Below are 144,179 nucleotides of genomic sequence, written 5' to 3' on the forward strand. Positions count from 1 at the left end.
GCTGTGTCCTACGCTTTCCTGTAGTTCCAGCCCTCCTTGGCATCCACAGTAGCGACACCGCACACACGGTAGGTCTAGACGGACGCAGCTCCTCTGCCTTGGGTCCTGCTCCTGTGATCAGATGCCGTGTGTGCATTTACCTGAGGCCTGTGACACTAACAGGCTCAGCGTTTTTGTATGTTTATGTTGCGGCGCCTCTGTGTGCGCATTATACCGCCATATTGATTGTCTGTCATTATCTAGCAGCGGTGTAACACCTACTGCACGGTGGACCCCGAGCGGCGAACGCACTTTATTATTTATCTCTATTTAGTGCGTTTCGCCGTGCCTAACACTGTAAGCCAGACATATGAAGAATATGGCAAATTTTTGTCACATACAGTACCCAACTGATACTTGACAGAAATTCCTGCATTTATTTAATATTATTGTAAGCTTTTTTGCAGCCCCCCCAGAAAAATTTTCTTCTTGTCTTTTCATCAATTTTTTGAGGGTTATCCAGTCCTAGTAAAGTCATTGTTTAAGCCACTTCTTCTAGCATTTTTGTAGGGGTGTTTAGACATTTAATATCTACTGTAAACTCAATTAGATTATTTATAAGAATTAGATACTCATAATTCATAAAAACGCATAAGAACTAAAAATGTTAAAAATAACTGATGGGTACCAAAGTCAGCTCCAACTGGAGTGGATTTCTGTGAAATTTGTTGTACATTATTATCATAGAGCCTGGGCCAAATGGAGGACTGTTTGGTGCAGCAGTAGTCCAGTATAACCATGCCTAATTATCTAATTTTTCTTCTCATATATTATAGGATATCACAGCTATGTTGAAGCAGCTAAGGATTCTTACCATTTTTCTTTTTAAAGCATTTTTAAGCTTCTTCAACATAAGCATCAAAGAAAAAGGGATGTACATCCAAGACTTCCTAATTCATAATTCTCTTGTGTCTCATTTCTCAAGATCAGAGAATGTTATTAACTACAATATTAACCAGGCAAGGGATGTTCTTCAGCAAGGAAATAGTATCTTATTTGTAGAAACCACAGACAGAATGGATGAGCCATCCTAGGTTTTATGCTCAATTGAATCAGCAGCTTGAGTTTATCCAGACAGACCAGTGATCTTCTTCATGAAAGGACTAGATGACATAATTGAAGATGATGTGATGAAAATCCAGCAACACTACCCAACCCTTTCATCCTATAAGAATATCTATTTTTTACCTCTGAGATTGGAGAAATTATTTGCTGAGACACCATTTCTGGCTTGGTATAAGAGGGTAAGCCACGTTGTATGGAAATAAAATGTTAAGAAAAAGTATTCACACCAGTGAAGCTGCAGTTAGCCAGCCATATTCTTGGAAAGACTACAAATGAGACGGAGAACTATACCAAAGCTTTGGCCCCTTCAATGTTAGGATTAGTTGAGCTCGCTCCATACACATTTGCCAGCTTTATAGCAGCCAGGTATGGTCACAGCTATTTGATCACTTAAATGCTGCTGTCACTCTCAGTCAATGGCATTTAATTATGGCTATTATGTCATATGACCATTCCAGCCCTTATTATTTTTTACTAAAGCAAGGCTCTAGTGGATTAAGGGGAAACCCAAAAATGTTTTGGAGTGACCTATTCAAAAAGCCCTGACCTTAATCCAATTGATAATCTGTGGTCATACTTGAAGATTGCTGTTCACCAGAGGAAACCATCTAACATGGAGAAGCTGGAGCAGTTTTGCTATTTAGGGATAAGATCAGGGCAAGTGAGGGATTAGGTATCCTGCTCGGTGATGGGGTGAAAGATCTCATATAGGGGCGATGGGGAGATCAGGGCACATCCTCAGGTGAGTGCAAGAGGTGTCCATTCCCCCATTCTCTATCGATATGGCCCACCATTGTTAGAGTTGCCCTGGTGTTCCCTGGTGCGTTGTGCTGTTTGGCAACCAACCAATCATTGGGTCTTGTCACACTGGTCAGTCTCTCCGAGACACATGTGATTACCCTGGAAAGGATGTTCCTTAACAGATTTCCAAGGAAAATCCATTTTGGTTTTATTTTTGTATGTTTTATTGTGAGTCTGTAAAAGCGGCGTAAGACTGTGCCAACATTGTTCACAGCAGTGACCTGGGAGTCAGAAATGCTTCCAGGGGTCTTCCCCATGCTGTTTCCATGTCATTTGAGCACTTTACCCATCTATTTCCACAATTTCTAGTCCCTCTAAAGACTGCCTGAGGGGCCGCTGGAAAAGTGTTCGAGTTTCCCCTAGACTTATATTGGGCTCGTTTCTCAGGTCGAGCACCCAAGCATTCCAATTTGCTCGACCCGAGCTATGAGCACCTTAGCATTTTATTGCTCACCCATCACTGATATACAGCTCTGGCAAAAAATAAGAGACCACTTTCAAATGTTCAGTTTGTCTGATTTTTCTCTTAATAGGTATATTTTTGAGTAAAATGTAAATTGCTCTTTTAGTCTATAAACTCAAGTTCATAATCATTTAGAAATAACAATACTAATGTTTTAACTCAGGAAGAATTCTGCAATCAATATTTTGTGGAATAACCAGGATTTTTAAAAACCACTTTCATGTGTCTTGGCATGCTTGCCACCAGTCTTTCACACTGCTTATGCACAAAAATGTAATCAGTTCTTCTTTGTTTGATGGCTTATGACTATCCATCATCCTCTTGATTACATTCCAGAGGATTTCAGTGGGGCTCAGGTCTGGAGAATGGGCTGCACATAACTGGGATTTGATGTGGCGGTCTCTTACTTTTTGCCAGAGCTGTATATCCAATAAGTTACAGGAGAAGAGTGTGTAGGGCTATATATCAATTAGTGAATACGGCAAGCAGTGTAAATAGCGAAAAGAGGTAGGCATAGGTGGAGTCACCGTGAGTAGTTGTCCTTTAGTAGATCAGCTGCTCATACTCAGAGATTAGTATTTGAGGAAGACCGAGCATTTACTAGTAGGAACAAGATCTAAAAGGAAATTACTTGCTGTTATCCATCATACACCGGGCATTGAAAGCATCTTGTAAGCTGTAACAGGTAAAACAAGTTTTTTTAATTTCTAACTTTAAATTTTAGCCGATTTTATAATCCTTATTTGGTCTATGAAATTAGATTTATTGATAAATTCAAATACATAATTTACAACATTTATTACAATCATTAAAGGGTTATTCCTATCACAAACACAGGTTTGTCTGCTTTCATAACTGCCATAAACGAAAATTCATAGAGTCACGCACTTGTGCATCCACTTATTCATTTCATCAAATTTTATTGTCACATTTCAAGAGTCCTAACTTTTTATTTTTAGTCAAAGTAGTCATGTGAGTCATTTTTTATTGGGATGATATGTATTTGTCAGTGTTATATGTTTTTGAGGTATATGTACAGTTGCTTAAAAATGTATTCATACCCTTTGAACCTTTCAGGTTACACCCACAAACTTTTTATTTACTATTTATTTACTTTCTATTTGATTTGTATGTTATATGATATACCAACACCAAGCACTGCAAAGTATAAAGGAAATGATACATGGTATCCTAAATTTGTTAAAAATATAAATCTGAAAACTGTGATGTGCATTTGTATTCAGCCCCCCTAAGTTAATATTTTATAGGAATCCCTTTTACTGCAGTTACTGGTGCATCTCTTTTACGGTAAGTCTCTACCAGCTTTGCACATCTAGGGGATGGAATGTTTGCCAATTCTTCTTTGCAAACTAGCTCAGTGAGACTGAGTGGAGAACCCCGGTAGCTGGGACCATGGAGATTTTCTGATGCTGGGGGATGCTACACATTTGTTTCTCAGCTCCATTATAAAGCAGAGTTGAGAAATAAGTCGCCGTTAAAAGGCGTATTGGCAGTGGTTAAGAGTTTAAATAACTCTGCTGCAGTGTGTGATCTGATTCCTAGACTAATTAGTTTCAGCAGAGCCTGTTGCACTTCACAGAGGCAGTGCTGCAGAGCTTCATAGATGGAGAATGAGAAGGAGAGGCTGCAGGAACTGGTGTAGGAGGTGGAGGAAACACTGATAGAAGTAGGGCCAGCAAACCTCCGAGTCCATAGCACATGTGTGGGGAGGGGGACTCCCAGACAGTGAATGGGCAGGTACCCAGGGGACCGCCATCTGGGTTCCTGAGGGAGCGATACTGGGAGGACAGTAAAGGGAAAGACTTGACGGAACTTGTCAGGGAAACAGGGGGCGAGACCAGCTTAAAAGGAGCAGGGGGCGTGCTGAAGTGGCAGTTGACGGAGAGCTGGACAAAAGACAGGAAGCCGTGTGAGACAGAGAGGATCGAGGGAGCGGACGGTGTGTTGTGGAGAGACCGACAGGGCCCTGTGAAAGGAAAGCTGTGGACTTGCCGACTAGTGACACGTGAGAGCCTTGCAGCGGCTGCCGCTCCCCTCATACGACGCATACAGCCGTCCCAGCTGTTTCCCTCCCTGCCGTGACAAGTCCACGACCTCCAATGACCGCTGCGACTAGAGACCATTCCTTTACAGCGTTCAGGACACTGCCTCCCTGCCTCCTCCCACAGCTGCGGCCCTGTCATCACCGGCCCCAGGGAGCACCACCTCGCTACTGGCGGCAGCAGGGTCCCCCGTCCGGTTTGCTAAGGGACCCTGAGCAGAGGTTGGTGAACGGTTATATTTAGAGACTGCTTCATAAGTCCGCGGTGAGATGAGAGCTGCAAGGAGATGTCTGTTGTCGTTTCTTCAGGGCCGGTTGCACCCCACCGGCATCGTTTCTTCAGATCCTGTGGCGCCCCACCGGCATCGTTTCTTCAGGGCCTGTGGCGCCCCACCGGCATCGTTTCTTCGGGGCCTGTGGCGCCCCACCGGCATCGTTTCTTCGGGGCCTGTGGCGCCCCACCGGCATCGTTTCTTCGGGGCCTGTGGCGCCCCACCGGCATCGTTTCTTCGGGGCCTGTGGCGCCCCACCGGCATCGTTTCTTCGGGGCCTGTGGCGCCCCACCGGCATCGTTTCTTCGGGGCCTGTGGCGCCCCACCGGCATCGTTTCTTCGGGGCCTGTGGCGCCCCACCGGCATCGTTTCTTCGGGGCCTGTGGCGCCCCACCGGCATCGTTTCTTCGGGGCCTGTGGCGCCCCACCGGCATCGTTTCTTAGGGGCCTGTGGCGCCCCACCGGCATCGTTTCTTCGGGGCCTGTGGCGCCCCACCGGCATCGTTTCTTCGGGGCCTGTGGCGCCCCACCGGCATCGTTTCTTCGGGGCCTGTGGCGCCCCACCGGCATCGTTTCTTCGGGGCCTGTGGCGCCCCACCGGCATCGTTTCTTCGGGGCCTGTGGCGCCCCACCGGCATCGTTTCTTCGGGGCCTGTGGCGCCCCACCGGCATCGTTTCTTCGGGGCCTGTGGCGCCCCACCGGCATCGTTTCTTCGGGGCCTGTGGCGCCCCACCGGCATCGTTTCTTCGGGGCCTGTGGCGCCCCACCGGCATCGTTTCTTCGGGGCCTGTGGCGCCCCACCGGCATCGTTTCTTCGGGGCCTGTGGCGCCCCACCGGCATCGTTTCTTCGGGGCCTGTGGCGCCCCACCGGCATCGTTTCTTCGGGGCCTGTGGCGCCCCACCGGCATCGTTTCTTCGGGGCCTGTGGCGCCCCACCGGCATCGTTTCTTCGGGGCCTGTGGCGCCCCACCGGCATCGTTTCTTCGGGGCCTGTGGCGCCCCACCGGCATAGTCTCTTCAGGGCCTGTCGAGCCCAGTTCCTTCCCGGAATATCGAGGCGTCAAGGCAGCCACATCAGCGACCTCTACGCGGCCACGCTTGTGATCCTAACAGACCCCTGGAAGGATAAGTTTAATATAGGAGATAAGGACCCGTAGTTTGATCATACGTGGCCTACAACACCCGGACTAGCCGGATTAGTCACATTTAGGATAAGAAAAGTGTTGTAAATGATATTGAGTCCCTGCGAGGACAATTTGTTGTTGCCTATTTGGTTTGTTCAGCAAAGCCCCAGCGGCACCAATTTATAAATGTTTATTTTACAAATCACACTCAGTCTCGTGTCTCATCACTGCATCCTGAGAACCTGTCTGAACCCTACACTTGGCGTAGTCGGCAGGATGCAGTCTCCGAGCACAGACAGTGTTGCCCCAGATCAGGGTAGAGATGTAAACTCTACAAATGAGGTGGGTCCCTGTGCCAGCATATCATTGGGGGCCATGCTGAACAACCTGCCTAGATTTTCCGGCTCCAATACTGTTATGGAGCTGGACAGAGCGGATGCGTGGGCTCTTCCGGATGCACCCAATGACCCCTGATCTGGAGGCCGAGGTGGCACTCATGGCACTGGATGGGGAGGCACGGAGGTCAGTGATGTTGAAACCTCCAGGGGAACCCCAACACTTTTGAAAAAGTTTTACAGATAGTAGAACAGACCTATGGGGACCCTACTGATGTGGGAGAGTTAAGAACCCATTTGTTTATTCGGATGCAAGTAGAGGGGGAGATGATCACAGAGTATATGAATGTCCTCCAAGAATTGCATACGGCTATAGAAAGAAAGGACGGGGTAGGACCTGTTGACATTACCCTTCGTGACTGGTTTGCAAGATCCATTAGTCAAACAGGCACTGCAGGAACAGATCAGAATGAATCCCCGAATAGATTTTTCAGAGGTGGGGAGTCAGGCACGTGCTCGAGAGCAGGAGCAGGAGATGGCGGCCCCCATGGGGAAAGTCCGAGGTGTGGAGGCCTCCGCGAATGTAGTCAAGGAACCTCAGTGGGTGGAAGAGATGAAGCAAGAGCTGAAAAGTATTAAGGCCGAATTGGCCGAAGTAAAGAGAAGAACCGAGACCAGGACTGGACGACCTAGCTTTAACCCCGGCTCCTGGGGATCACACCCCCCATGGGGTGGTCAACCTACACAGGCCTGGTTTGAGTATGGAGAACCAGGCCACTTTGCCCGAGAGTGTCCGCGGCGTGGGAGATACCCACCCCGGCGTCAATTAAACTAAAGGGCTCCGGGCTGGGGGGACGCCGCTCAGAGCCGAAAACCACAACTAGGGGTGGTGGAAGTCCCAAAAATTTGGTAGCAAAATGTCCTGTGGTGTGGGCAGAAGTGGTGGGCCGGGCCGTCCGGTGCATGGTGGACACGGGGTGACAAGTAACCACTATGCCCGCAACGTACTTTCAACAGAACTTCCCGGAAGCAGCAAGGCCTCAGTGGGGGCCCGTGATCAGACTAGTAGCTGCCAACCAACTACCGGTCCCAGTTGCCGGGGTGGTGTGGGTGCAATTGACACTGTGCGGTAAATCCCTTGGTCACAGAGGGGTGGTACTGACTCAAGGAGAAGCTGATAAGCAACACCCCGTCACCCTAGGCATGAATGTTCTACGAGAGTTCGGCAACCTACTGCTCAATGACCCTACACAGAGAATTCTGAAGCAGTGAGGTTCTCGCACAGCCCAGGGACAGGTATTCCAGCAGCTGATGTGGGGAGCACGGGTACATCAGGACCGCCAGGAAGGCGAGGCTCTGGGTAATGTCATCACGCCAGCGACTCCCCTGCTTGTGTTACCTCCTGGACAGACTGTGGTGGCCCTGCCCATTCGAGCCCCGATACCCGTGGAGGTGCAGGTGGAGCCGTGTCACTTGGAGCGCTTACCTCCTGGCATACTGGTGGCCCGTTCCCTGGCTACTGTGCAAAAAGGAGCTGTCCTGGTGCGCTGCTTTAACATTGAAGACAGAGACACCGTTCTGAAAGCATGGACTGTACTGGCCAAACTACTAAGGCCTTTAGAAGAAGTGCTGCCAGCTCCTGCAGTTCAATTACATGTACATCCCGAGGATCCTTGGGAAGTAACAATACGAACCTTACAGGCTCACGAAGTCTCGGCACAAGAGAAGGGCCGAAATATTTTGGAGCAGATGTGGGCCGAGCTTTCTGGATTAACTGCAGCCCAGCTCTCACAGATAACAACATTGCTGGGACAGTACCATGAAGTATTTGCTAGTCATGAGGACGATTTTGGGTGTACCACCGCCATCACTCATGAAATCCCCACAGCAGGAGCGGCCCCTATCCGGGAACGATATCGACAGATTCCGCCACAACTCTATCAAGAGGTGAAAACTTTGCTGGCCCAAATGCTGCGAAAAGGGGTGATACGGGAAAGTCAAAGCCCCCGGGCGGCCCCAATCGTGTTGGTCCGGAAGAAAGATGGTATACTACGATTCTGTGTGGATTATCGTAAACTGAATGCTTGCACTATTAAAGACTCATACCCACTGCCCCGCATGGAAGAATTAGAAGAATCCCTGTCCGCCTTGGGGAAGGCAACATATTTTTCGATCCGGGACTTGCCCAGTGGGTACTGGCAGGTGCCCATGTCAGAAGGAGATAGGGCCAAAACGGCGTTAATATTGCCCATGGGACTGTTTGAGTTTAATCGGATGCCGTTTGGGCTGGCCAACGCCCCCGGGACCTTTCAGTGATTGATGGAGCAATGTCTGGGAGATCTCAATTTTGAGGCCACGTTGATCTACCTGGACGACATCATTGTCTATGCCGCCACCTTCGAGGACCACCTGAAGCGGTTGGGACAGGTACTCAGCCGGTTGCAAAAGTACGGGTTGAAGGTGAAGCCTCAGAAATGCCACCTATTTCGCTCTCAGATTGAGTATCTGGGTCATGTCATTTCGGCAGAGGGTGTGAGGCCATCCCGGGAGAAGGTTGCTGCTATCCAGGAATGGCCTACCCCCGAGACGGTGAAAGATGTGCGGGCTTTTCTGGGGTTAGCCGGATATTACCGTCGCTTCGTAAAGAATTTTGCATGTCGAGCTCGAGCCCTGCATGACCAACTGAAGGGGACTCCCGCTGGGGCCAATGGGCGAAAAATCCAGTGGCAACACCATCATCAGGAAGAGGCCTTCCGAGACCTCAAGGCTGCGCTCTCGGATGCCCCAGTGTTGGCTTATGTGGATTTCTCCCAACCGTTCATCCTGCACACTGACGGGAGTCTTCACGGGCTGGGGGCTGTGTTGTCACAGGTTCAGGATTGCCGGGAGAGAGTGATCGCATATGGAAGTCGTTCACTCCATGACTCCGAGCGTAACACTGACAATTACAGCTCTTTTAGGCTCGAGCTCCTCGCAGTGGTGTGGGCTATGACGGAGAGGTTTGCAGAGTACCTAGCGGGCTCCGAGGTGGTAGTGCGAACTGACAACCCGCTGGCTCATTTGGAAAACGCCAAATTGGGGGCTCTGGAACAATGATGGGTGGCCCGGATGGCGAAGTACAATTATAAAATTATCTACAAGAGAGGGGCCGACAATGTCCATGCAAACGCCCCCTCCAGGATTCGACCTACAACTCCAGGGCAGAATTGAGACGAAGAATTGGAAGGAGAGGAAATACCGTTCGCTCTCCCTGCTACCGTGCTCACAACCGACAATAAAAAGATATCATCCTCTGAGACCCCAAGGGGCATACTGGAACAATCCCAGGATAAATGGATACAACAGCAAAAAGAAGACAAAGGTTGGCCTTCTCAGGACATGGGTCGCCGCTGGGCAATTACCCACTGACTCTCAACAGAAAAATTTGACTCAAGACCTGTTGCTTATGCTGCGACAATGGGAGAGGTTGGTTATCCGAAAGGGATCATTGTATCGTAAAATAACATCACAAACAACCTCAATGACGGTTTGGCAGGTGGTTACGACAGGAGCCCAACTTCATGTACTGGCTCGGGAGGTTCACGAAAAAGGGGCCCATTTCAGAACAAAAAAAACTTTGCAATGGCTGCAACAGAAAGCTTACCACCCGCGCTTGCCGGCTGTTGTGGACGAAATTTGCCGGATCTGCCGCTTGTGTGAATTAGCCAAACCACCTACTCAGCGAGCCACAACACAGACTATTGTAACCTCAGCGCCCCTTGAGCTCCTGACGGTGGATTATCTGACCAATGGGCCCGCATTTCAGGGATATGAACACTGTCTCGTTATGGTAGATCATTTCACCAAATTCGCTGTGGTCACCCCCACTCGGGATCAGACCGCAGAGTCAGCTGCCTCCGCAATTTGTAGAAACTTTATACAAGTATACGGCTGTCCTCAACGAATACTTTCTGATTAGGGAGCATGTTTTTTGGGAAAAGTCATGGAAGAACTACATCACCTCTATGGAATTGACAAATCCCGGACCACACCGTTTCACCCGCAAGGGAATGGGGCTTGTGAACGATTTAATAGGACATTGATTCAGATGTTGCGCACTCTGGAGAGTGACAAGAAGGCCCGTTGGCCCGAATATGTTTACGAATTAGTTTGGGTCTATAACAATAGGGTACATTGAGTGACTGGCTATACCCCCTATTCCCTGTTGTTTGGGCGAGAAGGTAAAGGGATCACGGAGGTGGAGCTAGACCCCGAAGAGCCTCAGCCCTGGACTGGAGTGTCGTCTTGGGTCCGACATCAACGACATCGGCTGCAAACTGTTCACCGAATTGTACACACCAAGCTCTGAGACTGGGAGCACCCAGGGAAGAATGCAACCCCACCTTGTCACCTCCAAAGTGGGGACCGGGTGCTTGTAATATATTAACGCCCCCAGAACAAACTAGAGCCGCGTTGGGAAGAAAGTCCTTATCGGGTCTTGCGCCGTATCCATCCGGACGGATCGGTGTACGAAATACGATCTGAGGACGATGAAACACTGCCCACTCGTGTTGTGCATCGTAATATGTTACGCCCATGTACTTCCTCCGACTTGAAGCAACCGGAGCCTATCCCGTCAACATCTGAACCGTCTTCCATATGTTGGGACCCGGACGACGACGAAAATTGTCTCCCAGGACCCGGGGGCCCTCCACTCAGTAATGAATCATCTGACACAATTATCCCGCCCGCACCAACCAGCCCACCGATGTCCACCACCCCAGACGACTCTACCCCAGTTGAACTTAGACGCTCCGAGCGGTCAACAGCCGGCAAACCCCCTGAACGATATGAGCAAGATCAATTCATATGGCAATGAACATTGAAACCCCTACAGAACGATCTCAATAGACTAAGGCCCTCGCCCGAGGACTGGCGAGCTTACAGGGTGGGGGAGTGTGGGGATGGGGACTCCCAGACAGTGAATGGGCAGGTACCCCGGGGACCGCCATCAGGGTTCCTGAGGGAACGATACTGGGAGGACAGTAAAGGGAAAGACTTGACGGAACTTGTCAGGGAAACAAGGGGCGAGACCAGCTTAAAAGGAGCAGGGGGTGCGCTGAAGTGGCATTTGACAGAGAGCAGGACAACAGACAGGAAGCCGTGTGAGACAGAGGACCGAGGGAGCGGACGGTGTGTTGTGGAGAGACCGACAGGGCACTGTGAAGGGAAAGCTGTGGACTTGCCGACTAGTGTCACGTGAGAGCCTTGCACCAGTGGCCGCTCCCCTCATACGGACGCATACAGCCACCCCAGCTGTTTCCCTCCCTGCTGTGACAAGTCCACAACCTCCACTGACCTCTGCGACTAGAGACCATTCCTTTACAGCGGTCAGGACACTGCCCCCCTGCCTTCTCCCACAACTGCGGCCCTGTCATCACCGGCCCCAGGGAGCACCACTTCGCTACAGGTGGCAGCAGGGGCCCCCGTCCAGTTTGCTAAGGGACCCTGAGCAGAGGCTGGTGAGCGGTTATATTTAGAGACTGCGTCATAACTCTGCGGTGAGACGAGAGCCGCAAGGAGACGTCTGTTGCGCCCCATCTGCACCGTTTCTTCAGAGCCTGTTGCACCCCACCAGCATCTTTCCTTTGGGGCCTGTTGCACCCCACCGGCATCTTTCCTTCGGGGCCTGTTGCGCCCCACCGGCATTGTTCCTTCGGGGCCTGTTGCGCCCCACCGGCATTGTTCCTTCAGGGCCTGTTGCGCCCCACCGGCATTGTTCCTTCAGGGCCTGTAGCGCCCCACCGGCATTGTTCCTTCAGGGCCTGTAGCGCCCCACCGGCATTGTTCCTTCAGGGCCTGTAGCGCCCCACCGGCATTGTTCCTTCAGGGCCTGTAGCGCCCCACCGGCATTGTTCCTTCAGGGCCTGTAGCGCCCCACCGGCATTGTTCCTTCAGGGCCTGTAGCGCCCCACCGGCATTGTTCCTTCAGGGCCTGTAGCGCCCCACCGGCATTGTTCCTTCAGGGCCTGTAGCGCCCCACCGGCATTGTTCCTTCAGGGCCTGTTGCGCCCCACCGGTATCGTTTCGTCAGGGCCCGTTGCATCCCACCAGCATCGTCTCTTCAGTGCCTGTTGAGCCCAGTTCCTTCCCAAGATATCGAGGCGTCAAGGCAGCTGCATCAGCAACCTCTACGCGGCCACACTTGTGATCCTAACAGACCCCTGGAAGGATAAGTTTAATATAGGAGATAAGGACCCGTAGTTTGGTCATACGTGGCCTACAACACCCAGACTAGCCGGATTAGTCACATTTAGCATAAGAAAAGTGTTGTACATGTTATTGAGTCCCTGCGAGGACAGTTTGTTGTTGCCTATTTGGTTTGTTCAGCAAAGCCCCAGCGGCACCAAGTTATAAACGTTTATTTTACAAATCACACTCAGTCTCGTGTCTCGTCACTGAGAACCTTTCTGAACCCTACACATGTGCCATGCCAGGGTGGGACTCGGCCTCAGCTTCCACAATGTTCACACAGTGTGCCATCAGGCAAATGTAGCGTCCCTGGCCACAAACACTTGTACATGTGAAGGTCGCTAAGTGGACAATCCCAGTAATCATGTGGGTATGGACAAGTTGTAAAAGAAAAATAAGGAACTAAAATAAAGCTGTTGCATAAATTTAGCCACCCTTCATCTAATCCTTTGAATTAATGACATTCAGTTTGTTCTTTTTTAACCCCTTTCTGCCATCTGACGCACTATCCCATCCATGGGACCCGGGCCCCTATGCCCATGGACGGGATAGTACGTCATAGCGATCAGCGGCGCTCACGGCGTAAGCACTGCTAATCGTGGCCGTGTGTCAGCTGATTATCACAGCTGACACCCAGCACTATGTATCAGGGGCGGTCACGGACCGCTCCCGACATGTTAACCCCTGGCACACGATCTCAAACACCAAACACGATCGCAATGTACTGGGGGTTTAGGGAAGCATTGGCAGGGAGGGGGCCCCCTCTGTGCTTCCCTGAGACCCCCAGCGCAGCGCGATGTGCTGCGATGCTCTGGGGGCCTCCTTCCCTGCAGGACCCGGATCCAATATGGCGGCGGGGTCCTTCGGGGGCCTGCAGGGAGTCGGCTTCCTCACTGCCTGCAGAGCGCAAGCTGGAGAAAGCCTTCTGCAGTGCCTGTGTGAGATCACTGACCTGTTACAGCAATCTGTGATGTGTCAGATCGCCGATCTTACACATGACAGTGATGTCCCCCCTGGGGCAGTATAATAAAGTAAAAAAAAAAAAAATGAAAGTGTAAAAATAATTTATAAAAATATCGCTAAATAAATTAAAAAAAAATATTCCCTAATAAATTCATTTTTTGGAAATAAAAAAAAAAAAGTACACATTTACTATCGCCGCGTCCATAACGACACGACCTATAAAACTCTCCCATTAATTAAACCCTTTAGTGAACGCCTTAAAAAATAAAAATAAAAAACAAAGCAAAAAATAATGCTTTATTAATAGTGTTGAGCGATACCAGCCGATACTGAAAAATATCGTATGGGAATGGATCGGCCGATCGGAAGTCCCATTAAAGTCAATGGGACAGAAATATCGGAATTGAAAAAAACCCTCTCTTGCCTTGTACAGCCTGTTCGGGAGGGGGGAGGAATGTGGGCAGTGCGTGGGTGGACACTGTGTGGGCGAGGTCTGTATGGGCCTCTCGGTGGTCTGTACTGGCCTCTCGGGGGGCCTGTGCGGCTGTCAGTGGTCTGTATAGGCCTCTCGGGGGACTGTGCCGGCCTGCCGGGGGCCTGTGCCGGCTGCCGGTGGTCTGTATGGACCTCACAGGGGGCCTGTGCCGGCCTGCCGGGGGCCTGTGCCTGCTGTCGGTTGTCTGTTTGGTCCTCTCGGGGTCTTGGGCCGGCTGTAGGTGGTCTGTATGGGCCTCTCGGGGGGGCCTGTGCCGGCTGTTGGTGGTCTGTACGGGCCTGCCGGGGATCTTGTGTGTGTGTGTGTGTGTGTGTGTGTGTGTGTGTGTGCAGGCATCGTCCGATGGGACTACAAGTCCCATCAGGCGATGCCTGCTACACTGACAGTGATTGACACATTAGCCAATGATGGGACAGTAGTAGTCCGATCATCCGGCTAATGTGTTGAATGTAAAAAAAAAAACATGCTACATATATACATACTACATATATACAACATTCATACAACATAAATACATACAACATACATATATACTACATACATGCTACATATATACTACATTCATACAACATACATACATACTACATACATGCTTCATATATACTACGTTCATACAACATATATACTACATACATACATATAAACTACATTTATACAACATACATATATACTACATACATACAACATACATACTGCACACAATACATTCATACAATACATACGTAGACATACAGTACATATAACACAGAGTACATAGTCATCATTACTTGTCACTTTGATCCCCGAAGCCAGTGTCATCTAAGGAAAAATATGAAAATAACAAACCACCAAATACTCCCTGAACCGCAGAAATCCACGAGTGAGTGTCCCATGCCGATCTTCCGTGGAGAGCAGCAGCATCAGCTGATGCGACCGCTCTCTACGGGGCTCAGGAATCCAGTGTCTGGAGGTAGGTATCCTTCCGCACTGTATTCTTCCGCCAGTGTAAAAAAAATAGTCCCTGGTCTCACTTTATGGCAAATGCTGCATGGGAACTTTTTCACACAGCAATGCCAAAAGTGAGACTAGGGACTATTTTTTTTTACAGTGGCGGAGGAATACAGTGCGGAAGGGTACCTACCTCCCGACACTGGATTCCTTGAGCCCCTAGAGAGCGGGTCGCATCAGCTGATGCTGCTGCTCTCCACGGGAGATCAGCGTGGGACACGCGTGGATTTCTGCGGATCAGGGAGTATATGGCTTGTTTGTTGTTTTCATATTTTTCCTTAGATGACACTGGCTTCGGGGAACAATGTGACAAGTATTGGTGAGTATGTACTCTGTGCTATAAGTACTGTATGTCTATATGTATTGTATGAATGTATTGTATGTAGTATGTAGTATGTATGTATTGTATGAATGTATGTAGTATGCATGTATGTTGCATGAATGTAGTATATATGTAGCATGTTTGTAGTATGTATGTTGCATGAAAGTAGTATGTATGTTGCATGAAAGTAGTATATATGAAGCGTGTATGTAGTATATATGTATGTTGTGTATATATGTAGTATGTATTATGTATGTAGTTTTTTTTTTTTTTTTTACATTCAACACATTAGCCGGATGATGGGACTACTACTGTCCCATCATTGGCTAATGTGTCAATCACTGTCATTGTAGCAGGCATCGCCCGATGGGACTTGTAGTCCCATCGGACGATGCCTGCACACACATAAGACCCCCGGCAGGCCCGCACAGACCACCGGCAGCCGGCACAAGCCCCCAGGCAGTCCCGCACAGACCCCCGGCAGTCGGCACAGACCCCCCCCCGCAGTCGGCACAGACTGCGCTTCATGATGCGCACAGACCGAGCATCAAGATGGCGTCATTTTAGCAGCCAATCACAGCCATGCCAATAGTTAACATGCCTAACAGGATGTGCCCACACTTCTGAGTATTCCCATTGGCTGAATCAAATCGAGCAGGCTGATAGCTTTATGGGAACTTCCGATTCCAGTATCCGATACGAAAAAAGTATCAGAAGTCAATATCGGAATTCCGATACAGCTAATATCGGCCGATACCCGACACTTGCGGTATCGGAAAGCTCAACACTATTTATTATCATACTGCCGAACAAAAAGTGCAATAACGCGAGATCAAAAAGACGGATATAAATAGCCATGGTACTGCTGAAAACGACATCTTATCCAGCAAAAAACAAGCCTCTACACAGCATTAAAAGTTATAGTTCGCAGAATAATTATTTTTACATCGCTTTATTCTGCGAACTATAACTTTTAATGCTGTGTAGAGGTGCGTGACTCTATGAATTTTCGTCTATGGTAGAGATGAGCGACTTTTCCTTTTTTCGGGTCGCGTCGGGTTTCATGAAACCCGACTTTCTCAAAAGTCGGGTCGAACGAAATCGGCCAATTATAGTGAAAAGTCGAAGGCCGACTGAAACAGGAAACCCAATGCAAGTCAATGGGGACGAATAGTTGGCAGTGAGTGGAGGACAGGAATCACACCTACAGTGCCCATTTTAATGCCAAAAACATCAACTCTTCTTACTTAAGCTTGTCAACCTTAATTTACTTTATAATAGTTAGGCACTGAAAACTGGGGGTTATTTGGCTAAAGTTGTGGGGGGGGGGTAGTGCTGGCTCCAGATTTTCGTGGGCCCTGGGCCAAAGAGTGTCACTGGGCTCCTTTACCGCTATTTCTCTGCCGTATCAGAGCATCATGAATTGTGGCATGTGTTATAGTACAATGAAAAATACTTCTCTTCTTACATCTCATGACTGATATCCATTTTAAATTTTCCAATAGCTCCAAAAACGTTGTTGTTTTTTCCTCTTCCACTGCTCTGTGCATGTGTTCCCTTTGTAAAAGTAGTCTGAGAACATTATTTGAATTTTGGTATATTGAGAACACCATTTTTGTAGACAGTCAAATAGATAACCAAATGGTTAATTATTGGAATATAATAAATGAGGATTATAGCATAACAATAGCCTGGAATATTTAAGGTATGATGCATTTATGCTTGCCTGTGCATATTGGGTTGATACCCAGTATGGATACAGGTTATATATACAATCTATAATTAAAGCATCATTACGATATTAATGCTTAGGTGTACATACCAAAATAGAGGCAGCAGGTAATCTTTAAGTAAAATTATTTGGTTTCAGGAGTATGATGGATGTTTGTTGGATATGCTATTTTGATTATACACTGAGTCTTAGATATATACTTTGGGACTCAGTGGGTGATTGTGTCAACGTACTTGGTTTAACCAATTATTATAATGGGTGTTATATTTATGTTGTACCACGAACAAAAATGGTGTCTTAAGAGCTTTAGCACTTATATGTGAATGGAGTCTAACCGACTACTATAATGGGTTTTATATCTATGTTACATCATAAACAAAAATGGTGTATTAAGTGCTTCATCGTTTGTATGTGAATGGAGTCTAACTGACTACTATAATGGGTTTTACATCTATGCTGCACCTCAAACAAACAAATATGGTGTCTTAAGTGCTTTAGCGCTTATATGTGAATGGAGTTTAACCAATTACTATAATGGGTCTTATATCTATGTTGCACCAGAAACAAAAATGGTGTTTTAAGCGCTTTAGAGGGTATATGTGAATGGAGTCTAACCGAGTACTATAATAGGTCTTATTTCTATGTTTCACCATAAATAAATAAAAATGGTGTCTTAAGTGCTTCAGCGCTCATATGTGAATGGAGTCTAACCGACTACTATAATAGGTCTTATATCTATGTTGTACCATAAATAAAAATGGGATTTTAGGTGCTTTAGCGCTTATATGTGAATGGAGTTTAATAAACTACTAAAATGGGTTTTATATCTAAGTTGTACCATAAATATAAATAGTGTTTTAAGAACTTCAGCACTTATGTGTGCATAGAGTATTTATTAATTAGACCATGTGATCTGTGTTCTGCCGCAGGCTGGGTTCGTTAAATCTTGATCTGATACTATTAGGCAATGATTACCTTGTGTATGCACTATAAGCTCTTAAACTTTGACTTTCATAACTTTATTGTTGTGTTTAACCATCATTTTATTAGACCATTCACTTCCGGGTTGTATACGCCGGCATCTGCGCTCTGGGCAGAATTCAGCCCGGGTGGCAAGGTCGCCAGGTTTGAGAAGGGACGGGTAGGAGACAACGGGGGCCGCAAAATCGCCAGGAGCAGAAGCTAAAGTGGAACGCCGCAGTGTGTCGGCTGGTGTCGCCACTCTCTGTTTAAGGAAGCTATTCCAAGCACAAAAGGCACAGGCCCGAATATACTTTTTAACGTCCCGAGCCCTGTGCGGCCACCAATACGACCCCGCCCTGAGTTTTGTGGTCTGCATGTAGCCACAGTCACCACCCCTCCTGGAGGCATGTGCCCACGCGAGAACCCTCGGCTGAAGGCGGGGAGGGACAATGGTCTTGCCGAGCGGCACAGAGTTTGGCCATTGAGGGCACTGTTGTCCTGAGAAACAGCGTGTTGACAATGGTAACCGCAAATGGAGTTTTCATAGAATCGTAGAGTTGGAAGGGACCTCCTGGGCCATCTGGTCCAACCCCCTGCTCAAAGCAGGATTCGCTAAATCATCCCAGTCAGATGTCTGTCCAGCCTCTGTTTGAAGACTTCCATTGAAGGAGAACTCACCACTTCTCGTGGCAGCCTGTTCCACTCATTGATAACTCTAACTGTCAAAAAGTTTTTTCTAATATCTAATCTGTGTCTCCTCCCATTCAGTTTCATCCCATTGCTTCTAGTCTTTCCTTGTGCAAATGAGAATAAAGTTGATCCTTCTACAATGTGACAGCCCTTTAGATATTTGTAGACAGCTATTAAGTCTCCTCTCGGTCTTCTCTTTTGCAAGCTAAACATTCCCAAATCCTGCAACCTTTCCTCATAAGACAGGGTTTGCAGACCGGTCACCATTCTGGTCGCTCTTTTCTGAACTTGCTCCAGTTTGTTGATGTCTTTTTTAAAATGTGGTTCCCAAAACTGGACACAATATTCCAGATGAGGTCTGACCAAAGAGGAGTAGAGGGAAATAATGACTTCACGTGATCTAGACTGTATGCTTCTGTTAATACATCCTAGAATTGCATTTGACTTTTTTGCTGCTGCATCACACTGTTGACTCATATTCAGTCTGTGATCTATTAGTATACGCAAGTCTTTTTCACATGTGCTGTCACTTAGCCCTATTCCTCCCATTCTGTATATGCTTTTTTCATTTTTATTGCCCAGATGTACTACTTTGCATTTCTCCCTGTTAAAAACCATTCTGTTCGTTGCTGCCCACTTCTCCAGTTTATTTAAATCTTTTTGAATCCTCTCTCTCTCTTCTCTAGTATTAACTATCCCTCCTAGCTTTGTGTCATCAGCAAATTTAATCAGTTTACCCTCAATTCCTTCATCTAAATCATTGATAAAGATGTTGAACAATACAGAGCCCTGTGGTACCCCACTTGAGACATTCTTCCAACTGAATGTGCAGCCATTTACGACGACTCTTTGGGTCTGATCACTAAGCCAGTTATGAATCCACCAAACAGTTGCCTTGTCCATTCCATACTTAGCCATTTTTTCAATAAGGATTGTATGAGAGACTTTGTCAAATGCTTTGCTGAAGTCAAGATATACTAAATCTACAGCATTTCCTTGATCCACCCAATCAGTGATACCGTCATAGAAGGAAATTAAGTTAGTCTGACATGACTTATTGGTTACAAACCCATGCTGACTCTGTTTAATCACTTCACTCTTATCCAGGTATTGACATACATGTTGTTTAATTATTTGTTCAAAGATCTTTCCTGGTATAGAAGTCAGACTCACCGGCCTATAGTTGCCTGGGTCCACCTTTCTCCCCTTTTTGAAGATAGGAACAACATTTGCTCTTCTCCAGTCTTCTGGCACTTCTCCTGTTCTCCAAGATTTTTCAAAGATTATGGAGAGGGGTTCAAAAATTTCTTCTGCCATCTCCTTCAGTACTCTGGGGTGTAATTCATCTGGACCTGGAGACTTGAATTCATTTAGGTTAGCTAAGTGTTTCCTCACTATCTTTCTGTTTATAGATATCCTGGATTCTTCTATTCCCTTAATAGGACAGTGAATAACAGTTGATGTTACATTTCCTTTCTGAGAGAAAACAGATGCAAAATAGGAATTTAAAAGTTCAGCCTTTTCAACATCCTGTCTTACCATTTCATCATTTTCATCCTGTAAAAATCCTATAGCATCTTTGACTTTTCTTTTACTTTTGACATATCCCCAAAATCCTTTATTATTGCTTTTGACATCTCTTGCAAGCCTCAATTCATTTTCAGCTTTAGCTAATCTGATTTGTGCCCTGCAGGTTCTGCAGACAGGATTATTTTCTTCTTTAGATATGCCTCCCTCTTTCCATTTTATAAACATTTTTTTCTTCCTTTTTAGCATGTGCTTAAGTTCTGTGTTCATCCATCCTGGTTTCCTTAAATTCTTCCTATTCTTCCCACTTTTCGTAATTGTTAACAACTGTGCTTTGAGAATTTCATTTTTCAAGATTTCCCATCCTTCCTGGACATTTTTGTCTTTAAGGATATCCAGCCATTGGATCCCTCCAATTCTCTTCCTGAATCCCTTAAAATCTGCCTTTCTGAAATCTAACCTTGACGTCTGAGTCTTCACAGTTCTTCCGCCTCTAGTTATCAAAAGTTTTGTGCCAGACACGCCTCGAGAACGGCGCGAGACACCTCCATGGGCTCTAGGAGTGGAGTCTCTGGCTCGGATGGTTCCAGAGGCTCAAAAAAGTTGGGAGCCGAGGTAACCTTCCGTTTGGATTGAGCACGCTCCAGGTCGCGCTCTGAAAAACGGAGATCAATGCGGGTGGAAATGGCAATCAGCTCTTCCAAACTTGCAGGAACCTCTCTCGTAGAGAGAGCATCCTTAACATGCTCCGCCAAACCTCTCAAAAACACAGGGATGAGGGCTTTGTCAGACCACTCCAGCTCGGAAGCCAGTGTCTGAAAACGAACGGCATACTGACTAACCGAGAGGGATCCCTGAGTCAAAGCAAGTAGCTGAAGAGAGGAGTCGTGCATGACCCATGGTCCCAGGAAGACCTGCTTAATAGCTGTTAAAAACTGAGCAGCGGTCCGAACCTCTGGGTCACCACGCTCTCATAGTGGCATAGCCTACTCCAACGCCTTGCCCACTCCAACGCCTTGCCCGACAGAAGGGAAACAATAAACCCCACCTTGGCCCGTTCCATAGGGAATCGCACAGCCAGTAACTCCAGCTGGATAGAGCACTGGCTGACGAAACCCCTACAGGAGGCGCCATCGCCAAAAAATTTATCGGGCAACGGGAGGCGGGTAACTGTCGGCGCGTGGGAGGATGTGGACATACGTGAAACCGGGTCTGCGATTGCCTGTACAGCAGCTTCAGTGGATTTTGCAGCTGAGATAGCACTCTCAAGAGTAGCCAACCGGCCCTCCAGCTGCCGAATATACTGTAAGAGTTGCTGCTGTTCTGCCATCACTAGCCAGACCCTGGCTCTAGTATAATGTTAGGAACGGCGGAACGCACTAAATAAAAATAATAATAAAGTGCATTCACCGCTTGGGGTCCACCGTGCAGTAGATGATATGACTGCTGCTAAGTGGTGGCAGGCAAGCAATATGGCGGAAATGTGCACCTGGGTTAAACGTCACCCAGGTGCGCAGAGCAATCTGTTAAGTCACAGAGGTGCCAACAAAGACAAATACAATAAAGCTGAGCCTGTTGGAGTCACAGTACTCAGAGTAAATGCACACACAGTATCTGGTCACAGGAGCAGAGCCAAAGACAGCGGAACTGCATCCGTCTAGATGACGTCACAACTGCGGATGCCAAGGAGGGCTGCAACTGCAGCGCGGCGTAGGACAGCGCTGCTAGACGACAAAGCTAGTAGGCAAGCGCAATGTCGGATGCTAGTAACTGTGGATGATGTAGTAGTGGCGTGCTGGTGCTGACTCTAAGCTTAGTCCCTGTCCACATACGTAATATCAGAGGGAAGAAGTTTAAAATGAGTCAGTCACCAGAATCATACATCCATCATCATTCACACAGTAGCAACTAGAGACTATACTAGGGCATGGCGGAATGGCCATGCGCGCTTTTTATAGCAGCCGGGACCTTCCGGAAGCTTCCAGACCTCCGAGATGGACCAATGAGATCTGGAGCACATGACTCCTGATCTCCAATGGGAAATCGTCTCCTGAGCATGCTCAGTAGGAGGACAGAGGGACTTAGCCCCTGGAGAGATTTGCTGCAAGGCAATCTCCTCTGCGGTAGATAAACAGCAAGAGACAGCAGAATGTAAGGGTCTGGATTCCTGCAGAGCAGACGCAGAAACCTGACACCTAACATGGAGAATGAGAAGGAAAGGCTGCAGGAACTGGTGAAGGAGGTGGAGGAAACCCTGATAGAAGAGTGTCGGCAAACCTCAGTGTCCGTAGCACATGGCCCATGTCAGGGTGGGACTCGGCCTCGGCTTCCACAATGTTCACTCAGTGTGCTATCAGACAAATGTGAAGTGTCCCTGGCCACAAACACTTGTACATGTGTCGGTCGCTAAGTGGACAATCCCAGTAATCATGTGGGTAAGGACAAGTTGTAAAGTTGTAAAAGAAAAATAAGGAACTAAAATAAATCTGTTGCATAAATTTAGCGACCCTTCATCTAATCCTTTGTAACAGTACCCTTTGAGCTAATGACATTCAGTTTGTTCTTCTTTAAGTAGGAGTCTATCAGAATGGCATATCTAGAATTGTCAATCTTTGCCCACTCTTCTTTGCAGTACCACTCCAAATCTGTGAGATTGTAAGGGCATATCCTGTATACGGTGCCCTCATATGATCAATCAACAGATTTTCAAATGGATTCAGGTTTGTGCTCCAGCTGGTCCATTTGATCTTCTTCTGGTGCAGCCATTTTTTTGTTGATTTGGAGACATTCTTCACATTGTTGTCATGTTGAAAAAAGTTAACTTTATCTTCAGCTTTTGAGCAGAGGCCTGAAGGTTTTGTTACAAAATTGACTGATATCGGAAACTCTTCATACTGTAATTCCCTCCAACTTGACTAAAGTTCCAGCTACCGAATAACATTCCCAAAGCACAGTACTGCCTCCAGCATGCTATAATGCGAGTATGGTTTTCTTTTGGTGATGCACAGTGAGGACTTTGAACTAAACATACACTTAGGAATTTTGACTGCTTGTAGGTTTTAGAGAAACATAGTCGGGCTTGGATGTTTTTCTTTAGAAAAAAAGTCTTTCTTCTTGCAACTGTATACTATAAGCCAGACATATGAAAAATATGGCAAATTTTTGTCACATGCAGTACCCAACTGACACTTGACAGAATTTCCTGCAGGTATTTAATATTGCTGTAGGCTTTTTGGCAGCCTACCAGAAAAATTTTAATCTTGTCTTTTCATCAATTTTTTGAGGGGTATCCAATTCTAGTAATGTCATTGTTTAAGCCACTTCTAGCATTTTTGCAGGGGTGTTTAGACATTTAATATCTACTGTACACTCAATTAGATTTATAAGAATTAGATACTCGTATTTCATGAAAACGCATATGAACTATAAATGCTAAAAACAACTGATGGGCACCAAAGTCAACTCAAACTGGAGTGGATTTCTGTTAAATTGATAGTACATTATTATCATAGAGCCTGGGCCAAATGAAGGACTGTTTGGTACAGCAGTAGTCCAGTATAACCATGCCTAATTAGCAGCTAAACATTCTTACTATTTTGCTTTTTATAGCATTTTTAAGCTTCTTCACTAGGGATGAGCTTTCCGATATTGAAATATCGGAAATCGGCCCGATATTTGCGATATCTGAATTCCGATTTCCGATTCCGATATTGTTTTCACATCGGAAATTGGAAATCCCATAATCCTTCAGCCTCTGAGCGCTCCGTGGAGCTGACAACATTGTGTAACTCCCCTAAGCTTGGTAGGAGGCGTCCAAACTTGCTAGCTAGGGGCTGCGCTGCGATTGGCTGGCTGGATGGTGTGATCAGGCAGTATAAAAGGCTGCGCCTGCCATTTTAGCCTCACTCTACTGTGAAAGCAGATAGGGATAGGTTGCTGTTGGAGATAGGGAGAGATCTCTGATCTAATAGCGATAGAAATTGTTTTTCAGCGACTGTAGCAGCCCCTGTGTGTTACAGAAGCAGTCTTTTTCCTCACTGACCCCGCTCAGTTTCATTTTTTTGTGCTGTGCAGGCTCTCAGTGAGGTGCTTAGTGAGACAGTGCAGAGCACATTCACTGCAGCTGCTGCAGCTCCTCTTGCTGCAGCACTGTGTGGTGTGTGTCTCATTGCCTTTTCTTTTCATCCCTTAAATCCCCTTCCCCTATTTTTTCCTAAAAGTTAAACACTATATAGGGATTTTGCTGTGAGGGACCCAAACAACCTCTGTGGCTGGTGCCACACAGCACCTGGCCCAGTCCCGGGGAATCCTTTTTTTTGGTATCACAGCAGTGTCATTTACTGCGCTGTGACATCCGACCGTAACGTGTACACCAATACCACAAACACACGTTACTCTTTGTGTAGGCCACACTAGATTCAAATAAAGTGTAGCAGACACACCATCATCATACAGTGCCATTAGTGTTTCTTATACATGTGTGTAGTCCTACAGGAATAAGCACACAAATTCCTAATAATTACTTTCTTGCTGTTCTGAATCCATCAATAGAGATGAAGAAGGCAGGGAGTAAGGGACGTCCCTGTTGCGGCCACGGAAGAGGTGCATCAGCAGCTAGACATGGTGCACATCCAGAGCAAGCAGCAGGCCCACGTCACTCAGCACCTGCTTTCACCCGGCAGCAGTCATTTATGCGCAGCTTGTTAGGAGCGCAGGGCCATAGGCTGATAAGAGAGGATCAAGTAGAAACCGTTGTTGGTTGGATGGCAGCTGAGGAATCCACCTCAATGAGCGCAGCACCCTCCCAGGACCTCTCCACCACATCGGGTCAGGCCTCTGAAGAGCAGCACCCATCTGCTTCTTCACCGCCCACTAAATTGCCCAGACATTCAGAGGGCCAGGAACCAACTTTAATCCTCTTCTCGGAATCTGTTGGCTTGGAATCTGTGTGCCAGCCATACAGCATTCCTGCAGCTGAAGAAAAGGTAGTGTGCACAGATGCGCAACCACTGTGTCCCTCTGAGGAAGAAGTGGAGAGTGGGCCAGTGCCCACAGTGACCAGACCCCAGTCAGCAGATGATGATGAAACTCAGCTGTCAGTTTCTGCTGACGAAAGTGTATTGGATGATGAGGTCCTTGACCCATCATTGCATGCTGAGGGGCAGCAAGCAAATGGATAGCTCAGAGGAAGAGCTTGCAGGTGTGGTGCAGCGTGGCCGTCCACGTGGGAGAGGAAGAGGGAAAAATTGGTTGTCGGCTCCCTGAACTTCAGCACCCGTTAGGAGCAGGGCTCTTTTAAAGAACACAAGGGGTGCGCCCAAGAGTTGTGGTGCATGGTCCTTTTTCGACCAAGTTGCAGATGACGTTACAGTAGTCAGATGTAAGCTTTGTCGACAAACTGTGCGGAGAGGGAAGAATGTCAGCAACCTTAATACCACCAATATGTTGACGCATGTCAGGAAGAGGCACCCTGTGGAGTGGCAGCATCAGACCCAGGATGATTCGCCACCTGCAGCTGGTTCCCCACCTTCCACCTCTTCAGCCACAGCGGCCACCTCTTACTCCAGTTCGCAAACAGCTGCTCCTGCTTCCTCGCCAGAATGCCAGGGTGCATCTGCAGGCAATGTTGTACGGCGGCACACTGTCTGTACTTCGTCAGCATCAGCATCCCAATCGCTGGCATCCTCACACTCCCAATCCAGTGTGCAGCCATCTGTCACACAGGTGTGGGAGAAAAGGCGCCCGTACTCGGCAAACCACCCACGAGCACAGGGCATGAATTCTCGCATTGCCATTCTGGCTGGTGAGCAAGCCAGCCTTTATCGATATGTTGGGGTTTGCAATCCCACAATACAGCGTTCCCAGATGCTTCTACTTCAGCAGGCAAGCCGTCCCCACCCTGCAACAGCATGCGGAGCGTAAAATTAAGCATGCGCTACAAAATGCAGTTAGTAGCAAGGTCCACCTGACCACCGACGCGTGGACCAGTCAGCATGGCTAGGGATGCTACATTTCCATCACCACCCATTGGGTAAATGTATTTGAGCCTGGAACTGAAGTAGACAGTGCAAGTGCGCGAGTCCTGCCAACTCCACGGTTTGCAGGCCTCTCCTCCGTACAAATTGACTCCTCCTCATACTCCTCGTCAGACTCGCCTGCACCCAGACGTACCACAACAACCGATTTCAGCACTGCATCGGCCAAACATCAACAGTTCGTGTTGAAATTGGTTTATCTGGGTGATGTTAGCCACACCGCAAACGAGCTGTGGAACACGCTCAAGGAGCAGTGCGACATGTGGCTTGCGCCGCTCAACCTCCAGCCAGGTGTGGTATGTGACAACGGCCGAAACCTGGTCGCGGCTCTGGGCCTAGGTGGTCTGACTCACATTCCATGCCTTGTCCATGTCCTAAACTTGGTGGTGCAGAGTTTCCTTAGGAACTATCCTGACCTTGAGGAGCTGCTGCACAAAGTCAGATACGAATGCTCTCATTTGCAGTGTTCAAGCATGGCTGCATCGCACCTTTCAGCCATGCAGCGCAGATTGGGCCTGCCCGAGCACCGCATGATTGTTGACCTCCCCACCAGGTGGAATTCGACTTCACATATGCTGCGTAGGTTGTGTGAGCAGCAACCTGCAATTATGGAGTTGCAGCTGCAGCAGGCACAAAGTAGGCGACACACATCTCAGCCCTCCAACTTTACAACCACAGAGTGGGCATCCATGAAGGACATATGCACCGTTTTGAAGTGCTTTGAGGACTCCACTCTGATGGTGAGCACGGATGCTGCCCTACTCAGCCTGACTATTCCCCTTATATGCCTTATAGAATCATCACTTAAAGGACTAAGGGATAAGGTTTCTCTGGAGGAGGAGGAGTATGATGATACACTTGCAGCAACCAGGCAATCTTCGTCGGCCAGGTTGGTACAAAGCTCTGTGGGTGCCTCACAAAGGTCCAGGCAGGACACAGCAAGCAAGGAGGATGAGGAGGATTATGAGGATGAGCCAGAGGAGGAAAGTACACAGCGCTCTACTAGTAGTCACCAGATAGAGCGTGGATGGGGTGATGCAGAGCAGCCAGAGCACATTCCTCCAGCTGGTGACAGCGATGCATGGCCAGTTGGCAGCCTTCAGCACATGAGTGACTTCATGCTGCAGTGTCTGAGAAACAACCCATGCGTGGCTCGTATTCTCCACACAAATGACTACTGGGTGGCCATCCTCTTAGATCCACGTTACCGGGACAGCCTTCAAAGCCTAATTACACCGTTGAACAAGGCGCGTATGTGACAAACGTCAGCTTACACTGAGGCGTTTTCCTTTTTAGAGTGGCACCCACCCACCTAGGGCGAGCTGACCTAGTGATAACTCACCCCCTGTACAGGGAGTGTCAGGGGCAAGACCAAGGGGGTGAGCCACCACAGCAGCTGGACCAGGCGGCCGGCTCAAGGAGACACTATTGAGTGTCTGACAACAGGATGGACAGGATACCAAATATAAAGCGAAGTCACAGTTTCTTCCTCAAACGTGGATTCACACTTTATTCAAGTGCAAGGCATAACAGGGAATCAGGTGCAGGGCACAAACAGTGAAACACGGCAGGATGCGTGCAAGGGCACGCCAAATGTTCCAGGCATAACACGTGCAAGAAAACATACCAGGGTCCAGGACAGGATACGTGATAGAGATCACACAAGAGTTCCTAGAAGGGATGCATGCTAGGACACGCCAGGATCGAAGACGGGGTGCAATGGCATCGGACTCTGGACTATTGGCAACGACCGACAGGGTCCAGGCATCAGGCTGCGGACATCAGCTCCGGACATCAGGCCACAGTCATCTGGTTCCGGGCCTCTTGCAACGGTCGGCAGGTTTCGGAAATCCGGCAGGCAAGCCAAGGTTCAAGGCAGGGTGCGTGCTTGGAGCCACGCCAGGGTTCAAGGCAGGGTGCGTGCTTGGAGCCACGCCAGGGTTCAAGGCCGGGTGCGTGCTTGGAGCTACGCCAGGGTTCAAGGCCGGGTGCGTGCTTGGAGCCACGCCAGGATCAGGTTCCCAGGAAGGAGGCCTGCGCATGCCAAGGGGCATGCCAGGGTTCAAGGAAGGGTGCGTGCTTGGAGCCACGCCAGGGTTCAAGGCAGGGTGCGTGCTTGGAGACAAAGCACAAGGTAAGCCAGAGTGCGTATGTAGAGTCACGCCAGGGCACAAGATACTAGACAGAGTCCTGCGCGTGCAAAGGGGCATGTTAGGCGAGGCAGAGTCCTGCGCGTGCAGAGAGGCACGTCAGGGTCAGGGTTCCAGGACAGGGTTAGGGCCTGTGCGTGCAAGAGGGCATGACAGGGGACATGGCAAAGCCTGCACGTACTTTTACAGAAGCACGGGGAGGTATGCCATGGGCAAGCGAGGGCCTGCGCGTGCTTTAGAGTGCACGCAGAGCACAGTGCGGAAACAGCGTGAAGTGCAAGGGAGCACAGAGGGCACGGCTGGGGCACTGGCTAGCTGATCGGGCTGCGGCACTGACAGACGGGCAAGACTCCAGCGAACCTAGCTGACGCATGGCAGGCGACACAGCTGTCACTGAACGACGAGCATGGCTGAGGCACAAGCGGGCAGGCACGGCTAGGGCGGGCACGGCTGAGGCACAAACAGGAGGCTAGGAAGGCCAGGCGCATGCAAAGGGCACACGAAGAAACAGAGCAAGGGAAGACAAGATGAGAAACAAGACAAAGCTTAGGCAGTGTACGGAACCAGGGACGGAAGCATAGGCAGAAACACGGAATCAGGTCAGAGCAAGAACAGAGCTAGCAGCGGAGCGTAGGCCGAAGCCCAGAGCCGGGCCAAGGAAGAACCTTGGGACTAGCCTAGAAACGTGCAAGAGAGCATAATAGGAAAGAGTCTAGCAGCGGAGCGTAGGCCGAAGCCCAGAGCCGGGCCAAGGCAGAGCCTTGGGACTAGACATGGAAAAAAGCACAAAAGGAAAGAAAGGAGGGATGGTGCGTGTGCCAGGGAGCACTACAGAGCACCATAGGAGAGAGCAAGGCAGAGCAAGCAAAGACTGAGACCATAGGGAGGAACACGGCATAGGTACGAAACAAGGCATAGCGAAAGGACGAACATGGCACAACGGACAAAAATAAGACAAGGCACGGGACAAGAGACGGAGTACGAGCACGGAGCGTGTGCAGAGACGCACGACAGAGCTAGGTGCACGGGCACAGAATAGAGGGAGCGCCCCACAGACCAAGCAGCCATGCAGGGACACGACACAATATTCAGGCCCTGAGCATAGGAAGGGGCGGTCTAATATAGGGCATAACACCTCCTCATCCGGGTCAGGACCAGGGGAGAACTTCCTAGTTCAGATGCTCCAGGATCTCAGAGCGCAGTCACATGATCAGGGTTTCAGACATGACGAGATGATCACAGTACCAGACAGTGCAGGATCTTAGGAAACGTCACATGATCAAGGTTTCAGACATGACGAGATGATTGCAGAACCAGTCAGTGCAGGATCTTAGGAAACGTCACATGATTAAGGTTTCAGACATGACGAGATGATCACAGAAGGCAAAGCAGAAACGCAGGCATCTTGCAGCTCAGCAGACATGAGGTGAGTGTGCACACTGCTCTAGGGAACAAGCAGGATAGCAGACATGAGATGCGCGTGCACACCGCTCCAGGGTCATGAGGCAAAACAGACATGGCGGACATAACAGACATGGCGAGCATGACAGCGTAAAATGCTGGAGTACCAAGATGCACTGGTTAATTCATTCATGTACTTTTTTCCACCGCATAGCAGTGATGCGCGTGCACTAGCAGGCACCTCAGTGCGTCCTGGGCCCAGCGGAATCCGTTCCGAAGCCGGTAGCTGAAGCAGTACATCTGCTACTACAGGTTCAGTATACCCAACCTGTTCCAATGGTTTCTGAACCCGTAAACAGTTCGGGCACCATCAGCACAGACAGTGCAACGCACTAGGAGGCAACGTTACCATGACATGGTGGCACAATACCTCTCCACCCCTGTCAGTGTGCTTCAGGATGGATATGCCCCCTTCAAGTTTTGGGTCTCCAAGTTGGATACATGGCCCGAGCTTAGCCAGTATGCCTTGGAGGTCCTGGCTTGTCCTGGTGCCAGTGTGATTTCTGAACGTGTCTTTAGTGCAGCTGGCAATGTACTAACAGACCAACGTACCAGACTATCCGCTGCAAATGTGGACCGGCTTACATTCCTAAAAATGAACCAGGCCTGGATTTCTGTTGACTTTTGCTGCCCTCGGCCAGAGTAGACAGGTTACATGCATGGTTTGTAGCAGTATGCATGCTCTGTCATGTGCCTATGTTGCACACAGCGTCATCTGTTATGCCAGTGCTCTGGCCTCTACTACCAACATCTAGCTCCTGGTTCTGTGACTGACTCTTTCACCTCATACTGTTTTCCATGGGCTCTAGTACCGCCAGCTAGTGCTCATTTCCGTGACTGCTGATTGCACAGCATGCCATGTTTCTGGGCTCTAGTACCGCCAGCTAGTGCCCATTTCTGTGACTGCCACTTTCACAGCATGCCATGTTTCTGGGCTCTAGTCCCGCCAGCAAGTGCCATTTCCGTGACTGCTGATTTCACAGCATGCTGTGTTTCTGGGCTCTAGTACCACCAGTTAGTGCCCATTTCCGTGACTGCCACTTTCACAGCATGCTGTGTTTCTGGGCAACAGTAACGCCAGCTGTACCTCGTTAGACCAAAGAGGAAAAAAAGGACGACAGTTGCCAAACGCCTATAGGCAAAAGCACAAGAGGCGGGATCCAGCCAAACCGGCTGTTTTCTGGCAGTGAAGTGTGGACTCAGGTGCCTCCCCCAAGGGCTAAACCGAGTTCAAGCATCGCCAGCTGGTTCTCGGGAGTGCCAAAGGGCACGGGTACCTCCTGCTCCAAACCGTGTTTCGACAACGCTCGCCGTTACACGGTTGTGTCCGCCGCACTGTTCCACGCCCCCGCCGTATATCATTCTGGCTCAGTTTGCTGTTATCCGTGGTGTCGGCAGTGTAGGAGCCCCCTACGTGGACTCCGAGACCTGGCACTCAAGGCTGGTCTCGACAGTGCCAGTATGCCCTCCTCCTCCCCTGCTGCGACTGCGGAGTAAAGAAGACTGTGTCCGGGTTGCGGGGGCAAATGTGGCTCTTGCACCTTCTGCCGAGAAGACATTACTCTGGTAGAAGACCCAAAACAGGAAGACAGATGCAGAAGACCCAAGACAGGAAGACAGATGCAGAAGACCCAAGACAGGAAGACAGATGCAGAAGACCCAAGACAGGAAGACAGATGCAGAAGACCCAAGACAGGAAGACAGATGCAGATGTTCCCGGACTCCTATCTTTTTGCTCTTGAACTTGCGTCTTTGTGGGGGTTTTTTGGGCTTCTCGGCAGTGCTTTTGGCTTATCTCACTACTACATTGTGGTATCCGGGCTACAGTAGTGTCCGCTGTTGCCCAGTACAGCCACTGGCACTTTTTACCTTCTGCTGCTTATCTGGGTTCCAGTAGAGTCAATGGCTTAGGTCCCTCCTTTGTGGTATCCGAGTTCCAGTAACATCTGCTGGTCCTTGGTAGTGCATTCTGGCACAGGTTACCTCCTGCTTAGTTATTGGCCTCCGGTAACGTCAGCTGGTGCCTGTTAGTTCCATTGGCTCTTATGCTGATTTCTGCTGCCTATACGGGTTCCAGACTCACCAGCTAATTCTCTCAAGTTCCTGTGCCTACTGTTGCTTCTGCGTATTTCCTCTGGGTTTGGGACATTCTGCGACCAGCCAATAGCAGGATAACCATAGACAGAGGTTTAGGAAGCAGTAGGAGCAGATGTACATGAACCAAAAGCAGAATATCAATATGCAGAATTACTGAATAACAGTAATATAATCAGCAGAAGAAGACTAAGCATGGTTTAAAGGGAGTGTATCCGTTTCTCCACGTGGTGCTCCTGGAAACTCCCTGCAAAGCAAGGTGAGCTGAACGCAGACACGTCAGTCAAAGGGCATATTGACACCACCACCGGCAGTTTTAATTTAATAATCTAAAATCACTAACCCTAACCATAGCTATTCCTAACCCCTAACCCTTACCCTACTAACCATAAACCCTAACCCTACCCCAACTAATCCTAACCCAAAGAAAAAACACCGCTGTTAAGAAGATGATGTTTTCCTGCTACAGCTTTCGCTCTGTGCATTTTTCTAGCAATTTTTTGCTCCTCTGCAAACTCCTTTCCCATTATCCTGAGGTGTTTCCCCTCCATTTTATCCATGATATAGCACTGTAGTGGGCATTTTGTAATTCCGATTTTTTTTTTTTTTTCTCCCATTGACTTGCATTGATATCGGAAATCGAAAATTCCGATAGCCAATATTTTTTCAATATCGGAAATCGGAATTCCGATACGATATCGGGCAATATCGCTCATCCCTATTCTTCACCATAAGCATCATCAAACAAAAAGGCATGTAGAACCAAGACTTCCTAATTCATAATTTTCTTGTATCTCATTTCTCAAGATCAGATAATGTTATTAACTACAATATTAACAAGGCAAGGGATGTTCTTCAGCAAGGAAATAGTATCTTATTTGTAGAAACCACAGACAATGGATCTGCCATCCTTGGTTTTATGCTCAATTGAATCAGCAGCTCGAGTTTATCCAGACAGACCAGTGGACCCAAAGCAAAAGACGGAGCTGGGGCAAGAGTTTGGACTCATGGACCCCACAAATAAGAACAGGAGTGCCAAAGAGTTTTGATGAAGGGTTTTTTTTGTGTGGGAAAGGGCCATAAACTTTCATGGACCTGGGTGTCTTTTGAGAGAGGCTACGAACTTGTGGACCTGTGGTGTGGGTGGAGGGTAAGGGAAAAAAAAATAATAATGTGTGTTATAGGTAGAATTTTTGCCAGATCGGCGGAAGGGTTTTGGTTAAGGCAGAGGGCCAGTTTTGTGTTTCTTCTTTTTTTTTATAAACAGGTGTGAATGGGAGCATGAGTGGAGGTACAAATGGGGCTGAATGTGAATGAATGGGAAAAATTGTTTTTTTTTGTGTGTTTTCTGTTTTTTTTTTATATAGTAGGTTTCCTGCTGGGGGTCCTTCAAGCTGCAAAGCTTGGAGGCGGAAAAAGTTGTAGGATTCTGGACTTTTGGACTTTCCAGTATCGGATTACTAAGCATGAGGTTGCACAAGTTTTTGTATGTCTGTGTAATATATTTTGTTTATGTATGTCTATATTATTTCTGGAATGTTTTTTTGATATGTTTAAAAAAAATAAAATAGAGTTCCAGACAGACCAGTGATCTTCTTCATGAAAGGACTAGATGACATAATTGAAGATGATGTGATGAAAATCCGGCAACACTACCCAACCCTTTCATCCTATAAGAATATCTATCTATTTTTTTACCTCTGAGATTGGAGAAATTATTTGCTGAGTCACCATTTCTAGCTTGGCATAAGAAGGTAAGCCACGCTGTATGGAAATAAAATGTTAATAAAAAGAATTCATACCAGTGAAGCTGCAGTTAGCCAGCCATATTCTTGGAAAATTAACACACTATAGTGTCCTCAACACTGCTATAATGGCACTTCTATAACTATGAACACATCCACAGGGAAATAAGATGTAACTAATATCCCAGAAAAATGAAGCAAACCAATAAATATTCTGTGATAAAATCACAATATTTTTATTTCATGAAAAAAGAATTAAAAAAGACAACATGTCATTTTAAACATAATATACCCCTAGGGGAAAATTACACAGCCCAAAATTTCATAATCCAATTAATCAATATATTAAATATATCATAATTTAAATGTCACAGGAGGTATAATCAAAAAAACCGCTTCCTAATGTTAATTTCAAATATCATTATATAAAGTTAACAATTAAAATAATTAACTCCATGATACACATCAATAAGGTCTATAATATAGTCTCCATATATGCAATAATTTTATCCACAAGATATTATATAATAATCCAAGCAGGAGACACCGAAAAAATATATATAAGATAGAAGCAGTTGTTACACAGTATGGAATATAAGTATAAAACTTAATTACCTTCTCTGCAATATGACCATAAATAGGAGCCGTGCAAGAGAACCCCGCGCCCCGACGCGCGTTTCGCCTTCTTGCTTCTTGACGCCCCCTTGTCTCCTGCTTGGATTATTATATAATATCTTGTGGATAAAATTATTGCATATATGGAGACTATAGACCTTATTGATGTGTATCATGGAGTTATTTTAATTGTTAACTTTATATAATGATATTTGAAATTAACATTAGGAAGCGGTTTTTTTGATTATACCTCCTGTGACATTTAAATTGTGATATATTTAATATATTGATTAATTGGATTATGAAATTTTGGGCTGTGTAATTTTCCCCTAGGGGTATATTATGTTTAAAATGACATGTAGTCTTTTTTTAATTCTTTTTTCATGAAATAAAAATATTGTGATTTTATCACAGAATATTTATTGGTTCGCTTCATTTTTCTGGGATATTAGTTACATCTTATTTCCCTGTGGATGTGTTCATATTCTTGGAAAAACTACAAACGAGACACACAGCTATACCAAAGCTTTGGCCCCTTGAATGTTAGGATTAGTTGAGCTCGCTCCATACACATTTGCCAGCTTTATAGCAGCCAATTATTGTCACAGCTATTTGATCACTTCAATGCTGCTGTCACTCTCTGTCAATGGCATTTAATTATGGCTATTACGTCATATGACCATTCCGGCTCTTATTATATTTTACTAAAGCAACACCCTAGTGGTTTAAGGAGAAACCCAAAACTGTTTTGGAGTGACCTAGTCAAAAAGCCCTCACATTAATCCAATTGATAATCTGTGGTCAGACTTGAAGATTGCTGTTCACCACTGGAAACCATCTAACATGAAGAAGCAGGAGTAGTTTTGCTATTTAGGGATAAGATCAGGGCAAGTGAGGGATTAGGTATCCTGCTCGGTGACGGGTTGAAAGAACCCGTATCGGGGTGATAGTGAGATCAGGGCACATCCTCAGGTGAGTGCAAGAGGTGTCCATTCCCCCATTCCCTATTGACAGGGCCCACCATTGTTATAGTTTCCCTAGTGTTCCCTGGTGTGTTGCGCTGTTTGGCAACCAAGCAACTGTTGGGTCTTGTCACACTGGTCAGTCACTCCGTGACACAAGTGATCACCCTGGAAAGTATGTTCCTTAACATATTTCCAAGGAAAATCCATTTTGGTTTCATTTTTGAATGTTGTATTGTGAGTCAGTAAAAGTGGCGTAAGACTGTGCCAACATTGTTCAGAGCAGTGACCTGGGAGTTAGAAATTCTTCCAGGGGTCTTCCCCATGCTGTTCCCATGTCATTTAAGCACTGTACCCATCTATTTCCACAATTTCTAGTCCCTCTGCAGACCGCCAGAGAGGCCGCCGGAAAAATGTTCGTGTTTCCCCTAGACTTACATTGGGCTCATTGCTCAGGTCGAGCACCCGAGCATTCTAGTTTGCTCGACCCGAGCAATGAACACCTTAGTATTTTAGTGCTCGCCAGAGGCGTAGCTTGCGTTTTGGTTCGGGGGGCGAAACTTCTGAGTGGACCCTAACTAGGTAACTTTGATTACAACTCGGTGACGCACCCTAATAGTGGAGGAGAACCTGAGCAGATGACCGTGCTGCTACTGAAAATAATCTCTATATAAAGACCAATATTGATATTACCGCCATATGGTCAGTGGTAAATACCAGTCCTACAAAACATATGTGATTACTGCACAGTTATAGTTGCTGTCTTACCGCTGACGTTCTTTCTGATGGAATCGTTCACTTTTCACATCTTTTCCATCTGGCCCAGACCGACATGACAACTCCTCCAGCCACGACTCTGCTACAGAAAATACAACAATGACATTCGTCACTTTTCATATTCCAGCCCCATCACCATCTATCCCCAACCTGCAAAAACCCCTCATCCTGCTGATACCCCAATGCTGAGCCGCTGCTGCAGTATGCGTTCCTATTACTGCACCTGATATCCCAATAATGAGCCGCTGCTACCGTATGTATCCCTATTACTGCACTTGATACCCCAATACTGAGCCACTGTTGCCGTATGTGCCCCTATTACTGCACCTGATACCCCAATCCTGAGCCACTACTGCCGTATGTCCCTATTACTACACCTGATACCTCAATACTGAGCAGCTGCTGCTGCTGCTGTATGTGCCCCTATTACTGCACCTGATACCCCAATGCTGAGCCACTACTGCCGTATGTGTCCCTATTACTACACCTGATACCTCCATACTGAGCTGCTGCTGCCATATGTATCCCTATTATTACACCTGATACCCCAATACTGAGCCGCTGCTGCCATATGTGCCCCTATTACAGCACCTGATACCCCAATGCTGAGCCACTGCTGCCGTACGTGTCCCTATTACTGCACCTGATACCCCAATGCTGAGCCACTACTGCCGTACGTGTCCTTATTACTGCACCTGAGGCCACAATATTGAGCCGCTGCTGCCATATGTGTCCCTATTACTGCACCTGATACCCCAATGCTGAGCCGCTGCTGCTGTATGTCCCTATTACTGCACCCGATACCCCAATGCTGAGCTGCTGCTGCTGTAGGTGTCCCTATTACTGCACCTGATACCCCAATGCTGAGCCGCTGCTGCTGTAGGTGTCCTTATTACTGAACCTAATACCCCAATGCTGAGCCGCTGCTGCCACATGTGTCCCTGTTACTGGACCTGATTCCCCCTTTACACACACGGCTCCACTCCACACCCCCTATACACACACGGCTCCACTCCACACCCCCTTTACACACACGGCTCCACTCCACACCCCCTATACACACACGGCTCCGCTCCGTACACCTCATACACACGCGGCTCCACTCTGTACACCTCGTACACACATGGCTCCGCTCCGTACACCTTGTACACAAGCAGCTCCGCTCCGTACACCTCGTACACACGCAGCTCCACTCCATATAATTCGTTCACATATGGCTCCACTCCGTACACCCCGTACACCCCATACACTCACGGTTCCGCTCCGTACACCCCATATACATACGGCTACGCTCACCCCATATACACGCGGCTCCGCTCCTCCGTACACCTCATACATGCATATCTCTGCTTCGTACACCTTCTACACACACAGCTCTGTAACATCCACCCTGTAAACCCCTCCTGACCCCACACATAAACTTCACCTCATCCAGCACCATGACAACCAGCACAGCAGAGTCCTTCAGCCACTGAAGCCCCTGATCATGTGACCCCTGACTCCGCCCCTCCTGTGACCTCATCACAGGTCCTGTGCGCACAGAATAGCCCAGGATGACATTGCTGGCTGTGAGGTGGGGGGCCTACTGCTGGCACCAGGGCCCCCCACCGCCTTCTCAGGGGCCCATAGCGGCCGGGCGGCAGAGTAGGGAGATCGATTCTCCCTGCTCTGCTGCAGACTCTAACTGTAAGGGCGCGCTGTGCACGCCAAAACAGTAACAGTAGTGTAGCTCCGGTGGGCTCCCTCAGAGCGCGGGGGTAGCATCGCCACTGGTGCTCGCCAATCACTGATATACAGCTCTGGCAAAAAATAAGAGACCACTTTCAAATGTTCAGTTTGTCTGATTTTTCTATTAATAGGAATATTTTTTATTAAAATGTAAATTGTTCTTTTAGTCTATAAACTTCTGACAAGTCTCCGAATTTCCAAGCAATAAATTTTGTATTTTTTTACTGACAGAGAAAAATGGTCAAAATAAAAAAAAACAGTGCTTTCAGACCTCAAATAATGCAAAGAAAACGAGATCATAATCATTTAGAAACAACAATACTAATGTTTTAACTCAGGAAGAGTTCAGAAATCAATATTGTACTGAATAACCATGATTGTTAATCACAGCTTTCATGCGTCTTGGCATTCTTTCCAACAGTCTCTCACACTGCTTCTGGCACAAAAATGTAAGCAGTTCTTTGTTTGATGGCTTATGGCTATCCATCATCCTCTTGATTACATTCCAGAGGTTTTCAATGGGGCTCAGGTCTGGAGAATGGGCTGCCCATGACAGGGATTTGATGTGGTGGTCTCTTACTTTTTGCCAGAGCTGTTTATCCAATAAGTTACAGGAGAAGAGTGTGTCGGGCTATATATCAATTAGTGAATACGGCAATCAGTGAAAATAGCGAACAGAGGTAGGCATAGGTGGAGTCACCGTGAGTAGCTGTCCTGTAGTAGATCAGCTGCTCATACTCAGAGATTAGTATTTGAGGAAGACCGAGCACTTACTAGTAGGAACAAGATCTAAAAGCAAATTGCTTGCTGTTATCCATCATACACCGGGCATTGAAAGCACCTTGTAACCTGTAACAGGTAAAACAAGTTTTTTTTAATTCCTTTAACAAACTTTAAGTTTTAGCCGATTTATAATCCATATTTGGTCTATGAAATTAGATTTGCTATATTTATTGATAAATCCAAATACATAATTTACAACATTTACTACAATCATTAAAGAGTTATTCCTATCACAAACAAAGGTTTGTCTGTTTTCATAACTGCCATAGACGAAGGAACTGAATGGGAGGAGACACAGATTAGATATTAGAAAAAACTTTTTGACAGTTAGAGTGATCAATGAGTGGAACAGGCTGCCACGAGAAGTGGTGAGTTCTCCTTCAATGGAAGTCTTCAAACAGAGTCTGGACAGACATCTGACTGGGATGATTTAGCGAATCCTGCTTTGAGCAGGGGGGTGGACCAGATGGCCCAGGAGGTCCCTTCCAACTCTACGATTCTATGATTCTAAAATTCATAGAGTCACGCACTTATTCATTTCATCAAATTTTTATTGTCATATTTCAAGAGTCCTAACTTTTTATTTTTAGTCAAAGTAGTCATGTGAGTCATTTTTTATTGGGATGATATGTATTTGTCAGTGTTATATGTTTTGAGGTGTATGTACAGTTGCTTAAAAATGTATTCCTACCCTTTGAACCGTTCCACATTTTTTCAGGTTACACCCACAAACTTTTTATTTACTATTTATTTACTTTCTATTTGATTTGTATGTTATGTGATATACCAACACCAAGCACTGCAAAGTATAAAGGAAATGATACATGGTATTCTAAATTCGTTAAAAATATAAATCTGAAAATTGTGATGTGCATTTGTATTCAGCCCCCCTAAGTTAATATTTTATAGGAATCCCTTTTACTGCAGTTACTGATGCAAGTCTTTTAGGGTATGTCTCTACCAGCTTTGCACATCTAGGGGATGGAGTGTTTGCCGATTCTTCTTTGCAAACTAGCTCAGTGAGACTGAGTGGAGAACCCGGTAGCTGAGACCACGGAGATTTTCTGACGCTGGGGGATGCTATACATCTATTTCTCAGCACCGTTATAAAGCATTGTTGAGAAACAAGTAGCCATTAAAAAGCGCACCAGCAGTGGTTAAGGGGTTAAACAACTCTGCCGCAGTGTGTGATTTGTTTCCTAGACAAATTAGCTTCAGCAGAGCCTGTTGTGCTTCACAGAGGCAGTGCTGCAGAGCTTCCGGCTGATGTGGAGGATGTGCTCTGAGATAGCACTTCATAGATGGAGAATGAGAAGGAGAGGCTGCAGGAACTCGTGTAGGAGGTGGAGGAAACCCTGATAGAAGTTGTGCCAGCAAACCTCAGTGTCCGTAGCACATGTGCCATGTCAGGGTGGGACTCGGCCTCGGCTTCCACAATGTTCACTCAGTGTGCCATCAGGCAAATGTAGTGTCCCTGGCCACAAACACTTGAACATGTGTCGGTCGCTAAGTGGACTATCCCAGTAGTCATGTGGGTAAGGACAAGTTGTAAAGTTGTAAAAGAAAAATAAGGAACTAAAATAAAGCTGTTGCATAAATTTAGCCACCCTTCAACTAATCCTTTGTAACAGTACCCTTTGAATTAATGACATTCAGTTTGTTCTTCTTTAAGTAGGAGTCTATCAGAATGGCATATCTAGAATTGTCAATCTTTGCCCACTCTTTTTTTTGCAGTACCACTCCAAATCTGTCAGATTGTAAGTGCATATCCTGATAATCTTAATAACGACACATTATTACTTAAAAATCCCTCAATGTTGAGTTGGGAGAAGGATCTCAACTCTTCATTCTCTGCTGAATGTTGGGAGGACGCTCTTTCTTCAGCTTACTAATCTGTAATGTCCATCCCACTACAGGAGACCCACTATAAAACTATCTCCAGATGGTATTACACTCCCAACAGACTGGCTCACATAGGTTCCTCAAACTCCCCACTTTGTTGGAGAGGATGCGGCCAAAAAGGGGATATTCTGCATGTTTTTTGGGGATGCCCAATGACTAAATTGTTATGGTCTCAAATCTCTTCATCTATAATCAGCAAAATAATTGGAAAGCCTTTCAACCTTACTCCCTGCATTGCCCTGCTTTCATTAAATTTGGATGAAAGAGATCATTCACTGAGACCTATTTTCAATCATATATGTCTCGTCACGAAGAACACCATAGCATACCATTGGAAATCCAATTTTTTACCTAGTTCTAATGACATAATTAAACTGATCAATAAACATAGATCACATGAGCTACAATTCGCTCTTCATAATGATGACTTCAACAAATTCTTCAAGAAATGGTCTGTATGGGACCATGTCTTCCCTCCCCAGTTAGTATGAGTTTGGTAGGATTTTTATTTAACAAAGTGGTCCCTCAACTTGATTTGTGACATACCGTTTATTGTACTTTATCCATTACTTCGATCGCTATGTTTGCGCTTGCACTTGATTTTGTATGATCTAACGTCTGTTGCGTCAACTCGATGATATTGACTTGTTTTGTTTTGAAAAAAAGAATAAAACTTTGAAAAAGTAAGTGCATATCCTGTATACGGTGCCCTCATATGATCAATCAACAGATTTTCAAATGGATTCAGATCTGTGCTCCAGCTGGTCCATTTGATCTTCTTTTGGTGCAGCCATTTTTTTTTGTTGATTTGGAGATATTCTTCACGTTGTTGTCATGTTGAAAAAAGTTAACTTTATCTTCAGCTTTTGAGCAGAGGCCTGAAGGTTTTGTTACAAAATTGACTGATATTGGAAATGGAAACTGTTCATAATTTCCTCCACCTTGACTAAAGTTCCAGTTCCAGCTACCGAATAACATTCCCAAAGCACAGTACTGCCTCCACCATGCTATAATGCGGGTATGGTTATTTTTTGGTGATGCACAGTGAGGGCTTTGAACCAAACATATATTTAGGATTTTTGGACAAATAAACGTGTCTCTTCTAACCACAAATTTTTTTTTTTTCATATGAATTTTGTCAGACATCTTGTAGGTTTTAGAGAAACATAGTCGGGCTTGGATGTTTTTCTTTTGAAGAAAAGTCTTTCTTCTTGCAACTGTATACTATAAGCCAGACATATGAAGGATATGGCAAATCTTTGTCGCATGCAGTACCCAACTGAGACAAAAATTCCTGCAGGTATTTAATATTGCTGTATGCTTTTTGACAGCCTCCCAGAAAACTTTTCTTCTTATCTTTTCATCAATTTTTTGAGGGATATTCAGTCCTAGTAATGTCATTGTTTAAGCCACTTCTTCTAGCATTTTTGCAGGGGTGTTTAGACATTTAATATCTACTGTACACTCAATTAGATTATTTATAAGAATTAGATACTCGTATTTCATGAAAACGCATAAGAACTATAAATGCTAAAAACAACTGATGAGCACGAAAGTCACCTCCAACTGGAGTGGATTTCTGTGAAATTTGTAGTACATTATTATCATAGAGCCTGGGCCAAATGGAGGATTGTTTGGTGCAGCAGTAGTCCAGTGTAACCATGCCTAATTATCTATTTTTTCTTCTCATATATTATAGGATATCACAGCTATGTTGAAGCAGCTAAGGATTCTTACCATTTTGATTTTTATAGCATTTTTAAGCTTCTTCACCATAAGCATCATCAAACAAAAAGGCATGTACATCAAAGACTTCCTAATTCCTAATTCTCTTGTATCTCATTTCTCAAGATCAGAGAATGTTATTAACTGCAATATTAACAAGGGATGGGATGTTCTTCAGCAAGGAAATAGTATCTTATTTGTAGAAACCACAGACAGAATGGATGAGCCATCATTGGTTTTATGCTCAATTGAATCAGCAGCTCGAGTTTATCTGGACAGACCAGTGATCTTCTTCATGAAAGGACTAGATGACATAATTAAAGATGATGTGATGAAAATCCAGCAACACTACCCAACCCTTTCATCCTATAAGAATATCTATTTTTTACCTCTGAGATTGGAGAAATTATTTGCTGAGACACCATTTCTGGCTTGGTATAAGAAGGTAAGCCACGTTATATGGAAATAAAATGTTAAGAAAAAGTTAGCCAGACGTATTCTTGGAAAGACTTTAAACGAGACACAGAGCTATACCAAAGCTTTGGCCCCTTCATTGTAAGGATTAGTTGAGCTCGCTCTATACAGAACATTTGCCAGCTTTGTAGCAGCCAGGTATTGTCACTGATATTTCTTCACTTAAATGCTGCTGTCACTCTCAGTCAATGGCTTTTAATTATGGCTATTGTCATATGACCATTCCAGCTCTTATTATATTTTACTAAAGCATCACTCTAGTGGTTTAAGGGGAAACCCATTAATGTTTCGAGTGACTTAGTCAAAAAGCCCTGACCTTAATCCAATTGAGAATCTATGGTCAGACTTGAAGATTGCTGTTCACCAGAGGAAACCATCTAACATGAAGAAGCTGGAGCAGTTTTGCCCTGAAGAATGGGTAAGAATCCAAGTGGTAAGATGTGGAAAGCTCTTAGAGACTAATCCAATGCGACTTGCAGGTGTAATTGCTGTAAAAGGAGGCTCTACAAAGTATTTATTTTAGGGGGGTGAATAGTTATGTATGCTGAGGTTTTCAGTTATTTTGTCCTATTTATTAATAATAATAATATAATAAAAATATTTTTTTTCCATAGCGCCAACATATACTGCAGCACTTTACATTATAGAGGGGACTTCTACAGACGATAGACAGGATAGCATAGCAATGAATCACCATATTGGAGTTCAGATTTTGCTGGAATGGTTTGAAGGCTTCATGTCACATTTGCAGGGACCCTCAGTTGATAGAAAAGCAGAACCCCCAAAATTGATACCATTTTACAAACTATACACCTTAGTTAATTCAACTAGGAATACAGTGAACGTGTTGACGCTGCTTGTGACTCGCATAATTTTATACCATTGGGTGGTGAAGAAAGAATATTACATTTGTTAACACTAAAATGTTTTTTTATCTCTAAGTTTTATAATTTTTGTAGGCGCTAATAGGAAAAAATTGACTTTATAGTTTGTTGTGCATTTTCTCCTGAGTGTGACAATCCCCTACATGTAATCGGGAAATATTTTTTTAGTCATAGTGGAAAGCTCAGGAGGGAAGGAGCATCATATTATTGTTCAGATTTTGCTGTTATGGTTTGCTGGTGCCATGACCCATTGCAAAAGCTCCTGATGTGCCAGATCTGCAGAACCTCCTAATAAGTGACCCCAAATAACAAACTAAGCCTCTCAATAAATTCATCTAGAGGTGCATAGATCATGTTGACACCTAGGATGTGTTACAGAATTTTATACCATTGGGTGGTTAAGAAAAAATAATTACATTTTTGCTACAAACAATTTGTAACATTTTTTTATGGGTAAAAATGGCACCAAAATTTGTTATACAATTTCTGCTGAAAGTGGCAATACCCTATATGTCCTGTACAGTACCGCTTAGCCACACGATGAGACCCGGGACAGAAGGAGCGCTATTAAACTTTTTTAGAACAAATATTCATAGAATATGCACTGACGAGGGCCAATAGCCCAAAACACAATGTCTGAAAATTGAAATTCTGATTTGGCTGTTATCCTAAGGCCTGTTTCACACATCACTTTTTTTTGTATCAGTTAAAATCCGCCAAAATGGCGGAAAGCGGATCCGTTGTTAACTGATGTGAACAGATGCCACCGGCCTTTTTTTTTTTTTTTTTTTTTTTACGGATCCGCCGAATGAAGAATTTTAAAGGAATCGCTGCCCGGGAAAGGAGAGAGAGATTTTTTTTTTTTCTGTCCTCCAGAAATGATTTCAGGGTTAAATTTCCTCCTGACTTCATTCCTCCGGGCATGCGCTCTATAAAAATGCGGATCCTGCAGTGCAAAAAACGTTACATGGTCCGTCCAGGCATCTCGGCGGATGCAAAAAACCGGATCCAACAGATGGCCATCCGTCAAGATCCGCCGGTAATGCAAGTCAATGGGGAAAAAAACGGATGCACCAAAAAAAATTGCGGATCCGTTTTTTTGCAAAAACGGCGGATTTTGACTGATGGTCAAAAACGGAAGTGTGAAACAGGCCTAAGTCATATTATTATTATTATTATTATTATTATTATTATTATTATTATTATTATTTATTGTTATAGCGCCATTTATTCCATGGCGCTTTACAGGTAAGGAGGGGTATACATAAAAACAAGTACAATAATCTTAAACAATACAAATCATAACTGGTACAGGAGGAGAGAGGACCCTGCCCGCGAGGGCTCACAATCTATAAGGGATGGGTGATAATACAGTAGGCGAGGGTAGAGCTGGTCATGCAGCGGTTTGGTCGATCAGTGGTTACTGCAGGTTGTAGGCTTGTTGGAAGAGGTGGGTCTTCAGGCTCTTTTTGAAGGTTTCGATGGTAGGTGAGAGTCTGATATGTTGTGGTAGAGAGTTCCAGAGTAGGGGTGATGCGCGAGAGAAATCTTGTATGCGATTGTGGGAAGAGGAGATAAGAGGGGAGTAGAGAAGGAGATCTTGTCAGGATCGGAGGTTGCGTGCAGGAAAGTACCGGGAGACGAGGTCACAGATGTACGGAGGAGACAGGTTGTGGATGGCTTTGCATGTTATGGTTAGGGTTTTGTAATGGAGTCTCTGGGCAATTGGGAGCCAGTGAAGGGATTGACAAAGGGGAGATGCTGGGGAATAGCGGGGGGACAGGTGGATTAGTCGGGCAGCAGAGTTTAGAATAGATTGGAGGGGTGCGAGAGTGTTTGAGGGGAGGCCACAGAGCAGGAGGTTGCAGTAGTCAAGGCGAGAGATGATGAGGGCATGGACTAGGGTTTTTGCAGATTCTTGGGTGAGGAATGAACGGATTCGTGAAATATTTTTGAGTTGAAGTCGGCAGGAAGTGGAAAGGGCTTGGATATGTGGTTTGAAGGAGAGATTAGCATCAAGGATTACTCCGAAGCAGCGAGCTTGTGGGACTGGGGAGAGTGGGCAGTCATTTACTGTAATTGATAGGTTCGTAGGGGGGGGGTCACGTGAGATGGGGGAAAGATGATGAATTCTGTTTTGTCCATGTTGAGTTTCAGAAATCTAGGGGAGAAGAAGGATGAAATAGTGGACAGACATTGAGGGATTCTGGTTAGTAGGGAGGTGATATCTGGTCCAGAGATGTAGATCTGTGTGTCATCAGCGTAGAGATGATACTGAAAGCCATGAGATTCTATGAGCTGTCCCAGGCCAAAGGTGTAAATAGAGAACAGCAGGGGCTCAAGGACTGAACCTTGTGGGACTCCGACAGATAGGGGCAAGGTGAGGAGGTGGTGTGTGAGTGGGAGACGCTGAATGTCCGGTCTGTTAGGTATGATGAGATCCAGGATAGGGCCAAGTCTGTGATGCCGAGGGATGAGAGGGTCTGTAATAATAGGGAATGGTCCACTGTGTCAAAGGCAGCAGACAGGTCCAGGAGGAGGAGGACAGAGTAGTGTCGCTTGCTCTTGGCGGTTAAGAGGTCATTGGTGACCTTGGTAAGGGCAGTTTCAGTGGAGTGGTGTGACCGGAAGCCAGATTGTAAGCGGTCGAAGAGGGAGCAAGAAGAGAGATGGGAGGACAGTTCAAGGTAGACGTGTTGTTCCAGTAGCTTGGAGGCGTAGGGGAGAAGTGATATAGGGCGATAGCTAGATACAGAGGATGGGTCAAGAGAGGGCTTTTTGAGGATAGGTGTGATGGAAGTCATATTGCAAGACTCGTTAAAAGGTTGATTGTAACCTGTAGGATCGCTACTACCAACAGGTGGCACTATAGATTTCAAGGCCTCTTTCTCTCTGAAGAAGCAATTTGCATATTACATTTCCCAGAGGAGCATTGCACGGCAAATAAGCCTCCTTACCTTGACAAGCCCAAGCTGGTATGTCTCTCTCCACAAGGAGAAACCTTACCCCTTAGAGGTCACTCCAGAGCCTCTCACCTAGCCAAATCAGTTCTCATACTTTGTACTGACGAGGGCCAATAGCCCGAAACACTGTGTCTGCAAATTGAGATTCTGATTTGACTTTTATCCCATGTCATATTGGAAGACTCGTTAAAGGCTTGATTGTGACTTGTAGGATAGCTACTACCAACAAGTGGTGCTATAGAGTTGAAGTCCTCTTTCTCTCTGAAGAGGCAATTTGCAGATAGTATATACATATATAGAGCCCCTAAATGCCAGAAGAGAAGAACCCCCTCTCAATTGACCCCATTTTGGAATTTACATCTGTTTGAGAATTTATCGCCAGGAGTAATGACAATTTTGTCTCTATGAATATTTTCAAGAAACTAACAGCAATGCATGTTGCTGAGTGTAAATTGCAAATCTGCTATTGTAGTTTTAGCACCCAGTACGTTGTTGTGCTGATATATTGTAGTGCTCATAGATTTTGCTCATCTCTTGCTCCTGGAGAAATGCACCCGTAAATTAGGGGGGCTCTCATCACTATATTACTGACAAAAAAGTTGATGCTAACTGTGATTTATGCACTTTGAGGCTCAGAAGGGAGGGGCATTTGGATTTGGCATCTCAGAATTTGGAGGATTTCTTTTTGAGGGGAAAAGATTCATTTAGTTTTTCCAGAGCCTCTCTGCTACCAGTAACATGGACGACTCCTATGTTTCCAATAACAGATGACGGACCTGAGTTAAGACTTGTTTTTGTGGATTGAGTAAAAGCTTTTGTTGGAACATTTCACATAATATTTTGGTTCACATTTATCCTGCGCTCTACAATGAGCACTTACATCTAGGTTTCCATCTAAATCTCTAAATGACGTGATTCAGAAGAAATTTCTGAGTGTTCCATTCACTACAAGAAGGCAGCAGAGTTACTCAGGACTCCATCTTTTCTCTTTTCATCAGTGTTTTTCCTTTTGGAAGTGTACAAAATTGTGGCTGACCATGCTTTTATACATGCTTAAGAAGAAGGACACTGACAGATCATAGGCTAGGGTTGCAAAGTGTCTCCATCTGACTCATTATAGACAATCTTCCCTGGGAGTTCTGTCTTAATTCCGTATTAAAGAGATTTACTGTCAGAGACATAGTTGTCGGGTGACCCGGGACCAGAGGCTCCTTTTCTGGCCCAAAAACTAGCTCGCCATGTTCCTCCGGATACTTCAGATGGCAAAGACGCCGGGGCCTCTGCCCTTGTCTTATCTCCTAAATTAACCCTCCATCTGTTCTCTTACCCCACACAGGGAGAAAGGGGCACCACTGTCTACTGCAGTACACCTACCTGACAAACAGGGCAACTAAGACAAGGGGTAACATTAAACTCCACACACACCAAATATTCACTCACATATAACAGATTAATCCTCTGGGGTGTGCAGGAAGGGAAAGAAACCAAAATAGTTAAGGATAAGGAATTACAAACCAAACACCAGTCGCTTAAAACTCCAGCACTCCTTCTCATACCAACTTCTTTCCCTCCTTTAGCCATGCAGGAAAAGCTAACTCTGATTATTAGTAATAGAGCACAGATTATATAGGGAAAAGGAGTGGCTAACCAAGCACAGCTAAGCACAGGGATTTCCAACATGGCTGATTAACCCCTATTCTGCTAGAAGAAATAAACAGGTTAAATAAGCCAGAGAAGTGCTTCTTCTAAGTGCCGGAGAAGGGGCACCAGACGCTGTGGTCCTCTGGCTCTGCTACTTTGCGGTAACCCCATGACATTTACATGGAAACCACAGTGTAAGCAATCAGCATAGAGAGTAGGATAAACATGAGCCCCTTCCTTCTCCTTCCCTTCTAAATGGTATTGATCATGGCATTTAAGAAGTTAAACAGCCAGGGGCTGTGTGCTCACCACCCCTGGCTATGACAGCTGTAGCTCAGTTATCACTTAAGCTGAGCTCACAGCTACTGTGCCTGAACAATTGCCATGAGGTAACTGTATCATTATTTTGCAGGAACCGCTTCTCGATCACGATGCACAGTTATGTCAAATATTGTGAATGGTTTAAAACTAGAAACGTATAAAAGTTGAATCAACCCCATGTTACCTGACCAAAAGTAAAGAAATAATAAAAAATAAACATTTTTGGCATTGTTGCATCTCTAAAATTCCAATCCATTAAAATCAACATGTTGCAGATACCTCAAATTGGTATCAATTAAAATATCAGCTCACCAACCATTCAAAAAATAAGCGTTCATACAAGTTCATGAACAGACAAATAATAAAATACCACAATACTGCCTGACAACTGGTAAATCTCTGTAAAAAAGAAGTAAACACTTAGGTCTGAATATAATATTCTATATATCTTTAGTAAGTAAATGTCACAATACATATATAGATTAAAAGGTGCCTCGTAAAGAGAATACGCAGAATAAATGCTTTGTAATCTCTAATATTTATATATACAGTATATATATATATATATACACTCACTGGCCACTTTATTAGGTACACCTGTCCAACTGTGTGTTAAGACTTAATTTCTAATCAGCCAATCACATGGCGGCAACTCAGTGCATTTAGGCATGTAGACATGGTCAAGACAATCTCCTGCAGTTCAAACCGAGCATCAGTATGGGGAAGAAAGGTGATTTGAGTGCCTTTGAACGTGGCATGATTGTTGGTGCCAGAAGGGCTGGTCTGAGTATTTCAGAAACTGCTGATCTACTGGGATTTTCACGCACAACCATCTCTAGGGTTTACAGAGAATGGTCCGAAAAAGAAAAAAAATCCAGTGAGCGGCAGTTCTGTGGCCGGAAATGCCTTGTTGATGCCAGAGGTCAGAGGAGAATGGGCATACTGGTTCGAGCTGATAGAAAGGCAACAGTGACTCAAATTGCCACCCGTTACAACCAAGGTAGGCAGAAGAGCATCTCTGAACGCACAGTGCGTCGAACTTTGAGGCAGATGGGCTACAGCAGCAGAAGACCACACTGGGTACCACTCCTCTCAGCTAAGAACAGGCATCTGATGGCTACTTTCAGCAGGATAATGCGCCATGTCATAAAGCTCGAATCATCTCAGATTGGTTTCTTGAACATGACAATGAGTTCACTGTACTCAAATGGCCTCCTCAGTCACCAGATCTCAATCCAATAGAGCATCTTTGGGATGTGGTGGAACGGGAGATTCGCATCAGGGATGTGCAGCCGACAAATCTGCGCCAACTGTGTGATGCCATCATGTCAATATGGTCCAAAATCTCTGAGGAATGCTTCCAGCACCTTGTTGAATCTCTGCCACGAAGAATTGAGGCAGTTCTGAAGGCAAAAGGGGGTCCAACCCGTTACTAGCATGGTGTACCTAATAAAGTGGCCAGTGAGTGTATATATGTATTATATACATGTATACATCATGGCATTGCCCAAGTGGTCACCAGACCAATCATTGACTATCCTTGTGTTCAAGGCAAAAGTGAGAATTGTCACTATAAAGGATAGATCTCCATTCCAGCCTCTGGTCTCCATCTGTAGACCATATGGCATTACCATGAAAAAGCCTCCATGAGGGCTTTGTTGAGGCCATATCTTCAGTTCCTGGACGTTTTCTTCTTCTTCTGTACACTGAAGATAGTTCTTTATGACATCTGAAGAGCCTTTACTTCTTCACTCTGTGGTTGAAGTCTTGCTGTGGAATACATTTTGAACCAATCAGACATCTCCTTAATCGTATTGCATGATTGATATGTATATACTTGTATTTCTCAGCATTGTGAACACCATTATTCCTGACTAAACCCCTTAATCCATTTGCTGAAATTGTTCTGTCCTCACTATATCATGTATTCCTATGAACCCAGTACTGATGGGTTCATAGGAATACATAATATACATAACATACATTATCTGCACTAATAGCTAACCAATGGAGCTAACTAAGCAGGCTAATATGAGATAGGAATTAAATATAGGAAGCGTGATTACCTACCAGCGATGCTGACACAAGGGGGAAGAGAAATGAGATGTTCCCAGGAAGCAGGCTTTAGAGAAAATGGAGGACTTGAGGGAAAAATGGGGGCTGGACTAAACCATAATTCTTTGCAAACTTACTAGGGTGCTTTGCAAGCTTTCCCAGAATACATTGCGAATGGAGGGAAAGATTCAGGAAGCAAACACACAATAACAATGTGGTAATGACTCTGGCCACTAGATGGAGCCAGAAACAATGAAAACATTAAATCTATGGTTGAAACTGAACATAATGGATATTCTCAGCAAATCACTATGTATATATATATATATATATATATATATATATATATATATATATATATATATATATATATATATATATATATGTCTGGTAGATTGCCACTTTGTCTGTGGCTGCAGGGTAGACAAATACTGTTTGCGCCACCTGTCCCAGAATGTTTTGGCAAGACTTTGTACCTGTCTCCATTGGCGCTTATAGAGGTCCTTAGCATCAAATCCTCCTGGAGGGGCACTGGATAGTCCTGTTTTCTGGGTGAGGAGAGTAGCTGGAATCATTGTATGAAGTGTAGACACCTGAGGGTGGATTTCAGCACCTGAGTCCTCTCTCACTAGTTCAAAGGTGTCTGGACAACGTTCCTCAGTGTACAATAGTTTTGGTTCTGAGAGACATGTTGCGCTTCCTAGTCAACTTGCGTCAACTGCTCTAGTTGCATGATCTGCAGGATGTTGGTCCATGGGAATGTAATGTCACTGTTTTGGATGAACTGATCTCCTAATTCATAGCACTCTGTTGTTGACATAAACATAGAATCGCCTGGTTTCATTTGTCGATGTATCCCAGGACTACTTTGCTGTCTGAGTAGAACTTGGCCTGTGTCAGGTCAATGTCCATCTCGGATGTGATGAACTCTGCTAATTCGATGGCTTTGACTGCAGCACAAAGGTCCAATCTGGGTATTGTGTGCTCTGGTTGTGTAGCGAGTTTGGCCTTCCCCATAACGAATCCAATGTGGCTCTGACCTTTCGAGTCCACAGTTTTGAGATAGGCAACTGCGGCAATTGCTTTGACAGAAGCATCTGCAGATACATAGTCTTTGGATTTGTATTTCTGTAGATGGCACAGAGGTGTATGGTCTTGGAACATTCAGGTTGGAGAGGGCTCTTAAGGAGTTCTTCCATACTTCCCACTGGATTCTCTTATCAAGTGGCAGAAGTGCATCCCAGTCAGAAGTGTCCTTAGTTACCGTATTTTTCGCTTTATAAGACGCTCCGGATTATAGGAAGCACCACAAATTTTGAGGAGAAAAATAATAAATAAATATTTTTTAATAAAATGGTGGTGCCTCTTATAATCCTTGCATCTTATGGCTTACCGGGGTTGGTGGTTGCAGTGTAGCGGATTCCCAGGCTCGCTGCTGGAGGAGGCAGGCGTAGAGTGATGCTGCAGGCCGCATTCAGGGATGAGGGGGGGCTCCGATGTGTGCCGTTGCTGCTGCTGCAGGGTCTTGTTCTGCTGCCGGGTTTCTCCGTGTGTCTGCGGGTGTCTTCGGTGCCCAGTGGTGCTGCGTTGTGTGCCCGGGGCTCTGCTGACATTGAGCGCCAGGCAAGAACCCCGGCATTTCCTCCGTTCCTTGTGTGTGCACGATGGTGCCGGTAAAAAAATGGCCGCCAGCGCATGCGCAGATGGGATCTCGGGACCCAGTTCTCAAGAGATGAGATCTGAAATATCATCTCTTGGGAGCTGGGTCCCGAGATCCCATCTGCGCACTCGCCGTCGGCCATTTTTGTACCGGCACCACCGCGCACACACAGGGAACCGAGGAAATGCCGGGGTTCTTGCCTGGCGCTCAATGTCAGCAGAGCCCCGGGCAGCGCCGGTCACACAACACAGCACCGCTGGGCACCGGAGACACCCGCAGCACCGGCCAGCATCCACCGGACGCCACCGATCACAGCCTATGTTAAGGCATGTACACTTTGTAAGACGCACCCCCCCATTTTCCCCCCAAAATTTGGGGAAAAAAAGTGCATCTTACAAAGCGGAAAATACGGTAAGTCTCTTAGTATGGTTTTGCCTTGTATAGTAACAGGAGCTGCAAAACCCAAGAGATCGTACAGGCTGTTGATGATAGACAGGACACCTCTGCATGTGAAAGACTTTTCTTCCTGGCTGACCTGGAAGGTGAAAGTGTCTGACTGTAGATTCCAGAGAAGCCAGAGTCTGCATTGCATTGGTGTGGGGTCTGACCCCAGGTCCAGGTCTCTGAGACCATTACACAAGTCTTGTGAAGGGAATGCTTTCTTGAGTTCTTTGCTGTTTGAGGCTATTTTGTGAAGCCTGAGGTTGGAGCAAGCAAGCATCTCTTGCGCTCTCCTGAGAAGACTGATGGCAGTCTCGTTTGAAGGCATGGCTTTCAGACAGTCATCAACATAAAAGTCCTTTTCTATGAATTGTCTGACATCTGATCCGTATTCTGTTTCTTCTTCTTGACCTTTTGAGTCCATAAATGGCAACTGCAGGAGAAGGGCTATTGCCAAAGATGTGCACTCTCATGCAGTACTCTGTGACCTCTTTAGTAGGATCATTGTTCTGGAACAGAGACAATCTTAGGAAGTTCCTGTCTCTCTCTCACAAGGAAACAATGGAACATTTGCTGCATGTCAGCAATGAAGGCAATGGAATCCTTATGGAAGCGCATAAGTACTCCCAGCAGTTTGTTATTGAGGTCTGGTCCTGTCAGTAGAACATCATTCAGGGAGACATCATCAAACTTGGCACTAGAGTCAAACATCACTCTAATCTGGCCCGGTTTCTTGGGTTGGTATACTACAAACATGAGTAGGAACCAGCACTCCTCAGAGTCTTTGAGAGTGGAAGCTAGTTCTGAATGGCAGTTCTAAAAAATCTTTGACTAGGGATGAGCGATATTGCCCGATATCATATCGGAATTCCGATTTCCGATATTGAAAAAATATCGGATATCGGAATTTCCGATTTCCGATATCAATGCAAGTCAATGGGAGAAAAAAATCAGAATCACAAAATGACCACTACAGTGCTATATAATGGATAAAATGGAGGGGAAACACCTCAGGATAATGGGGAAGGAGTTTGCAGAGGCAGAGGAGTAAAAAAATTGCTAGAAAAATGCACAGAGCAAAAAATATAGCAGGAAAACTGGTCGCCATCTTCTTAACAGCGGTGTTTTTTCTTTGGGTTAGGATTAGTTGGGGTAGGGTAAGGGTTAGGGTAAGGGTTAGGGTTAGTAGAGTTAGGGTAAGGGTTAGCGGTTAGGGTTAGGTAGGGTTTGTAGAGTAAGGGTTTACGGTTAGGGTTATGCATATAGTTAGTAGGGTTAGGGGTTAGGGTTAGTTAGGGTTAGGGTTAGGTTAAGGATTAGGGGTTAGGGTTAGTTAGGGTTAGGGTTAGGTTAAGGATTAGGGGTTAGGGTTAGTTAGGGTTAGTAGAGTCAGGGTTTACGGTTAGGGTTATGCTTATAGTTAGTAGGGTTATGGTTAGGGGTTAGGGTGTAGGGTTATGCTTATGGTTAGTTGGGATTTCCGATGTGAAAAAAATATCGATATCGGAAATCGGAATTCCGATATTGCAAATATCGGGCCGATTTCCGATATTTCAATATCGGAAAGCTCATCCCTATCTTTGACATGAAGGAGAAAAAGTGATCTTTCATCTCTGGTTTATTCTGCAGATTATGTTTAAGAGAGGAGAAACGTTTTAATGCTTGATTTCTGTTGTGTGGTAGACGTGGTCTGTGGGTTCTGAAGGGGAGATGTGCGACCCTACTGTTGGTCTCATCTTTTACGAGTCCCTTGTCCATTACCTCTAAGAACAACTTGTCCTCTACCGACATTGCTACTTGGTTGTCTTGCTTAGTTCTCTGGAAGACTATGCACCCCAACTGATCCTCATAGCTTCCTGACACCATACTGCTGTCATGATTAAAGTCTACTAAATGATTGGGTAGTTGGATGCTGTATAGTAGTTCCTTGACATGGAACTCTTTGTTGCAAGGTTGAAACAGAGATGGGCGTCCTTTCTCCAATGTATTTGTTAGCATACTTGTCACAGAAGATGGGGCGTGCATGTGTCCCAAGCATACGTTTCCTATTACGACCCATCCTAGGTCTAGCTTTTGGGCATAAGGAGCATTGTGGAGTCCATTGATATGACTTCTCACTTTATGAACCTGTAGGATATCTCTTCCCAAGAGCAGTATTATCTGTGCCTGAGGGTCGAGTTCCAGTATAAGGTGTGCTATGCGTTTCAAGTGAGCATGATGGATTGCCACATCTGGTGTAGGGATTTCAGATCTGTTGTCTGGGATCTGATTACACTCGATGATTGTAGGCAGTGGTAGACAGAACCGTCCGTCTAAGGACTCAATCTGGTAGTCAGTAGCTTTCCTACCTGCTGTTGTCACAGTACCTGCACATGTCTTTAATGAGTAGGGGGTGCTTGGCCCTTTGATGTTGAATAGGTAAAAAAATGTTGATCTAGCCAGGGATTGATTACTTTGATCATCCATGATGGCATACAGTCTTGCAGCTCTGTCTCTATGGCCCTTTGGGTACTCTCTGAGGAGGCATATTTTTGAACATGACCTACTGTCTTCTTTCCCTTCACAAACTTCAGTACATTGTGAAGTGATCTCTGGCATAGCTGCATCAGCGCTCCTTTCCTCCCCGCCATGCTCACTGTCAGCTGGCGTGTTTCGTGCACTCCATGGAGCTGGGCCAAGGTGTAGGGCAGTGTTATGATCTGTGGTGCCACATTCTGTGCATTTTACACTGACCTTACAATCCTTGGCGAGATGAGTGGTGGATAAGTTGCATCTCTTCTTCAGCATAGCTTGCTCGCATTTTGGTGGCTTCAGCATTTGCGTGGGCCAAGGCGACCACACTGCTGATAGATACAGTCTTTGAGGAGACGGATGTAGCAGATTTTTTCCTGTGTGATTTGTGTGACATGGTGCCTTGGAGGGATGTTTGGCTGGGCAGAGATTGCTGTAGCTGTACTAGTCTCTGTGTAGCTGGTGACTTGAATCTCAATAGATGAGTTTCTGCAGTTTCACTAGTTCCTGCAGGATGGATGAAGGGCTGTCTTTTCCCTGAATTGCACTAGCTGGATGGTGCTGTGTAACTGGCCTCTGCAGGATGGAAGACTCTTCTATCTCTGAGTTTTCACTAGCTGGATAGCCATTGTTCACTGCGGTCCTGCAAGATGGAAGGCTCTTCTCTCTGTATTCCCACTAGCTGGAGAGCTGCTGTTTCATTGTTATGTCCTCACTAAATGAACCGGAATTCATGTAGCTTATACAGGCAGCTAAACCGCTATATGGTGGGTCCAATAAGGAGACTGTAGGTTGAATCTGTGCTTTATTGAATGTAGTGGTATATTGATGTGCGGTGAAACTACAAATAAAACGCATATATATAAAAAAGGAAAAAAAGAAAATATATATATATATATATATATATATATATATATATATATATATATATATATATATATATATATATATATATATTTCTTTTTTTCCTTTTTATATAGATATAGATTTGTGTAGACAATCAGTACTGGGTTCATAGGAATACATAATATACATAACAAACATTATCTGCACTAATAGCTAACCAAGGGAGCTAACTAAGCAGGCTAATATGAGATAGGAATTAGATATAGGAATTGTGATTACCTACCAGCGATGCTGACACAAGGGGGAAGAGAAATGAGATGTTCCCAGGAAGCAGGCTTGAGAGAAAATGGAGGACTGGAGGGAAAAATTGGGGCTGAAATAAACCATAATCCTTTGCAAACTTACCAGGGTGCTTTGCAAGCTTTCCCAGAATACATTGTGAGTGGAGGGAAAGATTCAGGAAGCAAACACACAATAACACTACGGTAATGACTCTGGCCACTAGATAGAGCCAGAAACAATGAAAACATTAAATCTATGGCTGAAACTGAACATTATGGATATTCTCAGCAAATCACTGTATATATATATATATAAACAAGAAGACAGTCAATGATCATGAATTATGTCGGAGACAGAAGAGAAATGCAGCCTTAAACTTTCAAGGAACCACTATCATGCTTCACTGTTGTCTGCAGACACTTTTTATTGTATTTCTCTACAACCCTACGGTGAACAAACTGCCTTCTGTTTCATATTTTAAATCATCAGTCCAGAGCATCTGCTGCCATTTTTCTGCACCACAGTGTTAGCGTGGGTGGTCAGGAGCGGGAGCTCCGAGAGTGGACCCTCTGGACCGTGGCACCGAGGGACCCCGGGCGAGCTGCCAGGTGGAACCGACCCCTATACAGGGACCGTTAGGAGCAGGCCCAGGGGTTCGAGTACCACGGTAGCCGGTACCGAGAGGGGCGGCTCAGGATGGACCGGAGTAAGACTGAGACTGGAGTAGGACGGCAGGAGCACTGAAGACAGGACTGGAGTAGGACGGCAGGAACACAAGGCAGGACTGGAGTAGGACGGCAGGAACAGTGAAGGCAGGACTGGAGTAGGACGGCAGGAACAGTGAAGGCAGGACTGGAGTAGGACGGCAGGAACACAAGGCAGGACTGGAGTAGGGCGGCAGGAACAGTGAAGGCAGGACTGGAGTAGGACGACAGGAACACGGGTAGCAGGACTGAGAAGCTGCCGTGAGGAGCAGCCGAGACAGGAACTGCAGGAGCAGAGTGTGCACGATGGAGCGAGGCCAGAGTGTCAGGAAACACAACGATCAGGCGCCTCCCTCAGGGGGAAGCGGCCTGATATGGCCCCGTCTGGTCAGCCATTGGTCCAAATGTGCTTCCGGGTCAGGGCACAGCCGGAGCATAAGAAGCAGGAAGGAGGCGCGGCCGCGGCCTATGGCGCATGCGCATAGCATGCAGGGAAGGCATCGGTCGCGGGTCTGTCTCAGGTGACCGCCGCGGCCGTCGGGTGGAGAGAGGCTGCGGCGTGGGAGCGGAGGCCGGGTGAGTATGGCGGAGCGGTGTAACAGTACCCCCTCCCCTAAGCCGCCCCCCCCCCGGAGATTAACAAGAAACCTCTTGAGGATACGGGGAGCATTAATATTCTCCCGAGGCTCCCAGGATCTCTCCTCAGGACCAAAGCCCTTCCAATCAACGAGAAAGAAAGTCCTACCTCTAACCCTTTTCACAGCGAGGATGTCCTGCAGTTCAAAAACGTCGTCGGCACCCACCGGCTGAGGACCAAGATCAAGCGAGGAATGGAAACGATTCAGCACCACAGGCTTCAGGAGAGAGACGTGGAAGGTGTTCGGGATCCGGAGCGAAGCAGGCAACCTCAATTTGTAGGCAACTTCGTTGATACGTCCCAGAATTTCAAACGGACCGATGTAGCGTGGACCCAACTTGTAGGAGGGCAGTTTTAGTCGGACGAATTTGGAGGAGAGCCAGACCTTGTCGCCAACACGATACGGAGGAGAATCCAACCTCTTTTTGTCTGCATAGTTCTTCATCTGATCAGCGGATCTCTTGAGTGATGTGTTGGTCTCAGCCCAAATCTTAGAAAATTCCGAGGACAAGGCATTGGCCGCGGGTACCTCAGAGGCAGGGGTTATCGGAAGAGGGACACCAGGATGTCTGCCAAAAACAATGAAAAACGGAGACTTGGCCGAAGACTCACCAGCATGGTTGTTATAAGCGAACTCTGCCCAGGGGAGTAAGCTGACCCAATCGTTCTGGTGGGCGTTAGAGAAGTGGCGTAAGTATCCCGTAAGCGTCTGGTTGGTACGCTCTACTTGTCCGTTGGACTGTGGATGGTAGGCCGAGGAGAAGTCGAGGGAAACGTTCATAAGCTTACAAAGCGAACGCCAGAACTTGGAGGTAAACTGAACCCCTCGGTCAGACACAATGCGTCGAGGTAGTCCATGAAGCCTGAAGACTTGATGAATGAAGATCTCGGCCAGCTCCGGCGCTGAGGGAAGACCGGGCAGAGGGATGAAGTGAGCCATCTTGGAAAAACGATCCACCACCACCAGAATGACTGAGCAGCCCGCAGAGCAGGGTAGGTCGGTCATGAAATCCATGGCGATGTTCTCCCAAGGAACCGTAGGGACAGGCAACGGAAGCAACAAGCCAGACGGAGATCTCCGTGGTACCTTGTTCTTTGCACAGGATGGACAAGAAGCCACAAAATCGAGTACATCTTGGCGAAGTGAGGGCCACCAGTAGTGACGTTTGATAAGATCAAGGGTCTTCTTAGTTCCGGCATGGCCGGCCAGTTTGGAGGAGTGCCCCCATAGAAGAACCTTTTGCTTGAGATTCTCTGGCACAAGCGTCTTGCCAGGCGGAGGAGTAAGCCAGTTCACTGGAGCCACGGTGATGATCCTAGTGGGATCAATGATATGTGACGGTTCCTCCGTGGATTCGTGTGGTTGGAAGACCCTGGACAGGGCGTCGGCTTTGGAATTCTTGCTGCCGGGACGGAATCGGAGCTCGAAATCAAATCGGGCAAAAAATAAAGACCATCTGGCCTGGCGAGGGTTTAGTCTCTGGGCAGACTGGAGATAGGCCAGATTCTTGTGGTCCGAGAAGATGACAAAAGGATGGACAGCTCCTTCCAGGAGGTGGCGCCATTCCTCCAAGGCCAACTTGATGGCCAAAAGTTCCCGGTCACCGATCGAGTAGTTACACTCGGATGGAGAAAAGGCCTTCGAGAAGAAGCCACAAGGGTGCAGGCAACCGGAGGCGGTTCTCTGGGACAGCACCGCCCCGGCACCAGTCGAGGAAGCGTCCACCTCGAGTACAAAAGGTCGATCGCTCTCAGGGCGATGCAGGACCGGAGCCATGGAGAAAGCCCATTTTAGGGACAGAAAGGCCTCCTCTGCCTCAGGAGACCAATCCTTGGAAGTAGACCCTTTACGGGTGAGCACAGAAATGGGTCTTGTGATCGCGGAGAAGTGGGAGACAAATTGCCGGTAATAGTTGGCGAACCCGAGGAATCGTTGTATCGCCTTTAATCCGACGGGGCGAGGCCATTTGAGGATGGCAGACAACTTCTCGGGATCCATCCTTAGACCAGCGTCGGAGATAATGTATCCCAGAAATGGCAGAGAGGTCTGTTCGAAGAGACATTTCTCGATCTTTGCATACAGACGGTTCTCCCGAAGACGCTGAAGCACCAGGCGGACACTCTTTCTGTGGGACGAGAGGTCCGGCGAGAAGACGAGGATGTCGTCTAAGTACACGACCACACAGGAGTACAAGAGATCCCGGAAGATCTCGTTGACGAACTCTTGAAAGACTGCAGGAGCATTGCAAAGACCGAAGGGCATGACCAGGTACTCGTAATGGCCATCTCGAGTGTTGAAAGCGGTCTTCCGCTCGTCACCTGCACGGATACGGACCAGATTGTAGGCTCCTCTGAGGTGCAGCTTGGTAAAGACCCGAGCCCCTCTGAGACGGTCAAACAGTTCCGGAATGAGTGGAAGAGGGTACCTGTTCTTGATGGTAATCTCATTCAAGCCCCTATAGTCAATGCATGGCCGTAGAGTCCCGTCCTTCTTTTTGACGAAGAAGAACCAGGCTCCCGCGGGCGAAGAGGATCTCCGTATAAAGCCTTTGGCGAGGTTCTCTCGGACGTACTCGGACATGGCGGTGGTCTCCACGGGAGACAGAGGGTAGATTCTGCCCCTTGGGGGGGTTGAACCAGAAACAAGTTCAATTGGGCAGTCAAACGGCCGGTGTGGAGGGAGGACCTCTGCTTCCTTCTTATCAAAAACATCGGCGTAGGAGCTGTAAGCTGGAGGAAGACCCGGGAGGTCTGGAGGTGACCGTGGAGCGGCCGCCAGGCGGACAGGAGTCAGACAGCGAGCTTGGCACGGGTGCCCCCAGCGGAGTATCTCCCCAGAAGACCAGTCGAGAACAGGCTGATGAGTTCTTAACCATGGAAGACCGAGTAGAATGGCGTGAGAGAGCTTAGGTAAAACGTAAAAGGCTATCTTCTCTCGATGTAAGGCTCCGATTTGCAATTCCACCTCTTCAGTGACCAAGGTGACGGTCACCTGTAGCGGTTTGCCATCCACGGTGGCAATCTGAATTGGGTTAGATAGAGTGACTACAGGAATTTGGTATTTGTCTACCTCTTCCGGTCGAATGAAGTTACCCGCTGAGCCCGAATCCACGTAGGCCACCTCGGAACCACGCCTCCCTCCTGAAACCAAAAGCACAGAAATCGTAAGGGGTTGAGAGGAATCATCATCATCACCTAGGAAGGCCTCTCTTACCTGACCTAGGTGGAGTCGTTTCCCTGTCTCTTAGGACAGGTGCGGATATAGTGTGACGAATGACCGCAATAGAGGCACAGACCTTGTGCCCGTCTCTCTCTCTCTGACGTAACTCGGCCAACCTGAGATGATCTATCTGCATGGGCTCACCCGAAGAGAGGGAAGAAGATCCGACTGAACGTGAGCTGGCCGACTGAGTGAAAGGAGGAACTGACCTGGAGGAGCGCCTGTCTCTCACTGACTCCCGAGCGCGCTCCAGGAAGCGCAGGTCAATGCAGGTAGCCAGCGAGATAAGGTCCTCTAAGGTGGACGGGGTATCTCGACCAGCGAGTTCATCCTTTATTTTACTAGAAAGACCGCGCCAGAATGCCCCCACCAAAGCTGCGTTATTCCAGCCGAGCTCAGAGGAAATAGTGCGAAAGCGAATAGCGTACTGTCCGACCGTGAGAGAGCCCTGGTGTAAGTTAAAGAGTGACTCAGTGAGAGAGGCTAACCGGCCCGGCTCATCGAAAACCTTACGAAACGTATCCAGGAAAACCGGGAGACTCGAAACGACCGGGTCGTCACGTTCCCAGAGCGGGTTTACCCAAGAAAGGGCCTCTCCCTCCAGATGGGACATGATGAAGGCCACTTTGGCCCGGTCCGAGGGATATTGCTGCGGCAGCCATTCAAAGTGGAGACTACACTGATTTAAGAACCCCCTACAGAGCTTGGGATCCCCGGTGAAACGAGGCGGCTTGGCGAGGCGGGGCGTCGGATGAGCAGCAAACGCAGGGGGAGGAGTCGGCACTGCAGCGGCAGCCTGGAGGGCCGACAAGCGACTATCAAAGGAGGCCATGTAGGACAAAATGTGGGTTTGAGTATCTTGCTGCTGGCCCAGCTCCTGTTGGAGACTGGCCAGCTGAGTGGCATTTCCAGGATCGGCCACCTGTAAGGCCGACAAACGGGTGTCCATCGACTTCATGATTGACATAATGCGCCCCTGATTCTCCCGTAGGAATAGCAACTCTTTCTGGGTAGCAGCCGTAGTACCGGCGGAGTCCATGGCCTGATCGTACTGTTAGCGTGGGTGGTCAGGAGCGGGAGCTCCGAGAGTGGACCCTCTGGACCGTGGCACCGAGGGACCCCGGGCGAGCTGCCAGGTGGAACCGACCCCTATACAGGGACCGTTAGGAGCAGGCCCAGGGGTTCGAGTACCACGGTAGCCGGTACCGAGAGGGGCGGCTCAGGATGGACCGGAGTAAGACTGAGACTGGAGTAGGATGGCAGGAGCACTGAAGGCAGGACTGGAGTAGGACGGCAGGAACACAAGGCAGGACTGGAGTAGGACGGCAGGAACAGTGAAGGCAGGACTGGAGTAGGACGGCAGGAACACAAGGCAGGACTGGAGTAGGACGGCAGGAACAGTGAAGGCAGGACTGGAATAGGGCGGCAGGAACAGTGAAGGCAGGACTGGAGTAGGACGACAGGAACACGGGTAGCAGGACTGAGAAGCTGCCGTGAGGAGCAGCCGAGACAGGAACTGCAGGAGCAGAGTGTGCACGATGGAGCGAGGCCAGAGTGTCAGGAAACACAACGATCAGGCGCCTCCCTCAGGGGGAAGCGGCCTGATATGGCCCCGTCTGGTCAGCCATTGGTCCAAATGTGCTTCCGGGTCAGGGCACAGCCGGAGCATAAGAAGCAGGAAGGAGGCGCGGCCGCGGCCTATGGCGCATGCGCATAGCATGCAGGGAAGGCATCGGTCGCGGGTCTGTCTCAGGTGACCGCCGCGGCCGTCGGGTGGAGAGAGGCTGCGGCGTGGGAGCGGAGAGAGACTGCGGCGTGGGAGCGGAGGCCGGGTGAGTATGGCGGAGCGGTGTAACACACAGTTTCTGTTTTTATTTACAGTAGAGTCAATTGGACTAATTTCCATGGGTATTTTTATAAGCAATTCTTGCATGAAGACTATTTGTAGCCTGTATTCTGCGAACAGAGGGTGAGTATTGTTGGCTCAAATATCTCAAAAATTGATAAGCAGGTTTTAGAACAATAATCTCACAAGAAAACTAATACTTTTAAAATATACCTTTTAATTTCTTATTCAATAAAAATACACAACAAACAAACTATCGTACGCCTAACCAGGCCAGACAAACCGATCAGAAATCTATTTCAATGGTATACTAAAGGGACCACACCAAGGCCTACTTTAACCCTGTTTGTCCCTGATGTACCCCTACCTAACTTCAGGGGTTGGCACCCTATCTTGAATTCAAATTTGGCACCCACGCTCAATGATGGCTACCCTATTGTTGGCTCCCGCTTGTTGGTGACAGTTGAGAGCTTATAGCACTACTAGACATCTTTTGATATCTAATGGAAGTAAGCATGTTGGACCTGATTCATTAACACAGGCATTGTGCATGCCAGTTTTAATGATGGGTGCACTGGACTAAGATCTGCATAATTCACATATGCCACTTAATGAATTAGGTACATCTTACAACTGGTGTGTGCCTCAGACACCTACACCAGTATTACTACTCCAGTCAGGGAATGGAGTAACATTTCTGGAGTATGAATTTCTGTTTATGAATTTGTTAGGCTGGCCTTGCCATGCTCTGTCTTCCCAGCTCCTCACACTTTGACATAGCTTATCTAAACTGGTGTGAGCAGGTTGCGGGATGCAGTGAGGCAGCAGAGGCAGAGCAAAGGTTAAAGGATTTAATTAACAGGAGAATATTTGAAGCAGGGAGATAAAGCAATTTTAAGGAGGGAACAGGTGATTAAACGTGGGGTATATGATGGGGGAAAATAGCAGTAACTATAACAACAGAAGTTCTCTTGGTTGACTTATCATTTGGGTCAGTTCTTCGGTCGTGGATGGTGCTGAAGAGACGATGGCACCCACAAACAATGGCGGGCGCGATGCTGATCCGATGAAGTCCTTTGGGTAATGAGGATCCGTCTTCTGGTGGCAGCGGTTGGCTTCTGGTACCTCCCACTGAGCCTTTAGTCCATTTACTATTGCAGCCAAGAGGGTATAGGTCTCAACGCTCTCAGGGTTCAATGTAGACCGGTGTATGTAAGCCGGGGAATCAGGGCACAGCTTACGGTCCCACACTGAGTCTCTCTGAGGTGATGCCTGCACGGTACTCACGAGCTCAGAGCGTTTGGCACCTCGCTTGAGGGTGACCATTGGACGTCCTACACGTCTCTCCTGGCAGATGCTGCTAGTTTTATATACAATGCATGTAGGGAAAGGGAATGATTATGGACAGAGAGAAATCAGCCTACCAACTAATGACCCCTGATTGGTAATAGTTAATCTATCCCTTAATAATCCAAATGCTTGGGTAAATATGAGGCTAGTTAACATAGTAAGTTTAAATAGAAGGTCCTACCTGAAGTCTGAAGCAGCCACAGTGAAGATCCTTCCTGCACCTTGAGGCACGTTATGCCTTGCTTCTTACTTGGGTGTGTTGAAATAAAGTGGTAACGATAAAAAAATAAACATTTTTGGCACTGGTTGTATCTTCAAAAGACCAATCTATGGATATGTTATGCGGGGCTTAGGTCAAATGAGGCTGAAATACTCGGGGCCCCTGCGGAGTCCCTCAAACTAGGGAAAACCCTGTCTGACCCTCAACCCAGGGTTTTTGCTAAAGGTGCAAATGCCTGAGCCTCCAACCTTTCCTTATCTCCTGCTCAGCCCTAAGCTGAACCCTCCACCCTCCACCCAGTGAGTTGTCAAACCACCAAAGCCCACACAGTAATGACAGACAGGGAGAAAAACCACACCGCGCAGCAAACACACCGGACAATACTGTAATGTGAACAGGGCAAAACAAAGCACAAATATAGGAAGGCAAAAAGGTAACAACGGATCATACGACACCAGATATGAATTTCTCTCTCCAACACCACCTCTCCAGACCGGAACCACTTGGCATAAAACACAAGCTATAATCGGCGACGCCCACAGGCCAGCACGACTATTTAGAGACCGTGGGCGTGACCAAACATCCCACCTGATTTCCAGCTAGATTAACCCCCGATAACCTGAGTAAAATCAAGCCGGCACCACTGATGCTATAGTGGACGGAGATGGAACTACCGCTGCCTGCCGGACGCTGTGGTGTGAATAGCGTCCGACATGACAGTACCCCGTCTAATACGAGAGACCCCAGGGCCCTCAAGACTCATAGGACCCGGCTTGTCCGGATGACGGCGGTGAAAGGAACTGACCAGCCGATCCGCATGTATGTCCGAGGCTGGTACCCAAGACCTCTCCTCCGGACCATACCCCCGCCATTGTACCAAATACTGAAGAGAACGGCGCAGTACTCGAGAGTCCACCACCTTGGAGACTTCAAACTCTAAATCGCCATCCACCATGAGTGGAGGTGGCATCGGCGTCGTGTCCACAGAGCCTACCACCTTTTTCAATAAAGCCCTGTGGAACACGTTGTGTATCTTGTATACCGCAGGAAGTTCCAACCGATAATCAACCGGGTTAATGATGGCAGCAATCTTAAAAGGGCCAATAAACCTTGGACCCAATTTCAATGATGGAATTTTGAGTTTTATGTTTTTAGTAGCTAACCACACCCAATCACCCACACACAGGTCCGGACCTGGCACGTGTCTAGCGTCAGCCACTCGTTTGTACCTTGCACTCATGCTCAGCAATCGCTGTTTCACACTCCTCCAGACCGATGATAGTTGAACTCCTAACCGGTCCTCCTCTGGGACGCCCCCAGAGCCCCCCTGACGCAAGGTACAAAATTGAGGATGGTGCCCATAAACACAAAAGAATGGAGACTCTCCCGATGATTCTTGGCGGTGATTATTTAATGCGAACTCGGCCAAGGGAAGGAACGTCGACCACTCCTCTTGGTTGTCAGACACAAAACATCGCAAATACTGCTCCAGATTTTGGTTCATGCGCTCAGTTTGACCATTTGACTGCGGATGAAACGCTGACGAATGAGACAACTTGATCCCCAATCGTGAGCAAAAAGATTTCCAAAACTTCGCCACAAACTGGGTCCCCCTATCAGACACTCTGTCCGACGGAACTCCGTGTAGTCTGATCACCTCCTGCACAAAGACCTGAGCCAACGTCTTCACGTTGGGCAAGGAAGGCAACGACAAAAAATGCGTCATCTTCGAAAATCGATCAACCACCACCAGGATGACCGTGTTCCCCGCCGAGGCAGGCAAGTCCATGATAAAGTCCATGGAGATTTCTGTCCATGGCCTACTAGGTATCCCCAGAGGCTGTAGAGTGCCAGCAGGACGGGTTCTGGGCGATTTGGCCCTGGCGCACGTGATGCAAGCTGTCATGTACGAGACCACGTCCTGCCGGATTTTTGGCCACGAGAAGCGGCGCGATACCAGCTCCAAGGTGCCCCTAACCCCTGGATGACTGGCCAGGACAGAGTCGTGGTGTTCCCCCAACACTTTAAGACAAAGATGAAGGGGTATGAATGACTTATTAGCGGGAAGTCCTGGCGGTACCTCCTCCTGGGCCTCGGCAATCTCCGTCGTGAGAGCCGAAACCACTACACCTTCCTGGAGGATGGGTACCGGATCTTCCTGAGGTTCTCCCCCCCGGAAAACACCTGGACAAGGCATCCGCCTTGGTGTTTTTAGCCCCAGGACGGTAAGTCACCAGAAAGTTAAAACGTGTAAAAAACAATGCCCAGCGAGCCTGCCTGGGAGACAGACGCTTGGCCGACTCCAGATAGAGCAGGTTTTTATGGTCGGTGATGACCGTGACCTGGTGGGCCGCTCCCTCCAGGAAGTGTTGCCATTCCTCAAAAGCCAATTTGATGGCCAACAACTCCCTGTTGCCGATGTCGCAATTCCGTTCGGCAGGCGACAGCTTCTTGGAGAAGTAGGCGCATGGACGCGTATTGCTCAAGGACGAGCCCTGTAACAGTACTGCCCCCACTCCCACCTCAGACGCATCGACCTCCACCGTAAAAGGTTTAGATACGTCCGGTTGCACCAGAATGGGGGCTGAAGCAAAAGGTTTTTCAGAAGCTCAAATGCACGCACCGCATCATCAGACCAGATAGCGAGATTGGTACCTTTTTTCGTCATGTCCGGAGCGGTTTGGCTATAGTAGAGAAATTCTTAATAAACTTTCTATAATAGTTGGCAAACCCAAGGAACCGCTGGAGCGCTTTTAGATTATCAGGCCGTTCCCATCGCAGCACCGCTTGCACCTTCGCGGCGTCCATTTTAAACCCTGCGGCGGATACAATATAACCCAAAAAAGGCAACTCCTGAACAAAAAATACGCATTTTTCAAGCTTAGCATAGAGCTTATTCTCACGGAGCAACTGTAACACCTGCCTGACATGCTCTAAATGAGTGTCCTGGTTGCTCGAATAGATGAGGATATCATCCAGGTACACAATCACAAATTTCCCCAGCACATGAGCGAATACATCATTTATGAAATGTTGGAAAACAGCAGGCATGGTTGTCAACCCAAATGGCATAACTAGGCTTTCAAAATGACCATCAGGGGTATTAAATGCCATCTTCCACTCCATCCCCCTGACGGACCCTTATGAGGTTATATGCCCCCCTGAGGTCAAGTTTGGAAAACCACTTCGCACCAGCCACCTGGTTGAACAAATCAGGGATCAGAGGAATCGGGTAGGGATCACGGACCATAATCTGGTTTAACTCCCGGAAATCCAGACACGGGCGTAACCCCCCATCTTTTTCTTAATGAAGAAAAACCCCGCTGCTACAGGTGAGGATGAAGGCCGGATGTGCCCTTTACTTAAACTCTCCGCGATGTAGTCTTTAAGAGCTTGTCTCTCCGGACCAGAAATACTAAACATCCTCGCCTTTGGCAATTTAGCCCCGGGCTTTAACCTAATCTCAGTCATAGGCTCGATGTGGAGGTAGTTCTGAGCAACCCCTCTCAGAGAATACGTCCGCAAAATCCAGCAACGCCTCCGGAATGCTGGACTTCACGGTGGACATACATGTGGCCAAGCAATTTTCCTGGCAGAAACTGCTCCACTGAACTATGTCCTGGGTTCTCCAGTCAATCACCGGGTTGTGCTTGGACAACCATGGGAAACCCAGGACCATTTGTGCTGGGAGATTATTGAGTACCCTACATGTGACCCACTCAGAATGTAGGACCCCAATGTGGAGTTTAACCTCAGCTACAAACTCGGTTATCTCCCCCTGTGGGAGGGGAGCGGCATTAATGGTAACCACGCGAATAGGATGAGGGAGTTTTTCGATCTTAAAACCTGCCATGCGTGCACACTCCTCATCCATGAGATTGGTGGTGGAACCGCTATCCACAAACACTGATATGGGTAGCTCTCTGCCCGCAATAATAACCCTGGCAGGGAGCATACATTGAGATACCATTATTGAGGATATGCATACGCTCAGTTGGGCCTCCTCCATACCCTCTGAGCTTACCAGTTTTCCGCCGGTGCGACTTTCTTTGGTAGCACAGGACAAGCATTTACATAATGATCTCTTTTACCACAGTAAAAACATGCTCCATGCTTCCTGAACCCAGGAACGCGACACTGCACATGTGATACCCCAGCGATTTGCATAGGTTCCGTGGGCTCACCTGCAGCAACCACACTTGCACCCCTGCTTTCCCCCAGGGGCAGCGTCTCCTGCGCCCCTTGCCGCAAACGGTGATCAATACGAATAACCAAACTCATGGCAGACTCTAACGATGCAGGAGTCTCATACATCAGGAGGGCCTGTTTAACTCTTTCTGAAACCCCATGAATAAACTGACTCTGCACTGTGTCTACTGCCCAACGGCGAAATTCTGAACAATAGTCTTCCGCCATACGTTCCCCCTGACGGAGGGCGCAGATTTTAGATTCCGCCAAAGCCAATCTGTCGGGATCATCATAAATGAGCCCGAGTGCTGAAAAAACATTCTCAACCGAATGAAACGTAGCAGAGTCGGCTGGTAAAGAAAACGCCCATGCTTGAGGGTCCCCACTCAGTAATGATAACACCAGACCCACCCGCTGAGCCTCATTACCTGAGGAGACCGGGCGCATGCGAAAGTATAACTTGCAGGCCTCCCGAAAGATGATAAATTTGCTGCGTTCCCCAGAAAATCGTTCAGGCAGCGGAATCTTTGGCTCTGCACCTGTACCAGCAGAAGCCGCTTGCACATTAGCTACCACCAGGCCCTGCTGCTGAACTGCCCCCTTCAACTCGGTGACCTGTAAGGACAGCGCCACCAACTGGCGGTTTATAGAAGTCATGGAATCCTTGGAAAAATGTTGGGCCGATTATAATGTTATGCGGGGCTTAGGTCAAAGGAGGCTGAAATACCCGGGGCCCCTGCAGAGTCCCTCAAACTAGGGAAAACCCTGTCTGGGTTGAGGGTCAGGGTTTTTGCTAATGGTGCAAATGCCTGAGCCTCCAACCTCTCCTTATCTCCTGCTCAGCCCTAAGCTGAACCCTCCACCCAGTGAGTTGTCAAACCACCAAAGCCCACACAGTAATGACAGACAGGGAGAACTTAAACCACACCGCGCAGCAAACACACAGGACAATACTGTAATGTGAACAGGGCAAAACAATGCACAAATATAGTAAGGCGAAAAGGTAACAACGGATCATACGACACCAGATATGAATTTCTCTCTCCAACACCACCTCTCCAGATCGGAACCACTTGGTATAAAACACAAGCTATAATCGGCGACGCCCACAGGCCAGCACGACTATTTAAAGACCGTGGGCGTGACCAAACATCCCACCTGATTTCCAGCTAGATTAACCCCCTAACCTGAGTAAAATCAAGCCGGCGCCACTGAGGCTATAGTGGACAGAGATGGAACTACCGCTGCCTGCCGGACGCTGTGGTGTGAATAGCGTCCGACATGACAGGATATCAACATGTCCTAAATTTCACAAAATGGTATCAGTAAAAAAATGTCTGCTCACCAAGCAAAAAGAAATCCTTCATTCAAACAATTCCATAAACTGACAAATAAAAAAGGTATGACTCTCAGAAAATGTCGACACCAAATCAAAATTTTTATTAAAAGTTCCAATTTTTTTTGAGAGACAAAAGTACAAAGGAAATCTACAAGTTTGGTAGAGCCATAATCCTATTAACCTAAAGAATCATGCTTATAAATAACTGTCACGATCCATTTTTGGATCTGTGGCAGGTCTGGATTCTCACATATAAACTTTTTTCAGGGGTTAATGTCTGTTTTTCCCCCCTGGTGGTCATTGGTGTAGTTACATTGCTGGTGAGCTTGATGATGCAGGTGGTGACCACTCCCACCTTCCTTTTGAAAGGTCACCTGATGCATCATCTGACTGTTGGTTATACAGGTTCTTTTGGATACCAACCGTACTGAAGACAGGAGTTGCTGGTGCAGTGGTGCTTCAGCTGAATGCTGTTATTTGGTGCCTTACTCTGCTGTGCGGTGCATTGCAGCAGAGGAAGCTAAGTATGGTTTTTGTTACCCTGTTCCTTTTGCTGTCTGTCTATCCTTACCTTGTGTTATATTAGTGCAGTGGTGGGACCAGTATCTTCACTTGCCAATTCCCTACTTAGGGATAGGTGCCGGGCAAGTGAGGGCTAAGATATCCTGCTCGGCGACAGGTTTAAAGAACCTGTATAAGGACACTAGTAAGAGCAGGGCACATTCTCAGGAGACTGCAGGAGGTGTCCATTTCCCCGTTCCCTATCGCAGGGCCCAGCATTTTATTGTGTCCCCGGTGTTCCCTTGTTTTTTTTACCGTTTAGTGACTGACCGATTGTTGAGTTGTGCCACACAAGGTGTTGAGTTCATTTTCCCCTTCATTACTGAGGCCTGAGGAACGCCCTCTTCTGGTAAAGAAAGGTAGTGAGCCTGATTTGTCAAACACCTGAGGCTGATGATGATGACTGGCTGAGTGGAGTTACGGACTGGATATAAGGCTGCCGACGCCCTTCTGCCCTGCGGGTGATTTCTCTATGGGATCCTTGGAGACCAGTCTGAATTCCTGCTCCTCCAAAGCTAAGTTTGCTGCTCGGCCTTTTGCTTTTGTGCTTTGACTTTGTTTTTGCTTTGTTTTTCTGGATTTCTGCCATTCCCTGCTGGGGTGTGCTGAATTCATTTAGCTCTTTCTTCTGAAAATACGTGAGTGCTGATTCAGTTTTTGAAGCCTAGCTGCTTCAGGGCCTTTTTCATATCAGCTGGTTGGCTTATGTCTTTGATAGGGTTTTGGCAGATTGCAGACGGCAGCCTTCCTGTCCTTTCCTATCTAGGTAGTTTTGGGGCCCCGTCTTTGCTCAGTCTATCTTTCTGTCTGTGTTAGTATTTTCATCTTGCTTCACCGTCATTATATGTTGGGGGGCTGCCTATTCCTTTGGGGTCTGCTCTAGGGCAGTTTAGATTTCCCCTTTCTTTCTTTAGGCCTATGTATTTCTCCGGCTGTGATCGAGGGGTCTAGGGCATCGTAGGAACCCCCCACGGCTACTGCTAGTTGTGTTGATAGGTTCAGGGGTCTGCAATCTGATAGTTGCCAACTTCTCTGGTTTTCTGGACTTGGCTTGTATTTCTGCTTTTTCCTCCTACGGTGACAAATTCATAACAGAATCACCCGCCTTACCGCAGATTCTAGGGTACTCAATAGCAGGAAAGAATTTTAAAAAAAAAGTGTATATTTTTTCCTCTATAGGGGGAATTTTTTTTTTCTGTCAATGGAGATAAAGCAATTGTCTGATCGTGTGGAGCAGCTCACTGTGGAAGTGCGGGGAATTTCCACCTACCTTGCTCCTTCACATGCTGCTGAACCAAAGATTCCTACACCTGATGTATTTTTTGGGGATCGGTCTAAAATTTTGAATTTCAAAAATAATTGTAAATTTTTGCCTTGAAGCCTAACTCGTCAGGGAGCTCCACGCAGCTGGTTAAAATTGTCATCTCTTTGCTGCGTGGCGATCCCCAGGATTGGGCGTTTTCTTTGAAACCAGATGATCCTATTCTGACTAATGGGAACGCATTCTTTCAAGCTTTGGGGTTGTTGTATGACGAACCTAATGCCATTGATCAGGCTGAAAAGACCCTGCTGGCATTGAGCCAGGGTCATGATTCTGCAGAATTGTACTGTCAAAAATTCCGAGAGTGGGCAGTACTTACTACCTGGAATGATAATGCCGTGGCTGCTCTCTTTCGGAAGGGGTTGTCAGAAGCCATAAAAGATACTATGGTGGGATTTCCTGTTCCCTCTGGTCTTGACGATTCTATGTCATTAGCCATTCAGGTTGATCGGCGTTTGCGCGAACGCAAAGCTGCACGAGAGGTGTTGCCACCTGTTGAACAAATGTCTGAACCTATGCAATGTGATAGAGTTTTTTCCAGAGAGCAGCGTCAGGAGTTCAGGAGGCGTAATAAGTTGTGTTTTTTCTGTGGAGATGCCTCGCATATTTTTTCTGTCTGTCCCAAACGAGAGAAACGCTTTGCACACACGTTTTCTGTTGGGGGTGTTCAACCTAAGTTTCTTCTGGCTATTACTCTGATCTGCTCCCTGTCCACATTTTCCACCAAGGCTTTTGTGGATTCGGGAACAGCCCTAAACCTAATGGACTTGGATTTTGCTAAACGTTGTGGATTTCCGATGACACCTCTGCAGACGCCTATCCCTTTGAGGGGAATTGATGCTACTCCTTTGGCTAAGAATAAACCCCAGTTTTGGACCCAGGTGGTAATGCGGGTCGCCCCAGACCATCAAGAAAATTGCAGATTTCTGGTGTTGCATAATCTGCATGATACTATTGTTCTGGGGTTTCCCTGGATACAGATTCATAATCCGGTTTTGGATTGGAAATCTGTGTCTGTGGTGAGTTGGGGTTGTCGGTGTGCCTTTAGTGAGGCTCCTATGTTTTCCACCTCTCCTCAGTCGCATGATGTTCCTGATTTGGCGGACTTTTATGATGTATTTAGTGAGAATGAGTCTGCGTCTCTGCCTCCTCATAGGAGTTATGACTGCGCAATTGAACTGAGCCCGGGGTGTAAATTTCCCAAGGGTCGGCTCTTCAATTTATTTGTACCCGAGCACGAGGCTATGCGATCCTATATTAAGGAGGCGTTGGAGAAGGGTCATATTAGACCATCCTCGTCACCCTTAGGTGCCGTTTTTTTTTTTTTGTAGTCAAAAAGGATGGATCATTAAGACCTTGTATTGATTATCGTGCCCTCAACAAAATTACTGTTAAATATCAGAATCCGTTACCCCTGATTTCGGATCTATTCTCCAGAGTTAAAGGTGCTTGCTGGTTTAGCAAGCTTGACCTCAGGGGGGCGTATAATCTTATTCGCATTAAGCATGGGGATGAATGGAAGACGGCGTTTAATACTCCGGAGGGACATTTTGAGTACCTGGTGATGCCTTTTGGGCTCACTAATGCCCCTTCTGTCTTCCAGTGCTTCATGAACGATATTTTCCGAGACTTTGTCGATACATTTTTGATTATCTATCTGGATGATATTTTGATCTTCTCCAAGGATTGGGATTCTCATGTGGAACATATTCGGACTGTGTTCCGGATCTTGAGGGTGAATTCCCTGTATGTCAAGGGATCTAAATGCCTTTTTGGAGTACAGAGGATTTCTTTTTTGGGGTTTATTTTGTCCCCGGCAACTATTGAAATGGACCCGGCCAAGGTACAGGCCATTCACGATTGGGTTCAGCCCACTTCTTTGAAGGCCCTCCAGAAGTTTTTGGGTTTTGCTAATTTTTATCGGAAATTTATAGCAAAATTTTCTAGTATTGCCAAGCCATTGACTGATTTGACTAAAAAGGGTGCTGATGTGTTAAATTGGTCTCCGGAGGCTGTTTCTTCCTTTAAGGAGCTGAAGCGAAGATTCACCTCCGCCCCGGTTTTGCGGCAACCTGATGTCTCACTTCCATTCCAGGTAGAGGTGGATGCTTCTGAGATTGGTGCAGGAGCTGTTTTGTCCTAAAAGGATCCTGTAACATCTAAAATGAATCCCTGTGCTTTCTTTTCCCGAAAGTTCTCTCCATCTGAACGTAACTATGATGTGGGGAATAGGGAACTGTTGGCCATGAAATGGGCATTTGAGGAGTGGAGACATTGGTTGGAGGGAGCTAAGCATCAAGTCGTGGTCCTCACTGACCACAAGAATTTGATTTACCTAGAGTCGGCTAAGCCGCTTGAAACCTAGACAGGCTAGGTGGGCCTTGTTTTTTACACGTTTTGATTTTGTGGTTTCTTTTCTTCCTGGAACAAAGAATGTCAAGGCAGACGCCCTCTCTAGGAGCTTCCTTGCTGATTCTCCTGTGGTGACCAAGCCTGCTACCATCTTAGGCGAAGGGGTAGTTCTTTCTGCCATCTCGCCCGATTTGAGACGTGCTCTGGAAGAGTTCCAGGAGGACAAACTTGAGCGTTGTCCCAGTGGAAAGTTGTATGTTCCTGACCAGTGGAAGAAGAGAGTGATGTCTGAAGTTCATTGCTCTGCTTTGGCTGGTCATCCAGGTATTTTTGGTACTAGAGATCTGGTGAGCCGGTTTTTTTGGTGGCCCTCCTTGTCTTGTGATGTCAGGAATATTGTGCAGTCCTGTGGGACGTGCTCCCGGTCTAAATTGTGTTCTCGCTCTAGTGGGTTGTTGATGCCTTTGCCTGTCCCCAAGAGGCCATGGACCCATATTTCAATGGATTTCATCTCTGATATGCCTGTCTCTCAGAGGATGACTGTTATTTGGGTGATTTGTGATAGGTTCTCTAAGATGGTTCATCTTGTACCACTCCCTAAGTTGCCGTCTTCCTCTGAGTTGGTGCCCCTGTTTTTACAACAGGTGGTTCGTTTGCACGGGATTCCTGAGAACATTGTATCTGACAGAGGAGTCCAGTTTGTGTCTAGATTTTGGAGAACTTTCTGTTCCAGGCTGGGAATTCAGTTGTCCTTCTCCTCTGCTTTTCACCCTCAGACCAATGGGCAGACAGAGAGAACAAACCAGACCTTGGAGTCCTATTTGAGATGTTTTATTTCTGCTGATCAGGATGATTGGGTTTCATTTTTGCCCTTGGCCGAATTTGCTTTGAATAATAGAGCTAGTTCTGCCACTTTGATGTCACCTTTTTTTTGTAACTTTGGGTTTTATCCTCGATTTTCTTCAAGGCAGGTGGAGCGCTCTGCCTGCCCAGGTGTTGACACTGTGGTGGAGAGAATGCACCAGATCTGGGACCAAGTGGTGGATAAGTTATCTCTCTCCCAGGAGAAGGCCCAGCGGTTTTCCAACCGACATAGGACCATTGGTCCCCAGTTTAAGGTTGGTGATATGGTGTGGTTATCATCAAAAAATATTGCTATGATGGTGGCTTCTCCTAAGTTTAAGCCTAGATTTATTGGACCTTACAAGATTGTGGAGATTATTAATCCGGTCTCTTTTCGTTTGGCTCTTCCTGTCACTTTTAAAATCCATAATGTGTTCCATAAATCTTTGTTGAAGAGGTTTGTTGAACCTGTTGTTCCGGGGGTGGCACCTCCAGACCCTGTATTGGTTGAAGGTAACATGGAGTATGAGGTAGAGAAAGTACTGGATTCCTGTCTGGCTAGACGGAGACTCCAGTATTTGGTTAAGTGGAAGGGTTATGGTCAGGAGGATAATTCCTGGGTCTCTGCCTCTGATATTCATGCCAAACGATTGGTGCGTGCCTTTCATCGGGCTCACCCTGATCGCCCTGGTGGCGTAGTTGAGGGTTCGGTGACCCCTCCTCAAGGGGGAGGTACTGTTGTGAGTTCATTTTCCCCTTCATTACTGAGGCCCGAGGAACTCCCTCTTCTGGTAAAGAAAGGTAGTGAGCCTAATTGTCAAACACCTGAGGCTGATGATGATGACTGGCTGAGTGGAGTTACGGACTGGATATAAGGCTGCCGACGCCCTTCTGCCCTGCGGGTGATTTCTCTGTGGGATCCTTGGAGACCAGTCTGAATTCCTGCTCCTCCAAAGCTAAGTTTGCTGCTCGGCCTTTTGCTTTTGTGCTTTGACTTTGTTTTTGCTTTGTTTTTCTGGATTTCTGCCATTCCCTGCTGGGGTGTGCTGAATTCATTTAGCTCTTTCTTCTGAAAATACGTGAGTGCTGATTCAGTTTTTGAAGCCTAGCTGCTTCAGGGCCTTTTTCATATCAGCTGGTTGGCTATGTCTTTGATAGGGTTTTGGCAGATTGCAGACAGCAGCCTTCCTGTCCTTTCCTATCTAGGTAGTTTTGGGGCCCCGTCTTTGCTCAGTCTATCTTTCTGTCTGTGTTAGTATTTTCATCTTGCTTCACCGTCATTATATGTTGGGGGCTGCCTATTGCTTTGGGGTCTGCTCTGGGGCAGTTTAGATTTCCCCTTTCTTTCTTTAGGCCTATGTATTTCTCAGGCTGTGATCGAGGGGTCTAGGGCATCGTAGGAACCCCCCACGGCTACTGCTAGTTGTGTTGATAGGTTCAGGGGTCTGCAATCTGATAGTTGCCAACTTCTCTGGTTTTCTGGACTTAGCTTGTATTTCTGCTTTTGCCTCCTACGGTGACTCATTCATAACACAAGGCCAGCCACTTCGTGACAGTAGCTTTTACTGCATAATAAATGTTGTAAGAAGAAAAAAGCTATGGTGGAATTGAATTTTTACACCACACTTGGAATTTTTTTTTCACATTCTCAGCGCTCTATATGATGATTTGACATCTGTTTTTCTTGTCCAAATAATTTTATTGAAGGATTTTAACAATGATGTGGAGGGGTAGGGATAGGAAGATTGGAGGAGGGGAGGGTTGAGGAGGGGATAGGGAACAAAGGGAGGGACCAAGTGGTCCTATCGTATTCATGGTAATCTGATAGATTAAAACACTAACAATAACAATATGCACTCATGAATGCAAATCTAGCAACCACATAAGACAATAGCTTGGTTTAGGTGTCCAGAGAAGAACTTTAACTTAGAGGGAATAAGTTCATCCATCTGAACCATTTACTTGTGAATTTATCAAGTTTGTTGTTAACAGTAGCCATTTTTAGCTCGAAGGACTTGTGGAGTACGATTCTCTCTTTAATGTCCTGAATTTTTGGAGGATCAGGTCTCTTCCAATGGATGGCTATGGAGCTTTTTGTGACTAGGAGTATATGGATGATTAATGGGATGGCTGAGTGTTCTATCTCTTGAGAGTTGAGGGACAACAAGGCTAGTTGAGGAGAGAGTGTGGTAGGTTTGGGGAGAAGAGAGTTAATGAGGAGGGATATATCTCTACAGAGGGGTTTCACTATAGGACAAAACCAGAACATGTGTAGAATGTTTCCGTAGTGACCGCAACCTCTCCAACATAGTGAGGAGTTTTCTAAGTTAATTTTAGATAGTCTAGCTGGGGTATAGCACCAACGAGACAGGATCTTGTAGTGGGTCTCTTGTAGAGACATTGATATAGTGGCGGACATGGAGATAGAACAAGCGTGTTCCCAATCTGATATGTTAGGAGTTAAGTGGAGTTCTTGCTCCCATTTCAGTAAGTTACAAGTTTTGACTAGTTCGTGGTTTTTATTCATCCATATGTAAATGTAGGGTATGCTCCAGAAAATTTTATGATTAATATTATTAAGCATATTAATGGCGGGATCTGAAATTTTCGATTTTATCTCTATGAATTTTCTTATGGTATCTTTTAGAATTATATATTCGGAAAATAGGGAAGAGGGGATTTTAAATTTTTCCTTTATTACGCTAAAGGAGGTATTAGAGTGTTCTCCCTAGAGGTCTCCAAGTTTTCTTATGCCATAGTCTGCCCATACCGGAGCTACTTCTTGTCCAAAAAGGATGTAATGATGTGGAGTGAAAGGGATCTAAGTGGGTTATTATTGTTAGATCCTTTTTTTTGTTTTAGAGAGTAACTTCCAAGCGTCCAGTGTGGCCCGGAAGATGGGGTGAGAAGGGGAAAGGTCCCTCTTTAGCAGAATTGATTCCAATACGAGACGAGAGGGAGAATTGTTGTTATTCAGAGTGTATTCGAGTTCGTACCGTGCTGGAGGGTCAGGGGTTGGCCACCAATAAAGGCTTTGCTTAACTAAGAAGGAGGAATAATACGCCGATATGTTGGGCAGGCCAGCTCCTCCGAATCTCCTATTGCTGTAGAGAATGTTTGCCGCCACCCTGGGTCTCTTGCCTCCCCAAATGAAATTGTTGATTTTGATTTGCAGATGTGTTAGAAGGGAGGTAGGGATAGGCAGGGGTAGTGATCTGAAGAGATATAATATTTTTGGAAGGATGTATAATATTTTTGGAAGGATGTAACAGATATATTTCAAAACTATTAATTGTTCTGCAAAACATCCCTAATTTACTATATCGATGGATATGGATATTGTTTAGACTTACGGATAAATAAAAAAGATATGGCTAGAAAGGTATCACAGAATAGCATAGAATAGGAAAAACTTCCTGATCACTGGAGTTCGGCCATTAGGATCCCCCCCAATCCTAAGAAAGGGGGCTCTTAAGAGCCCATATCAACAAAGTAGAGATTAAATCATGTGCACCTATCCTACATTCATTCTTATGGTAGTGCCAAAGACCAGCCAAGCACACCACTTGGCTATTGCTAGCAGTATTATTAAGAATGAATGGAGCTGCAGTGTGCATGAGTGGTTCTAGCAGTTGGACCCTTGGCGATCGGGAAGTTACCTCCTATACTATGTATAGGGGATATCTTTTAAACTTTGCAATATTTAATTAACAGAAAAAGTGCTGTGTTTTCTCCCAAAACATTTGATGCTGTCTAGTTTTCTTTTTTTTACTTGGGTAGCATTCTGATATGTCAGAATTACCACAGATTTACAACATGAATTCTGTATCGCAAATCTGCTTTAACTTACAATGATTTAATTGTGAATGAGTTTCTCAAAGTCCCCTCCCCATGCAGGTTTCAATTGTTTTTTTTAGACTTTCAAGGCAGAATGAACTATTTCTTCTGAATATAATGATATCTGTTGCAAATTCCCAACAAAATCTGTGTCATATGTGGATTGTGTTGTGGATTTTGTCTAGATTTTTCAGTAGATTGGGGCTATATACCCACATCATTATCTGTATCACTATGTTGTTAATGATGATACAAAATCTGTTTTTCCTGCAAAAGTTAAGTGTTAACTATCTCAAGTGGGAGACCCAATTTCTGGAAACAATACCCCATTATAAAAAAACGGAAGCCATGTAATCACTCATTGAATTTAGCAGAGGTGTTGGTATTCCAGTATATCAGAATGAAGAAAATATGAGGACTTTTTTCTTTTATTATTAGGGTGCCAAACTTTTCATGGACCTACACTTAAGTCCTTTAAAATGGTTGGACATTTAGGGTGTGTACACACGTTGCGGATTCTACTGCGGATTTGCAGCGGTTTGGCACCTGCTCCATGACAGGTGTCAAACCTGCAGGGCAAAACCACAGGCTAATCCACAGTAAATCCACAGATAAACTGCAAGTCAATTGATCTGCTGATTTACCTGTGGATTTAGACAAATATGCACGGAAAAATCCGCAGCAGAATCCGCAACGTGTGCACACACCCTAATGGGGTTTTCTCAAGCTCCAATCTCCAAGCGCGCTTCCATCCCTGTTCTCCCAATTTCCTGCTTGCTAAAGGGGTGGTGTGGTCCTGAAGTTAGACAATTCGAGACAGCACAATGGCTGAACCTCTAGATCAAACTGCCTGCTCCCTGATGCTGAGGGCAAACACAGCTTTTTCTCTGCAGCTTTAAAGGAGCTCAGGTGTACTGAAACTACCCAGAGCCAGATTATTGGCCAGCATGTTCTATACTAAATAGCTTGTAAATTCATGTTTTATGCTTAGGAAGCCGGCCAACTCAGAGATGGCCTCCATTCCTAAGAACGAAGAGGAATTTTGATAAAAGATAAATTGCACAATTATCTGTTTATAGAAGGAGTTTCCAATTTTACCCATTTAATATGATGAGATAAGGTTTTTATCATCTACTGTAGTGAAGAGAAAAAACTGCATTCACTTGTCCTTGAAGGGGCAACTTCTGAAACCACTTCTGCACAGTTTGTCTTCTCCTATACTTGCACCAAAATAAAAACTAATATTTCAGAATTTTAAAAAATCTCCAAGATGAAAATAAAGGGGACTAAAGACCATCATAATGCATTTATCCAGATAAAATGACCATACAATTACTACTCTCACTGACCAACAAGCTGAAATGTCAGCTGATTTAAATACAAAAAATGAAAAAAAGCAACTTTTTTTATTCTTCAATAAATTTCTATTTTCTTTATTCATAGATAGACCCCGCGCGAGAAGCCTACTGGACACATGTTAAATCGGATGCCTGCAGATTTGCCATGATGTGGAAGTATGGAGGCATTTACATGGATACTGATGTCATCTCAATTCGGCCCATTCCCGAAGACAATTTTTTAGCTGCAGAAACCTTAACAAAAACCAGCAGCAGTGTTTTTGGTCTCTCTCCACATCATCAATTAACATGGGAGTTTATGGAAAATTTTGTAAAGAATTATAAAGGTGACGTATGGGCAAATCAAGGACCTGGAGTTTTCACGCGTGTTGTGAAGAATCACTGTGGTATTCCAAAGTTTACATCTGTGGAGCATGTTAAATGTGCCAATGTCTCCTACTTTCATCCTGAACGATTCTATCCCATTTCGTTTCCATCATGGAAAAGGTACTTTGAGGTCTGGGAAAATTTTCCAGCTTTTAAAAATTCTTATGCTCTTCACCTTTGGAACTTCATGAATAAGGAACGAAAAGATATGGTAGTTGGAAGTAACACCTTGGTGGAACATCTCTATCAGCAATATTGCCCGTCCACATACGATGGAGTTTTAAAGCATAAAACAACCATTTTCTAGAGAACAATACCAAGTAAAGATAATACTTTAAAGAAGACAAAAGGAAAGCTACTTTTAAAATTTTGTAGAACACAATTTAAAGCGTAAACATTTTGTTTTCCAGATGAAAACTACACAGAAAAATAAGAAAGGTTGTAATACATCTTAACACAGAAATTCACTTCTTTCTCTGCTTGGATTGATCTTTCCTTCTCAATATTCTTAATTCACTTTCAAATTCTATTTTCAGTAATTACAGATTTTCCCATTACTGAGATAGGAAATGACAGTTGGTGCTCCTAAAGTTCTAGAAGCTGTAGGCAGACCAAGACTATCTGCCGCATGTTCTCCTGAAATGTTACATTTTAACTTAAAACAATGAGGCCAATTCATTAAGATGTGTTTTGCCACAATTCTGAAATACAACACCTCAATAAGTCTCAATATTTTTGCGCAACTTGAAAGTTGCAAAAACATATTTCAATATTTGGAATTTTCACGTAAGTCATATCATGCATGTGGTGAGGCAAGGCTACACCTGCCCAATTCATGAAAATTTATGCCACTTTGGCAGCATAACTTTCTCCAGAAATATACTCCAGTCTCTGACTAGAGTACAGTTCTGGTGGCAAGGCTTGCAAGTTAAGAGATGTGCCTAATTCATTAACTGGCATGCATGTTTTAATGAATTTGGCGCCTTGTACTCCAGCTAGCCCGTTCATTAAGACAGGCATGCTGAAGTTTGTCTTAATGAATGGGCTTCTAAGTATTTGATGTTTTTTTTTTTTTTTTATAATATTGTTATTATTTATGTGTTGGAAAACCATGTTCTTGTAAGATTATTGATTGTTAACAGAAGATGACTCAATTTGATTAAAATAAACATTCCTCTCTTCTTTTATTTTTACTTTTCTAATTCTTTTCCTCATCCAATGTCTATCAACATCTTGTCCACTTTTAATTGAATCATAAACTTTTAATTAGTCAATTAAATATTATAGAGCTACAATAGAACATAAAAACAAATATAAAAAAAAGTCAGATTCATATCGCCAGGTTATGTATCAGTAATATGCACACATAGAAATGTATGTTCAAAGAATAGATCACGGAAGGAGGAAGGGAGAATCTGTTTGTACATGCTGGAAAGGTGAAGGAGAGTTTATCTGCATTGGACATTACCATGAGTTATTTTCTCTAAAAGTGACCGGTCTGGCTCAACTACAATGGTTCAGAGTAAATTCATGGAAGATTTCCAAAATTTTGCTATTAAAATGTTTTCTACACCCAGCAATAAAAACCCCAAAGCTAGTTCAGGATGTATAAAGTTAGAGATTTATAAGTTTAAAGATTAGACTAAAAGCGAGATGTTAAGATAAGGTAAAAGGAGCCAGTGTGCTCTCAGATCCTACAGCCTCCAGGTAATACCTGAGCTAATATTAAGGGGGTATAGTGTCACTCTTGTAGTTTTTGCTATGGTTGTTACACATTGTGCCATATGGCTCCTGCCTTTATTTTGAGTATCCTACCTGATTATTACATACAATTGTGAAAAGTATATTTAGAAGGCATTTGCTTAGTACATTTTTGTGTGTAAACAGCATAGAGTACCTTAAAACATAACCTTTAGTCAAACCAAAATAAAATGTAAAGACACACTGGCTGAGTGTCTTTAAGTACACGGAACCTAAGGGGGTGGTGCCGAGGACCGTGGTCCGGCACAACGGTGTGCAGAAACTGCTATGTGCAGTGGAACCCAGAGCAGGACCTGGCGGGGCACCTGGCCACTGGTGGAGTGTCCGAGGGCAGAGCCAACCCATGAGATCGGGAAAGTCAGGGGCGAACCTGGGGGTCAACCCAGAGAGTAACAAGTAGACCAAAATCACGAGATAGAAGCAGAACGAGGATCAAGCCGAGTCATACACAGGTACATAAACACACAGAGGAATAACTGTCTCAAACAGAAACACCTAGGTCAGCTGCTCAAGCCGGGTAACGGAAAGTATCACTGACACAGAGCCTAGCCAGAAGCAGGTCTAAATAGCCCTCCCCAAACCAAAGAGAGGCCATACAAGCTAACCCTGAAAGAACCAGAATGGGGAAGGAAACCCCATCCTGAATCATGACATAAAGCTCCCACTCGGGGGATAACACTTAATTTCAGACACCTGTACATGGAGGTACCGCATAAAAATTTTTTTTCTCTTATGCAGTGCCTCCATGAACAGGTATCTGGAGATAAGGGTGAGATCCTTCCATTTCTTATTTGCACTGGTTGCGACATGGGCACTTTTCAGGTTATAGCTGGGAATAATTACAACCATTTGTATGTTATGTATTGTCTGCTTTTAACTAATCTGATACCTGATTGGGTTTTTTTTTGTTTGATTAAAGGTTATGTTTTAAGATACTCTCTGTCTACACATCAATTACCATGAGAATTTTGAGTGACTTAATACCTTTGTATTCCCTTGCTGGTATAACAGTACTTTTGTGTAGCTTGGTACCACAATTAAAGGGAATGTGTCTGCAGAGTTTTTAATGCCTCACCTGGGAGCAGGATGACATAGGCAAATAGGCCCTAAATCCAATGATGTATCACTTAGTTTACTGGCTGCAGTCATTATGACACAGAGTTTTTAGATTCAACAATATAATGTTTTTAGACTTAGCTGAAAAAACTAACCCAGCACAAAACAGTCTCTCTTTAAAGACGATGAGCTGCTTATCACAGAAGTTGGAGGAGTCTGACGATTGCCCAGGTGTCGGCTAGTCACAGCAATGATAATCATCAGGTGATAAAACCTTCATTGTAAGTAAACAACACCCCACAGTCAGACATGTGTCACATTATTGATTACAGTGTTTAACCCCTAACTCATGCTAAAGTAATTTTGCTTCTATTGAAGCCCCTTAGTGTTCTCATGACCCCAAAAAGTATGATGCCAACAAAAGTGCTCACAAAGATACCACCAGAGTAAATTCTTTTACAATACCCTCCACATGGATAGTGTGATAACTCTACTGTACCCATTGCAAAGAATGATATCGCCACAGTGACCCCAACACAGTATGATGCCTCTACAGTGATCCCAACACAATATGATGTTCCCACTCACAGAATATAGGTCTCAAAACCACTCTTCACATGATATAACTATGACCAAACAACCCTCCTTACAGTATAATGGCCCCCACACAACCCTCCACATAGTATATTAGTGCCCATATAACCCTCCACACATTATAGTGACCCTCCACACAGCATAATGGCCCACCCTATTGTACAAAGTATAATGGCACCTACATAATCAGTGAGATTTCACTGATTGAGCGCCTTTGCCGGCTGCCAAAGTGTTTTCTTTGACTGGTCCCCCTGAGGTCAGTGATTGTTTCGTGATGTTGGTCTACTAGGCATTGCTCCCACCTAGCCAGAATCCTAATCCACACTGATGAGGGGCAACACCCCGAAACAGCTGTCTGTGGATAGATACCTGGCCTTGGTATTTCCCTTGTCATATCTGTAAACTCGTAAAGAGCTGGATATTGACTTAAAGGGACACTTAATATGGTGGTAATGGTGGTTTCCGAAAGGAGCCACTCCTTGGCTGGGTCCTTCCCTGGAGGAAGATCTGGCTAGTCCCCTGTTTGAGACTCTTAATTGAGGCTCCGCGGACTTTATTTGCATATTCATATTCCTTTTTTCAAGCCACTCATGACCAATAGGAAAGGCCAGAGGTGTCTTACCTGGGACAAGGAGAAAAAGAACTGGACTGTTGCTCAGTGGTCCAAGATGTTGTTTTCAGATAAAAGTACATTTTGCATTTCAATTGGAAATCAAGGTCCCAGAGTCTGAAGTAAGAGTGGAGAGGCCACAATCCAAGCTGCCTGAGGTCTAGTGTGGAGTCTCCACAATCAGTGATGGAGCCATGTCATCTGCTGGTGTAGGTCCACTGTGTTTTATCAAGGCCAAAGTCAGTGCAGCCATCTACCAGGAAATTTTAGAACACTTCCTGTTTCCCTCTGCCAACAAGTTTTTTGGAGATGGAAATTTCATTCTCCAGCAGGACTTTGCATCTGTCCACACTGCCAAAAGTACCAACACCTGGTTTAAAAACAACAGTATCACTGTGCTTGATTGACCAGAAAATTCACTTGACCTTATTGTCAAGAAGAAGATAGGAGACACCAGACTCAACAATGCAGACAAGCTGTAGACTGGTGTCAAAGCAATCTGGGCTTCCATAACAACACAGCAGTGCCACAGGCTGATTGTCTCCATGTCACGTCACATAGATGCAGTAATTGATGCAAACGGAGCCCCAACCAAGTATTGAGTGCAGTTACTGAACATACATTTCAGTAGGCCAACATTTCGGATTTTAAAACAATTTTTCAAGCTGGTGTTATAAAGTATTCTAATTCACTGAGATAATGACTTTTGGGTTTTCATTGGCTGTAAGCCACAATCATCGACATTAACAGAAATACAGTGGGGGAAAAAGTATTTAGTCAGCCACCAATTGTGCAAGTTCTCCCACTTAAAAAGATGAGAGAGGCCTGTAACACTGTGTTATAAAGGTTTCATCCCTTGGACAATTTTGAGTGTTTTCATGCTGATTTCAGAAATGGCTTCAGATTTTTCCTATCACGTAAGGTTTTTGAGAAATGATGCGAAACATTATAATATTCTGTTATAATTCTAAAAGCTCATATAAGAACTTTTTATGAAACAGTATATTCTGAATTTTCCACTGAAATAACATAAATCGCTGATCTACACATATGCAAGCACTTATTATGTGAATTCCACGCAGGAGCAGTGAATTATTCGGCTAACTGTGTATGGAGCATACCACATCTCCTGGGCAGGGGAGGAATCAAAAGACAATACTGTTATTACAGCAGGGGATCACCAAGGATTCATTTTGTGAGGTAAAACATTTCACTGACTGTTTTTAAACAATATTTTACCTCACAAAATGTATCCTCTGCGATCTCAAGAGAGCACAGATGGGAGAAGTCACATGGGGAAATAGAGAGTGGATAGGTGGGTGAGCACATGGGGGGAGAGGTTCTAAATGCTGCAAAGCCTGCCCTCATCGTGACATTACCGCCCTCCCAATGTGATAGCATCAGGTCTCTATCTAGTTACTACCATATACAATACAATACATTTTGTTGATCCCGAGGGAAATTCTGGTATTACAGCAGCATTACAAACCACATTCCAAACATTGCAACATTACAAACAGTAGCACATAAAGTAATTCCTAGACACAGATTTTGCACATGACTAACCACATTACGTAACAAACAAATTAGTGTAAATGCAGGTACTATAAATTTAAATCTTTGAACATTGTCATTAGTGCACCAGTCATAGGTCATTGTTGACTTTCACCTTTAGGAAATGGTTATATATCCCCATAGCAGTAGGTACAAACGATTTCCTGAATTTCTACTTCTTGCACCTAAGTAGGATTAGACGGCTGCTGAATATGCTCTTCTGCTTCAATAACAGCTCGTACAGTGGGTGTGTATTATTGCTGTATATATGCGATTCACCTGAATACTTTTAATTTTAAAAACTGTTTATTTTGAAATGTTGCCTCGGTTTCTCAACAGCAGTGATAATTTCTGCTACATATTCAATGAAAACACAAAAGAAGTAAATGACTCCACTTGTTAAGAAAGCATATGAACTATACTTTGAATGTTCAATTGGAGATCAGGACAAACAGTGGGTACCTCATATATGCTGTGCATCTTGTTCTTGAAGCCGTTTGCTGTCCCAATGATATGGAGAGAGCTGAGAGATCATGTAAAAGATTGCTACTTTTGCCTTACAAATGTAACAGGATATTCAGCAAAGAACAATAAATCAATGGAATATCCTAATCTTCCTTCAGCCATAAGACCAGTGCCACTCGATCAAAGTCTTCATGTTCCAAAGCCGTCCAAAGTATGGACAATGGAGGACGACAAAGATGAACTAACAGTGTCAGTAGAAAATGAAACTGCTGCAGATCCAGACTTTGGTCCTTCTACATCTAATCCACATCTGTTCAGTCCAGCTGATCTGAGTGACTTGGTCAGAGATTTAAAATGGTCAAAGAGGCAGGCAGAATTATTAGGATCAAGGCTATAAGAATGGAATCTCTTATTACCAGGAACAAGAGTTTCTGTTTTTTGCAGTCGTCAAGAAGACCTTAATCAATTTTTCAACCATGTTGACAGTTTTATCTTTTGCAACAATGTCTTGGGGTTGTTTGGTGCTCTTGGATGGGAGCATGACCCGAAAGAATGGTGACTGTTCATTGACTCGTCAGTATTAAGTCTGAATGCTGATTTACTACACAATGGAAATATCTGTCCTTCTATACCTATTGGACATGCCATACACATGAAAGAAATGCATGAAAATATGGAGTTACTATTGACCCACATTAATTATAGAAATTATAACTGGAACATATGTGGTGATCTAAAGGTTGTTGCCCTTCTTCTTGGACTGCAGCTTGGATATACCAAGTATTGTTGTTTTATTTGTAAGTGGGACAGTCGTGCACAAGAATGTCACATGCCTCACCTATCTATGGGTTAAAAATTGTGCCATTTACTGGGCTCCATTGAACGGTTTTTGCTGTGTCTTAGCCTAGTTTTCAACATTATTTTGCTGTGAAAAAAAATACAGGCCGTTTGTTTTAAAATCGGGTAGCTGTATCAAAGACATCATATATCATTGCGGTCAAAATAGTGACATTTCAGTTCTCCATTGAATTTTTATTTGCTGTGTCTTAGCCTAGCTATTGACACTATTTTGTTGTGAAAAAAAAATGCAGGCCAAAAATTAAAAAGTGGGGAATCTCCGTCACATGCCTCATGTATCTGTGGGCTAAAAATTGTGGCATTTTTTGGGCTCCGTTAAACTGTTTTTGCTGCGTCTTAGCCTAGTTGTTGACATTATTTTGCTGAGAAGAAAAAAAAAATACAGGTCAGATATTTTAAAGTTGGGTATCTCCATCACAGACCTTACATATTAGTGCACTCAAAATTGTGCCATTTCAGGCCTCCATTGAATTTTTTTTGCTGTGTCTTAGCCTAATTTTTGACACCAGTTTGCTGCAAAAAAAATGTTACTTACGGGCCAAATATTTTAAACTGTGGTTTTCCCGCACAGGTATCACCTATAAGTTTGCTCAAAATTTAGCCATTTGTACTGAACGTGGAAAATATTGTACTCCATTTAAAATGGGAAAGGCTCTTGGCAAGGGACGGGGAAGTGGACGTGATGGTGATGGTGCATGCAGAGGTCGAGGACGTGGGCAATATGAAATTGGTCCACAACAAACACCCACATCTTCTCGCCCGACCTTCTTTTCCCAATTACAAGGGGACCGCAGCAGCACACTACTATTGAACCCAGAGAGCTGTCAAAAGGTTGTTGGTTGGATAGTGGATAATGCTTCCAGGCACTTTGCTGCCACCACCACCACCACCCTGTCTTCCACACAATCAAGTCTCAGTATCTGAGTGTGGACCTCATATTCTTCTCTCTGATCCTCCTTCCTCCCACCATGCTGAGCGCCTGGAGACAACTGATCCCTCACTTAGACACTCCAAAGAGCTGTTCACTTTTCCATCTATAGATTCTAGCCTCGCACGTGGTCCACTTGAAGTGCAGCAAGAGGAGATCACATGTAGCAATTCCCAAATATTTGAGCAGCTATGGCCACACGAAGGCAATGGTGTGAAAGTGTCACAAGAGGTGGACGATGATGAGAAACAATTGTCAGAAAGTCAGAATGAGGACCAGGGTGTGGAAGTGGAGGATGAGGTGGTGGATGATTTAGTAACTGACCCAAGCTGGCAGGAGGATATGCAGAGCGAGGACAGCAGCAGACATGGGGAGTGAGACATAACACCCCAACAGGCAGGAAGAAGCAGTGTGGTGGCCGCTGACAGAAGGCAGGCAACTGTTCCCCGTAACACCAGCACATCAGAAGTTGCCTGTCCAACTGTTAGCTCTTCTCGAGCCTAGTTGTTTTTAAAGACTCTGCCGATAACCCCAAAAAGGCCATTTGTACAACCGGCCATGCCAGCATCAGCATGGGTAGCAATATTACCAGCCTCACCACCACCAGCATGATCAGGCACATTGCTTCAGCAAGATGGCCTTTGGGAATCCGATGGTGCACTCCGCTTTGCTCGCCGTGGACACTGGGCCGCGGCGTCCCCAAATTTCTACCTCTGGCATCCTGAGGAAGGGACCCTGCTTAAGTGCACTCTGCACCGCCCATTGCCGTCTCTGAGCCTCAGCATCGCCACAGCATCCCGACACATCTGCTGCCACTGGTTCCTCTGCTACACCACTGCTGCAAGCCCCCGGTAAGCCTGCGTTTGCACTATAAGACACAACCCCCCACTTTCCTCCCAAACTTTTTGGGGAAAAAGTGTGTATTATAGTCTGAAAAATACAGTCGTTTTTATTTTGTAAAAGGGCTAAAACATACAAAATGATATAACTGTGGTATCGCTGTAATCATACTGACCCGAAGAATAAAGTTGCCTTATCTATTTTACCACAAGCCGAACAGCATAAAAAGACCACCAAAAATACAATTCTTGAATTGCTGTTTTTTGTTCATTTTGCCTTACATAAATTGGAATAGAAAGTTATAAAAAAGTTATGTGCCCGAAAATTGTACCAATAAAAACATCAACCTTTCTTGCAAAAAACAAGCCTTGGGAATTATTTGGTAGAAACATGGAAAAATTATAACTTTCAAAAACTTGTTTTTACGGGGGGCGTGGCCTGGATGCCTAGGATGCCAGTTGCATGAGCTGAATGCTCCTTCCCTGAGACCCTGCAAAGCAACAATTTCAGCACCTTTCCTGCATGTTAATCAACCCACCCGGCTGCCCGAATCCTCACTGATCACTGGCAAAATGACAAGGGATAAGAGAAATCTCAAAAACCAACGCAAATTGGAGATTTTCTTCAACAAGGATACCAGTCAAGATGGCCCCACAGTAAGCAGAGTCTCCTGCTCCTCAGGAGAGTCCCCCTCTCCACTGCCCCTGAGCCCAGCAAAGACCACCGCTGCGGTGCAGGATGAGGCAACACCCACCTCACCTTATCTCCTGGGTCTGGGTCCATCAGCAGGATCAAGATTTTCCCCACTTGCGGGGGGACACGAGGGAAATGTAGTTCCTGCAGGCCGGCGGATGGATATGCAGCAATGCACACCTCCCCTGCACTCCCAGAATAACAAGAGAGATGTTGCAGAGAAAGGGGATTCTGGAGGGGACAACTGTAAATCTCTTGCAGTATTACAGCAACTTCCTACAATAGATCTCCCTGCTTCAGGAACTTTAAAGATATGCTGATGGCTTTTAGAACTGCAATGCTAAAGGACTTTTCTTTAATGTTAAAACCTGTTACATCTCACATTCAGGAGGTGGAGGAGAGAGTGTCCCATGTGGAGGACAAACTGGGAGAATTTGCATCTTCCCATAACAACCTTATTGACTCTCACAATGACATGGCAGAAGACATAGAAGCCATATATAATAAACTTGTGGACTTGGAGGATCGTAACCGCAGGAACAACCTGAAATTAACGGGTGTACCATAAACCACTACACCCTCTGAGCTGAGGGGTTATGTGCAAGATTTAATCCAAGCGGTGGTCCCCTCCTGTTAACCATATGAGCTAATTATTGATCGAGTGCACAGAGTATCTCGCCCAAGCCACTTGCCAGACACTGTTCCGAGGGATATTGTTGCACTCATTAATTGCTCTCATATTAAAGAGGAACTTCTGTCTTATTCCAGAAAGAAAGGATCTCTACCTTCACCTTTCAACCAAATCAAAATTTATGTTGATCTCTCGGCAGAGACACTGCGCTTCCGCAGACTAATGAATCCCATCACTGAAGCCCTCAGAGAATCTCAGGTGGCATACAGGTGGGGGTACCCAAGAAATTGCTCATTAACAACAAAGGATCGTGGCATACTGTCTCTTCATATGAAAGAGGAAGAGATTTGCTTCGTACCTGGAATATACAAGTGCCGGAACAACCTCAGAAACAAAGAGAGCCGCCTGTAAGGGCAGAGGAGACATGGCAGAAAGTCCTTCCAAAAAGAAACAGGCGCTGAAGATATAATCATTATCTATATTTTACTATCTTTTAACAAGGGTGGCATCCTGACTGGTTGGTGCGGCCCTCGGTCTGTTTAATAACTTTACTTCTAATTTTATTAGTTTGCATTGTTTGTTTTTTGCTTTTTTCTATCCTTTTGCATATCTGTGTTTTATTCGGGTCCAGCATTTTCCCGCTTTGCAGGGAATTCTGACAGGTGTAATGGGTAACCCATTAGTCATACTAGCATCTGTATGTTTGCAATATGGTTATTACAATATGCTCACTTAATGTTAGAGGCCTAAACAGCCCTCATAAAAGATCTTATATGTGGAAAGAGGCGGTCGCAGCTAAATGTGAGGTGTTTTGTGCCCAGGAGACGCACTTATTGGACAAAGACTACCACAGACTGTCTCATCGGCTCTTTCCATATGTAGTCCAATCTAATTTCTCGGAAAAAAAAGAGAGGGGTGATGTTAGCTATCAAGGGGTCTGTTGCTTTCTCCTCAACTTATTTAGAACTTGACCCTGCAGGTCGATACCTCATACAAGTGGGCACCATAAATAATGTTTTATATACTATAGTCGTCATTTATGCTCCAAACCAAGCGCAGACTAGATTTATCAAAAAATTATTAACTAGAATCAATAAAGTTAAACAGGGCCACGTAATCATATGTGGGGATTTTAATTGTGTTTTTGTTAATTCTCTGGACTCTTCCACCCCAACTTCCAGGGGGCCGCCTGTTCCCCCCCCTTAGCCTTTCGGGAGGACCTATATGACATATGGAGGGTTCTTCATGCATGTGAGAAGGACTATACCTACTTTTCACAGGTACATCACTCCTACTCCCGGATAAACCTATTCTTGGTTAGCAGGTCTCTCCTTAATATTGTCAACTCATCAGAAATAGGTATAATAACTTGGTCGGATCACGCCTCCATAAAGATGTCTATTCGGGAAGAATCTGAGTGCCCCCTTCACTCCCCGTGGAAGATGAACCCCTTTATTCTAAAAACCCCCCATTTGGTGGCACAAACAAAAGTAGCTCTTATAGAATACTTTGAGCTCAATGCGGACTCGGTCACTAATTACTTCCATGTATGGAATGCCCATAAAGCATTTATCAGGGGCCACTTTATTAAAATAGGCCATATTCTTAAAAAGCAAAGAGAAAAATGCTCAGATCTTACAGCATCGATCAGTTCACTGGAATACATGAATAAAAGAGCCCCATCCTCTGCCCAAATGTGTAAACTACGTGCTCTCCGACTGGAATTGCGGGAATTACTCTTACACAATTAGGAAAAAAATCTCATGATCACCAAAGCCCATTACTACTCCCAAAATAATAAAGCGGGTAAACTGCTAGGATCCAGAGTGAAAATTAAAACTTCTAAAACTAAGATCCCCTTTTTGAGGAACTTATCTCCCGATTCTAAGATATACACTCCTCGGGAAATCGCCGATAAATTTAAAGATTACTATGCTTCTTTGTATAACTTAGATCGAAGAGCAGACCTCCATGGCCCAACAGCTCTTGATACAAATCTGTTTTTGTCAAGCATTAATCTCTCAACTCTTGCACCAGACCAGTTAGTGGTTTTCACCCGGCCCATCCTGATCAGCCTGGTGGCGTGGATGAGGGTTCGGTGACCCCTCCTCAAGGGGGGGTACTGTTGTGAATTCACTTTCTGGTCTACCTCTGGTTGCTGGTGACTGTGGTGGAGCTGGTTGTATTGACAGAGGAGTCGTGAGTTCTTCTTCCAGGCTCCCTCTGGTGGTTGCAGGAGGTAATGAAGCTGATCTAATTAACAGAGACCTGCCACCTGATAATGAGGATGACGATTGGACATCTGGAGTCTCTGACTGGATTTAAGACAGCTGACTCTCTCTATCCCTGCTGGTGATTTTTCCTGCCTCCTGAGGTCTTAGTTTCCAGTTCAGTCCCTGCATTCTCAAGCTAAGTGTTCTTTGCTATTGTTCACATTTGATTTGGTTTTGTCTATTCAGTTTTGTGTGGTCAGCCTGCCCCGGCTGGGGCTGTACTGAATCTCCATCCTTATGTTACTGTTGGTGCCAGTTTGCTTTTTGTCCCTTATTAGATTGGCCTCTTTTTGCTCTGTTTTCAGATATATGTATCTTAGACCCAAGTCAACCTGTAGCATCAGCTTAAAGATTTGGAAACTCCATGAATAGAAATTACCTAATATATCACAGTTTGGTCTCATTCACATATTCGCATTTAAACATGGACATGATTTAATTATACCGATATGATCAGTGTTTTGGATCAGTGTGTCATCAGTGTGTCTGTTTTTTACTATCAGTGTGTCATCAGTATATCGTCCGTGTGTCCATTTATACAATCAGTGTGTCATCAGTGTTTTTTACGGATAGATAAAGAAATTTTCACTTAGTGACAATGGATTGTGGGCACCAACCCGATCCCTCAAACTAGGAACACCATAGGCTATCTGTTGCCGGGATTACCCATGATGGTGGAGATGCCGTCATCTTGCTTCTTGCTATGCTTCTATCGTATCCCTGATCTGTTCCATCCCCTAACCAGGAAGGTGTGAGGCCAAAGTGTGTTGGAAAACACTAACCAGACAGAAGGTTAACAGGCAGGAATAAAAGAAAACTACAATCATACAAATATACTCACAAAACAACAGAGTGGGAAACAGGGGAGCAATAGTAGGCATAAACCAAATGGGAGAGGATAAGGATAAACACGCTAACCAAATCCAAGCAGCAATCTTCTGAAAAACTCTCCAACCAACTACTTCAAACACTGAATTTCTCCTTCAACTTCAAACCAGGAAGTAGAACCACTGTCACTGGCAACGCCCAAGTGCCAATGGTGAGCATATAGACTAGAGGGGAGGGGCCAAAACAGAACAGCTGAGACAATTCAGGATGGAGAGCTCCAGGAGATCAACTGAAGCGATTAACCCTTACAATAACAGATCAATGAAAACCTGCACTGTATAATAGGTTGGTGAAGCAGTTCTAATCAGTGCAGGAGTTCATGTAACCAGATGCCGCAATCTTCAGGCTCCTCTCTGTCACGGTATCCCTGTAAAAGAAATAAATTAATTACAAAGCTTCTTCTCTACTTTGAAATGTTTGAAATGCATAGCCCAAGGACTGTACACTGATGTCGTCTGTGTGCTGTACATACTTTTCACAGACCCATACCCTTGCATTGACCCTTTTTATCCATGATACCAGAAAAAAAAAGGAGATGTGTCCTTGATATTCTAACGGACACACGGTCCATGTAAAATATGGACATGTGAATAACACCAAAGATTATAATGGACATATTTTGCATCTGTGAAAAAAAATGGATGCAGCACGTACATGCAACACAGACATCTGAATGAGAATTATCTGTCGGATATCTATTGGTTACATATCAAAGTGTGCCTGTAAACCCCTCCAGATATGTGGCTGATGTGCTTGGTCACATCTCCTGCCAGAGGTTTTAGGACATTTTCAACTGGTCATATTTCATATAGATACTCCAATCTATCATATGCAATTATTTCATAGGAAAAGCTTCATATTAACTTGCCATTATAAAAGGTGTCATATAATCGCGATTACAATTTTTGGGACCATTGCTGACCATGATAGCTTACTAATAAATAGTAATATTTAATGCATAATTACGGAACAGCATTAGAAAGTGCTGCTGAGTGAGAACCATGTAAAATAGTCTTTAATTAAAGGGTGTGTAACGTGTGAGTATTCATGCCTCCCACACATCCCATGAGGATACATTTTCCTCAGTGGCTCAGATACTAGAAAGTCTGTTGAGCAATTATTTATTGTCCCTGCTGGCCGCTCCATCAGCACACACTGCCCAGCTGTTCCCCTATTCTGAGCGCATCATGCATATGTTACTACTGTGCAGCTTCAATGCTCAGGTCCCCAGTCCATCGCTCTTATATTGTTCTCGCCGTTAAGATAAAGCGTATCCAAGATAGATGATCCCCAGCTTGTGTCTGTGCTAACTCTGACCTCTCCAGAGGATTACACATGGGGGCAGGGTAGGCATTGGCAATGTCCTGGTACTCTTCACTTTCAATGGAACCTACGAAAAAACTCCAAACTTGACCATGAGGTAACAAAAGAACCGGCTTCTGGTCACAACTGATGAAGGACGTGCAACGCATTTCTTGCAAGTAATTTAGGCTTCTCCACAAAAATCAAAGCATAAAATTGCAATAAGTAAAATTTGTGGATATAATGTAGGATAACCGACGCTTTGCTTGCACTTAGTTTGCACTTGCATTTAAGTTGCCCTCATTTTTGTCTGCGAGACATTGCAAAATATCTTTTGGATTTAAAGGAAACCTGTCTGTAGAGTCATGGTGCGCCAAGCAGGAGCTGCATGAATCGGACTCTACGTTATTGCAGACATGTATGTTTTTCTTTGACAGAAACCACTTTTTAAAGCCAACCGGAGACTGTACATCTTGGATAACTAGATCGATGAAAGTCCTTCACAGTTTCTCCCTTCAAGTGTTACCAACCTTGTTTTTGAAATTTTTCTGGCCAGGTTAGTTAAAAAAAATTCACAAAAAGTCACCATTTTTTACAGACACATTGTCAAACCGTAATAAACCATTACGTTTTTAAGTGAGATATAAACAGTACAGGGCAGTGGGCACAGACTTGCTTCCATACGCTTGTATGGAGAGAGGCTGCGCCCTCTAGTCTGCCACACCCGCTGGCCGACTGCATCACTGGTCAGGGCCTCATTCAATACAAGTGTAAGGAGCGAGGCCGTGCCCACTGGCCGACAGTATGTATAACTCATACATTTCCATCCATTCACTGGCCACACCACACAGCCCAATATGTACATAAACAGACTGTCCCTCCAGGCCAAGCTTCAGACCTACAGGGCATCCAGACTATTGTCGCTACCAGCCCAAAAGGATTCTTTCCATCCTACCTATTGTCTGCAGGGCCTAACAACATCCTCCGTAGGTTCAAGCTCACCATTCTGGTTCCCCACCAGGCTGATTATCCTCTCAGCTCCAAGCAGACTACAGAGCTAATGACATTAGACAATGGACCTCTTCAGCCATCAGCGGTTGGGTGGATCACTAGCAGTCAGTCACCTGCAGCTCATGATAGCTGACTTGTCTTTTACTCAAAAGTCAGTAGTTGGTCAACCTCCCCCTACAACTCCTCACAGACCACTTAGTCATTACATGCCAACAGCGTAATGTTTTAGTCATTCTCTGCCGATCTTACTGAGGGACAAGTTGCCACAATTACCTAAGTTTTTTGGCTGACCCCGATCTCCCAGTTCAGTTGAATACATGGAAATATTATATTTAAAGGGAATCTGTCACCTATTTTTCGCCTATCAGCTGCCGGCCCCGCCATCAGGGGCTTATCTACAGCATTCTGTAATGCTGTAGTTAAGCCCCCGATGTAACCTGAAAGATAAGAAAAATGAATTAGATTATACTTACCCTGGGGTGGTTCTGGTCCGGTTTGGGTCCGATGGGTGTCACGGTCCGGTCCGGCGCCTCTCTTCTTCTAACGGTGACGTCCTCTTTCCTTCCCATGGCGGCTCCTGCGCAGGTGCACTGCTCTGCCCTGTTGAGGGCAGAGCAGAGTCTTGCATTACACACAGGCGTCTGGAGAGGTCCGGTGCCTGCGTACTGCAGTATTCTGCTCTGCCCTCAATAGGGCAGAGCAGTGCACCTGCGCAGGAGCCACGACAGGCAGCAAAGAAGAAGATGTCACCGTTAGAAGATGGGAGGCGCCGGACCGCAACTCCCATCGCACCAAGACCAGACCGCCACCCCCCGTTGAGTATAATCTAACTCATTTTTCTTATCTTTCAGGTTACATCGGGGGGGCTTATCTACAGCATTACAGAATGCTGTAGATAAGCCCCTGATGGTGGTGCCGGCGAAAAATAGGTGACAGATTCCCTTTATATCTCATGCACATAAACATGAGAATTGCATCACACAATACAGTGTGCTAAACAGAACTGTTTTGGCCCCTGCACAACATCAAAGTACATCTTCCCTTACAGAGGTTATGGCAAATTTGGAAGTTTTTCTCTATCTCCGTGATAGCAGATAACTCCCGATCCATTGAGATACTGATTTCTGGGGGTTGTAACAGGTGTAAGAATGGTGGATTGTGCTGTCATGTTCCTACCACTGAAGACACCAATTGCATTATACTGTATGTGTGAAAAGTCATCATGGCGTCAGGACAAGATGGAGACAAAGAAAGAAATGACTCAATAAGAGCAGGTGTCACCTATAAGGTACCTGGATGTAAATGTTTACTTGTTGATCTGATACTCACTACCTCTCATCAGTACTCTGGTTCCTTGACTTAGGCAAGAAAGTGAAAGAACTGGGAGCACAGGTGGTCTTCTCTTCCATCCTCCCAGTGGATGGCCATGGAACAAGGAGGTGGAATAAGATTCTGCAGGTGAGCAACTGGCTACGTCGATGGTGCCGTCAGCAACGATTTGGATTTATGGATCACGGAGTGAATTACCTTTACGATGGACTACTTGCTAGAGATGGGGTGCACCTCACGAAGACTGGAAAACTTGTATTTGGAAGTCGCCTTGCTACACTTGTAAGGAGAGCTTTAAACTAGAACAACATGGGAAGGGAAGCAAAAGACCAGAAAAAGCCAAACACCTGACAAATGCTATTGAGAACTCTGCTATTAGAAGTGGAAAGGAAGAACAAAGACAAAAGAATCTAATAAAAATATTGGAGAAAGCGAAACCAATCACAAACTAAAATGTTTCTATACTAATGCACAAAGCATGGGCAACAAACAAGGAGAATTGGAACTACTAACGCAGGAAAAGAAATATGATGTCATTGGAATCACTGAAACTTGGTGGGACGATACACATGATTGGAATACAAGACTAGAAGGATACAACTTATTTGCAAGAAACACTTGATAAACGAGGAGGAGGTGTTGCATTGTATGTTAGAAACGCGTATATCTGCACAGAGATTGAAGCTTCAGAGACTGGGAGTTCTGTGGAAACTGTTTGGGTAAGAATACAAGGACAGAACAATGGAAAGGACACCATTGTAGGCATTTACTACAGGCCGCCTGTGCAAGCTGAAGATAGGGATGAACTCTTTATGCATCAAATGGCCAAGTTCTCCAAAAAATATGACATAGTTGTCATGGGAGATTTCAACTATCCAGACATTTGTTGGGAATCTCTCTCAGGCAAAACTAACAGGTCAAGGAAATTCTTATCCTCTCTTGCTGACAACTTTATCTTCCAAACGGTAGGGGATAAAACAAGGGGAACTGCTACCTTGGATCTAATCCTTATAAACAGGGAGGAAATGGTTGAGGAGGTAAAAGTGGCTGGGACCCAAGGAGGTAGCGACCATGCAATTTTAGAATTTTGGATAACTAGAGGAGGAAGACCTGTGAAGACTCAGACGTCAAGGTTAGATTTCAGAAAGGCAGATTTTAAGGGATTCAGAAAGAGAATTGGAGGGATCCAATGGCTGGATATCCTTAAAGACAAAAATGTCCAGGAAGGATGGGAAATCTTGAAAAATAAAATTCTCAAAGCACAATTGTTAACAATTCCGAAAAGAGGGAAGAATAGGAAGCATTTAAGGAAACCAGGATGGATGAACACAGAACTTAAGCACATGCTAAAAAGGAAGAAAAAAATGTTTATAAAATGGAAAGAGGGAGGCATATCTAACGAAGAATATAATGCTGTGTGCAGAACCTGCAGGGCACAAATCAGATTAACTAAAGCTGACAATGAATTGAGGCTTGCAAGAGATGTCAAAAGCAATAATAAAGGATTTTGGGGATATGTCAAAAGTAAAAGAAAAGTCAAAGATGCTATAGGATTTTTACAGGATGAAAATGATGAAATGGTAAGACAGGATGTTGAAAAGGCTGAACTTTTAAATTCCTATTTTGCATTTGTTTTCTCTCAGAAAGGAAATGTAACATCAACTGTTCTTCACTGTCCTATTAAGGGAATAGAAGAATCCAGGATATCTATAAACAGAAAGATAGTGAGGAAACACTTAGCTAACCTAAATGAATTCACGTCTCCAGGTCCAGATGAATTACACCCCAGAGTACTGAAGGATATAGCAGAAGAAATTTTTGAACCCCTCTCCATAATCTTTGAAAATTCTTGGAGAACAGGAGAAGTCCCAGAAGACTGGAGAAGAGCAAATGTTCCTATCTTCAAAAAGGGGAAGAAGGTGGACCCAGGCAACTATAGGCCGGTGAGTCTGACTTCTATACCAGGAAAGATCTTTGAACAAATTATTAAACAACATGTATGTCAGTACCTGGATAAGAATGAAGTGATTAAACAGAGTCAGCATGGGTTTGTAACTAATAAGTCATGTCAGACTAACTTAATTTCCTTCTATGATGGAATCACTGATTGGGTGGATCAATGAAATACTGTAGATATAGTATATCTTGACTTCAGCAAAGCATTTGACTAAGTATCTCATACAATCCTTATTGAAAAAATGACTAAGTATGGAATGGACAAGGCAACTGTTAGGTGGATTCATAACTGGCATAGTGATTGGACCCAAAGAGTGGTCGCAAATGGCTGCACATCCAGTTGGAAGAATGTCTCAAGTGGGGTACCACAGGGCTCTGTCCTGGGCCCTGTATTGTTCAACATCTTTATCAACGATTTAGATGAAGGAATTGAGGGTAAACTGATTAAATTTGCTGATGACACAAAGCTAGGAGGGGTAGCTAATACTAGAGAAGAGAGAGAGAGGATTCAAAAAGATATAAATAAACTGGAGAAGTGGACAGCAACTAACAGAATGGTTTTTAACAGGGAAAAATGCAAAGTACTACATCTGGGCAATAAAAATGAAAAAAACATATACAGAATGGGAGGAATAGGGCTAAGCAACAGCACATGTGAAAAAAACTTGGGTATACTAATAGATCACAGACTGAATATGAGTCAACAGTGTGATGCAGCAGCAAAAAAGGCAAATGCAATTCTAGGATGTATTAACAGAAGCATACAGTCTAGATCACGTGAAGTCATTATTTCCCTCTACTCTTCTTTGGTCAGACCTCATCTGGAATATTGTGTCCAGTTTTGGGCACCACATTTTAAAAAAGACATTAACAAACTGGAGCAAGTTCAGAAAAGAGCGACCAGAATGGTGACCGGTCTGCAAACCCTGTCTTATGAGGAAAGGTTGCAGGATTTGGGAATGTTTAGTTTGCAAAAGAGAAGACTGAGAGGAGACTTAATAGCTGTCTACAAATATCTAAAGGGCTGTCACATTGTAGAAGGATCAACTTTATTCTCATTTGCACAAGGAAAGACTAGAAGCAATGGGATGAAACTGAATGGGAGGAGACACAGATTAGATATTAGAAAAAAACTTTTTGACAGTTAGAGTGATCAATGAGTGGAACAAGCTGCCACGAGAAGTGGTGAGTTCTCCTTCAATGGAAGTCTTCAAACAGAGGCTGGACAGACATCTGACTGGGATGATTTAGCGAATCCTGCTGATGGCCCAGGAGGTCCCTTCCAACTCTACGATTCTATGATTCTATGATATGATTCTATGATTCTGTATGGGCTGCAGTATGATAAAGACTGATAACATGAGAAAAAAATAGCAGAATACTGCAAGTTGCTGTATAAATCAGATGACGCTCATCCATACTAGTCTATAGGTGCGTGTAATACATCAAACTGCACTCAGATGTCATCCAAGTGCAGTTCGACATCCCCGGACTCAGATGTAGGGGAAGTGGACTGACATACAGACCTGTCTGCAGTGGGAAGGTAATGGATAGTGTGCTTTAGGTGGACTGTTGTATTGAAAGAAGGGAGACAGCTGGAGATAGGGGAGATGGGTGTAATACTGAAGTTTGGCCACAATATGGGAGTAGAGAGCTGGAAGAAAAGGACTTAATATCAGCTTACGGCTTCGAAACCGCACAGTCATGGGGGGCAGCGTTACAAGAACTCTAGGGGGAATTCCCAAGGAGGGGGATAAAAGGAAGACAGAGAGTTCTAGAAGCGGTCAGTCCGGGGAGAGGAGCTCAGGAGAGGAGAAGACCATAGGGAGAAGTGGACAGAGAAGGCGCTCCGGAAGGGACTGACAGCAGAGACAGTCAGGGGGGTGACCCTTACGGGAGAAGCCGCAGACGGAGAGAGCCTGGGGTACCACAAGCTGGACGGACTCGGGCAGGCAAAGCACTCTGGTTGTAGGCCTAGGGCAGCCACAGTGAAAGAGCCGTGAGGGACGTCAATCAGGAGAAGGAAGGAAGTGAAGGTGCCCGGGCCTGTGTGCGGAGTCGAGCAGCTGCTGTGAGGTGCTGCGGAGTCGAGCAGCTGCTGTGTGGTGCTGTGGGTCGTCGAGAGGACGACCAATAAAGAGGACCTGTTGGACGCACTTCAGTCTCTGTCTCAGTCTGTTCATGGCGGTAAGAGGACCACCCCCCCAGTCGGCTCTCCTACCTATACAGACAATGGAGACGATAGAGAAATTACGTTCTCCACCTTCTCCTCACCTGTGCTTCAATTCTCTCATCCAAGAGAATCAGAGCACACTAAGGTGGCATTTCGGTCAATCTCTGATCAGAGTTTGAGCCGAGTGTAATTTACAAAATCAATCCAATTCTCTCACATGAGAGAATCAACGCTCGTGTGTGTGAGCCCTAAAACTTTCAATATCATCTTCATAAAGGACACAAAAACTAGTACTGGCATCATCAGTGTTTGGTCCGTGTGTCTGTTTTTACCATCTTTGTGTCATCAGTGATTTCTACAGATGGATAAATAAATTACAAAGCTTCTCCTATAGTTTGCAATGTATGTCACACGGGTTCCTTCATATGGTCCACAAAAAAGGACATGTGAACAACCCCATAGACTATAATGGGGTATGTATTGTATCCTTGTAAAACATGGATAAACCATGTATGTGCAACGCTGACATCTGAATGAGGCCTAATACTTACATTTGGTAATTCTGTAAAGTTCCTGAAAGTCCTGCCTCAACAACTCCACAAACTTTGACTTCATTCTACTGAATGCTTCCAACTCCCACTCGACTAGGCATTGCACACTGGCTGAACTCCTACCTTCAAGCCAACGCTCTTATAACCTTCAGATCCTCCCTGACTCCTACATTCTTGCTGGCAGCAAGTCAAAACATTCTCATTATTCCAACCCAGTAGAAGCATTTTTACCAGCATCCCACCATCCGCATGCACTTTACAAACTGATGGCTAATCAGGCTGGATTACAACTTCCACCTTTTGTTTAATTGTCTTTGACTCCGGAGTAATGGAATCTTCTGCAATTATCCAAACTTCCTAATGTACAGTATGGACATGCGCACAGTTTTATATCCAAGCACCATGGCACGTGTACTCCGTATCTACATGTTGGCTAAGATTAAAATTCCTAAGGGGATATCCTGTGTTCTGGGCACCATTTGCTTTATTTTTGTTTGCATTTCCACCCAAACATGTCTACATGTCTACATAAACATATCTCACTCCAGCAAAGTGTTATGGAAAATGCATGTATTATGTTCTATTCAGAATTGGATAGCATCAATCTAATATATAAAGCTCAATGTGTGTGTGTATGTATGTATGTTTGTATGTTCGGGATTGGCATCCGCACCGTCGCAGCTACAGCCACAAAATTTTGCACAGTCACATGTCTGGACCCCAAGAGCGTCAAAGGCTATGTTGTGAGGCAAAGTTTTAACCTCGCGCGTTCCAATTCATCAACAATTTTGCCCCATCTACATACTGGGGGAAAAAGTGAAAGGAAAAGTGTTGGGGGCAAATTGACAGCTGCCAGATGTGAACAAGGGGGACTTAAAGAATGAGCGCGATGGCACCAAAGAGTATATACCGTACAGTTGCTAAGGTGGGGCCCTGACATGGGATACTCACCACACACGGGGATATGAACACACGCACAAAATGCGCCACACACTACCACGTGCTTCACCACATATACCACCCTCAGCACACATTTCACCACTAGAGTTGAGCGATACCGTCCGATAATTCAAAGTATCGGATCGGAATGGATCGGCCGATCTTTAAAAAAAGTATCGGTATCGCCGATTCCGATACCGGAAGTCCCATTCAAGTCTATGGGACTTCCGGTATCGGAATAAGAAAAACCCTGTTTTTGCCTTGTACAGCCTCTCTGGGGTCTGTACGGGCCTTTCGGGGGGCTGTGCCGGCCTGCCAGGGGGTCTGTGCAGGCTCCGGTGGTCTGTGCCGGCCTGCCGGGGGGCTGTGCCGGCCTGCCGGTGGTCTGTGCAGGCTCCGGTGGTCTGTGCCGGCCTGCCGGGGGGCTGTGCCGGCCCGCCGGTGGTCTGTGCAGGCTCCGGGGGGCTGTGCCGGCCTGCCGGGGGGCTGTGCCGGCCTGCCGGTGGTCTGTGCAGGCTCCGGGGGGCTGTGCCGGCCTGCCGGTGGTCTGTGCAGGCTTCGGGGGTCTGTGCAGGCATCGTCCGATGGGACTACAAGTCCCATCGGGCGATGCCTGCTACCATGACAGTGATTGACACATTAGCCAATGATGGGACAGTAGTAGTCCCATCATCCGGCTAATGTGTTGAATGTAAAAAAAAAAAATTACATGCTACATACATACAACATGCATACTACATACATGCTACATTCATACTACATACATGCTACATTCATACTACATAAATACTACATACATACTACATGCATGCTACATACATACAACATGCATACTACATACATGCTACATTCATACTACATAAATACTACATGCAACATATATACTACATACATACTACATATATACTACATGCATGCTACATACATACTGCATGCTACATACATACCACATATACTACATACATACTACATGCATGCTACATACATACTACATACATACTACATGCATGCTACATGCATGCTACATGCTACATACATAACACATACATACTACATGCATGCTACATACATACTACATGCTACATACATACCACATACATACTACATATATACTACATGCATGCTACATACATACTGCATGCTACATGCATGCTACATACATACTACATACATACTACATGCTACATACATACTACATACATACTACATGCATGCTACATACATACTGCATGCTACATGCATGCTACATACATGCTACATACATACCACATATATACTACATACATACTACATACAATACATTCATACAATACATACATAGACATACAGTACATATAACAGAGTAACATACTTACCAATACTTGTCACATTGTTCCCCGAAGCCATTGTCTATTCCGGAATAAATATTAACATAACAAACCACAAAAATACTCACCCACGATCCGAAGCAGTCCACGAGTGTGTCCCACGACGATCTTTGGTAGAGAACTGCAGCATCAGCTGATGCTGCCGTTCTCTACGGGCTGCAGGAATCCAATGACGGAAGGTAGGTATCCTTCCGCACTGTATTCCTCCGCCACTTAAAAAAAAAAAAAAAGTCCCTAGTCTCACTTTATGCCATTGCTGTGTGGGAATTTCCCATGCAGCAATGGCATAAAGTGAGACTAGGGACTTTTTTTTTTTTAAGTGGCGGAGGAATACAGTGCGGAAAGATACCTACCTTCCGTCATTGGATTCCTGCAGCCCGTAGAGAACGGCAGCATCATCTGATGCTGCAGTTCTCTACCCAAGATCGTCGTGGGACACACTCGTGGACTGCTTCGGATCGTGGGTGAGTATTTTTGTGGTTTGTTATGTTAATATTTATTCCGGAAAAGACAATGGCTTCGGGGAACAATGTGACAAGTATTGGTAAGTATGTTACTCTATGTTATATGTACTGTATGTCTATGTATGTATTGTATGAATGTATTGTATGTATGTAGTATATATGTGGTATGTATGTAGCATGTAGTATGTATGTAGTATGTATGTAGCATGCATGTAGTATATATGTAGTATGCATGTAGTATATATGTAGTATGTATGTAGTATATATGTAGCATGTAGTATGTATGTAGTATGTATGTAGAATGTATGTAGTATGTATGTAGCATGCAGTATGTATGTAGCATGTATGTAGCATGTATGTATGTAGTATGTATGTAGTATGTATGTAGTATGTATGTAGTATGTATGTAGCATGTATGTAGCATGCATGTAGTATATATGTAGTACGTATGTAGCATGTAGTATGTATGTAGCATGCATGTAGTATGTATGTAGTATTTTTTTTTTTTTTTTAACATTTAACACATTAGCCGGATGATGGGACTACTACTGTCCCATCATTGGCTAATGTGTCAATCACTGTCATGGTAGCAGGCATCGCCAGATGGGACTTGTAGTCCCATCGGACGATGCTTGCACAGACCCCCGGACATCAGCACAGCCCCCCGGCAGGCCGGCACAGCCCCCCGGCAGGCCAGTACAGACCCCCACAGGGTGCACAGACCACCGGCAGGCCGGCACAGCCCCCCGGCAGGCCGGTACAGACCCCCACAGGGTGCACAGACCACCGGCAGGCCGGCACAGCCCCCCGGCAGGCCGGTACAGACCCCGGGCAGTCCACACAGCCCCCCCCGGCAGGCTGGCAGAGACCCCCGGAAGGCCCGAAATGACGGCGCATCATGATGCGCACACACCGCGCATCATGATGACGTCAGGCTGTCAATCAACTTTGAACTTCCGATTCCGATGCCGACTTCCGATATTGAAAAAATATCGGAAGTCGGTATCGGAATTCCGATACAGCAAGTATCGGCCGATACCCGATACTTGCGGTATCGGAATGCTCAACACTATTCACCACACATACACCAACCTCGCCACATAAAAGTCGAAACACAAAAGTCACCACTCAAAACTCGCCACGCTGTCCCAGAGCTGTTTAAAAGATGAAAAATGAGCTGTGATTGGTTGCTATCAGCAACAGTTTTCTTTGTAGACAGTTGTGGTAACTGAGGCCTATTATTCTTATCATTTCTATGGTGTTATCGTCCTTCTGTTAGCTGGAAATAACACAATTTATTACCATGCCAACACAGACCACCCTCTGACACAGACTGCAGGGGGAGCCCAGTATCACACAGAATAGGATTAGATACACAGCTCAGCAGTCAGTATCACACAGGATAGGATTAGATACACAGCTCAGCAGTCAGTATCACACAGGAGAGGATTAGACACATGGCTGAGCAGGCAGTATCACACAGGATAGGATTAGATACACAGCTCAGAAGTCAGTATCACACAGGATAGGATTAGATACACAGCTCAGCAGATAACAGACGTGTGATTGTGCCAAACTTTGTGGCTGTAGCTGCGATGGTGCGGATGCCAATCCCGGACATACATACATACATACACACAACCACATTGAGCTTTATATATTAGATTACATATAATACACCTTCAGTATTTGGTCAGTATTTTACATCAGTATTTGTAAGCCAAACCAGAGTGGAACAATCAGAGGAAAAGTATAATAGAAACCTGTCACCACTTCTGTATTTATCACCCACTCCTGGTTTTGGCTTACAAATACTGATGTAAAATACTGACCAAATACAGAACGCGTGAACGTGGCCTTAGTCTTTCCAAATCTTTTCAATGAAATTGAATATGGAAACCTAACCTTAAGTCCCCGTCTCACATAGCGAGATTGTTAGCAAGATCGCTGAAACGTCACAGATTTTGTGACGCAACAGCGACCTCGCCAGCGATCTCGCTACATGTGACACATAGCGGCGACCGGGCCCCCGCTGCGATCTCGCTGATCGTGCTCGAATGTCCTGGGCCATTTTTTGATCGCTGGTGTCCCGCTGGCCAGCATGGATTTTTGTGTTTGATACCGACGAGTGACCTTGTTGGCGACTCAGACCTCAGGGACACAGGCGGGAGTCGTCAGAATAGCTGCTGTGTGACAAGGTCCCAACGACCGCATGGTCGTTATACGGATCGCCGGATTGTTGCTGCGTCGCTGTGTAGATCTGTCTGTTTGACAGCTTACTAGCGACCATTCAGCGATGTACCAGCGATCCTTACCAGGTCGTATCGCTGTCGGGATCGCTGGTGCGTCGCGTAGTGTAACGGTACCATAAGGCTACCTCCCCATGATGAGTTTTGGTGAGTTTTTCACGCCGCATATTTAAAAAAAAAAATGAAAGCAACCTATTTTACTTAATGAGTGCAGAAATGGAGCATAAAATCTGCAACATGAAAAACTTAGCAAAATCTCATTGGCAAATGGCAACTGTTAGGCAATGTCCACATGGTCTTTGTGCATAATGTCGGGGACATATGCTCAGGCAGTGGGCACAGTCAGGATGGCTATAGAGGCATCCATCCATCATAGGCACTCTTTGTAAAGAAACATTAAGGCCACATGCACACATTGAGCATTTGGTGATTTTTTTACCCAAGTATTTGTAAGCCAAAACCAGAAGTGGGTGAAAAATGCAAAAGTGGTGCAAATGTTTCTAATTTGCTTTTTCTCTGAACGTTTCACTCTTGGTTTTGGCTTACAAATACTTGGCTAAAAAAAACTCACCAAATACTCAATGTGTGCATGAGCCCTAATAGTAAAGGGCATCAGATGTCAATGAAAGGAAAATTTCAATCTGCCACTTACAAGCAAAAGAACATTTGAATTACAAAAAGTCACAAGATTTTAATTTCTTACAGAAGTCACTCAGGACACTATCTCCATGTTTGCTAACAATATTATAATCTTGGCCATTTCATTAGAAATATCTGAAGCAGTCATACTCCAGTCTGGAGGCCCACAGCCAGTCCATGCATTGCAGTGTGTGATCGGACCGGGTGTGCAGAGAAGCTTAGGCTTGAGGAGGAACCTGTAAGTCGACACCTTCAGTTTCCAAATCAACTGTGCAGACAAACCATTCACTAAATGTGGTGTCCTGTCAGTGGTGAATAGCTTATACGACCCACTGGGATTTGTAGCACCAATAACCATACAAGGTAAATCCCTTCTGAGACAGCTTTCTGAAACCGTCAAGGACTGGGATGCCCCACTACTTCCTGATAAGGAACCAAAATGGGAAACCTGGAAGCAGTCCTTGTGTGCCTTGGATGAAATCCATATACCAAGATGCTACAGCCTATCTGAAGGTGACGGGACCCGACATTCAAGATCACGTTGGGTTCATTTTCGGCAAGGCTAAGTTGGCTCCCAAGCCTGACCACTCTATTCCCAGGCTTGAATTCTGTGCAACCGTGCTTGCAGTAGAACTCGCAGACTCTATACAGCATGAGCTGGATACCAACATAGACAACGTTCAATACTACAGTGACAGTAAGGTTGTCTTAGGTTACATCTACAATCGAACAAGGCGCTTCTACGTGTACGTCAGTAACCGTATCGAGAGAATAAGGAGGTCTTCCAAGCCTGAACAATGGCACTATATCCTATCAGAACTGTCAGTAACCGCATCGAGAGAATAAGGAGGTCTTCCAAGCCTCAACAATGGCACTATATCCCATCTGAACTTAATCCAGCTGACCATGCCACTATACCTATATCTATAAGTTCTTTTGCTAATTCTTCTTGGCTTTCAGGTTCTAAGTTTCTGTTGGAACAGAAGGAAAGTGAACATGTCCAGGAAGTCTTCAGCATCCAGGATCCGGATGGCGATCCAGAAGTCCGCTCTGAGGTAAGTGCTTTGGCTACAAACACTAAACCAACTTCCAGCCTCGGTTGCCAGCGCTTTGACCGCTTCTCCAATTGGATGAAACTTGTCAAGACTATAACAAGGTTAGTCCACATTGCGAGATCTTATCACAACTCACATGGAAACAAAGACTGTCATGGCTGGCACATCTGCCATAAACCACTCTCTGCCGAGGATATTTCTCACTGTGAGTCCCTTTATAATACGTTACATCCAGCAGAGCGTATTCAGTACTGAATGGGAATGCCTATACCACAAACAGCAGATCCCTCTGAAAAGCCCGATTGCCCATTTGAATCCAGTAATGGACAGCTTCGGTTTGTTGAGAGTCGGTGGTCATTTAGATCGAGCCCATATTGTGGTTTCAGAGCAATATCCTTGCATTATTCCCAGTAAACACCATATCACCGATCTACTGATCCGGCACTTTCATGAAAAAAAACAAACACCAAGGCAGGCAGATCACAGAAGGCAAGTGTCAGAGACACCGCACTACACTTGCTCATAGAGCCAGTGCGCGTGTCCTGAGTACAGAAGCAGTGCTAAACGAGGTACAGGAGGAATAAACAGACGGGAGGTCAGACAAAGCCAAAGGTCATACACAGGATCACAGTACAGTACCAGGGATGAGACAGAGCGGATAATCAGGGCCAAGCAGAGATCAAAACCAAACAGACATAGGAGGTAGCAGGCAGAATCCAAAGCGATATCCAGAGAACAGACCGAGTCATACACAGAGAATCAAGTAACCAGAACACAGCACAAACACACTCAGGGGTCACCACACAAATGCCAAAGGCAAGAGTATAACTGACAGGGATGGGAGCGTCCTGAGGCTATAAGAAGCCTCCCCCAAAACCAGGGAGAGGCCGCAATCATAGCCCCAGGTGTGCAGGTAAGCCTGCATCAGGATCACAACCTTTAACCCCACAAATGCCAGTCATCAGCACTGGTTCCAAACATTAACCCCACGTGTGCGAGTCAAACCCGCACTGAGATCATGACAGCAAGTTACGGTCTGCAGGACTTTGGATCATAGGTATGAAAAGACGTGTAGCAGGATCACTACATCGCTGTGTGCAATGTTGCAAAACCAGGGGAAAAAAGGTGCATCAAAAAATTGCTGACCTGCCCCCTGACAGACTGAGTGCCGAACCGCCTTTCACCTTCGTTGGCCTAGACGTCTTTGGGCCATGGATGATATCTGCATGCAAAACTCGAGGCGGGTATGCTAACAGCAAACGTTGGGCCGTAATATTCACTTGTATAAGTGTCCGTGCTGTCCACATAAAGGTAATAAAGTCTATGGACACATCCAGCCTCATCAACGCTCTCCGGCGTTTTCTAGTGATCAGAGGACTGGTGACACAGTTAAGGTCCGACCGCGGAAGCAACTTCATTGGTGCATGTCAAGATCTGAATATCAACATCAAACCAATTCAGGATCAACTGGCAGAAAGAGGTTGCATCTGGGTCTTCAATCCTCCGCATAGTTCTCACATGGGAGGTTCCTGGGAAAGTATGATCGGGATCTCATGCAACATCCTGAACTCTATGTTTATGGACTTAAACTCTTCAAGGCTTACGCATGAGACCTTGGTTAATCTTTTGGCCGAAGTTTCTGCCATAATCAACTCAAGACCACTTGTCCCAGTGTCAATGGATCCCGAAATGCCGACCATTCTTACTCCAGCTACTCTTCTCACCCAAAAGACTGGGAACCCGCTAACAGTCAGTAGAGAGTTTACTCATGCAAAAACCTACCAGAGACAGTGGAAACGTGTGCAGTACCTCGCTGATTACTTCTGGAACCGCTGGAGAAAGGAGTATCTCGTGATTCTCCAAGGAAGAAGAAAATGGTGACAGAATAAACCAAACTTGAAAGAAGGAGATGTGGTGCTAATGAAGGAACAACAAGCTCAAAGGATTGACTGGCCTATGGGAATCGTTACAAAGACTTTCCCTAGTCAAGACGGTAAGGTCCGGAAGGTGGAGCTGAAGGTCCTTAGGAAAGGCGAGCCTAAGACATTTCAGAGGCCAATCCATGACCTTGTATTAATACTACCAGTTGAGGACATTCCAGTAGGATGAACCATGAACAGAACACTGCCCTAGTACTTCATTCATTGGATTAATGTTGGGTCGGAGACAGTTTGGCCTAGTGTGGCTTTTCCGATCCGAAGATGGGTTTCCTTTGACTTATCTCAGGAACTGACTTAAAGACATTTGTCTATCTTGTTTGAAGTTATTATTGCATTGTATGCATATTTGTGCTTGTGTTCTAGGTTATTGAACTTTATTTAAAAAAAACATTAATATAGTGAAATCCCTCACAGAATTTCAGATGGGGAGTGTGCTTCTCCATCTAAGTTATGCTTCTATGGTTTCTATAGATTATTATTTCCATTCTGTGCATAATTGTCTCGCATTTGCTCTGCTGCTACCTGCTGGTCTTTTTTCTGTATGGCAGCCTGCAGCTAATTAATCCTCATGCATGCCTTCCACTTCCGGTTCAAAGTTTGGCTCTCCTCTTCCTCCTTCCAGCCATTGTTCGTTTCACTTTCTCTGGGAGAGACATGCTTGTACCGAGCTGTGAAAGGCATCAGTTTTTCGACCACTTTATTAACACTCTACATGTCTGGAGAACTTATCGTATTGCCAATCATATGCTGTATGTCCAGATTTCCAATTAAACAAGTCTGGACTGTACAATCCCTGGTGTGCATTATCTCTCCGGACGCTGAGCAACATGGTCATGTCTGCCCTGCATTAGGCTACTTTCACACATCAGGTTTTCGGCGTCAGGCGCGATCCGGCGTCGTGCCGGAATGCCGGATCCGGCAAATGTTTTGTAAAACCTGATGTGCCGGATCCGGTTTTCTGCCGGATCCGTCTTGTTCTTGACAGACAAAACCGGATCCGACCCCATCTACATACTGGGGGAAAAAGTGAAAGGAAAAGTGTTGGGGGCAAATTGACAGCTGCCAGATGTGAACAAGGGGGACTTAAAGAATGAGCGCGATGGCACCAAAGAGTATATACCGTACAGTTGCTAAGGTGGGGCCCTGACATGGGATACTCACCACACACGGGGATATGAACACACGCACAAAATGCGCCACACACTACCACGTGCTTCACCACATATACCACCCTCAGCACACATTTCACCACACATACACCAACCTCGCCACATAAAAGTCGAAACACAAAAGTCACCACTCAAAACTCGCCACGCTGTCCCAGAGCTGTTTAAAAGATGAAAAATGAGCTGTGATTGGTTGCTATCAGCAACAGTTTTCTTTGTAGACAGTTGTGGTAACTGAGGCCTATTATTCTTATCATTTCTATGGTGTTATCGTCCTTCTGTTAGCTGGAAATAACACAATTTATTACCATGCCAACACAGACCACCCTCTGACACAGACTGCAGGGGGAGCCCAGTATCACACAGAATAGGATTAGATACACAGCTCAGCAGTCAGTATCACACAGGATAGGATTAGATACACAGCTCAGCAGTCAGTATCACACAGGAGAGGATTAGACACATGGCTGAGCAGGCAGTATCACACAGGATAGGATTAGATACACAGCTCAGAAGTCAGTATCACACAGGATAGGATTAGATACACAGCTCAGCAGATAACAGACGTGTGATTGTGCCAAACTTTGTGGCTGTAGCTGCGATGGTGCGGATGCCAATCCTGGACATACATACATACATACACACAACCACATTGAGCTTTATATATTAGATTACATATAATACACCTTCAGTATTTGGTCAGTATTTTACATCAGTATTTGTAAGCCAAACCAGAGTGGAACAATCAGAGGAAAAGTATAATAGAAACCTGTCACCACTTCTGTATTTATCACCCACTCCTGGTTTTGGCTTACAAATACTGATGTAAAATACTGACCAAATACAGAACGCGTGAACGTGGCCTTAGTCTTTCCAAATCTTTTCAATGAAATTGAATATGGAAACCTAACCTTAAGTCCCCGTCTCACATAGCGAGATTGTTAGCAAGATCGCTGAAACGTCACAGATTTTGTGACGCAACAGCGACCTCGCCAGCGATCTCGCTACATGTGACACATAGCGGCGACCGGGCCCCCGCTGCGATCTCGCTGATCGTGCTCGAATGTCCTGGGCCATTTTTTGATCGCTGGTGTCCCGCTGGCCAGCATGGATTTTTGTGTTTGATACCGACGAGTGACCTTGTTGGCGACTCAGACCTCAGGGACGCAGGCGGGAGTCGTCAGAATAGCTGCTGTGTGACAAGGTCCCAACGACCGCATGGTCGTTATACGGATCGCCGGATTGTTGCTGCGTCGCTGTGTAGATCTGTCTGTTTGACAGCTTACTAGCGACCATTTAGCGATGTACCAGCGATCCTTACCAGGTCGTATCGCTGTCGGGATCGCTGGTGCGTCGCGTAGTGTAACGGTACCATAAGGCTACCTCCCCATGATGAGTTTTGGTGAGTTTTTCACGCCGCATATTTAAAAAAAAAAAATGAAAGCAACCTATTTTACTTAATGAGTGCAGAAATGGAGCATAAAATCTGCAACATGAAAAACTTAGCAAAATCTCATTGGCAAATGGCAACTGTTAGGCAATGTCCACATGGTCTTTGTGCATAATGTCGGGGACATATGCTCAGGCAGTGGGCACAGTCAGGATGGCTATAGAGGCATCCATCCATCATAGGCACTCTTTGTAAAGAAACATTAAGGCCACATGCACACATTGAGCATTTGGTGATTTTTTTACCCAAGTATTTGTAAGCCAAAACCAGAAGTGGGTGAAAAATGCAAAAGTGGTGCAAATGTTTCTATTTTGCTTTTTCTCTGAACGTTTCACTCTTGGTTTTGGCTTACAAATACTTGGCTAAAAAAAACTCACCAAATACTCAATGTGTGCATGAGCCCTAATAGTAAAGGGCATCCAATGTCAATGAAAGGAAAATTTCAATCTGCCACTTACAAGCAAAAGAACATTTGAATTACAAAAAGTCACAAGATTTTAATTTCTTACAGAAGTCACTCAGGACACTATCTCCATTTTTTCTAACAATATTATAATCTTGGCCATTTCATTAGAAATATCTGAAGCAGTCATACTCCAGTCTGGAGGCCCACAGCCAGTCCATGCATTGCAGTGTGTGATCGGACCGGGTGTGCAGAGAAGCTTAGGCTTGAGGTGGAACCTGTAAGTCGACACCTTCAGTTTCCAAATCAACTGTGCAGACAAACCATTCACTAAATGTGGTGTCCTGTCAGTGGTGAATAGCTTATACGACCCACTGGGATTTGTAGCACCAATAACCATACAAGGTAAATCCCTTCTGAGACAGCTTTCCGAAACCGTCAAGGACTGGGATGCCCCACTACTTCCTGATAAGGAACCAAAATGGGAAACCTGGAAGCAGTCCTTGTGTGCCTTGGATGAAATCCATATACCAAGATGCTACAGCCTATCTGAAGGTGACGGGACCCGACATTCAAGATCACGTTGGGTTCATTTTCGGCAAGGCTAAGTTGGCTCCCAAGCCTGACCACTCTATTCCCAGGCTTGAATTCTGTGCGACCGTGCTTGCAGTAGAACTCGCAGACTCTATACAGCATGAGCTGGATACCAACATAGACAACGTTCAATACTACAGTGACAGTAAGGTTGTCTTAGGTTACATCTACAATCGAACAAGACGCTTCTACGTGTACGTCAGTAACCGCATCGAGAGAATAAGGAGGTCTTCCAAGCCTCAACAATGGCACTATATCCCATCTGAACTTAATCCAGCTGACCATGCCACTATACCTATATCTATAAGTTCTTTTGCTAATTCTTCTTGGCTTTCAGGTTCTAAGTTTCTGTTGGAACAGAAGGAAAGTGAACATGTCCAGGAAGTCTTCAGCATCCAGGATCCGGATGGCGATCCAGAAGTCCGCTCTGAGGTAAGTGCTTTGGCTACAAACACTAAACCAACTTCCAGCCTCGGTTGCCAGCGCTTTGACCGCTTCTCCAATTGGATGAAACTTGTCAAGACTATAACAAGGTTAGTCCACATTGCGAGATCTTATCACAACTCACATGGAAACAAAGACTGTCATGGCTGGCACATCTGCCATAAACCACTCTCTGCCGAGGATATTTCTCACTGTGAGTCCCTTTATAATACATTACATCCAGCAGAGCGTATTCAGTACTGAATGGGAATGCCTATACCACAAACAGCAGATCCCTCTGAAAAGCCTGATTGCCCATTTGAATCCAGTAATGGACAGCTTCGGTTTGTTGAGAGTCGGTGGTCATTTAGATCGAGCCCATATTGTGGTTTCAGAGCAATATCCTTGCATTATTCCCAGTAAACACCATATCACCGATCTACTGATCCGGCACTTTCATGAAAAAAAACAAACACCAAGGCAGGCAGATCACAGAAGGCAAGTGTCAGAGACACCGCACTACACTTGCTCATAGAGCCAGTGCGCGTGTCCTGAGTACAGAAGCAGTGCTAAAAGAGGTACAGGAGGAATAAACAGACGGGAGGTCAGACAAAGCCAAAGGTCATACACAGGATCACAGTACAGTACCAGGGATGAGACAGAGCGGATAATCAGGGCCAAGCAGAGATCAAAACCAAACAGACATAGGAGGTAGCAGGCAGAATCCAAAGCGATATCCAGAGAACAGACCGAGTCATACACAGAGAATCAAGTAACCAGAACACAGCACAAACACACTCAGGGGTCACCACACAAATGCCAAGGGCAAGAGTATAACTGACAGGGATGGGAGCGTCCTGAGGCTATAAGAAGCCTCCCCCAGAACCAGGGAGAGGCCGCAATCATAGCCCCAGATGTGCAGGTAAGCCTGCATCGGGATCACAACCTTTAACCCCACAAATGCCAGTCATCAGCACTGGTTCCAAACATTAACCCCACGTGTGCGAGTCAAACCCGCACTGAGATCATGACAGCAAGTTACGGTCTGCAGGACTTTGGATCATAGGTATGAAAAGACGTGTAGCAGGATCACTACATCGCTGTGTGCAATGTTGCAAAACCAGGGGAAAAAAGGTGCATCAAAAAATTGCTGACCTGCCCCCTGACAGACTGAGTGCCGAACCGCCTTTCACCTTCGTTGGCCTAGACGTCTTTGGGCCATGGATGATATCTGCATGCAAAACTCGAGGCGGGTATGCTAACAGCAAACGTTGGGCCGTAATATTCACTTGTATGAGTGTCCGTGCTGTCCACATAAAGGTAATAAAGTCTATGGACACATCCAGCCTCATCAACGCTCTCCGGCGTTTTCTAGTGATCAGAGGACTGGTGACACAGTTAAGGTCCGACCGCGGAAGCAACTTCATTGGTGCATGTCAAGATCTGAATATCAACATCAAACCAATTCAGGATCAACTGGCAGAAAGAGGTTGCATCTGGGTCTTCAATCCTCCGCATAGTTCTCACATGGGAGGTTCCTGGGAAAGTATGATCGGGATCTCATGCAACATCCTGAACTCTATGTTTATGGACTTAAACTCTTCAAGGCTTACGCATGAGACCTTGGTTAATCTTTTGGCCGAAGTTTCTGCCATAATCAACTCAAGACCACTTGTCCCAGTGTCAATGGATCCCGAAATGCCGACCATTCTTACTCCAGCTACTCTTCTCACCCAAAAGACTGGGAACCCGCTAACAGTCAGTAGAGAGTTTACTCATGCAAAAACCTACCAGAGACAGTGGAAACGTGTGCAGTACCTCGCTGATTACTTCTGGAACCGCTGGAGAAAGGAGTATCTCGTGATTCTCCAAGGAAGAAGAAAATGGTGACAGAATAAACCGAACTTGAAAGAAGGAGATGTGGTGCTAATGAAGGAACAACAAGCTCAAAGGATTGACTGGCCTATGGGAATCGTTACAGAGACTTTCCCTAGTCAAGACGGTAAGGTCTGGAAGGTGGAGCTGAAGGTCCTTAGGAAAGGCGAGCCTAAGACATTTCAGAGGCCAATCCATGAGCTTGTATTAATACTACCAGTTGAGTTTCGGAATAAATTCTTGGACTTTTGTGCGCTAACAGATAAAATCACTAATCCAGTATTTAGGAGAAAGATTAATCCATTTATTTCCCAACGCGTTTCGAAATGTATACCATTTCTTCTTCAGGGGATGACATATATGATCATACAGAACAGTCACGGATTATATAGAACAGGAGTTCAAAAAAAGATTCAAAAAACGGCGCCAAAAGGTCACATGTCATCTGGTACAAATGTCAGAGTTCAAAATGTCATAGTTAAATTAATGTATTAGTTAAATTAAAATCATTAAAAACATATTGCTTTTATTATTCCATAGATAAAAGAAAGAAAAAAAGGGAGAATTGGAAGATAAAAAAGAACAAAGAGGGAAAGACCCGTGTAAAACGAACTCCTGACATCAAGAGATAAAAAATATATATAGGCACAGTGGTTGTCACAGACCACTAAGCCAGGCTTGGTTATACCTAACACGAAAAGAAAAAGAAAAAGGCTCCAAAAATTGTCTTTTTGTATATATAAACGAATTTTAATTAAAAATGATCTTTTTGACAATAAAATTCTTTCTTTTTCTTAAAAATGTGTGTAAAAAATGTATATGAGAGATTTAAAAAAAAATGTATATGAGAAATATATAATACAATAAAAATCAGTACGATTAGTTCCAAATCACCTGAGAGGGGGGGAATAATTTTATTCATAAGTCCTTGGAGTGTTTGTAACGAAATGAACAGTTACTAATTATAGAGAGCTCTCACAGCATTCAAAAAAAAAAAAAAAAAACAGGATCGCCTCCTGTGCTGTCTCAGAATAAAGATCAATCAGTAGATCGATCACACAAGGGGGAGACCTCAACTTCATCCATGGATCCTCACGGTGTTTTATAGGGAAAAGAGCAGAGACACCGACTATGGAGAAATCATACAACAGTGAATGAAGAAACCAGGATCGCCCACCGCGATGTCCCAGTGCAAAGGGAGGAATTTAGAAGAAGGAAGAAAAAGACTGTATGCCACCAATATAGAAAAAGTGGCATTATTTTCTTACAACATTATAATATATAATTATATGAAAGAAACATATGACAAATATAACATTACAGAAAAAAGTCACATATGAAAAAACACTACAGAAATAAAAAGTCGCATATAAAAAGGGGGTTAATCATACAAAATATTATAAAAATCATTAGGATTAATATATGATTGCATAATTAAAAATTAAAAAAGGAGAAATTCATTAAAATTATCAAATTTTAAAGAAAGACCTCTGTAATTTCGTTTAATCCATAAGGCTTGAGTGTATTTAGCCTGTAGATCCAAAACACTTCTTCTCTATTCAATTGTCCTATTCTGTCAGGATTATCAGCAGGAATATGTTCAATTGGACTGATTTTTAGTCCACTCGGATCCTTATTATGTTTAATAGTAAAATGTCTTGACAGACCATGTTGTAAGAAACCCCTCTTAATATTGTATCTATGTGAATTAACCCTTAGATGTAGGGGTTGGGTTGTCCTTCCAACGTATTGTTTTTTACATCCACATTCAATTAGATATATTACAAATTCCGTAGTGCAATTCAGGTAGTTTTTTATAGGAAAGATTTCATTAGTGATAGATGATTTTATAGTTTTTTCTTTGTGTGTAATAATCTTACAACAGAGACAATTTTTCTTGCCACACTTATAAATCCCTTTTAAAGAGGCATGAATAGGGAATACAGATATAGTTTTTTGTCGACTAGGGGCCACCAATCCCTTAATGGTTGGTGCCCTTCTAAAGGTTATTCCTGGATTACTAGGTAAAAATTTTTGTAAAATGGGATCGCTTAAAAGTATATACCAGTTATCACATAAAATTTTGCGTATTCTCGTATGTTCTGCACAATATTGAGTGGTAAAATTAGTCATAAATTTTTTATTATCTAGTTTGACTATTTTATCTCCATTAATAAGAGTGTCTTGTGATATATTGACACACCTATTATAGGCGCTATTAATTAGATTATTGGGGTATTTTTTAGCCATGAACCTATTTTTTAGAATATCGGCTTGATCCTTGAAGTCTTCAAAGTTAGAACAATTTTTTCTGATTCTCCTAAACTGATTCTCTGGGATATTTCTTAGCCATTTGCCATAATGTCCACTATTAAAAGGAATATAACTATTAATGTCCACATTTTTAAAAAAGGTTTTTGTTAAAATAGCATTTTCCCTAATAAAAATGGTTATATCTAAAAAATTGATACTATTCTGATCATAAACTGCGGAAAATGATAAACCCCAGTTATTGTTATTAATATCATGAATAAAATTATTAACATTATTGTCAGAATTGTCCCAAATAAAGAAAAGGTCATCAATGAATCTCTTATACATAATTAGATTATTACACCACTTGGTATTAAAAATATAAAATTCTTCGAACACCCCCATAAAAATATTTGCATACGTTGGTGCGACCTTTGAGCCCATCGCAGTCCCGAGCTTCTGATGGTATAAATATCCATCAAATGTAAAATAATTATTCCTCAGAATGAAATCCATACCTTTTAATAAAAACTTTTTTTGTTCTTTGGACAACCTACTGTCTTTAGTTAAAATTTTATTAAAACAGGCTAAACCCAAATTGTGTGGTATATTTGAATATAATGAAGACACATCCATAGTGAGTAATAAATAGTCAGATTTCCATTGAATTTGCTGTAAAAATTGAATAAGATGAGTGGAATCTCTAATGTAGCTATTTAGGAGCGGAACATTGGTAACCATAATTCTATCAATGTAATGGGATAGGTTACTCGTTAGTGAACCTATACCTGAAATAATCGGTCTTCCTGGGGGGTTTAATAAATCCTTATGAATTTTTGGTAGATGATAGAAAAAAGGAATTCGTGGGTTTTGAACAGTAAGAAATTTTAATTCCTTTTTATTAAAGATGTTCATATTCTTACCCTCCTGAATTAATATATCATATTTTACTCTTATTTCTGGAATGATGTCTAATGAGTTTTTACTATAATATTTTTCATCAGATAATATTCTCATTGCTTCATTACAGTAATCAGATTTATTCTGAATAACTATCCCTCCTCCTTTGTCTGCTGACCGCACTATAATATCAGTGTTAGGCTAGTTTCACACTTGCTTTTTTTTGCAGCGCGTTTTTCCCGCAAAAAAACGCATTGAAAAAACGCATACAAAAGCATACAACTGCTGCGTTTTTTTCAAGCATTTTTATGAGCATGCATGAAAAAAACGCAGCGTTTTTATGCGTTTGTATGCGTTTTTAGTGCGTTTTTACCGCGTTTGCGTTTTTTTCCAACATTTTTAGGTGGCCCCTCACACTAACCCAAACCATGACTTTACTAACCCTAACCCTGACCCTAACCCTAACCCTAACCCTGACCCTAACCCTAACCCTAACCCTGACCCTAACCCTTAACCAAATCATACTTAACCCTAACCCAAACCCTAAACCCTAACTAACCCTAACCCTAACCCTAACCCTAACCCTGACCCTAACCCTAACCCTGACCCTTAACAAAACCATACTTAACCCTAACCCTGACCCTAACCCTAACCCTGACCCTAACCCTTAACCAAACCATACTTAACCCTAATCCTGACCCTAACCCTGACCCTAACCCTTAACAAAACCATACTTGACCCTAACCCTGACCCTAACCCTAACCCTAACCCTGACCCTGACCCTAACCCTTAACCAAACCATACTTAACTCTAATCCTGACCCGAACCCTGACCCTAATCCTTATCAAAACCATACTTAACCCTAACCCTGACCCTAACCCTAACCCTGACCCTAACCCTAACCCTAACCCTAACCCTAACCCTGACCCTAACCCTTAACCAAACCATACTTAACCCTAATCCTGACCCTAACCCTGACCCTAACCCTTAACCAAACCATACTTAACCCTAACCCTGACCCAAACCCCAACCCTAACCCTGACCCTGACCCTAACCCTAACCCTAAACCCCCTTAACTAACCCTAACTCTAACCCAAACCCCTAAATTCCATGGTTAAAAAAAAAAACGCATATGCAAAAAAACGCATACATGAGCATGCCAGTGCGCACATATGCGCATCCATAGGCTATAATGGCCATTTTTAGCGCAAAACGTGCGCATATGTGCACATGCGCTTTTTTGCAGGGCCAAAAAATGCAACATGCTGCGTCTGGAAAATACAAACGCACACCCCAAAAAAACGCAGCGCATGAAAATCGCATACATGAGCTTACAAGCGCGCAGGTATGCGCACCCATGTTAAATATAGGGGAAATAACGCATGCGCACATATGCGTTTTTTTCCAGCGCTAAAAAACGCAAATGTGAAACCAGCCTTAGTCTTTAGTGTTTGTAATGCTAATTTTTCCCCTCTACTTAAATTATTTTTATAATGATAATTGTCCTTTGTAGCGGTAATTTCCTTGAATTTCTTTTGTACAACATCATTGAACACATTAAGGAAATGGCCCTTATTCTCAATAGGGTAAAAATTAGACTTAACAGGTACATCCAAATGAAATCCATTTTCAGTGGAATCATTATTTGAGGAGACACATTCTTTAAAGTTATCCTCATCTTTAGAACTTGATGACTGATTTAACTCTTTTAATAGAAAATGTCGTTTTAATGTTAATTTTCTGACAAAAACTTGTAAATCCAGGAAAAGATCAAAGTCATTAGTTTTATACACAGGACAAAAAGTTAAACCTTTCGAGAGAACTGCATTTTCTTCTGTTGTGAGGTGATGTGATGATAAATTAAAGATGTTATTCCCATGATTATTAATAATTTTATTCTTTGTTACTTTGTCTTCCCTTTCTTTTTTTCTCCCTCCTCTACTTCCTCTAAAAGACCTTTTCTTTTTCCGTTTTTTGGAGAAAAAAACTTTTTTATATCTTTCATCTGAGTGTCTTTCAGTGCTCTCGGCAAAAAAGGAACAGTGGCTGTATTATTTGTGTTAGAATTGTCTATTAAAATCATGTCGCTATTGGTTGTATTAGACGAATCATTATCATAAATAGAGAAATCCAGTAGTGAAATAGGTGTAGATTCAGGAAATTCTATAAGTGCTGGTGATACAATTTCTATTGGAGTGGGTGTAATAATTTTACTTGTATCTATGTTAGGATTCATTGTGTCAATAAGATTGCTAGTGGTTTTATTCACATTTAATCGTTTCATTTGTTCCTTAATGCTCTCCAGGTGTTGGATAGCCTCAACAAGCGGTGCCGTCATTTTAGTGGTCTTGATAGGTGGTGGTTTGAGAAAATTATTTTTATTTTTTTCTCCATTTATTATTTCTTTGTTATTAGTGACAATCTGTTCACTCATATTCTTTTTATTACATTCATTATTGTCATCTAATTTTTTATTAATAGCAGTTTCTATTATTTTCACAGATTTTTTTACCTCTATTGGTTTCACTATTTCTTTATTATTATCATTATTCTCTGCTGGGTTAGTAGTATCCATTTTAATTGAGTTCTCATTGCTGATTTCATTCTTGTTATATTTATTTTTATCATTAATTTTCCTATAGTCCTCCCTATCCCTCTGTAATTTTTTTGATTTTTTAAGAATTGTTTCATGCTCAATTTGCATGATATAGGTAATAACATTTAAATTAATTTTTTTATATTCAGGATGTTTAACAAAAGGATTCAGTTTCTTTGATAGATCTAGTACCTTATTTGTTGCTAATTCTGCAAGTTTTGATCTTTTTTTATATAAAAGTAAAATCATCCTATGCATGCAATTATTTAAATTAGTATCCCATTCATGTGTAAATTCTGAGTCATTGTCAAAAGGAGAGTCAAAGACTAACCTTAGACCCCGAGGACATATATTCTCCTCTAGGTAAATGGATAAGAAGCGGGCGTCCAGGCTGTAGTGCAGTTCCTCTTTAATCGCTTCTTTTAAGTTCAAGAAGGTTTTTCGAAAAGTCCTAGTTTCCTCTTCATTGAACAAATCAGTGCTTCCCTCTGTGTGATTCGAAAATCCAATATTGCCAATAGTTTGCAGGATCAGTCTTTCCCTCGACGACAGTCTGCTTTGGAAATATTCCATCCTGGTATACAGGAACGGACCCTCTGCTGCTGAATGTTCCTATACACCGGCGGTGCTATCCAAGAACCGTCGGAGAGATTCAAATGTAATATAGCTAAAGGAACAGAAAAAGCGCAATAGGGTCTTATCCGGGTTATTGTAGAAAAAGTAAATTAGAATTTACTCACCCTTTTTAGGAGAGATTAAAGCATGTAGGATCAGTAATCTGCTTGCTGCACGTCCAAAGGTCAACTCTGCGACCGCTTCAACATCTAATTTCGGAATAAATTCTTGGACTTTTGTGCGCTAACAGATAAAATCACTAATCCAGTATTTTGGAGAAAGATTAATCCATTTATTTCCCAACGCGTTTCGAAATGTATACCATTTCTTCTTCAGGGGATGACATATATGATCATACAGAACAGTCACGGATTATATAGAACAGGAGTTCAAAAAAAGATTCAAAAAACGGCGCCAAAAGGTCACATGTCATCTGGTACAAATGTCAGAGTTCAAAATGTCATAGTTAAATTAATGTATTAGTTAAATTAAAATCATTAAAAACATATTGCTTTTATTATTCCATAGATAAAAGAAAGAAAAAAAGGGAGAATTGGAAGATAAAAAAGAACAAAGAGGGAAAGACCATTGTAAAACGAACTCCTGACATCAAGAGATAAAAAATATATATAGGCACAGTGGTTGTCACAGACCACTAAGCCAGGCTTGGTTATACCTAACACGAAAAGAAAAAGAAAAAGGCTCCAAAAATTGTCTTTTTGTATATATAAACGAATTTTAATTAAAAATGATCTTTTTGACAATAAAATTCTTTCTTTTTCTTAAAAATGTGTGTAAAAAATGTATATGAGAGATTTAAAAAAAATGTATATGAGAAATATATAATACAATAAAAATCAGTACGATTAGTTCCAAATCACCTGAGAGGGGGGGGAATAATTTTATTCATAAGTCCTTGGAGTGTTTGTAACGAAATGAACAGTTACTAATTATAGAGAGCTCTCACAGCATTCAAAAAAAAAAAAAAAAAACAGGATCGCCTCCTGTGCTGTCTCAGAATAAAGATCAATCAGTAGATCGATCACACAAGGGGGAGACCTCAACTTCATCCATGGATCCTCACAGTGTTTTATAGGGAAAAGAGCAGAGACACCGACTATGGAGAAATCATACAACAGTGAATGAAGAAACCAGGATCGCCCACCGCGATGTCCCAGTGCAAAGGGAGGAATTTAGAAGAAGGAAGAAAAAGAGACTGTATGCCACCAATATAGAAAAAGTGGCATTATTTTCTTACAACATTATAATATATAATTATATGAAAGAAACATATGACAAATATAACATTACAGAAAAAAGTCACATATGAAAAAACACTACAGAAATAAAAAGTCGCATATAAAAAGGGGGTTAATCATACAAAATATTATAAAAATCATTAGGATTAATATATGATTGCATAATTAAAAATTAAAAAAGGAGAAATTCATTAAAATTATCAAATTTTAAAGAAAGACCTCTGTAATTTCGTTTAATCCATAAGGCTTGAGTGTATTTAGCCTGTAGATCCAAAACACTTCTTTTCTATTCAATTGTCCTATTCTGTCAGGATTATCAGCAGGAATATGTTCAATTGGACTGATTTTTAGTCCACTCGGATCCTTATTATGTTTAATAGTAAAATGTCTTGACAGACCATGTTGTAAGAAACCCCTCTTAATATTGTATCTATGTGAATTAACCCTTAGATGTAGGGGTTGGGTTGTCCTTCCAACGTATTGTTTTTTACATCCACATTCAATTAGATATATTACAAATTCCGTAGTGCAATTCAGGTAGTTTTTTATAGGAAAGATTTCATTAGTGATAGATGATTTTATAGTTTTTTCTTTGTGTGTAATAATCTTACAACAGAGACAATTTTTCTTGCCACACTTATAAATCCCTTTTAAAGAGGCATGAATAGGGAATACAGATATAGTTTTTTGTCGACTTTATCTTCCAATTCTCCCTTTTTTTCTTTCTTTTATCTATGGAATAATAAAAGCAATATGTTTTTAATGATTTTAATTTAACTAATACATTAATTTAACTATGACATTTTGAACTCTGACATTTGTACCAGATGATATGTGACCTTTTGGCGCCGTTTTTTGAATCTTTTTTTGAACTCCTGTTCTATATAATCCGTGACTGTTCTGTATGATCATATATGTCATCCCCTGAAGAAGAAATGGTATACATTTCGAAACGCGTTGGGAAATAAATGGATTAATCTTTCTCCAAAATACTGGATTAGTGATTTTATCTGTTAGCGCACAAAAGTCCAAGAATTTATTCCGAAATTAGATGTTGAAGCGGTCGCAGAGTTGACCTTTGGACGTGCAGCAAGCAGATTACTGATCCTACATGCTTTAATCTCTCCTAAAAAGGGTGAGTAAATTCTAATTTACTTTTTCTACAATAACCCGGATAAGACCCTATTGCGCTTTTTCTGTTCCTTTAGCTATATTACATTTGAATCTCTCCGACGGTTCTTGGATAGCACCGCCGGTGTATAGGAACATTCAGCAGCAGAGGGTCCGTTCCTGTATACCAGGATGGAATATTTCCAAAGCAGACTGTCGTCGAGGGAAAGACTGATCCTGCAAACTATTGGCAATATTGGATTTTCGAATCACACAGAGGGAAGCACTGATTTGTTCAATGAAGAGGAAACTAGGACTTTTCGAAAAACCTTCTTGAACTTAAAAGAAGCGATTAAAGAGGAACTGCACTACAGCCTGGACGCCCGCTTCTTATCCATTTACCTAGAGGAGAATATATGTCCTCGGGGTCTAAGGTTAGTCTTTGACTCTCCTTTTGACAATGACTCAGAATTTACACATGAATGGGATACTAATTTAAATAATTGCATGCATAGGATGATTTTACTTTTATATAAAAAAAGATCAAAACTTGCAGAATTAGCAACAAATAAGGTACTAGATCTATCAAAGAAACTGAATCCTTTTGTTAAACATCCTGAATATAAAAAAATTAATTCAAATGTTATTACCTATATCATGCAAATTGAGCATGAAACAATTCTTAAAAAATCAAAAAAATTACAGAGGGATAGGGAGGACTATAGGAAAATTAATGATAAAAATAAATATAACAAGAATGAAATCAGCAATGAGAACTCAATTAAAATGGATACTACTAACCCAGCAGAGAATAATGATAATAATAAAGAAATAGTGAAACCAATAGAGGTAAAAAAATCTGTGAAAATAATAGAAACTGCTATTAATAAAAAATTAGATGACAATAATGAATGTAATAAAAAGAATATGAGTGAACAGATTGTCACTAATAACAAAGAAATAATAAATGGAGAAAAAAATAAAAATAATTTTCTCAAACCACCACCTATCAAGACCACTAAAATGACGGCACCGCTTGTTGAGGCTATCCAACACCTGGAGAGCATTAAGGAACAAATGAAACGATTAAATGTGAATAAAACCACTAGCAATCTTATTGACACAATGAATCCTAACATAGATACAAGTAAAATTATTACACCCACTCCAATAGAAATTGTATCACCAGCACTTATAGAATTTCCTGAATCTACACCTATTTCACTACTGGATTTCTCTATTTATGATAATGATTCGTCTAATACAACCAATAGCGACATGATTTTAATAGACAATTCTAACACAAATAATACAGCCACTGTTCCTTTTTTGCCGAGAGCACTGAAAGACACTCAGATGAAAGATATAAAAAAGTTTTTTTCTCCAAAAAACGGAAAAAGAAAAGGTCTTTTAGAGGAAGTAGAGGAGGGAGAAAAAAAGAAAGGGAAGACAAAGTAACAAAGAATAAAATTATTAATAATCATGGGAATAACATCTTTAATTTATCACATCACCTCACAACAGAAGAAAATGCAGTTCTCTCGAAAGGTTTAACTTTTTGTCCTGTGTATAAAACTAATGACTTTGATCTTTTCCTGGATTTACAAGTTTTTGTCAGAAAATTAACATTAAAACGACATTTTCTATTAAAAGAGTTAAATCAGTCATCAAGTTCTAAAGATGAGGATAAATTTAAAGAATGTGTCTCCTCAAATAATGATTCCACTGAAAATGGATTTCATTTGGATGTACCTGTTAAGTCTAATTTTTACCCTATTGAGAATAAGGGCCATTTCCTTAATGTGTTCAATGATGTTGTACAAAAGAAATTCAAGGAAATTACCGCTACAAAGGACAATTATTATAAAAATAATTTAAGTAGAGGGGAAAAATTAGCATTACAAACACTAAAGACTAACACTGATATTATAGTGCGGTCAGCAGACAAAGGAGGAGGGATAGTTATTCAGAATAAATCTGATTACTGTAATGAAGCAATGAGAATATTATCTGATGAAAAATATTATAGTAAAAACTCATTAGACATCATTCCAGAAATAAGAGTAAAATATGATATATTAATTCAGGAGGGTAAGAATATGAACATCTTTAATAAAAAGGAATTAAAATTTCTTACTGTTCAAAACCCACGAATTCCTTTTTTCTATCATCTACCAAAAATTCATAAGGATTTATTAAACCCCCCAGGAAGACCGATTATTTCAGGTATAGGTTCACTAACGAGTAACCTATCCCATTACATTGATAGAATTATGGTTACCAATGTTCCGCTCCTAAATAGCTACATTAGAGATTCCACTCATCTTATTCAATTTTTACAGCAAATTCAATGGAAATCTGACTATTTATTACTCACTATGGATGTGTCTTCATTATATTCAAATATACCACACAATTTGGGTTTAGCCTGTTTTAATAAAATTTTAACTAAAGACAGTAGGTTGTCCAAAGAACAAAAAAAGTTTTTATTAAAAGGTATGGATTTCATTCTGAGGAATAATTATTTTACATTTGATGGATATTTATACCATCAGAAGCTCGGGACTGCGATGGGCTCAAAGGTCGCACCAACGTATGCAAATATTTTTATGGGGGTGTTCGAAGAATTTTATATTTTTAATACCAAGTGGTGTAATAATCTAATTATGTATAAGAGATTCATTGATGACCTTTTCTTTATTTGGGACAATTCTGACAATAATGTTAATAATTTTATTCATGATATTAATAACAATAACTGGGGTTTATCATTTTCCGCAGTTTATGATCAGAATAGTATCAATTTTTTAGATATAACCATTTTTATTAGGGAAAATGCTATTTTAACAAAAACCTTTTTTAAAAATGTGGACATTAATAGTTATATTCCTTTTAATAGTGGACATTATGGCAAATGGCTAAGAAATATCCCAGAGAATCAGTTTAGGAGAATCAGAAAAAATTGTTCTAACTTTGAAGACTTCAAGGACCAAGCCGATATTCTAAAAAATAGGTTCATGGATAAAAAATACCCCAATAATCTAATTAATAGCGCCTATAATAGGTGTGTCAATATATCACAAGACACTCTTATTAATGGAGATAAAATAGTCAAACTAGATAATAAAAAATTTATGACTAATTTTACCACTCAATATTGTGCAGAACATACGAGAATACGCAAAATTTTATGTGATAACTGGTATATACTTTTAAGCGATCCCATTTTACAAAAATTTTTACCTAGTAATCCAGGAATAACCTTTAGAAGGGCACCAACCATTAAGGGATTGGTGGCCCCTAGTCGACAAAAAACTATATCTGTATTCCCTATTCATACCTCTTTAAAAGGGATTTATAAGTGTGGCAAGAAAAATTGTCTCTGTTGTAAGATTATTACACACAAAGAAAAAACTATAAAATCATCTATCACTAATGAAATCTTTCCTATAAAAAACTACCTGAATTGCACTACGGAATTTGTAATATATCTAATTGAATGTGGATGTAAAAAACAATACGTTGGAAGGACAACCCAACCCCTACATCTAAGGGTTAATTCACATAGATACAATATTAAGAGGGGTTTCTTACAACATGGTCTGTCAAGACATTTTACTATTAAACATAATAAGGATCCGAGTGGACTAAAAATCAGTCCAATTGAACATATTCCTGCTGATAATCCTGACAGAATAGGACAATTGAATAGAAAAGAAGTGTTTTGGATCTACAGGCTAAATACACTCAAGCCTTATGGATTAAACGAAATTACAGAGGTCTTTCTTTAAAATTTGATAATTTTAATGAATTTCTCCTTTTTTAATTTTTAATTATGCAATCATATATTAATCCTAATGATTTTTATAATATTTTGTATGATTAACCCCCTTTTTATATGCGACTTTTTATTTCTGTAGTGTTTTTTCATATGTGACTTTTTTCTGTAATGTTATATTTGTCATATGTTTCTTTCATATAATTATATATTATAATGTTGTAAGAAAATAATGCCACTTTTTCTATATTGGTGGCATACAGTCTCTTTTTCTTCCTTCTTCTAAATTCCTCCCTTTGCACTGGGACATCGCGGTGGGCGATCCTGGTTTCTTCATTCACTGTTGTATGATTTCTCCATAGTCGTTGTCTCTGCTCTTTTCCCTATAAAACACCGTGAGGATCCATGGATGAAGTTGAGGTCTCCCCCTTGTGTGATCGATCTACTGATTGATCTTTATTCTGAGACAGCACAGGAGGCGATCCTGTTTTTTTTTTTTGAATGCTGTGAGAGCTCTCTATAATTAGTAACTGTTCATTTCGTTACAAACACTCCAAGGACTTATGAATAAAATTATTCCCCCCCTCTCAGGTGATTTGGAACTAATCGTACTGATTTTTATTGTATTATATATTTCTCATATACATTTTTTTTAAATCTCTCATATACATTTTTTACACACATTTTTAAGAAAAAGAAAGAATTTTTTTGTCAAAAAGATCATTTTTAATTAAAATTCGTTTATATATACAAAAAGACAATTTTTGGAGCCTTTTTCTTTTTCTTTTCGTGTTAGGTATAACTAAGCCTGGCTTAGTGGTCTGTGACAACCACTGTGCCTATATATATTTTTTATCTCTTGATGTCAGGAGTTCGTTTTACACGGGTCTTTCCCTCTTTGTTCTTTTTTATCTTCCAATTCTCCCTTTTTTTCTTTCTTTTATCTATGGAATAATAAAAGCAATATGTTTTTAATGATTTTAATTTAACTAATACATTAATTTAACTATGACATTTTGAACTCTGACATTTGTACCAGATGACATGTGACCTTTTGGCGCCGTTTTTTGAATCTTTTTTTGAACTCCTGTTCTATATAATCCGTGACTGTTCTGTATGATCATATATGTCATCCCCTGAAGAAGAAATGGTATACATTTCGAAACGCGTTGGGAAATAAATGGATTAATCTTTCTCCTAAATACTGGATTAGTGATTTTATCTGTTAGCGCACAAAAGTCCAAGAATTTATTCCGAAATTAGATGTTGAAGCGGTCGCAGAGTTGACCTTTGGACGTGCAGCAAGCAGATTACTGATCCTACATGCTTTAATCTCTCCTAAAAAGGGTGAGTAAATTCTAATTTACTTTTTCTACAATAACCCGGATAAGACCCTATTGCGCTTTTTCTGTTCCTTTAGCTATATTACTACCAGTTGAGGACATTCCGGTAGGATGAACCATGAACAGAACACTGCCCTAGTACTTCATTCATTGAATTAATGTTGGGTCGGAGACAGTTTGGCCTAGTGTGGCTTTTCCGATCCGAAGATGGGTTTCCTTTGACTTATCTCAGGAACTGACTTAAAGACATTTGTCTATCTTGTTTGAAGTTATTATTGCATTGTATGCATATTTGTGCTTGTGTTCTAGGTTATTGAACTTTATTTAAAAAAAACATTAATATAGTGAAATCCCTCACGGAATTTCAGATGGGGAGTGTGCTTCTCCATCTAAGTTATGCTTCTATGGTTTCTATAGATTATTATTTCCATTCTGTGCATAATTGTCTCGCATTTGCTCTGCTGCTACCTGCTGGTCTTTTTTCTGTATGGCAGCCTGCAGCTAATTAATCCTCATGCATGCCTTCCACTTCCGGTTCAAAGTTTGGCTCTCCTCTTCCTCCTTCCAGCCATTGTTAGTTTCACTTTCTCTGGGAGAGACATGCTTGTACCGAGCTGTGAAAGGCATCAGTTTTTCGACCACTTTATTAACACTCTACATGTCTGGAGAACTTATCGTATTGCCAATCATATGCTGTATGTCCAGATTTCCAATTAAACAAGTCTGGACTGTACAATCCCTGGTGTGCATTATCTCTCCGGACGCTGAGCAACATGGTCATGTCTGCCCTGCATTAGGCTACTTTCACACATCAGGTTTTCGGCGTCAGGCGCGATCCGGCGTCGTGCCGGAACGCCGGATCCGGCAAATGTTTTGTAAAACCTGATGTGCCGGATCCGGTTTTCTGCCGGATCCGTCTTGTTCTTGACAGACAAAACCGGATCCGACTCATCCGGTTCATCCATTTTTCTATCCGTTTTTCGACGGATTACGCCGGATCTGGTTTTTAAAATTGACCCTTGTGGCCTTCCGACCGGGATTGGCTACTGGAAAACTATATATAGCAATTTCCTACACCCCTTCTTTGACAGGTTGTAGAGGAGAAAGTGCAGGTTGGAGAGAAGAGCAAGTTACTGGCGAAGATGGATGTTGTCATTGGAAATATTTTGAAGAATTTGGCGGATTTTAGAGCGGAGGCGAATCGTTTGAGGGTGATTGTTCTGGAGAAGGAGAGAGCGAGACAGCAGCGCATCAGGCATCGTAGACGACGTTTGTGGATCCACCCCATCACAGCCAAGAGAATGACGCGTGGGGTCTATTCTACACTCTGCATGGACCTTCGACGAAACCCGGATAAATTTTTTGGATATGTTCGGATGAAAATGGAGAATTTTGATTACTTGGTGGAGCGCATTGCACACCTCATAAGAAAAGCGGACACCTATTGCTGCTTCTCTGTTTCACCCGCAGAGCGTCTGATGGTGACTTTAAGGTAAGCCACATTTATTGGATGTGATCGCATCAGAGCACACTTTCACTGCAATCTTGTTGGTGGTAGTTTGTATCTCCAAGTGTTATAGCTCAGTTTTGGTATGTAATGCTGTGATTTAAAACTAATTTATTGTTTTTTAATTCCCCACAGATTTCTTGCAACTGGAGAATCCCTTTCGTCACTGCATTTCCAGTACAGACTCGGGATTTCCACCATATCTGGAATTGTGAAGTACACATGCCGTGCACTGTGGGACTCCTTAGCTGAAGAGTTTTTACCAGAGCCCACAACAGAGAGGTGGATTGAAATTGCTGACAAGTTTCAACAGATATGTCAGTTTCCCAACTGCTTGGGCGCTGTGGACGGGAAACATATCCGCATTGTAAAGCCAGCTGGATCGGGATCGGAATATTTCAATTACAAGAAATATTTTTCAATTGTCCTCATGGCCATCGCTGACGCGGAATACAAATTTATTGCGGTTGATATTGGGGCCTATGGCCGCTCCAATGACTCTCAAGTTTTCAAACTGTCTTCCATGGGGCGTAAACTGTATGGAAACACCTTCCAGTTCCCACCACCTAGACCGCTGCCGCAAACATCTGGTCCACCTATGCCATTTGTCTGTGTAGGGGATGAAGCCTTCCAGCTGTCAGAACACCTTTTGAAACCGTACTCTAGCAGAGGATTGACAAGACCAAAACGCATTTTTAATTACCGCCTCACAAGAGCAAGAAGAATGGTTGAATGTACCTTTGGTATTCTGACAGCCAAATGGCGGGTCCTATTGACTGTGATCAACCTCAAGACAGAAACTGTGGACGAGGTGATCAAAGCTTGCGTGGTACTCCACAATTTTGTTATCTGCAAGGAACCCATTTCCATTGAGGACACCTCTGAAGAAACCACCTTGCAAGATTACCATGACATTACCACTAGAAGTTCTGTGACGGTTTCAGTAATGAGGGACAATTTTGCACTATACTTTATGTCACCTCAAGGCAGAGTACACTGGCAGGATGACAGAGTGTGACAGATTTGTGCCCTTAACCAAACTTGTGTACCTTCTGTACCAACAGTATATACCTTTGCCAACCAAAGTTGGCTATCTTGTCATGGTCTTACTATTTTTAGCTTTAGGGCACAGGTGTGTACCTGGTTGTATTTTATGCAAAGTACTTCACCTTTTAACAAAAGTTGTGTACATTGTTAGGAAATCACCAACAATAAACACAACTTTTTAGGTGAAATACTTTGCTTCAAACACAACCAGGAACACAACTGTGGCAAAAAGCTAAAATTTACCCACAGTTATATACCTAGTTTTGAATACCATTTTACCTTTTAAATACCCTGTATTTAACCTTTTTCGCCTCGCCGCAGAAAGAAATGACAGACAACCAGTGTAAAATAATTTAACTTTTATTGAAAAATGTTTTTTTTAGTAAACTTTTTTTAAATTTTAATAAACTTTTTTAATAAAGCTTTGAAACCATAAAACTGGTCATTTTTATTTAAATACACACATTATAAATCTGTGTAGTGTGGGGTGGAAATACTGCTGGAGGGGCTGCGGGACACTTCGACACTGGGAGTGTGGAGAGAGGACTGGGATCATGGTGGGGAAGGAACAGTTAGAGGTGAAGGTGTGGAAAAAACTACAGAATGGATGGACATGTGGGAGGCAGAAGAGGTGGTGGGTGGTGGAGTGGAGGGTTGGGCAGGGACTGTAGGAGCAGATGATGTTGATGGCAAGTTGTATGGGGAAGGAGTTTGGTACGGGGCAGGTTGCTGGAAGTGGGGAGATGTCTGGTACTGGGGAGGTTGCAGGTACTGGGGAGGTTGCAGGTACTGGGGAGGTTGCTGGTACTGGGGAGGTTGCTGGTACTGGGGAGGTTGCTGGTACTGGGGAGGTTGCTGGTGCTGGGGAGGTTGCTGGTGCTGGGGAGGTGGATGGTATGTAATAGGAGGGGGAGGATGGAAAGTGGCTGGAGGGGGTGCAGGTGGAGGAACTACTGTGGTGGGAGGAGGAGGTTGGGAGGTAACTTGCTGGAGAGCAGCGTGGCATGAATGCATTACATGCATCTGCTGGGCAGGAGAGAGCGTTTCCATGCGCTCCACAACAGACCTGAAAAAGGTGTGGTTTGGCGAAGATCTTGCTTCTGAATGCATGGTTTGCAGAAGTGTCTTCACCTCCAGAATGCTGGAGTTGATCTGCTGATAGCCTGCGGAGATTTGCTCTGACAAGACTTTTAGACAGTTCTGGAAAGATGCATTCAGATGCAAGAACTCTGGCGCATAACTCTTTTCCTGACCCCTCTGCCGCTGCCGCCCAGTACCCGCAGGTGTACTAGAGGTGGCAGGGGCAGAAGGGTGGGGTAAAGGGAAAGTGATCTCCTCACCAGCAGCTTCATGTAATGTAGGCGGCCACGATGCTCCTGTGCTGGTGGATGGGACAGATGGGTCGAATGTGTGGGAAGGCTGGGAAGGTGCAGATGTGCCGGGGCGGTCGAAGTGTCCCTCGGTGCCAGTCTCCTCAGGGATCGCCTCAGAAGGGTTCAATCGTGCAGGCTCCCGAGTGCTGCTCACCGTGCTGTGGAATAAAGAGAAAAAAAACCAATTAAAATAGTGACATGGTATGGCCCTGGCTAAAAAAAAATTTTTACATCTAAACATTTTTTTGTCACATGTGGTGAGTAATATTTACCTTCTGGTGACCATTGTATCCCGGAGGAACGACAGGGCTTGGGCGTACTTGTACTTGCTCCTGCGTCCTCCAGATCCACTCGGGGCCCGCATCTCTTTATTGAACTCCTTCTTGAAACGATCCCTCACAGACCGCCACCGCTTCACAATTCTCTGCCCTGAAACGAGAAAGGACAAAGTGGTTAGTATACAACATCAGTGTTTCCCAAACTCCAGTCCTCATGGTCCCCAGGGGTCATGTTTTCAGGATTTCCATAGTAAATAGAAATCCTGAACACATGATCCGTGGGGACCACGAGGACTGGAGTTCGGGAAACACTGGTTTACATCAAGCAACCGGTACTGTATATACTTACGCTCTTTAATCTGGGCCCCAGCATCGAGGTCCTCCCAGCGGTCCACAAGAGCGAACAGATTTCCTCCCAGAGTCGTCGGGTAACGATCAGGTCAGCGTGGCGTCGGTCAGCCATATTCCAGAGCGGCTCCCTTTCTCTGACGAGATCGGTGAGGTGGTCCACATCGAGTCCTCCATCCTCACCGTCAGAGTCGGTTGCACGCTGTGAAGGCTGTTAAAGAAAAAGACAAAAATAACATAATTAGCCTCCACAAAATAAATGAAATAAAAAAGCCAAAAAAAAATAGCAAAAATATTTATACTTACACGCTGATGCCCGCCGCGTTGCTGTAGCCGACAACCCTGGGAGGCACTGAAAGGACCTCTTGGCCGAGCACCAGATTGGGAAGACTAGAGAAGAAAACAAAAAATGTTAGGTCTTTGGATGTTGGCATTTGTTTGCTGTGTGTGGTCTGCAGAACATTGATTTCTATGTGTTGTGTGTAGTGTGATGTTGTGTTTCTGCGTTTGATGCCAAAAACTTACCAATTGTGAGCCCACTCCAGGTGTCTGTCCACCCCTTCCTTCTTCTTCTGGGAGCTCCTCTTCATCTTGTGATTCCTGTTTTGAAATAAAAGGCAATGAATAGACATATATTACAGAGATGATGGATTTTGGAAATAAAAACTTACCGTCAAACGCTGACGATGCGAGGGAGGGCTCCCAGAAGAAGATGTGCTGTCCTGTTCATGGCCAGACTCCATGGCTGTGGGTATTGCTGCTGCTGTTGCTGCTGCCAGTGCTGCCATTTCTGCTGCTGCTGCTGCATCTCTTGGGCGGCTGTTGAATAAAGAGGAACAAAGGGCCAATCAATATCTTGATATTCCATGGCCCTAGTTTGGAGGAATGGGGGATTTGATAATGGGGGATTTTGATATTGCTGCTGCTGGCCTCCCCTCCTCAGCATGTTCCATTTGCTGCTCCATTTGGGGTGGTGGTGGTGCTGCAGTGGTCTCCTTCCTTCTCCTGCACTTGGTTGCTTTCTTGGGTGGCATGTTGGGTGTGGCTGTGGGTCCCACTGTCTTGCTTTTATATATGTCTTGTGGGCAGAGCTACTGAGCATGCTCAGACCAAAAAAACCGGATCCGGCCACCGGATCCGGCTGTCGCCGGATCAGGCGCATTGCGGCGCTCATAGGCTTTCATTGTATGAAAAAGCCGGACACGCCGGATCCGGCGTGTCCGGCTTTTTCGCCGGAGACAAAAAACGTTACAGTAGCCGTTTTTTCCAGACGCCGGATCGCTTCACATTGCCGGATCCGGCGAAAATCGGATGAAATGCATGGCCATCCGGCTCGATCTGGCTCTAATTCAAGTCAATGGGGGGGAAACCGTATCCGGCATTGCATTTCGCCGGATCCGGTTTCTGTCAAAAGCGCCGGATCGCGCCTGACGGCGAAAACCTGATGTGTGAAAGGGGCCTAAGGAAACGAAGGTAGGACCTCTCCCGGCCCCTATTCACCAGCCACATCTTCATTCGCCTCATGCGGGGATAGAACACCAGGATCCACAGACGTTTGCATGTGCCCTTACATGTTAATGGGTGTTGCCATGCTACTGCAGTGCAGTATAGCGCAACCTCCACCAGGGGGTACTGGTGAGCGAAGAAAGGTTGCACACACAGCGTAGCAACACTGAGCAGCAGCACAATCGCCACCAGGTGGCAAAAGAATGGTCAGACAAGCAGAGTCAGCAACAGTCAGGAACAGAAGTACCAGAGGTCACAGCAGTACACGTGGTCAGAAACAAGCCAGGGGGTCAGCAACGGTCGGAAGCGAATAAGACAAAGACAGAAGCAGGTCCGAATGCAAGCCAAGTCAAAACCAAGGAGTCAACAAACTTACAGGGGAACACTGAGTCAGGACAGACGGAAGGGAATAAACAGACACGGGGAATGTCAGGGATCACAGCAGGACAAATCAGGATATACCAGAGTCAGATACAAACGGTGAAGGCAGAACTATAGCTGACACCGCCTGCAGGATGCAGCGGAGCTAAATAGCAAACCTGAAACCAGACTGAGGCTGAGAAAAGTTAACCCCTGAAATGACCAGACCGGGAACATGGAATTACAGGACTCAAAACCCGGTCTGAATCATGACAGTTGTGATGTTTTAACAGGATTTAAAGTTCTCTGCCAATCCAGCTTTCTGCCATGTTAGGCCTCATTCACACCTCTGTTTTGCATGTACGTGTCATGTCCTTTTTTTCACAGATACCACATATACCCTATTTATTATATGGTGCTGTTCACATGTCTATGATTTTAACGGACCATTTGTCTGTGCAAAACACATGGAGACACGTCCGTTTTTTCCGGTGTCACGGTTGACAAGGACCGTGGTCTATAGATCCATGAAAAACACGTACAGCACATGGATGGCGACAATCTGTGTGAGGTCCGTCTTTAATATTGCAAAGTATAGGAGAAGCATTGTCATTTATTCATCCATCCGTGAAAAACACTGAAGACACTGATGGTAAAAACAGAGACACAGACCATACACTGATGGTAAAAACAGAGCCACGGACCGTACACTGATGGCAAAAACAGAGACACGGACCATACACGGATGGTAAAGACAGAGACACGGACCATACACAATAATAAAAACGGACACACGGACCGTACACTGATAGTAAAGACAGAGACACGGACCATACACGATAGTAAAAACAGACACACGGACCGTACACTGATGGTAAAAACAGACACACTGAGGACACAGGTAACATTTTTTTCACTTATGTGTTAAAAACATGGATGTATGACCAAGGCCTTAGATGTATGGATTTCTTCAGCCATTGTAAACTCAATAAAATGAATATTTGTACTGGTAAAGCCAGTCATAAACATAATCTTTTTCTGCCCAGCTCTCTCTTGCTGTAAGGTAAGTTCATGAAGGTGGATCCACAGTGCATTACGGTAGCAGATGTACCAAATATCATCCGCATGCTGCATACAAAAGAAAGCGGATTTCTCCCTTTGCAAAGTATAAGTGAAATCCTTAACAAACCTGTAAGTCTTCACTTCCACAATAATTGCATTTTTGCACCTATTAGCAAAATTAAGTTCCTTGTTTCTTTTTCATTGCGTTTTTGAATGCGTTTTTTTTCGTGCGTTTGAATTGCGTATTTGATGCTGTGGTTTTTGTCATCTTTTAACTAAAGCTTCTTTATTTTTTAAACTTCCTGGTATTTGACTTTTGACAAAACTTTACTGATAAGCCGGGGTCACACTTGCGTGTGTAATGCGAGAAACTCGTGCATCAACACCCGACACTGCCGCTGGCACTCGGGACCGGAGTGTGTGGCTGCATAGAAATACATGCAAGCCACACACTCTGGTCCGAGTGCCGCCGCCGGGTATTGATGAGAGAGACTCGTGCGAGTTTCTCACATTACACACGCAAGTGTGACCCCAGCCATGCAGTCATGTGCAAATGATATTCCTTTTTATTGCTTTCCACTGATCAGTCATTTTTTACCTGCGGGTTTTCCACATCTAATGCATTTCAATGGGGAAAGTTTGCTCCCACATGAGCAATTTACATGTTGCAGATTTGAAACCCGCACCACAGATCAGTTTACGCTCTATAAAAAAAAGCACAGTGGGCAGAAGATTACTATAAATCCCATCCACTTTGTTGGAACTGTAAGACGCTGCGTTTCTGACCGAACAAACATACACAGCATCAAAAATTCTCCAAAAATTCATCGTGGGAACGTAACGTAAATGTGTTCCAACAGGTTCCAATTTGCTTCCATTTTATATCTGTGTCTCACAGATTTGTTGCCTGCTGATAAACTGGAATAAAACCATGTGACCTTTCAAAAGTCTTTTATTGGCTTGAAAGTGAGTACACCTCTACAGTGAAGAAAATACGGACGTAACTAGGACGAACCTGAGAAAAAAATTGGCCCTTTCTCTGGGATAGCAACACACAGATGTATACCTATAGGTAGTTTTTGGATATGTGTGTACACTCCTCTGGACAGGTCACTATCTTGCATAGAAGGGGTTAAAATGAGCTGAGACGGGCTTACAAGACATATTTCTTTCCTGACTTATGAGCGCTCATTAACTTTCAGGTAATTATAGATTATATAATCTCAGTTCCTCTCTACTCTGAGCAGATTTGCGACAAGGAATTCACTGGGATTATTTTCTTTGGTCTCAGACAGTTTTCCACATCTGTCACGTGACAGGCTCCTTCAGGATCACATTTGAAGCGTTTCCTCACTGGTGTTTAAGACATTGAGTAAACCTATGAGAGATTATAGGAAACTGTCAGCAGTATGTATTAGCGGCTTACTGAATATAACTGTGTTTCTGAGAAAGTCAGTGGAGAGCAAAGCCCCTCCATTATAATCACTGCAGATATCGTTCCGTATTTAGGCAGCCCTAATATTCTCTGCCGCTTGGACAAAGAAAGCTCTGACATGGGTCGTGTCACCGCTGTCGCCCAGGACCTAATTGCCATGTCAACTTAATCTGAAGCAAATTAACCTTAAGTAAAGTTGTGGCCAAAAGCATTGAGCCTGGCACACATTTTAGTATTCACATTTAGAACTTTTATTCTGATGTTTCTATGGTTACTGAGGTACAATGATCAGTATTTCATAATTTTTATACTTTGATTGACAAATACATCAGGTTTATGCAAAGACTCAAGATTTACAGTGTTGAGTTGACCCTAAAGACCCCATATACACATATACATTTCATGGTTTTCAACTGAGTGATACTTCGGCATATTGTTTGGCCAACAGCCATCGCAGCCAGACCTCCAATACACAGAAGGACTTGTTCAGTCAAGCACTCCTGCGTCCTCTATAAGAAAGCCGCCAAACGACAAGTCAGCCGTTGGCTTATCTCTGGTAGAACAATGCAATCGCCAGTCCGAAATCAACAATGATGAATGGACATCTCCAGTTGGCCGGTACCTCCATAAACATTAGATTGTTGGTGGGATCCATCAACATTGATGGGTTTGGCTGACATTACTCCAATGTGCATGAGGGCCTTTGCATTTCAAGACTTCTGCAATTTAGCCTGGCGTGCTGGATACCAGCACCTAATCGGTGCTTGGAGTTTATCACAATTTCTCGGTTTTTGTTTGTCAACCTGGGTTGGTTCTCATTGGGATTGGGATTGAGATCTGGGGGTTTTCCTGGCCATGGAATAAAAATTTCAATGTTTTGTTCACCAAGCCACTTATCACTTTTGGCTTGTGACATGGTGTTCCATCATGCTGGTAAAGGAATTGTTTAGTGATGAGCGAGTATATTCGTTGCTCGGGTGTCCTTCGAGTATTTTGGCGTGCTCGGAGATTTAGTTTATGTCGATGTACAGTGCTGTGCAAATTAATTGGGACAAAGCATTTTTTTAAGTAAAATCGTAAGTTGGTTACCAGTCAGTGATTCAAACCAGTTTTAACTGCATTTAACAGGTGTGAGTGCCTGTTCCAAGCAGTTAAAACTGGTTTGAATCACTGACTGGTAACCAACTTACGATTTTACTTAAAAAAATGCTTTGTCCCAGTTAATTTGCACAGCACTGTAGCTGCATGGTTTGCGGCTGCTAGACACCCTAAATACATATGGGGATTTCCTAACAAACAGGCAACCCCCCAAATGTATTCAAGCTGGCCAGCGGCCACAAATCATGCAGCTGCGTCGACACAAACTAAATCTCCGAGAACGCCAAAATACTCGGTGGACACCCGAGCATGCTCGGGAAAACCCAAGCAACGAGTATACTCGCTCATCACTAGAATTGTTCTTCAAAAATATTCTTCCAGATGTCCCAAAAGTGGTTTCATCATGTGTTGGATTGCTTTTCATTCGAGAATACTGCCATGAGTAGAGAATGGAATCTACACATCCTTGTCGCACTAGTGGGGTGATTTATAAGGCAACCTGTATATGTGGGATGGAATATGTAGGGAAAACCAGGAGAGAGTTCAGGAAGAGGATACGTGAACATGTGGGTGATGTGGTGAATCGAAGAGATACAGCTATAGCAAACCACATCAATAGGATACATCAAGGTGATTATAGTAAAATTCAATTTATTGGGATTGAGAAAGCTCCTTATCCCCACAGAGGAGGAGATTGGGATAGAGTGATCCTCCAGAAAGAATGTAAATGGATTTTCTGGTTGAGGACACTCCAACCAACAGGCCTGAATGACCAACTATCCTTTGCGGCTTTTTTATAACATATCCTACCACATACAATGAGTGCTGAGCCCCAGAGGACAAACTCCACTGTGCCCCACGTAAAGCCAGATCCCTGTATAGGGGTTAAAGGGTAGTGGGGTTACTCTGGAGGGAGACCGAAGGGGTTACACCTTTTTAATAGGACCTATGGTCCCCTTTTTTTGTTCCCTTAAGTGTGAGATAGCCGTTTAATAAACTAAAGTGAGACAAAGAGACGACAAGGAGTTTCGTCTTGGAGGTAAATGTATCAAGTCCAAGTCAAGTACTGTACATAGTCCTAGGTGATCGATTAAAACAGTTGAAAAGAGAAAATCAAGAAGTTTTGAAATAGAGTTCTATTACTTAAAGATCTCAATATCGGATGATGAATTTGTGAAGTATGCCCAAAATGACTGTTATGTATTAACTCCAATATCTTATACAAGGGTTAAATCTATGCCCACATGTATCCTGGGGACTGTAGAGGGAACATTCCGTTATTAATAGTAAATGGCATATATATACTTGAATCACTATCAGATTAACAGGGGGCATCTACCATATAACGCTAAAATATGTTAATTATAATTATATGCGGTTATAGATCATTATTGACTTTTTATATAAAAAAATATTAAGGTTTTCATATACTGTCGCTTCGTTAAATAACGCTGATTATACTTATATGAAAATTGACATAAGGTGACAGATGCAAAGAAAGCGTTAGATGAAGCGCATGTGAAGGGTAGATAGATATACAAATGCTCCCGTGTGATAACCCTGTGATGGGATTATATGCACTCAGAGGATGGAGCTTGTAAGAAGCGGCTGCATATGGAGTGCGCAGGCGCGGTGTGCCCCTGGATGGTGACTCAGTGATGGGAGGAAATAGGCGCTCTGACATAGGAAAGAGGGTTGGACTTGACACGGTAGAGCGCGCAGGCGCGGTACGTCCACGCCAGAAAGGAAGGAGAGAGGAGTGACGTCAGCGCGTTACCAGGCAACCCGATAAGCTGAACGAAGTATAAAGAGCGCGCATGAATGTATACCCTATGAGAAGGTTGATGCCTGTGCAATCATAGATTAGTAATATGTCTAAGTACATCTGTGATAAGGGTTTAATTTGAATGAGTCAGAAGGTGGTATTGGAAACATATGAGTAATAGGTCTATCACTATGGTAACGCATCAACAGGAAGTGGTCATGGGCATACACCCGGCCTACCTGTAGGAGGCGGGAACATACTAATGAGTGCATGTTATAAAAAGCAAGCAAATGAACAGCCCTGTGATGGCACTTTTTCCATGAAGACATTAAGTTTGACCCAGAGACTCCCCTGATGATCTGGACGGTGAAATGCGTAGGGAGAAGGGAGTGTCACATGGAGGAACCCGTTACTGAGTAATATTTGGGTGAGATCTCTCCATGATATATGAGATTTTTTTCTAAAAGAAGTCTGTGGAGGTGGTGAACTGCGTAAGTAGAGCAATGTATAGGTTCACACCGATTTGTAGAATCTCAGACTGTGTGCCATGCCATTGTATATAGTATAGGCTGTTGTAAAAATTGTCAAAAATCATTGTGAGTGTGAATGATGGATGTAACACAGAAGTAACACATCGATTTAAAAGCAATGGATTTAATATAGACAATTTATGGCACTATAAGAGAGTGCTTGTTCCAAACAAATTTATACTAAGTGGATACTCTGAAGGAGTGCCTGTGTATTATTTGGACTACGACACTAAGAGTAAACCGGAAAGTTTTTGAAGTTTGGTTTTGCCGTATGTAGCGGTTTTTTGTTTGTGTTTGTGTTTTTGTACATGTGCATTTTTAAAATGGACTAAGTCCCTTTTTAATCAAATTTAAATAAAGTTTATTAGTTTTAATTTCTAGTATTTGTCTAGCTTGCTGGTGAAGATATTATTTCTAGCTAGTAGATCACTTGCTGAAAACCGTATAAGTATAGGTTATGGCAGGTTTCTTGACTACAGGTATTGATACAAACCTATGGATTACAGAGGCCAAAGAAGTTTTCTCTGATAAAGTGTTTACACAAAAAAGATATACCCCGACATATAGTGCGGCTTTCAAAGAACTGGATAAAATCTATAGGGATCAGATAGCCTCATGGTGGGAGGTTCAGAGTCTTGAGAACTATATACGATCAGGTATTGTACCTCGCCATCTGAGGATTACCCTCACCCCAGGTTTTAGATATAGGAGTGCATCCCTACTCACCAAGTGGGTAAAAGAGGCAACGGAGAGTTCGATCAGATTTATGAGACTCCTCTTAGAGGAAGAAAAAAGTAATCTTAATAAACTTACAGAATCTCTGAGAGAGCAGATTGAGATTACGAAAAAATATTCGAGTGAGTCTGATTTCTCTGTAAAAGAGGTCAATCTGCAAAACACTCTGGAAACATTTCAGTACCATTTGAAAGAGAAACACAAGTTATATAATAGAGATCTCCAAGAGTTTAGAGATAATAAAGCCTACTCAGTACAAGTAGTCAGGAATAATAGACCAATAGAAACTGATATATCCTCATCAGAGGCAGAATTTTCTGACACTGAGAGTAGATCAAGACATTTTAGAGGTAGAGGAAGAGGAGGACAAAGGGGTAAATTCAATAGAGGCTCCCATAAGAGGTCACCGAAGAGAGATTTTTTAGACCTAAGTTATCCATTAAGAAACCGCTTAAATCCACACAGCGGACCAGAGGGCCAGAGGTAGTTAATTTATCACAACGCCCCCTGACTGAAACTGAGATGTGTGTGCTTAGTAAAGGCCTTTCTTTTGTACCAACGTCAGACATAGACATCTTTGAAACAGTGAAAGATCTACACCTGTTTGCCCGTAAATTAAAATGGAAAAAGCATTTTTCCAAACAAGATCAGAGGTTTTCCCAAGAACTGGGTATCTCCGAAGATTTATTACAGGATGTACGGTTCCTGTTTCACTTGGGGGATGATAATCCTAATCTTAGAGGTGAGGGCCCATTTACAGACCTAAAGAAAAAAAGTACGGTTATGCCCCCCCCACAGGTGATGTCAACTCAATTGATATCTTTGTTAATCTTGTTACTAATGATTTGATGAAATCAGGAGATCTCTTGAACTCAAGATTCTATAACTTAGGGAAAGAGGAGATGGAAAGTCTAAAGAGACTTGAGAATGACAGGAGTGTCATTATAAAAAGCTCCGACAAAGGAGGGAACAT

At 44.1% G+C, this 144,179-nt stretch overlaps 1 protein-coding gene across 1 annotated transcript; it reads left to right on the forward strand.

Moving 5' to 3' along the window:
* Positions 1-2,891: 2,891 nt before the first annotated feature.
* On the forward strand, positions 2,892-81,458 carry LOC141091128 (alpha-1,4-N-acetylglucosaminyltransferase-like). The gene is made up of 3 exons (XM_073576519.1): positions 2,892-3,053; positions 42,026-42,496; positions 79,991-81,458. Exons 2-3 carry the CDS (start codon positions 42,038-42,040, stop codon positions 80,576-80,578), a joined length of 1,047 nt encoding a protein of 348 aa, XP_073432620.1. The 5' UTR covers positions 2,892-3,053; positions 42,026-42,037; the 3' UTR covers positions 80,579-81,458.
* Positions 81,459-144,179: the final 62,721 nt, after the last annotated feature.

The sequence above is a fragment of the Dendrobates tinctorius genome, unplaced genomic scaffold (assembly GCF_039654945.1).
Source record: "Dendrobates tinctorius isolate UK_male_01 unplaced genomic scaffold, ASM3965494v1 ptg000049l, whole genome shotgun sequence".
Lineage (NCBI taxonomy): Eukaryota > Metazoa > Chordata > Amphibia > Anura > Dendrobatidae > Dendrobates > Dendrobates tinctorius.

Coding starts and splice junctions, on each gene's coding strand:
- LOC141091128 (XM_073576519.1), top strand. CDS start 42,038: ATGTTGAAGCAGCTAAGGATTCTTACCATTTTGATTTTTATAGCATTT. Junction 42,497..79,990: donor TTCTGGCTTGGTATAAGAAG/GTAAGCCACGTT, acceptor CTTTATTCATAG/ATAGACCCCGCGCGAGAAGC.